The 141,661-nt window shown below is 45.4% G+C and overlaps 1 protein-coding gene across 2 annotated transcripts; it reads right to left on the reverse strand.

Annotated features, from left to right (window-relative positions):
• Positions 1 to 27,770: 27,770 nt before the first annotated feature.
• NYX (nyctalopin) lies at positions 27,771 to 93,932 on the reverse strand. 2 transcript variants are annotated; one of them, XM_068265604.1, is made up of 3 exons: positions 93,767 to 93,932; positions 92,782 to 92,851; positions 27,771 to 29,307 (listed from the first exon to the last, which is right to left on the reverse strand). In XM_068265604.1, exons 2-3 carry the CDS (start codon positions 92,801 to 92,803, stop codon positions 27,926 to 27,928), a joined length of 1,404 nt encoding a protein of 467 aa, XP_068121705.1. In that variant the 5' UTR covers positions 92,804 to 92,851; positions 93,767 to 93,932; the 3' UTR covers positions 27,771 to 27,925. The 2 variants fall into 2 exon arrangements, with proteins under 2 accessions (XP_068121705.1, XP_068121706.1); XM_068265605.1 differs by lacking the exon at positions 93,767 to 93,932 and adding an exon at positions 93,654 to 93,748.
• Between the last annotated feature and the right edge of the window lie 47,729 nt (positions 93,933 to 141,661).

Below are 141,661 nucleotides of genomic sequence, written 5' to 3' on the forward strand. Positions count from 1 at the left end.
AAGGTACACACACTAGCACAAGGAAACAGGCTATCCCTAGTATAGTGGAGGGGAGGACTGACTCCAATAGGAGATTGTGGCGCACAGAGCCGGTGCAGATCCGACAGCCACAAACAATGCTTTCGCTATAACGTCTCAGCGCAAAGTAGCGCTGAGCGCACAAACCAGAACTGAGGAGATCAGGACAGGTAGACAGAATGAACGCTTGCTTAACTAGCCACTACTTAGTGACAGCAAGCGTCCACAATAAAACAGACTGGAATGAGGCAGCCAATGCGTTGCGGCGATGGCGTGCCTCACAAAGACAGGACAGGATAGTCAGGAAATAGCAGGATCAAGATAGATGAACGTAACACAGACAAATATACAATAAGTATGTTTTCCTAGCGTATTACAATTACAGCTATCAATGAAACTATTTGTAACGTCTGACTAACATATGTATATATCGGCAATGAACCGATATATGACAAGCAGGAATGCTGACTAGGACTGGAGTAATACAGGGAACAGGACTCAGAAGGATTCGCTATCTCTTCGCAGAGATGAACGCAATCCACAAACAGTAACAGAACAGGATTCAGAAGGATTCGTTATCTCTTCGCAGAGATGAACGCAATCCACAAACAGTAACAGAACAGGATTCAGAAGGATTCGTTATCTCTTCGCAGAGATGAACGCAATCCACAAACGGTAACAGGACAGGATTCAGGATTCGTTATCTCCTCGCAGAGATGAACGCAATCCACAAACGGTAACCAGGAGCAGGGTAACTACCTCAGCACGGGTGGTCACGGTACGCGCAACCTACCAAAACGTGCTGGAAAGCTGACTAACTGCACACAGGATATAAACAGTTCATGTACGTATACATCAGCGACACTGATGTATCAACGTAACACAAATACAAGGAAAATAATAAACGTGCTGGTATGCATATATATTGGCAATGAACCAATATATGATGCAAAGACCAGCAAAGTATCTTTAGAACAAGAAACACGATCGAGGGCTGAAGCGACAGCAAGACAGGCTTAAACTGAAGCTATGAAAACCCAAGGAAACCCTGCAGGAAGCAGATCTTTATACTGAGGTCATCCAATGGGAGCAGACATGCAGATTCCCACACAGGTGAATGATAATCAGTCACAAGCTGACAGCAGGGAAAGACAGACAAAGCTATGCAGCTTGCATGGAAAGACATCAGAACTGCCTGAGCTGCAGCACTACTACTTCCAGCAACACCTGCTGCAGCAGCGATCATTACAGTACCCCCGCCCTTAAAAGCGGATTCCAGACGCTTTTCAAAACTGAAATTCCCAACAAAACAGTCTGACTGATAATTCATGATGACCGGGACAGCCCGGCAAGACCGAATTCCAGAATCAGTCCCCACAAGACTGGACCCATCAGAACCAGAACCTACAGAACCATGCCCATCAGTACTACAAGCCCCAGTGTGACACCCATCAGAACCATGATTTCCAGAAGAAAGCCCTCCGAAACTCCCTGAGCGATACCCACCGCCTTCCAGGAACCGTTCAGAAACGCCAAAGCCTTTGCAATGCCCACCGGGACTGTCTTTACCAACACAAAACCCACTGTTGAACCAGTCCAAGGCACCAGGACAAGTTTTCTCAGAGACCTCCCAGAACACCTTGAAGCTCCAAAGAGATCCCCATAGGTCAGAACGCCCCTTAGGCTCACATGGAGAACTATCAAGAACCCCTATGGAACCTAGGGCAATTCCCGAGTCAGGGCCACAAGGACAAACATCAAAATCAGGGCTTTCAGGGACCAGAACCATCTCTGGGCATGCAGGCAGACTGGCAACATCAGAACATGTTCCCACTAAGGAAGCATCAGAGCACGCTAACACCTTAGACACACTTGGGCATTCTGGCACACAAAGAACATCTGGGCACACTGGCACAAGAGAAACCTCTGGGCATGTCAAGGAACTGTGAGCCTCAGGGTCAGCCAAGACAGGACCAAAACCAAGACTGGCCAAAAAAAAATCATCATGACTAGACTTCGCAACTACTGGACTTTTACACGAGAATGCAGGATCAGACTTAGATGTCGCTGATTCCAGCAAAGTCAGTAACAAATCAGATTCAGGGGCACTAACAAGACAGGACAAATCTTCTGATGTATGCACTGAACCAGATAGGGACTCCACAACTACCTCTGGACTGGACAGAGACTCATCTAATACACTGGATTGGAGCTCATGAGGCGCTGCAGAACAAGTCAGTATTGCAGCAGCCCCCACTGGACTAGGCAAAACTGAGGAATTCCCTGGACAGGAAGGGGACTCTGGAACCTCTGCCACAGCGGCCAGAGAACCAGAATCTTTCAGGATACAGGGCTGGGTTTCAGGAACACTCATCAGACCGGACTGAAATTCTGAGATTTCTATTATTTTGACCAGAGAATCAGAATTATCCATGTTACAGGGCAAGACTTCTGAAACATTCAGAGGACAGGGCTGGAGTTCCTCGGCTGTTACAACACTGGAGAGGGACTCAACAACATTGGTTAAATCAGACTGTATACAGGGCAAGGTATCTAACACACTTGCTGACGAGGACAGTATTTCAATGGCTTCTGCTTTGCTGGGCAGAAATTCATCAAGTTTTATTAGAGCAGACTGTAATTCCAAAACAGCTGCTAGACAAGTGAATATTACTGCAACACCAACTGAGGTAAGCAGTGCCTCAGACTCCTCTGCTAGAGGGTTTGAAGTATCCAAAGTACTGGGTGAAGCATAAGACTCTGCGACCACAGCTTCACTGGACAGGATCACTGAACAGTCCATATTGCAGGGCAAAACCATGGAAGCACCTGCTGGACAGCATAATGATTCTGTGACCTGAGTTTCATTTGAGAGATCTACTGCACAATTCATGGTACAGGGCAAATTTACTGGAACATTTTCTGAACAAGGTAATAATTCTGCGATTTCAGGTTCACATAGCAGATGCTCTGAGCTATTCACGAAACTAGAGCGAGGTGTAGAAACAGGAAGATCAAGACACAATGTTTGCGCATCTGAATCACCATTAATTTGTAAAATTGGAAAATTCAGATGCTGGGGTTCTGAGATTTCTAGACAGGATTGCTGGGACTCGGAAACTGATGTAGTGCATCTATTGGCATCTGCTGGATCAGACAGGAGTTGAACTTTATTAACACAGGTAATTTCTGCATAAGTGTTTGCAGAGGCAGGCAAGATTTTTCTGGTGTCTGTTTCACTGAACAAAGAGTCATGAGTACTGGCTAGGCTGAACTCGGAAGTCAGCAGGACCTCTGGATTCTCTGCTGAGAAATTTGCGCAGGGCAAGGTTAAGAATGTATCAGTGGCTTCTGTTTTACTGGTAAGTAACACTGAGTTATCCATGGTACAGGGTGGAATTGCAGGAACTTCAATTTCACACAAAAAGAGCTCAGAATCACCTGCTGAATCAGCCAAAGGTGCTGAAGCAGGCGGGTCAGAACGCCAAATTTGCGAATTCGGAGTCACATAAAAATCATCCAAAATCAGTTCCCACACATCAATCAATGGAGCCACAAAGTCATATCCACACACACCAGTTTTTATTAGGTTATAGGCAGACTTAATGCATGCATTCAATACTAATTCACTTTTTGCACTGTAAAATTGACAAAATGAACTTGAATCATTCTTCCATTCATTGACCAGAGCTTCCATCTCTCCTTTCTCAAATGGAGGATTCCAAGCATACTTAACAGGCAGATCATGGTTTGCAGATATGATTGTAGCAGGGACATATATTGGGTTAATTAGCAGGTGATTGGCAGATTCCTTATTCCTAAGAATCTCCAATACCTGTAGCAAGTGCTGAACTGTAGTGTATGCAAACTTTCCTTGCTTCACAAATAAGTTGATTTGTTCAATACTCTGTAATATCTCCTCATAATCATACTCAGATAATTCTTTTAAACAAAAATCTTTATTTTCCCTAGCCAGGGAGGAAAGTTCATTAGTAGTTTCATAAGTCCATTTAACTCCCCTGAAAGACAATTGCATTTCATTATCTGTTAATGGCAGAATCTCATTATAGGTCTCAGTCGCTAAGGATAACTACTCTGCAGATCGGACACGTTTCTTAGAACGTTTGCGTTTTGCCTTAGACCCTGCTGTTTTTGGTGATTTATTCAAGGCTGCAGGAAAATTATCAGTAACACTTTCTGCTTGCTGAACATTTTTGCAAGCAATTGAAGGAGTAGCTGATTGGCCTGCTGCCAGGAGTTCATTAAGAGGAAAAGGCAATGGATCTATGCGCAACCAGTTATGGATCACAAACGCTAGAAATTCCAGCGGTCTCTCTTTCAAATCGGAATGATTGAGAACATCAAATGCCCACTGGAATAATTCCCCTTTAAACAAAATATAACTTATTTGGAGTGCCCAGGTTGAAACAGGAGTCGCTTGGAGATCAGGATTGGCCAGGAACCTGGCACATTCAGAGAAAAACTCATTTTCTGTTTCAGAGCTAAGTTCTTCAAATTTCTTAAAGGAACAGGAACCATAATTAACAGTGTCATACTTTCTGGGAATCCCCCCCCACAAAGGGAATTGGTAAAGGGGTTTTCATAATGTGAGGCTTGGTGGTGTATTCTCCACAGTCAGCATGCAACGCATGAGCTGACGTGGAGGAGGTACACACACTAGCACAAGGAAACAGGCTATCCCTAGTATAGTGGAGGGGAGGACTGACTCCAATAGGAGATTGTGGCGCACAGAGCCGGTGCAGATCCGACAGCCACAAACAATGCTTTCGCTATAACGTCTCAGCGCAAAGTAGCGCTGAGCGCACAAACCTGAACTGAGGAGATCAGGACAGGTAGACAGAATGAACGCTTGCTTAACTAGCCACTACTTAGTGACAGCAAGCGTCCACAATAAAACAGACTGGAATGAGGCAGCCAATGCGTTGCGGCGATGGCGTGCCTCACAAAGACAGGACAGGATAGTCAGGAAATAGCAGGATCAAGATAGATGAACGTAACACAGACAAATATACAATAAGTATGTTTTCCTAGCGTATTACAATTACAGCTATCAATGAAACTATTTGTAACGTCTGACTAACATATGTATATATCGGCAATGAACCGATATATGACAAGCAGGAACGCTGACTAGGACTGGAGTAATACAGGGAACAGGACTCAGAAGGATTCGCTATCTCTTCGCAGAGATGAACGCAATCCACAAACAGTAACAGAACAGGATTCAGAAGGATTCGTTATCTCTTCGCAGAGATGAACGCAATCCACAAACAGTAACAGAACAGGATTCAGAAGGATTCGTTATCTCTTCGCAGAGATGAACGCAATCCACAAACGGTAACAGGACAGGATTCAGGATTCGTTATCTCCTCGCAGAGATGAACGCAATCCACAAACGGTAACCAGGAGCAGGGTAACTACCTCAGCACGGGTGGTCACGGTACGCGCAACCTACCAAAACGTGCTGGAAAGCTGACTAACTGCACACAGGATATAAACAGTTCGTGTACGTATACATCAGCGACACTGATGTATCAACGTAACACAAATACAAGGAAAATAATAAACGTGCTGGTATGCATATATATTGGCAATGAACCAATATATGATGCAAAGACCAGCAAAGTATCTTTAGAACAAGAAACACGATCGAGGGCTGAAGCGACAGCAAGACAGGCTTAAACTGAAGCTATGAAAACCCAAGGAAACCCTGCAGGAAGCAGATCTTTATACTGAGGTCATCCAATGGGAGCAGACATGCAGATTCCCACACAGGTGAATGATAATCAGTCACAAGCTGACAGCAGGGAAAGACAGACAAAGCTATGCAGCTTGCATGAAAAGACATCAGAACTGCCTGAGCTGCAGCACTACTACTTCCAGCAACACCTGCTGCAGCAGCGATCATTACAGCCAGGTTGTACAATGTACAATAAAGTGAATACAATAAACATACAAACTTCAGACTTAACTGCGGCCCTACTGAATATTGAATTCTTAAGTTATAAGGGAGGAATATTTACTGCTGGCAAGCTGACACATGAACCCTCGGAAATGACAACTGATCCCAGGACTGTTAGAGTTAAGTCATTCCATTTGTGGAGCGAGAGGTTTAGTAGAGCATCAGTTCATAATACAAGTATGAATTTAACATTTAAGCAGATTACTGCCTTCATAAATAGCCTGGAAAGCAAAAGTCATTGAATGTAATACACAGGTCATCCAAGCACTTATGGAACATCTGGCGTTTTGCTCCAATCATCTGAGTGGGAGAATGGGTCACAGTTACACAAGGACCTTGCAAGTGATTAAATAATGTGATATATTTAGAGTGATATAATGTACCGGTACATTTATGACATTGTCTGACATGTTTGATCGCATGTGATTCTTTTACCTGACAACCTTAAAAACATTGTGAATTAATGTATTTTGCTTTTTATTATCACAGAAGACATTTTAGAAACAAGCAGTTAAGGTAATGAAGTGAAATTAACAGAAGGATTAGTAATTTACATCATGTTTCAGTTTTTGCTACCTAACAAGCAAAGCATGACGAGTTCACTAATTTAAATGAAAGTAGAAAATTATATTTGTGTTTATTGGACTCTGTTGTACGCTGCACAACAATCACTGTGATAGGCCATCATTTCCGTAATTATGGGCACAGATAAATGTATTCAGTTTCCAAGGTTATATTGGCTTCAACAGCAATGATATGTCGGACTATAGTCGTACAATTAAAAAAAGATTGCTACGGCCCCACCTCCTAAGATATATAACAATATACAACAAGAAATTTGTTTGGGGGCTTGTGGAGCCAATTATGCACTGTCATGGGTAGCGGTATTACTCTTTTATTCTCGTTTCTTCTTTTTCCATGGAATACAGATAATTAGTGATGAGCTCGGGATCAAATTTGGATAAAATCCAAACGAGTTGCATTCGGATTTCACCCTCCTAATTAGTGCAGCTGAGCATGTGTGCGCGGGGGGGTTGTTTAAACTTACCCAGCAGCTGTCTTCTTTAACCCGTCTCACGGCACGTCCCAAACTACGTCACTTGACTACTACGCTTCCTCCTTCAACCTGAAAGGAGGAAGTGTTTTGTAGTCACGTGACCATGGCTTTGGAGGTGTTAAAGAAGAAGGCTGCTGGGTAAGTTTAACCCCCCTGCACACACCATTCAGCTGCACTAATTAGGTGGATGAAAACCGAATGAAACTCATTCAGATTTAATCCGGAGCTCATCCCTACAGATAATGGATAAGGTGCACAAACCAGGTTTCCAATATACCAATGCAGCCGGACACGTGTTTGATGGCAAGACGCCGCTTCCTCAGATGCACATGATCAGATGTGCACAAGATTGTATACTGTGATAGCAAACGATAAAAACCCAAATGGATGCGTACTCCAAAGCTAGGAAGGATGCCCACAGAAATGATCTGTCCATTGTTTTGTGTTTATTTGCTTGTGAAGTAGGCTGTTTATGATACACATATATTGTGTTATTCATCTGAGAAAAGTAGGCATATTACAGGGTTATTGATAGAAGTAAGTCAATAAGATGTTCGCCCGACTTGCATAGAAATGTAATGCAAATTTAATACAGCTCGGAACTGGTCCCATTAAATGCACTTCTGATGTGAATTAGCCCGAATAGCCTTATACTGACCATTTCCATTTACGTACACCTTTATTTTAATTAACTTCCAGTCTTATCTTTATCACCATCATATTATAGCAGTAGAGTATTAGCGTGTTAGCCATCAGTAAGAGTTGTTGCACACCTAGAGCGCTTCTGAGCGCTTTTTAAAATGCTAGCTCTTTTCTATGGGATGGATCACACCAGAGCAATGTGATTTTTCCCAAAATGAGTCAGCCTAAGCCTCTAAAACAGAGCGATTTTTCAAGCGTTTTTGTAACAAAACCTGTACACTTGCAGCTCTACTGTACAAAAACAAAAATTGTATTACAAATCTGCACAAATCTTCAAATATAGTGTAATACAATAGACAGTCTGTAAGGCTTCACCAAGGTGGTATACAGGCCTCCTATATTCTTGCAGTCACCATCAACCAAAGGAATAAAAGGGGCTTATGAGCTCCAAACAACCCACATCATAAGATTGGAATATATCGCTTTCAATGGTAGAAGGCACAGGCCACAGTCCACCGGGAATCCATACAACCTCAAGTCCCTCAATCCAAGTGGGTATAGTATCCAAAAGGTTAATATAAAAAAACAACAAACAAATGGCAACTCTAAGTGTAAACCGTTTATTTAAAAACCATATATATAAACCATAAAAAGATAAAAGAATAAGAACTTACATATGGGGCCCAAGACTTTGGAAACCCTGAAATGAATTTGCACATATGTGCTGGTCAACAGCTAAAAAGACAATAAAAGGTGCTGCCTGTCTCCTTCCCAACCAGTTTCGCAATCTTGTGTCATCAGGGGATGAGCAGCATGTTGTGCATCTAAACATGCGTGATTACAGTTGCAGTTGTAAAGTATGCTGGAGGGTCCTTTCACACTAGGAACAATGCAGTGCGATTTGGAGCAATTGCACTACACTGGAACCGACAAGTTGCACCATGTGTTCTAGCCACAGTGCAACTCAAGAAGTAGAAAATGACATGGCAATTCCGGGGCACTTTCAGGATTACTGCAGAAGTTGCACAGTAACGCACTGCACCTTGTGCATTATCCAGATCACTTCAGTCGCAACACAGGCAGCGTGTCATGTCCCATTGACTGTAATGGCCACTGTACGGCGATGCAAGATAACTGTAAAATGACCCTTACTGTATCCCATTGTACACATAACACGTGATGTGACCTTCAACACCCTTGCTATCCTATTTTTGCAAATGCGCAATGCAACATGCAATGTGATAACTGTAAAAGGAGCTTTACTTTGTTCCGAGAGTCCGAAGCGAATATAACCAGAGGTGGGTTTCTGCAATCAATATAGGACACAGAGGCACATTCTGCATACTATCACCAGCCTCTGTGTCCTTATATTGTGCCCCCAGCCACCTCCGTGCTCTGCTGTCCCCTTATAAAAACCACCATGCTAGCGACACACAGATTGTCGCTAGCTGGCTGTTTACATTGATGCTGCCACTCACCACCGCTCCCCCGCCTCCTGTATATAGTGGCTCCCCGCCTGCGCCCCTTCCCTCCCTGCCTCCGTAAGCCGATTGGAGTGAAGCTTATGGAGGAGGGGAGGACACAGAGGCTGGTGATAGTATGCAGAATGTGCCTCTGTGTCCTACATAGATTGCAGAAACCCACCTCGGGTTCTCTTTAAGGAGTATGAGGAGAGGTGAAATGCCGCTTTCCCTCGGCAAAACGCAAGGAGGTAGGAGGCAGAGCTTTGTACTGTAGCTCTGCCTCTACTGGAGTCAATCTCAGCTTATCGCCGCCTCTCCCCGCCCCTCTCAGTCTTCCTTCACTGAGAGGGGTATGGAGAGGCCGAGATCCGCGGGCAGATTGACTTCAGTAGAGGCAGAGCTACAGTCGTGGATGTTTGCCCTGGGATTTGGGGGGTATAAAGCTCTCGTTTTGCCGCTGGAATGCGGCGTTTCACCTCTGCTCATACTCCTTAAGCTAAATAGCAGGTAGGAATCAAGAATCAGAAATAGTTTATTTCGCCAAGCATGACTGGGTTATGCCCGGAATTGGGTTTGGCACAGTACATTTGGCTCAGGAGAGACATCAATCGATAGCATAGAGAAACAGGAGCAGAAATTTACAATTACACATGTCAGTAGCAGACAGTTACATTTGCATTTCAATTTCATTTACATTGTACATTACATTTGCATTTCCAGTTTACATACTAGAGCCGCAGTTGGCTCTGTCCGTGACAGTTCTATATGTCGTGGGGGTGCCCTGATGGGAGTATGTGGAGGGAGTTCAGGAGGCTGACAGCTGAGAGGAAGAAGGAATTTCTGTGCCTAGCCGTCTTTGTGTAGATGGCCCGAAGCCTCCATCCCAATGGCATCGGACTGAAGTAGCAGTGGCCCGGGTGAGAGGGGTCGTTAGCGATCTTCAGGGCCCTCGATCTCAGTCTTTTGTTGTGTAGGAGGGCAAGTGAGGGGAGAGGTCTCCCAATGACCCTCTCCGCCACCCTAAAGACCCTCTGAAGTAAGTGCCTGTCGCTGGCGGTTGCGCCAGCGTACCAGGCCAGAATGGATGAGCAGAGGATTGACTCAATGGTAGCGGAGTAGAAATTGGTCAGAATCTCTTGGGCCATGCCAAACTTCTTCAGCTTGCGGAGGAAGTACAGTCTCTGCTGGGCTTTCCTCTGTATCGCCGTGATATTGGGCCTCCAGGTGAGGTCACTGGAGATTGTGGTGCCCAGGAGGCGAGCGCAGGGTACTCTTGCCACCTCCGTCCCGTCGATGTGATTTGGGGGTGGGGTGGAAGTAGACCTTCTGAAGTCAACAATTAGCTCGACAGTTTTTGCGGTGTTAAGCACCAGCCTGTTCTCCTTGCACCAGAGGGAGATTCTCTCCACCTGCTGACAGTACTCCTGGATATTGTCCTTGGTGATGTGTCCAATGATAGTAGTATCGTCTGCGAACTTGATGACCTTAACTGAGTCTGCCCTGGATCTGCATTTGTTTGTGTAAAGGGAGAACAGCAGCGGAGACAGGACACAGCCTTGAGGTGCACCTGTGTTCGTGGTCATACTTCGTGAACTGATGTCCCCCAGCCTGACGACTTGGGTCCTGTTGGTGAGAAAGTCTGTGATCCAAAGTCGTAGGCTTGGGTGCACTCCCAGCGCAGCTAGTTCTTCCTGCAGAATGTGTGGACAGATGGTGTTAAACGCCGAGCTGAAGTCCAAGAGTAGTATTCTGGCGTACGTGTCTGGTCTATCCAGGTGGTCATAGATAGATTCAAGGCAGATGTTTACTGCGTCATCAGTGGACCTGTTTGCCCTATACGCAAACTGATAGGGATCCAGAAGGGGCAAGGTGGAGAGTTTGAGGTTGGATAGAACTGCTTGCTCCAGGGTTTTCATTATGACGGACGTAATGGCCACTGGTCTAAAGTTGTTAAGCTCGGAAATTCATTGTTTCTTAGGGACAGGGATGATGGTCGACCTCTTGAAGCAGACTTGGTGAAAATGGTGGAGAGGATGGGAGCGAGTTGTCTGGCGCAAGTTTTCAGGCAGGCTGGAGTCACGCCGTCAGGGCCAGGGGCTTTCCTGATGTTTAGTGTTGACAGGAGTTGAAGGACATCAGCCTCTCCCACCGCTAGATAGGGGGTGGGCTCGTGGAGTTCCACCGGTGCGTGGAGGCGGAGTGAGAGGTTCCAGGTGCTCCTCCAAATCTTCCTGTCTCTCAAACCTGCAGTAGAACTTTCTGTGTTCTTCGGCTAGTTCTGGGCTGGGTGATGCGTGTTGAGGCGGAGGCTTGTAGTTGGTGGCAGTCCTAAGCCCCCTCCACACGGCCCGTGAGTCGTTTGAGCGCAGGTTTTGTTCCATCCTCTCAGCATAGTCCCCTTTGGCGGCCCTCAGTTCCCGATTAAGGTCGTTCCTCGCCCTCCTGTAGTCTTCCAGGTTGCCGGACTTGTGTGCGACTTCCTTCTGCCTCCGGAGTTGCCGTAGCTTGTTGGTGAACCACGGCTTGTTGTTCGGGTAGACCTTGAAGGATTTACTTGGTATGCAGGAGTCCTCACAGAAACCGATGTATGAGGCGACTTTGTCGGCCCACACATCCAGGTTTGGCGCTTCCAGGGACTCCCAGTCAGTGCAGTCGAAACAGGACTGGAGTTTAAGCTTGGCCTCATCTGTCCATACTTTGATGGTCTTGAGGGTCGGTTTTGACGATTCTAGGCGTCTCCTGTAGGTGGGGATAAGATGGACGAGGCAGTGATCGGAGGAGCCCAGAGCCGCCTCTGGGACAGCCTTGTAGGCATCCTTCAGTGCTGTGTAGCAGTGGTCGAGGGTGTTCATGCCCCTAGTGGGGCAAGCCACATGCTGGTGGTAGTGTGGCAATTCCCGGCGAAGATTGGCGTTGTTGAAGTCCCCCATGATGACGAATAGTGAGTCTGGCTGGGATGTCTCCCACCGCGAGATGGTCGCAGTTAGCTCCAGCAGGGCAGATTTGGCATCAGCGTCAGGAGGAATGTACACTCCGACAAGGACATAGGAGGAGAACTCGCGTGGTGAGTATGACGGCCTACAGTTGATAAGTATGAGTTCAAGGTCAGGGGAGCACTTCCTGGTGAGAGCTGATGAGGAGGGGCACCATGATGAGGTGATATAAAAGCAGATACCCCCACCTCTTTTTTTCCCGGAGAGTCCAGGGTCTCGATCTGCTCGAGTGAGGCTGTAGCCTGGGAGATGGAGAGCGTTCTCAGGTATGTCCCCATGTAACCAGGTTTCCGTGAAACAGAGGACTGGAGTTGTCTTGCTGAGGTCTCTCCTGTCAGAGGGAGGCGCAGTTCATCCAGCTTGTTAGGAAGGGAACGCACATTTGCCAGGAGGACTGAGGGGATGGCTGATCGTAGACCTTTCCTCTTAAATGGGAACTTCAGCCTAAACAAACATACTGTCATTAAGTTACATTAGTTATGTTAATTAGAATAGATAGGTAATATAATTTTTTACCCACCCTGTTTTAAAAGAACAGGCAAATGTTTGTGATTCATGGGGGCTGCCATCTTTGTCATGGGGGCAGCCATCTTTTTGGTTGAAAGGAGGTGACAGGGAGCATGAGACACAGTTCCAACTGTCCTGTTTCCTGATAACCCCTCCCAGCTGCACACCCTAGGCTTCAAATGTCAAATTCAAAATGTAAAAAAAAAAATTGCACCAAAACAGCAGAACGAGAACAAAAACATCAGAAATCCCATCATGCTTTGCACAGCATCAGGGGAAAAATGCCCGGGCAGTTTTCTTCTGTGCAGCTAAAAATGAGGCTTGTATAAGAGAAACAAAGTTCTGATGCTGTGAAACTGTTAAAGAAACTTAAAGCCTTTTCAGTGCTGCTGAGTCGATCTTTAGTCTGGAGGTTCACTTTAAGCCTCACACAGGCTCCTGCCCGACAGCCTCTACGCCACTGGCCTGCCCAGAGGTCCAGGGCTGGATCCAGGATCTGTCGTATGTGATTCCAGACTAGTTTTGACAGGAGCCTGGCTACAGGGGTAGAGGGGCCACGTGGTTCCCACTGCAGGAGCTGCTCCCTGGTGTATGTAGTGCGCGTGGCAGTGAGTGGAGTGAGTGAGCCGTGGAGTTTGGTGTGGGGGCGAGAGTTGGTGGATCGCCAGGGAGGGGTGGTAGAGCATGGCATCGCAGTGGAGGCCTTCTGTATACCTCTCCTGAGCGTGCACAGGTCGGACAGCGTCCAAGATCGAAAAAGTTCAGCATGGACACAGCAGAAGTTCAGCGGTAACAGCACAGCTCAGGGATATGCGGGCAGCAGATACCCCAAATAGCAGCTAGCCAGACATGGCCCGACGTGGCCCAGCAGTTAAGCAGTTCAGGGGTATGCAAGTAGCAGGTGCTACGGGTTAGAAGTTCAGGGGTATGCAGCAGCAGGTACTACAAGGTAGTAGATCAGGGGAATGCAAGCAGCAGGTACCAGGTAAGCAAGCTAGGTTATCACACACAAAGTTCAGCAGTCAGCACTGAGTTCAGCCCAAAGTTCACATCCAGCGTACAACACAGAGCAGGGGAATGCAGCAGCAAGCAGGCTGGGCATAGGGGGGAGCAGGCTGAGAGCAGGCTGGAGGAAGGGTGGTAGAGAGAGTTAGGCCCTTACCCTTTCTGTTTGGAGTCTGTGAGGGGTGCAGTTGTTGCCAGTCTGTGGAACCTGGGGTTCTTTGGTCCGGGTGCGGTGGACTGGCTGGAGGAGCTCCCAGGTGGTGGTGATCTGCAGCCAGCAGTGGTCCAGCGGTAGCAGTAGCAGGCTCCTCCACGTGGGTGGTCTTGGGGGGCCTGAGGTGGCGGCAGAGAGCTGCTCGGCGGTGATGGTGGAGGGCTGCTCCAGCTGCAGTAGGTGCATCGAGCCCGGCGGAGGCGGCGGTGAGATCAGCCTGTAGTGTTCTATGCTGCTCCACGTGGTCCCCACGTGGGTGGCCGCGTGGGCCAGAGATCAGCGGCAGCAGCGGCGGGAGGCTTCAGACACAGTGGAGGACCGGGACTTCAGGATGTGGAGAGCGCCGCCCCCCTGCTCATCAGCAGCATGTGGTGCCTGGCTGCTGTTCTGCTGTGCTGTCCTGTCCGGGCACCAGCGGACTGATGGCAGGCTGCGGTCCAGTCCGTGAGGGACCGGGACTCCAGAGAGCGGCGTCTCTCCGTTGTCGGCGGCTGCTACGTGGGTCTGGTGCTTCTGGACCTGCTGCATCTGCAGTATCCAGGCTCCGATGGGGCTCCGGGCTCTGGTGTTTAGGCAGCCTTGCAAGGGGAGGCAGCCCTGGCGGTCGGCTACAGTGTGCGGGCACCTCTCCGTTGCTTCAGGCCACGTGGGGGTGACAAGCAGGCCAGCGCAGTCTTATAGGGTGGCTCACAGTGAGAGGTGGATGGATTCCCTCTGTGCATGCGTCGGCTGGTTTCTGCGGCGAGATCCGATGTGGCAGCAGGGATGACATGCGAGAGTGCCGGCAGTCCCTGGTGGAGCTGACTCTCGTGGTGGTGAGAGATCGATATGCGGCTTCAGCGCATGCAGTGTTCCGGGAGCAGGAGGCTGTGGGCTCCAGGAGGATGGGGAGTTCCACAGTGTCTGTCGGAGCCAGATTTTGGAGCAATCCAGGTGTGTGGACTCCGTGTATCTGTCTCTCCACGTGGGTGGCCGGGCGGCGAGCAGCGGAATCCGGAGAGCTGTGCGGGCTCCGCTGTGAGCTAGAAGTATGTGCCTGTACCGTACCGTGTGCATCACAGGCACGGAAGACCTGTGGTGCACTGTGAGGCAATATAAAGTAAAAAATGTCAAAACAGACAAAAATAGCGAAAAAAAGTAAAAGGAAAAAAAGAGGAGCTATGTGCCGTGGCAACTGACCCAGAAGAATTTATATTCGCTTCAGACTGTCTTTAATGGCCCATGTGCAATTCACTTGTTCTCATGCATTTTCTACTAGGAGATCATTTTTTCATCTAATCTTTAAAATAACTTTTCAGCATTTTGCACTTGAAAAAAGTACCACAAAGTAGGTGAAAAAGTAATATCAAAACTATTTTCTTGCTTTCTGCTGTTTTAACCACTTGAGGACCTAGGGCTTTCTACCCCTTAAGGACCGGCCACTTTTTTTCCATTCAGACCACTGCAGCTTTCACGGTTTATTGCTCGCTCATACAACCTACCACCTAAATGAATTTTGGCTCCTTTTCTTGTCACTAATAAAGCTTTCTTTTGGTGCTATTTGATTGCTCCTGCGATTTTTACTTTTTATTATATTCATCAAAAAAGACATGAATTTTGGCAAAAAAATGATTTTTTTAACTTTCTGTGCTGACATTTTTCAAATAAAGTAAAATTTCTGTATACATGCAGCGCGAAAAATGTGGACAAACATGTTTTTGATTAAAAAAAAACCATTCAGTGTATATTTATTGGTTTGGGTAAAAGTTATAGCGTTTACAAACTATGGTGCAAAAAGTGAATTTTCCCATTTTCAAGCATCTATGACTTTTCTGACCACCTGACATGTTTCATGAGGGGCTAGAATTCCAGGATAGTATAAATACCCCCCAAATGACCCCATTTTGGAAAGAAGACATCCCAAAGTATTTACTGAGAGGCATAGTGAGTTCATAGAAGATATTAATTTTTGTCACAAGTAAGCGGAAAATGACACTTTGTGACAAAAAAAAAGTTTCCATTTCTTCTAACTTGCGACAAAAAAAAATGAAATCTGCCACGGACTCACCATGCCCCTCTCTGAATACCTTGAAGTGTCTACTTTCCAAAATGGGGTCATTTGTGGGGTGTGTTTAATGTCCTCGCATTTTGGGGGGTGCTAATTTGTAAGCACCCCTGTAAAGCCTAAAGGTGCTCATTGGACTTTGGGCCCCTTAGCGCAGTTAGGCTGCAAAAAATGCCACACATGTGGTATTGCCGTACTCAGGAGAAGTAGTATAATGTGTTTTGGGGTGTATTTTTACACATACCCATGCTGGGTGGGAGAAATATCTCTGTAAATGACAATTTTTTAATTTTTTTACACACAATTGTCCATTTACAGAGATCTTTCTCCCACTCAGCATGGGTATGTGTACAAATACACCCCAAAACACATTATACTACTTCTCCGGAGTACGGCGATACCACATGTGTGGCACTTTTTTGCACCCTAACTGCGCTAAGGGGCCCAAAGTCCAATGAGTACCTTTAGGATTTCACAGGTCATTTTGAGAAATTTCGTTTCAAGACTACTCCTCACGGTTTAGGGCCCCTAAAATGCCAGGACAGTATAGGAATCCCACAAATGACCCCATTTTAGAAAGAAGACACCCCAAGGTATTCCCTTAGTAGTACGGTGAGTTCATAGAAGATTTTATTTTTTGTCACAAGTTAGCGGAAAATGACACTTTGTGAAAAAAACAATAAAAATCAATTTCCGCTAACTTGTGACAAAAAATAAAATCTTCTATGAACTCACCGTACTACTAACAGAATACCTTGGGGTGTCTTCTTTCTAAAATGGAGTCATTTGTGGGGTTCCTATACTGTCCTGGCATTTTAGGGGCCCTAAACCGTGAGGAGTAGTCTTGAAACAAAATTTCTCAAAACGACCTGTGAAATCCTAAAGGTACTCATTGGACTTTGGGCCCCTTAGCGCAGTTAGGGTGCAAAAAAGTGCCACACATGTGGTATCGCCGTACTCGGGAGAAGTAGTACAATGCGTTTTGGGTTGTATTTTTACACATACCCATGCTGGGTGGGAGAAATAACTCTGTAAATGGACAATTGTGTGTAAAAAAATCAAAAGATTGTCATTTACAGAGGTATTTCTCCCACCCAGCATGGGTATGTGTAAAAATACACCCCAAAACACATTGTACTACTTCTCCCGAGTACGGCAATACCACATGTGTGGCACTTTTTTGCACCCTAACTGCGCTAAGGGGCCCAAAGTCCAATGAGTACCTTTAGGATTTCACAGGTCATTTTTGTTTCAAGACTACTCCTCACGGTTTAGGGCCCCTAAAATGCCAGGGCAGTATAGGAACCCCACTAATGACCCCATTTTAGAAAGAAGACACCCCAAGGTATTCCGCTAGGAGTATGGTGAGTTCATAGAAGTTTTTATTTTTTTGCCACAAGTTAGCGGAAATTGATTTTAATTGTTTTTTTTCACAAAGTGTCATTTTCCGCTAACTTGTGACAAAAAATAAAATCTTCTATGAACTCACCATACTCCTAACGGAATACCTTTGGGTTTCTTCTTTCTAGAATGGGGTCATTTGTGGGGTTCCTATACAGCCCTGGCATTTTAGGGGCCCTAAACCGTGAGGAGTAGTCTTGAAACCAAATGTCGCAAAATGACCTGTGAAATCCTAAAGGTACTCATTGGACTTTGGGCCCCTTAGCGTACTTAGGGTGTAAAAAAGTGCCACACATGTGGTACCGCCGTACTCAGGAGAAGTAGTATAATGTGTTTTGGGGTGTATTTTTACACATACCCATGCTAAGTGGGAGAAATATCTCTGTAAATGACAATTGTTTGATTTTTTTTACACACAATTGTCCATTTACATATAAATTTCTCCCACCCAGCATGGGTATGTGTAAAAATACACCCTAAAACACATTATACTACTTTTCCTGAGTACGGCGGTACCACATGTGTGACACTTTTTTGCAGCCTAGGTGCGCTAAGGGGCCCAACGTCCTATTCACAGGTCATTTTGAGGCATTTGTTTTCTAGACTACTCCTCGCGGTTTAGGGCCCCTAAAATGCCAGGGCAGTATAGGAACCCCACAAGTGACCCCATTTTAGAAAGAAGACACCCCAAGGTATTCCGTTAGGAGTATGGCGAGTTCATAGAAGATTTTATTTTTTGTCACAAGTTAGTAAAAAATGACACTTTGTGAAAAAAAAACAATAAAAATCAATTTCCGCTAACTTTTGACAAAAAATAAAATCTTCTATGAACTCGTCATACACCTAACAGAATACCTTGGGGTGTCTTTTTTTCTAAAATGGGGTCACTTGTGGGGTTCCTATACCGCCCTGGCATTTTACAGGCCCAGAACCGTGAGTAGTCTGGAAACCAAATGTCTCAAAATGACTGTTCAGGGGTATAAGCATCTGCAAATTTTGAAGACAGGTGGTCTATGAGGGGGCGAATTTTGTGGAACCGGTCATAAGCAGGGTGGCCTTTTAGATGACAGATTGTATTGGGCCTGATCTGATGGATAGGAGTGCTAGGGGGGTGACAGGAGGTGATTGATGGGTGTCTCAGGGGGCGGTTAGAGGGGAAAATAGATGCAATCAATGCACTGGGGAGGTGATCGGAAGGGGGTCTGAGGGGGATCTGAGGGTTTGGCCGAGTGATCAGGAGCCCACACGGGGCAAATTAGGGCCTGATCTGATGGGTAGGTGTGCTAGGGGGTGACAGGAGGTGATTGATGGGTGTCTCAAGGTGTGATTAGAGGGGGGAATAGATGCAAGCAATGCACTGGCGAGGTGATCAGGGCTGGGGTCTGAGGGCATTCTGAGGGTGTGGGCGGGTGATTGAGTGCCCTAGGGGCAGATAGGGGTCTAATCTGATAGGTAGCAGTGACAGGGGGTGATTGATGGGTAATTAGTGGGTGTTTAGGGTAGAGAACAGATGTAAACACTGCACTTGGGAGGTGATCGGACGTCGGATCTGCGGGCGATCTATTGGTGTGGGTGGGTGATCAGATTGCCCGCAAGGGGCAGGTTAGGGGCTGATTGATGGGTGGCAGTGACAGCGGGTGATTGATGGGTGGCAGTGACAGGGGGTGATTGATGGGTGGCAGTGACAGGGGGTGATTGATGGGTGATTGATAGGTGATTGACAGGTGATTGACAGGTAATCAGTGGGTTATTACAGGGGAGAACAGATGTAAATATTGCACTGGCGAATTGATAAGGGGGGGTCTGAGGGCAATCTGAGTGTGTAGGCGGGTGATTGGGTGCCCGCAAGGGGCAGATTAGGGTCTGATCTGATGGGTAACAGTGACAGGTGGTGATAGGGGGTGATTGATGGGTGATTGATGGGTAATTAGTGGGTGTTTAGAGGAGAGAATAGATGTAAACACTGCGCTTGGGTGGTGATCTGATGTCGGATCTGCGGGCGATCTATTGGTGTGGGTGGGTGATCAGTTTGCCCGCAAGGGGCAGGTTAGGGGCTGATTGATGGGTGGCAGTGACAGGGGGTGATTGATGGGTGGCAGTGACAGGGGGTGATTGATGGGTGATTGACAGGTGATTGACAGGTGATCAGTGGGTTATTACAGGGAAGGACAGATGTAATTAATGCACTGGCGAATTGATAAGGGGGGGGGTCTGAGGGCAATCTGAGCGTGTGGGCGGGTAATTGGGTGCCCGCAAGGGGCAGATTAGGGTCTGATCTGATAGGTAACAGTGACAGGTGGTGATAGGGGGTGATTGATGGGTGATTGATGGGTAATTAGTGGGTGTTTAGAGAAGATAACAGATGTAAACAATACATTTGGGAGGTAATCTGACGGCGGGTTTGCGGGCGATCTAATGGTGTGGGTGGGTGATCAGATTGCCCGCAAGGGGCAGGTTAGGGGCTGATTGATGGGTGGCAGTGACAGGGGGTGACAGGGGGTGATTGATGGGTGATAGGTGATTGGCAGGTGATTGACAGGTGATCAGTGGGTTATTACAGGGAAGAACAGATGTAATTAATGCACTGGTGAATTGATAAGGGGGGGTCAGAGGGCAATCTGAGCGTGTGGGCGGGTGATTGGGTGCCCGCAAGGGGCAGATTAGGGTCTGATCTGATAGGTAAAAGTGACAGGTGGTGATAGGGGGTGATTGATGGGTGATTGATGGGTAATTAGTGGGTGTTTAGAGGAGAGAATAGATGTAAACAATGGATTTGGGAGGTGATCTGATGTCGGATCTGCGGGCGATCTATTGGTGTGGGGGGGTGATCAGATTGCTGGGTCTGATTGATGGGTGGCAGTGACAGGGGGTGATTGATGGGTGATTGACAGGTGATTGACAGGTGATCAGGGGGGATAGATGCATACAGTACATGGGGGGGGGGGTCTGGGGAGAATCTGAGGGGTTGGGGGGTGATTAGGAGGGAGCAGGGGGCAGGGGGGGGGATAAAAAAAATAGCGTTGACAGATAGTGACAGGGAGTGATTGATGGGTGATTAGGGGGGTGATTGGGTGCAAACAGGTGTCTGGGGGGTGGGCAGTGGGGGGTCTGATGGGTGCTGTGGGCGATCTGGGGCAGGGGGGGGGGAAATCAGTGTGCTTGGTGCAGACTAGGGTGGCTGCAGCCTGCCCTGGTGGTCCCTCGGACACTGGGACCACCAGGGCAGGAGGCAGCCTGTATAATACACTTTGTAAACATTCCAAAGTGTATTATACACTTTGTATGCGGCGATCGTCGGGTTAACATCCCGCCGGCGCTTCCGTATGGCCGGTGGAATGTTGCGGCGGGTGAGCGGCGCCAGGCGGAGGCGGAGGATCGCGTCACGGATGACGCGATTGCTCCGCCCATGCCCCTTACAAGGACCGCCGCCATTTGTCTATACGGCGGTCCTTGCGGGGTGCACTTCCCGGCCGCCAATTGTATATACGGCGGTCGGGAAGTGGTTAAATTGCATTTTATTGACAAGTTGTAAAAAATCTGAAAATATCACCTAGGAAAAAAACGAATGCCATCTGGAGTCGGGAAGGAATTTTTTCCCTTTTGGGGCTAATTGGACCGTGCCTTGTAAAGGTTTTTCACCTTCCCCTGGATCAACAGGGGTATGTGAGGGGGCGTGCTGGTGTTGTACATTGTTCTCTGGTTGAACTCAATTGACGTATGTCTTTTTCAACCCAAGTAACTATGTAACTATGTAATTGCATCTGGGCCAATAAGTAAAAATGTCGAGGACCTGACAAGGCTTAACTGTCACATCCTTCAGAACTAAGATGAGCAAATCTGCAACAGATTTGATCAAGACTGAACTTGCAAGGAATGGTTTGTTTGTGAGTTTTACATTTACAAACCTTGTGAACTTTTTTTTTTTTAAGATGGGAGTCAATGGTAACTGAATTTGTTATCAAATAGTGTGATTAAAAAAAGGCAGTTGATGGCACTATATGCAGACTGGAGTTGAAAGTACAGTGGTGTGAAAAACTATTTGCCCCCTTCCTGATTTCTTATTCTTTTGCATGTTTGTCACACTTAAATGTTTCTGCTCATTAAAAAACGTTAACTATTAGTAAAAGATAACATAATTGAACACAAAATGCAGTTTTAAATGATGGTTTTTATTATTTAGTGAGAAAAATAACTCAAAACCTACATGGCCCTGTGTGAAAAAGAAATTGCCCCCTGAACCTAATAACTGGGCCACCCTTAGCAGCAATAACTGCAATCAAGCGTTTGCGATAACTTGCAACGAGTCTTTTACAGCGCTCTGGAGGAATTTTGGCCCACTCATCTTTGCAGAATTGTTGTAATTCAGCTTTATTTGAGGGTTTTCTTGCATGAACCGCCTTTTTAAGGTCATGCCACAACATCTCAATAGGATTCAGGTCAGGACTTTGACTAGGCCACTCCAAAGTCTTCATTTTGTTTTTCTTCAGCCATTCAGAGGTGGATTTGCTGGTGTGTTTTGGGTCACTGTCCTGCTGCAGCACCCAAGATCGCTTCAGCTTGAGTTGACGAACAGATGGCCGGACATTCTCCTTCAGGATTTTTTGGTAGACAGTAGAATTCATGGTTCCATCTATCACAGCAAGCCTTCCAGGTCCTGAAGCAGCAAAACAACCCCAGATCATCACACTACCACCACCATATTTTACTGTTGGTATGATGTTCTTTTGCTGAAATGCTGTGTTACTTCTACGCCAGATGTAACGGGACACGCACCTTCCAAAAAGTTCAACTTTTGTCTCGTCGGTCCGAAAGGTATTTTCACGAAAGTCTTGCCAATCATTGAGATGTATTTTTAGCAAAATTGAGACGAGCCTTAATGTTCTTTTTGCTTAAAAGTGGTTTGCACCTTGGATATCTGCCATGCAGACCGTTTTTGCCCAGTCTCTTTCTTATGGTGGAGTCATGAACAATGACCTAAATTGAGGCAAGTGAGGCCTGCAGTTCTTTAGATGTTGTCCTGGGGTCTTTTGTGGCCTCTCGGATGAGTTTTCTCTGCGCTCTTGGTGTAATTTTGGTCGGCCAGCCACTCCTGTTCCTCACTGTTCCATGTTTTTGCCATTTGTGGATAATGGCTCTCACTGTGGTTTGCTGGAGTCCCAAAGCTTTAGAAATGGCTTTATAACCTTTACCAGACTGATAAATCTCAATTACAGTACAATGTTCTCATTTGTTCCTGAATTTCTTTGGATCTTGGCATGATGTCTAGCTTTTGAGGTGCTTTTGGTCTACTTCTCTGTGTCAGATAGCTCCTATTTAAGTGATTTCTTGATTGAAACAGGTGTGGCAGTAATCAGGCCTGGGGGTGACTACAGAAATTGAACTCAGGTGTGATAAACCACAGTTAAGTAATTTTTTAACAAGGGGGGCAATCACTTTTTCACACAGGGCCATGTAGATTTGGAGTTTTTTTTTCTCACTAAATAATAAAAACCATCATTTAAAACTGCATTTTGTGTTCAATTATGTTATCTTTGACTAATAGTTAACGGTTTTTGATGAGCAGAAACATTTAAGTGTGACAAACATGCAAAAGAATAAGAAATCAGGAAGGGGGCAAATAGTTTTTCACACCACTGTAGGTCCTTCTCACACTTTGGCCCATATGCAATTAACTTTTTTTTCCTACGTTATTTCCTATGAGATTATTTTCATCTTCTCTTTAAAATAACTTTTTAGCATTTTAAAAAGGAAAATTTACCCAAAAGTGTGTGAAAAAGTACTATCAAAATAATTTGGGGTATTTTCTTGGTTGGTGGTGGTTTAAATGGCATTTTTTGACAAGGTGGAAACCATCACCAAGGAGAAAACTCAGGAGAAAAAGTGAATTGCATACGGGCTTTTAAGCAGTCCGTTAACGGTTCCCAAAGGTCACCCTGCATGTTACAGCTGAGGTGCGACCACACGGTAAGGCATACTTTCCAATTAAAGTATACCTCACTTCCAGGTAAAACACGGACAATGCATTCCAGCTCTTGCGCCATCACAATGGAATGTGGTGGTTTTGTGCAATGCAACGGAATGTACCACAGTAAGTGTGAAAGGGTCCTTAAAGAGGAGCTGTTAGGTATAGGGTCTCAGAGAAAATAAACACATATATCAGTAGCTAAAGATTGGCTGTACTTACATTACATATGCATTTCACTGTCCACGTTTGGATTTCACAGAATTTGTATATAGTATATGCAGAGATAGATGCTCCTGACAGCTCATGGCAGGCTCCATGTTTGTGAAGCCAAATGTGTCGTCATGTCCTGCCTGCTTCTGATCACAGATAAGCTCGTTCTTGAACAACACGGTGTGCAGTGAATATTAATGAGCCATGTGGCTAGGAACAATAGCTGACTCCTGCAGTGTAGTCTGCCCGGAGATTTATCAGTGCTACGCTCTGGACTGATTACACAAGCTGCTGTACCGTCTCATTAGCAGCCGAGGGGAGGGCCCCAGAATGCTTTGCAGTTTAGCTGCGGCTTGCGTCTTTATGGGTCTATAACAGACTTTAAGATAAGCACACATCAAAGGTAACTGAAATGTTTATCTTCACTAATGGCTTTTGAGCTTCCTTCTAAACTGTTTAACACAGGAGAATAGAGGTTTAAATTAGCTTCTGCAGCCTGACAGTTACTCTTTAAGAAGCCCAGCTTAACTAAGCTTAACTTAAAACTTAAAATGAATAATGAACATGAAAAACCGTGTTCTGTGTTAATTGTGGATAGGCAAGGGTACATGGCAAAAATTAGTTCATTAGCATTGTTGGTTTCTCTGCTTTTCTTTTCTATGTTACTAATGTTCTATTCCAAAAGGTGAAGGAGCACCACACAAGGTATAGTGCTGTGCCACGACCCAGCCCCTGTGTCTCTGGGGCTCACTAAATTCCAAAGCACAAAGGGGCCAGCTGTTACCTCCTTGTGATGGAACAAAAGAACTATAATTATACATATTTGGTGGTACCGACCCCTTTGTGCTTTGGAGTAATGTTCTATTTTACTTTTTTGATTCGATATACTCAGTCGAAGATCTGGCATGATCACTTGCAAACATTACCAGTGCTCACTTGGATAGCATAGCCCAGCAAAAAAGTTGTCTCGCTGGTTTCTCTCTAAAATAGACTATGCAATTTTTATGCAGCAACTTGTGTTAAAATCCATTTAAAGTATGTAGAGGTCGTGGAGGGGAATATTTTTACTTCAGGGGTATGAATATCCATGTAAGCTTCTGGTTCTTGTTAAACAAAGTTAGTGTCACATGTTTATTGCACAAAACACCAATTGTTCTGTTGGTTTGGATTTGTATTAGGGAAATTATTCCCCTCAACCCTACAAATACATATGTGCATGGCTGTGATATGAACTAGGATGCTGTGTAAGTGGTGGTATTTCTCTAAAATGAGAAAAGGTTTGTTAACCAGTTTATATCCTAACTACAGTATATTCACGTCATAGCAAGTGGCTCCTGAAAGCCACCTGACGTGAATATAAGTCACTTTGATTTAATGAGCACAGCGGGCGTGCTAGCACGCTCCTGGGCTCATTAACCCCCCTCCCCCTAACTACTCTATACTAGCATCCCTGCCATGGGGTTCGATCTCCCCACCACCTGCCCGATCCCCTGTAATTACCCCCCTCCCTCTCCCCCTCCATGCTGCTATTGGGCTGGGCAGGGCAGGGCAGGATTAAAATGTAACAGTCTTTACCTGACCTTGTTCCAGCGCCGATCGCGATCCTCTCCCTGTAGTCCCGCTGTCAGCCTCACTATGCTGAATGAATCGGGTCCCGGCTTGATGACGTCATCAAGCCGGGACCCGATCCGGGCAGCATAGTAAGGCTGACAGCGGGACTACAGGGAGAGGATCGCGATCGGCGCTGGAACAAGGTCAGGTGAGAGCTTGTGACGTCTAATGCTTCCCTGCGCCTATCTCTGCGGGAGGGGGGGGAGACACCTGGCATGTGGGTGGTATTTTAAAGGGCAACACACCTGGCTATCCCCATGGTGGGGGCACACAGTTCCATGGGGAACATAGCAATCCATGGGGGAGGGATACAGGGGCATACACCAGGCAATGGGGGGGGGAGGGGATTAAAAACCACACCTGGCCAACTATGAGGGGGGGGGGAGGGGATAAATGGCTACATCAGGCTTATAGGTGGGGGGGGGTATAAAGAGGCACATTTGGCTACCTGGGGCTCAGGAGGGGTACATCTAGCCAACTATGGGGGGGGGGGATATACAGGAACACATCTGGCTAACTAGGGGTGGTGGGGGGATACAAATGAGCCACATAATTGCAGGTAAAGCCAGGGATACAAAATGGAAAAAAGCACCTTTATTTTCAAATCATATATTGTCGCCATACATTGTACTAGGATTATAATTTATATGTTGTAATAACCAGGACAAACAGGCATATCAAATGTATGTGTTAAATCTACAGTAGCTCTTATTATTTTAAAACTATAATAGCTTAAAACTGAGAAATAATAACTTTTTTACATTTTCTCCCGTTATTCCCTATAAAATGCTTATAAAGTAAAATAATTCTTAGCAAAAAGTATCACCCAAAGAAAGCCTAATTGGTGGCAAAAAAAAACAAGGTATAGATCATTTATGTGTGATAAGTATTGATAAAGTTATTGGCTAATGAACGTGAGGAGTGTGAAATGCAGAAAATTGCTCTGGTTTTTAAAGAGTAACTGTCAGGCTGCAGAAGCTAATTTAAACCTCTATTCTCCTGTGTTAAACAGTTTAGAAGGAAGCTCAAAAGCCATTAGTGAAGATAAACATTTCAGTTACCTTTGATGTGTGCTTATCTTAAAGTCTGTTATAGACCCATAAAGACGCAAGCCGCAGCTAAACTGCAAAGCATTCTGGGGCCCTCCCCTCGGCTGCTAATGAGACGGTACAGGAGCTTCTAATCAGTCCAGCGCGAAACACTGATAAATCTCGGGGCAGAGTTTCACTGCAGGAGTCAGCTATTGTTCCTAGCCACATGGCTCATTAATATTCACTGCACACCGTGTTGTTCAAGAACGAGCTTATCTGTGATCAGAAGCAGGCAGGACATGACGACACATTTGGCTTCACAAACATGGAGCCTGCCATGAGCTGTCAGGAGCATCTATCTCTGCATATACTATATACAAATTCTGTGAAATCCAAACGTGGACAGTGAAATGCATATGTAATGTAAGTACAGCCAATCTTTAGCTACTGATATATGTGTTTATTTTCTCTGAGACCCTATACCTAACAGCTCCTCTTTAAGGAGGAATAACCCAGGGACGCGAAGTGGTTAAAGGACACCTGAACTGGGAGGGATGTCATATTTATTTTCTAACCATCTCAATTGCCCGACAGACCTGCTGATCTTTTGGCTGCATGAATATCTAGAACACACCCCTGAAGCAAGCATGTGGCTTGCAATTGAAGTCTCACTAGATTAAGTCAGATTTCAGTCACACAAATCTGATCTGCATGCTTGTCCAGGGTCTATGGCTAAAAGTATTAGAGGCAAAGGATAAGCAGGACAGCCAGGCAGGGCCGGGCCGAGGCATAGGCTGGAGAGGCTCCAGCCTCAGGGCGCAGTGTAGGAGGGGGCGCACAATTCATTCAGCTGTCATTCCTAATTGTGTTTGAAGCAGAAAGAAATAAGAAAAGGGGATACATGGCAGTGACTGCAAGCCAGATAACTAGATATTAAGGTGTTGGGGAGGTTGTGGGCCCTGTGGCACCTCTTAGTCTAATAGCAATCATTGTGTGACGGCTGGGGTGGCAGGGATAGAGGGGCGCACTTTGGTGTCTCAGCCTTGGGTGCTGGAGGACCTTGTCCCGGGTCTGCAGCCAGGCAACCAGTATTGTTGAAAAGGAAATAAATATAGCAGCCTCCACATCCCTCCCGGTTTAGGAGGGCTTTAAGGGGCATGGGGTGGTTAGTTAAAGGAAACCTGAGACGAATGTTATATGTGAAACATTTATACTTACCTGGGACTTCCTCCAGCCCCTTCAGGTTGTGGGCTCCCTCGCCGTCTCTTGGTTGCTCCTGTCGTCTGTTAGCCATCCTGGTACTTCTGCTAGTCATGCTTGTTCAAGTGCAAAATGCTCCCAGCCACGGGAGTGCACCGAGAACACGCGGGCGCCACCAGGCCACACATGCATGATGAGTGAGACTGGCAGAAGTACTGGGATGACTAGCAAACAGGAGTGACCCAGAGAGACGGTGAGGGAGCCCATGCCCTGAAGGGTGCTGGAGGAAGCCCCACATAAGTATAAATATTCATGAATTCTTCTCAGGTTAAACTATTTCCAGTAAATTCCAGACCAGGCATCAAAAGCAATAATGGTTTGTTTTCCTGAGAAGTAAATAAAAATGATTCGAGAAGTGATATAAAATAAAATTATAGTAAATCTATATCTATAATTGGAAAATATCTGTATTTGGAAAATAAGATGGACAACCAGGGCTTTATGCTGATGTCCCACTGCCATTTTAATTGGATCATTAAAACACCCAGCACAGAAAGGATGTTTTATTTCAGAATTAAAACCTAAAGCATAACCAATGCATAGTTTATGGATAGTGCCATGAATGTAGCAAGATGCACTGAAAAGGAAAAAGAAACCATATTTGCTGTTCCATTTCCATAGAATGTGCTGTTATCAAAGCTTTCAGTTATATTTCCCAAATCTTCGTTATTTCTTTCAGACAGGAGAAGCTTGGAGATAAGACTGCTCAGTTTTGATTCCATGGTAGATGGAAGTCTCTCAGTAGGAAGAGGAATATAATAGGTAAAGTTCTGATCTGTTGGGTCAAGACAAATTCCATCTGGAGACTTCTGAAAAAACACATTACTTAAGTCAATACCTGCTAGAGATGTTGGGGATGAGCAGGGAATATCGCGAACTAGTTTATAACTCTCCATCCATTCTCTTAACCATTCAATTCTACAGTCACATTCCCATGGATTTTTAAATAGATATAATCTGCCAATGAAATAAACTGGTCTGAACACGTCAAAGGGCAAAGTAGTTAAATTATTGCTATTTAGATGTAAGGTGACTAAGCTGGTTAGATTTTCAAAAGCCCCTTCTTCAATATAGCTTATTTTATTTCGGTCTAGATATAGAACTTCCAGCTCAATTAAATCTTGGAACCAAGAACCTGAGATATTCCGTATAAAGTTTCCACCCAAATTCAACATTTTAAGCTTCTTCAGTCCTTTGAAGGAGTTTTCTGGCAATTCATTCAACAAGTTGTCATTAAGAAATAAATATTCCATCTTCTGGCAGTCTTGGAAAGACTTATCATGAATTACATTAATTTTATTGTCTTGAAGATTGAGATATTTTAGCTTGGGGATGTCTTGTAGAGAATTATAGGCAACGGCTTCAATTCTGTTACTCTCTAGGTAAACATGAGTCAAATTCCTCATATCTCGAATAGCCCCTGGAATCCTGCGAAAATTATTCTGAAATAACATGAGTTCTTCTAGCAAAGGAATGTCCACAAATATTCGATCTGGAATATTGAATAAATTGCAATCTGCCAAGTCCAGTTTCACTAGTTTTTTTAAAGCTGAGAATGTTCTCGTGTGTAAATAGCGTATGTACTCATTATGAGCCATTTTTAGCTCAATCAAGTTGGGGAGTCCTTTGAAAGCCCCTGGTGTGATAAAAGATATGTTGTTGTGGCTCAATGAAAGACATTTTAATGAAGGTAAAGTCCCAAATGCCCATTCAGAAAGAAATTTGATGTTGTTTTTATCTAAGTTAATAAAGAAAGCTTCACAAGGAAATTCATTAGGGATGTCTTGCAGTCCTATTCTGTCACATAATACAGAGCAGTTTCGTTCCTGTGTGCAAACACAGCCTGATGGACAAGAACGGAAGCAAGCCCATATGGCATAAACCGGCTGGATAAACAGGAAAGCTAGAAGAAAGAAAAGCATACAATATTTAGAACTGGTTAGGCAACTAAAAATAAGCTGGTTTCATATTTGCAGACAACTAATATTAAAGTACATAATATTTCCATAGACAAATTTAGAGTAAACAAGTATGCAAAATATGAAAAAAAAGAAAGAAAAATATTTCATTTTAACTGTTTTTACTGCAGCTGATTAGGGATGGGGTCAGTAAGATAAAAATAATTTTACACTGATATAAATAGTATCCTTATGTTATCCATTAAAAAAAGGACCAGTGCAACCGCCATGGTATTTGGTGGTCCCATTTTTAAGCTGTAGAAATATGCATACAATTTCCATCAACGCAAAATTATTTGCATCTCACTGATGATCCCTAAAGATGACTCATTAGGCCCTTTCACCCTAAATCAGTTGCTGTCAGTTATAACTGAACGGACAACTAATGTGCAGCCCAGGTGAATGAAATGTCCATGTTTCCCTATGGCTCAGTTCACATTATATGGGTTTTAACTAAAACATTTTTTCCAATGCACTGCTATGGAACAACTGATCAGTTAAAACATATCAGATTTCCAGGGTACTGTGTGAAAGAGGCTATACAACAATAAGAATTTACAGTATTACACACAAAATAAACTCTTAAATAACTCTTAAATGCTTATTTTGCCTCGAGATCAAACCTCGTTGCAGCAGTTTCAAATTCCAACAATAATCACTGTCACCAATAATTACTATAGGATGCAGTGATTGGTGTAATGGTTAAGGGCTCTGACATTGGAGACCTGGGTTCAAATCTCGGCGCTCCCTATTAAGTAAGCCAGCACCCGTTATGTAGGAGTTCTTGGGCAAGATTCCCTAATACTTCTACTACCTACTGGGTGCACTGTAGTGGCTACCTTGCAAAAAGGGCTGGTCACAATCTACCTACACAGGAAGCAGGAGTAATTTGCCATCCTATGATTATGACTTGCCAGTGTAACGATTGGTGTCAGCAAGAACTGGATTCTGATTATTAGGTGATCTGCAGTATCACCTATAATGCAGATATATACCTGATTATATGATGATCTGCAGAATCACCAATAATACAGGTATACCAACAGTTAATGCGATAGCAAAGTATAGTGCTTGGTGCAACAGTAGTACTGACAGGTTTAGCTATGCCACACCAGAGGAGCTGGTGGGCACTAACAGTACAAAACCCCTCACCAGAGACTAGGGCCCTCTGGTGAGAGTACAGTGGTCAGACTAGCTGAGTTGGCAACAGGCTGGCAGATACGGTACAAAGTCAGAAGGCAAAGGCAGGAAGGTTATAACAGGCAGAGTTGGCAACAAGATCAGATGGGCAGACGTACAGAATCACTGAGAGTAAGAATAGTCAGAGCTAGCAAGAGTCATACATAGATAATACAATATTCAGTTATAATTATGGCTATCAAACAATCCTATCACTGTGTGAAATCCCTGGTTTCCTCCCGGATCAACGCACACTGGATCTAACTAAGGTCTGAACGCTAACACGAAGTATTCGCAACAGCAGACAAGTTGTGAGTGATTCAGGGAAGCTTAAAAAGCAGAGGAGACCCCTCCGGCACACCCCCTCTCATCAACCAATGAGAAGCGGCGAGAGTCTCCTCTGATGTCAGCCGACCGGCCAGTCAGCTGACGCGCCTCCTCCCCGCATAAAGGTCTCGTCTATGCACACACGACAATACAACCCTATGTGCTGCTGACAAACCCGTCCTCGGCATGCTAGACGCCCGAGGAGCGGATAGATCGTTAGGCAGAGAAGTGGAGACGGCTGCGGTGGTGTCGCTGTTCACCGCAGCCGACTCGTGTTTGTTACAGCCAGGAAGAGATGTACAAATAGATCACCTGATAAATTAACTATGTGCTTATGATAGTAATTTGTCCTGTGAGAGAAATTATCTTATGAGAATTGATAATGTTTTCAGCCAGTAGGACCATATCCAACTAATGGAAGCCACATGGTTTCCTGAAGGTAGACAGCTTTGTGAAGTCAGGAATCTATCGACAAAAAGCATCATACGTATGTGTCTGTCTGTGATTTACTATTAATCAGATATCCTCCTTTCCTGTTTTGTTGATTCAGTATCTTTTGAAATTAATAGCTACTCCTTGCAACCTCGTTCCCCCCAGTTATCTCAGAAAGTAACCAGATATACTCAGAAAAACTGATGCAGGTAATGACATTTTGAGAATTGGCAAAAATTAAGATGGAAATTCCTATGACACAGAGACACCAGCTCTGGACAGCTATGTCGGATGGCAATGTACTTTAGTGAAATGTGAAATATAGTAGAGTTGAAATTAAGTGAGCTAAAGTTTACTTTCGATTTGCTTTGTGTATATATACAGTATACTCACCTAAAGTATTATTAGGAACACCTGTTTAATTTTTCATTAATGTACTTATCTAATCAACCAGTCACATGGCAGTTGCTTCAATGCATTTAGGGGTGTGGTCCTGGTCAAGACAATCTCCTGAACTCCAAACTGAATGTCAGAATGGGACAGAAAGGTGATTTAAGCAATTTTGAGCATGGCATGTTGTTGGTGGGGCCGGTCTGAGTATTTCACAATCTGCTCAGTTACTTGGATTTTCACGCACAACCATTTCTGGGGTTTACAAAGAATGGTGGGAAAATGGAAAAAACATCCAATATGCAGCAGTCCTGTGGGCGAAAATGCCTTGTTGATGCTAGAGGTCAGAGGAGAATGGGTCAACTATTCAAGCTGATAGAAAAGCAATGTTGACTGAAATAACCACTCGTTACAACCGAGGTATGCAGCAAAGCATTTGTGAAGCCACAACACGCACAACCTTGAGGTAGATGGGCTACAACAGCAGAAGACCCCACCGGGTACCACTCATCTCCACTACAAATAGGAAAAAGGGGCTACAATTTGCACGAGCTCACCAAAATTGGACAGTTGAAGACTGGAAAAAATGTTGCCTGGTCTGATGAGTCTCGATAGAGTCAGAATTTGGTGTAAACAGAATGAGAACATGGATCCATCATGCCTTGTTACCACTGTGCAGGCTGGTGGTGGTGGTGTAATGATGTGGGGGAGGATTTTTTGGCACACTTTAGGCCCCTTAGTGCCAATTGGGCAACGTTTAAATGCCACAGGCTACCTGAGCATTGTTTCTGACCATGTCCATCCCTTCATGACCCCCATGTACCCATCCTCTGATAGCTACTTCCAGCAGGATAATGCACCATGTCACAAAGCTCGAATCATTTCAAATTGGTTTCTTGAACATGACAATGAGTTCACTGTACTAAAATGGCCCCCACAGTCACCAAATCTCAACCCAATAGAGCATGTTTGGGATGTGATGGAACGGGAGTTTCATGCCATGGATGTGCATCCCGCAAATCTCCATCAACTGCAAGATGCTATCCTATCAATATGGGCCAACATTTCTAAAGAATGCTTTCAGCACCTTGTTGAATCAATGCCACATAGAATTAAGGCAGTTCTGAAGGAGAAAGGGGGTCAAACACTGTATTGGTATGGTGTTCCTAATAATCATTTAGGAGACTGTATTTTTTTTTTCAGTTTCCTATGTAATGGCCCTTGGTTACATTTACCATATCATATGCCTGATGCACGAAGGGCATCTATTTGTACTTCTCTTACAGGCAGCACATGGCAATTTTATCGGTTGTAATGCTAGGGAAGCACCACCCATTTAAAGCACGACTCCAGAAAAAAAATTAAGCAGTTAAAATCTGACAGAACCTACAGGTTTTGGACTAGTCTGTGTCCTCAAGTAGGATTCTCAGGGTTTTCTTTGTTTTCAGAAGCATTTCCTAAATGGCAGTTTTACTTCCAAAATAGTAATAACTGATCCCCTGCACACCATGTTGTTAGTTAGACTTGGCAACTGCTGTTGCTTTTAAAACCAAAGAAAACCTACAGAATCCCCCATGAGGTGATGAACTAGTGCAAAACCTGTTGGTTCTGTCAGATTCTGCTTACTTTTTTCGCTGGAGAGGTCCTTTAATAGTGCTACACACATTAACGGAATAACACATGTGTTGCTAAGGTAAATTACCAGCCTTTTTATGCATTAGGCCCCATGTGTAGTAAACTACATTGCTGGGAGAGCAGCAGTATGATCCTAATGTTAAAGATCTTTGTGGCATGTGTAACACTTGAAGACTGGTTAACACTATTGCTCCATACATAGCTGACATACATACTTTGAAGGTTGCTAATAGGCAATGCAGGAGAAGAAGAATCTAGTACATACCATGATGGGGATAACGGCTATAACAGTGATCTGCAAACTTGGCTCTCCAGCTTTTAAGGAACTACAAGTCCCACAATCCATTGCGGGAGTCTTACAAGACAGTCATGATTCATAAAGGTCTCTATCTCCTTGAACTAGAACTGGGGGGTGGAGACAGTGCAGCATGGTGCCGGCAGTGATCAAGGTGTGGGAATTATTCCCTTTGATCTAAAGGGACTGACTCTGTGTCTGATTATATACGATAACAGCACATCCAGCAGCAGCCATATTGCTCCATGTTGGACATAGTCCAACAAAAGGAGCTGGGGGGAATGGTCCACTGTAGTATTATTTTTTTAATAATATGCTTAGCAAAAAAACTAGTGGAAGGGGGAGAAAATCATAGCGGTAACAGAAATATTTCCCTACATTAGAAATGTTTAATTTTGGATTTGGCTTACATACAGTAGAAAGCTTTGATTCTCATGGTTTTTATTATTGTTTGTGTAGATCTTCAAAAATGTCCCTCCCTTTCTCTCATGTCATACATTTAAAAGCACTGCATGGTGCTTTGGGCGCGAGATATTGACGATTAGTAGAATATTGGTAATGATCACAATAATCTACTATTGCCCTACCTTATCCTATCCTCATACTATCCTACCCTCTACTTATGCCTAACACTAGCACCGCACTATCCAGTGTCGCTAACAGGACTCAGCGCTACTACCCATAGTTCGGCTACATCGCAGCCAATGTCTGGTACTCCTCTGGTTCTTCAAGAGACTTGTGTTTCAAAAAGCAGCTCTGGTCATGACAGAATGTGAGTATGGCCAAATATTGTATGTGCACTAGAGATGGCTCGAACGGTTCGCAAGCAAACTTATTCATGCGAACATCACTGGTTCACGTTCACGACCAAACGCAAACTTTATGCGAGTTCGACCCACCCCCTATACTACATTATTGGGCTAAACTTTGGCCATCTACATCACAGTCAGCAGACACATGGTAGCCAACCAGGCTACACTCCCTCCTGGAGCCCCCCCCCCCCCCCCGTATAAAAGAATCAGAATCAGAATCATTTATTTCGCCAAGCATGAGCAATCATGCCCGGAATTATTTTTGGCACATACATATAGCTCAGGAAGAAGACAGAGAAGAGTGCATAGCAGCAGAGAGAGATTGCATTACATTTGCATACAATTTGCCGATAGATGTGAGAGAGAGGGGAGTGAGATGTGAGACGTGAGTCCGTTCCTGTCTGTTCCTGCCCTCCCCATCCTAGCCCTGCCCCTTCCTGGATGTAGCTTTCCTCTCGACGGGAGATGGAGCTGGAGCTCGTGACTGACTGACCTGCTGGCCTGCTGGCCTGCTGGCTTGCTTGTTGCTGCCCTCCTGCCGCTGCTCTGCTATTGCTCTGCCGTTGCTTCGCCACTGTTCTCCGCTCCGCTCTCCGCCTGGTGGTCTGACGTGCGGTCTGGGCACGGCCATTTTGAGGTCTGGGGTCTGGAGTCCTCGGGTGTCCTATGTCCTTCGCTGCTCTGCTGCTCTCGGCCGCTCTGCCGCTCTGCCGCTCTCTGCGGCTCTGCCGCTCTATTGTCTATTGTCCACTCTATTGCCCGGATGTCCGGATGTTGCCGCTCTGGAGGATGTAGCTGCTCTTGAAGCCGCTCTGGAAGAACCTGGAGTCTCCCGTCTCCCGTGGTCTTCGGGAGTCTGTAGGAGTCTGAGGTTTGGAGTCTCCTGCTGTCCGTCCTCCCCGTGCTGACTTTGTCTTTGGCGCTCAGCGTACTAGCATATCTGCGTCCCCAGCGTCCCCAGCGTTTCCGCATCTTAGCCCCTTCAGCTCCCTAAAACATTACGGAAACGTTGCGGAAACGTTGCATAAATGCTGTATTAACGCTGCATAAAACGCTACACGACTGATCCTGCTGGTGCTGGTGCCAGTGGTCTTTTTTTTGTTTGTTTTTTTTGTTTGTTTTTTTTTGTTTTGTGTTTTCTTTGCTCTCTCTACTGGATATAAGTCTCGTTATAGATCTCCTGCGGCTCAACTGCGGCTCAACTGCGGACCAACTGGATTAACTGGAATAACTGGACTGATACACGCCTGGGATGTGGATAAGTATATGCCTGCATGCCAATACGCTAAACGTGCCAATGTGGCCATCGATAAATATATAAATATGTGGCTATCTATAAATATATAAGTGGTATCTTATTGCTACCTATTGCTGTCGTGTTTGTTGCTGCTGTTGTTTGCTGTGGTTGCCGTCGTTGTTGCTGACCCCCCTGCTAACCCCCTTGCTCCTGGTAGATCTGGTAGTCCTGATTATCCTGAATTTATCATGAAATAAGAAAAACATTTTATAAACGTCTATAAATATGTGATCTGTGGGACTGGGGTACTGCGGGACTGTTCTTTTTGAGGGCTCCCTGGATACCTACCTGCCTTTCAGTTTGCCTGCCCTGCTGGTTTTATTGCTGATGACTAATGACTGATTACTGTGATTACTGTGATTCTCAAGAATTTCGTCCCCATATCGCATCTGCCTCTGCATTTTAGTGTATCGCTACCGGGAAGGCAGGTATTTCTCCTATGCCGGTAAATGGCATCCGGAACGAGAAATAGAAATAAAAACTTCTATACAGAGAAAATACAATCAGCACCAAGTCCCCGGCATATCACTAATCAACAAAAACTGATTTTTGATGGAAAAGAAATAGTCCCTAATAAGTCTCCTTTTCAAACACCAAGTAGAAGGCCCTCACTGGCGGTAATTCAACAAGGCAGCTTTACACCATCTGACATAGCGACTCACTTTAAAAAAATTGCAGAAGCAACTAGTCGGGCTCAAAGTGAAAAAATGGCAGCGCAGCAAGGTTTGGGGGCGATTGGGGCTCAGGATGGGCGACAGGGGAGTGATGGTATCACAGAAGAAATGCTAGATAAAAAATTAAGAGCTATCCTGGACGAATATACAAATAGGATGCAGAAGGAAATGGTGGCTACAGTCCAGCACTCGATACAGGAATCGATCACTAAAGAATTAACACCAATAAGGGAGGCAATAGAGGAGGTAACAGGAAGAATAACATAATTAGAAGGAAACAGTATCAAAGGATAAAAAACTTATTTGGGAGCTCAAACATAAAATTGATGATCAGGAAAACAGGAGCAGAAGAGATAATATAAAGATTAGAGGCCTACCTTCCGCAATTCAGCAAAGGGACCTTCCGCAGATCGCACAGGATATATTTAAGGAAATCGTGAGAGAAATCCCACCAGAGAAATTAGAAATTGATTGGATTCACAAAGTAGGGAAAGATAAGTTAGTAAATGGAATCACGACCACAGACATCTTGTGTAAGCTTCATTACCATAAGACTAAGGAGGAAATCCTGACAAAAGCAAGACTGCAAAATACAATACTTTATAAGGAAGCTAAAATAGAATTGTTTCAAGATTTATCTAAGAGAACAATTGAAAGAAGAAGGCTATTAAAACCTATACTTGCAAATATTAAAAAAGCTGAGGGTGTATATAGATGGGGCTTTCCTCTTTCCTTAAGAGCCTCAATTGGATCAAAGTCTTCGGTGCTTAGAGACGGTGAACCAGTACAACCTTTTTTGGCATCTCTGGGCCTCCCAATTACAGAGATCCCAGAATGGGAGGAGTAACTTGAAATAAATAATAATCATGTAGATCGGGAGGGATGTGGGGGGGGGGAGGGGGCGGGATAAACAGGTCCACCTTGGTCAATTACTGGATAGATCATGGTCGGAAGTTGGAAATACCCAGAGACAAAGTACATGACTCTCTGGGTATCCAAACTGGGCTTAATTGGTATGAATGGTATGCTGGATGGGTGTATGTTAACAGGCTTTGCTTCATGGAGAGGGGAGGGGGGGAGTGAGGAGGGTAGAGGGAGGAGGGGGAAAGCAAAGGAAAAGAGATGAGTTCACTAAAACTGATTACTATAAATGTCAAGGGAGCAAATTCAGGTCAAAAAAGGGGCAGAATAATAGATGAATTAGTCAGAAGAAAAGTCGATATTGCTCTCTTGCAAGAAACCCACTTTAAAGCTAATAAAAAGCCTCTTTTTTTTATAAACGGTATAAGTTATGGATTACTAATGATAATATTAATAAAAAAACTTGTGGCGTTGCCATTCTCATTAGATCCAATCTTGATTTTATTGTCGATAATATATATAGAGATAGCGATGCGAGGGGCCTGATTGTACTGGGGAGGGTAAACGGGATTATTCTAACTATCGCAAATGTTTATGCACCTAACATGAACCAGGTGGGCTACCTTTGTAGATTTTTAAAGAAAGTAAATAAAATGGCTAAAGGAGTGATTTTAATGGGGGGTGATCTAAATCTAGCCCTTGAACCTGAGGTTGACTCTTCTAAGGGTAGTAATAAATTGCCGGTCAAAAATCTCCATAGATTAAAAGATATGTTACACTCTAATAAACTCATAGATATTTGGAGAATTAAAAATCCCTCCAGTAGAGATTATACCTTCTTTTCGCCTCCCCATAAAAGCTATTCTAGAATCGACTATTGGTTTATTCCTCATGTACTTATATCTGATGTAGTTAATATCAGTATAGGAAGTTTTACATATTCTGACCATGCGCCCGTAGAATTAATTATAAACATATCAAATAAAAATATTCCTAGATCTAGGTGGAGAATGGACCCTAAACTATTGGAAGAGGAAGAAAATAGAGAAAAAATTAGATCTAGTATCTTGGAATTCTTAAAATATAATGATACTGGGGAACACGCACCGGAAATAATATGGGATGCTTTAAAATGTGTAATTAGGGGAATCTTTATTGGTATTAATGCTAAGAGGGTAAAGAATCAAAAAGAAAAAATTAAAAATTTGTTAAATGAACTAGCAAACTTGGAAAAAATACATAAAAAATCGGGATCAGATCCAAAGTTAGCCCAGCAGATGATGGCAACTAGAAATGAACTAAATCAAATTTTAGACTATGTGTGTAAAAAAGAATACTATGGTGCCCATGACTCGTTTCTTAGAGGGAAAAATAGCCCCAGTAAAGTGCTGGCAGAGTTATTGAAGAAAAAAGAGTCAGAGGAAAGATTCATTGGGAAAATTATTGATCGAGAAGGAAATCTGGTGCACGAGCAGGAGAGAATTAGTAATGCCTTTGTGGACTATTATAAGGAAATTTATAATATAAAACCTCTTGAAGCAGAGGCCTCTAGTCCTTTTTTGGACTCGGTTGAGCTTCCCACAATCAAACATGAGTTGAAACAACTATTGGATGGAAAAATTGGAGAGGTCGAGTTTGTGGCAGCGGTTGATAGGGCCAAGAGGGGAAAAAGTCCGGGCATAGACGGTTTTGGACCAGAATTTTATGGCGTTTTTGTGAAGGAATTGGCTCCTCTCTTTTGTAGAATGGTTAACGAGAATGTAAGTGGTGCTGCATTTTCTGATATTACTAATAGGGCTCTTATTTGCCTTCTTCCAAAAGAGGGTAAGAATTTGCAGCACCCGGGGAGTTTTAGACCTATCTCTTTGATAAATACGGACGTAAAACTATATTCAGGTATTCTTGCAGCAAGGCTGGAAGGGGCAGTGGAGGAATTGCTGGGAAACCAACAGATCGGATTTAGGAAGGAGAGGCATTTTCATGAAAATATATATTCCGCTATCAATGTGATTCATGATAGTAAGAAAGGAAGAAAGGAGTCAATTCTGGTAGCCGTTGATGCTGAGAAAGCCTTCGACCGGATTTCTCATGCTTTTATATTCAATTGTTTAAGGAAGTTTGGCTTTGGACCAGCTTTTATTGAAAGAATTAGATTGCTGTATAATAATTTGAGTGCTCAATTAATAGTCAACTCCTCTATTTCGGTTCCATTTAAATTATCTAACGGAGTGCGCCAGGGCTGCCCCTTGTCGCCCGGACTTTTTAATCTGTGCCTTGAACCGCTGATTCGAGCTATCTAAGACGATCAAACTATTAGTGGTATGATAGTGGGTGATGTTGAAATGAAAACATTGGCATATGCGGATGATCTCCTGCTGGTGCTTAGAGATCCAGTAATATCTTTAAAGAGATGTGAGGATTTATTTAATAGCTATGGAAGTTGCTCAAACTTTAAGATAAACAGAGAAAAGTGCCTGATTCTTGACCTGGGATGCACCCGTAACACTAGAATAAGAATACAAGATTATAACTGCTACTCCTGGAAGAAGGTAATAAGATACTTGGGGGTTGATCTGAGTGGTGAAATTAACAACTTATTCGACTTAAATCATAAAAAACTAATAATGGAAAGTAAAAAGAAGCTCAAGGGATGGGATAGACCTTACTTTAACCCTTTGGGGCGCATTGCAATACTTATAATGTTTATTCTGCCAAAAATTTTATTTTGTATGCAGTGTGTACCGATTGCCCTTCCCAGCACATGGTTTAAGGAATGGAATAGACTATTCCAAGACTTTATTTGGGCAAGGACCCCACGTAGAATAAATTATAGGACAATTTGTAGAAGTAAGTTGGGAGGCGGGTTGGCGGCACCTGACATATCGGTTTACTATAAAAGTATACATTTGGTAAGGATAACGGATTGGAAGGGAGAGCATTCTACATCCTCAGGGGAAAAAACTTGGGTAAACATAGAGAAAGAGGAACTAAATTTTGAGACATTATTCTCTTGGCAATGGGTAAGTGTGCGGGGGTTATGGAAGGCATCAACCCATCCCCTGATAAAACCAACCTTAGGTGTCTTAGTGGGGCTCATGAAAAGATGGCAATTAAAAGACGGCCTGTCTCCCCTAAAATCTTTGAGAAATATCCCAGACCTCCCGCCCGCATTTTCGGCCTCTTGGTTCACCGGGAGTGGCCTGAGCTTGGATACCCGCTTGATCCATGTTTTGGGTAACAGGGAAGCGGGGATAAAGGGGATCCTGGAAATAGTAGAAGGTAGCATACCCTGGGGCCTTATTCAATTACGGAATTATATAAATAAAAGTGGGCCTTTTAAGAGGGACCTAAATGTTTTTAAAAAAAATTTGTTTTTGAATAAAAGACCCCCCAAAATACTATCCCTGTTGTATGATTACCTACAATCTAATGATCAATGTGAACTTCCCTCATATTGTAAAAAATGGGAGCATATTATGAAAATGTCCTTGACTGAACAATGGCCTAGAATATGGGCTGCAGTGTGGAATATCCCTGATCCAGACATCCAATGGATGCAATATAGAATAATAACAAGATGGTATTTGACTCCCAAACGAGCGGGAAGGTTCGGTCCACTGTCGGAGGTCCCATGCTGGAGGTGCGGGCGGTTAGGGGGATCGGAGCTGCATATGTGGCGGCTTTGTCCAGCAATTTGTACCTTGTGGGAACACTTTATTAAATTTGGTAAAATGGTGGCAGATAGCTGTTTTAACATCTCCATAACCAGTGTAATATTTAGCATAACAGACTCGAAAGAAAATGGGGAAAGTGATTTCCTAAAGGAGATTGGCTCTATCTATTTGAAAAAAATAATTGCAAAACATTGGAAGGGCGGGGGGAACCCCCATATTAGTGACTGGTTTAGAGAAATGGAATCTGTATATGAGAGAGCCACCAATGCTCCCACATTGGCCTTATCTACTGTTGAGGGATCTTTTAGAGGAACATGGGGTAGTATGCGGGATGCTCTCTCTTTGGAAAATATCTAAAAAAAAATAGCAAGGTGGGGTGTAAAGTATATTTGGCGATGGTGATAGTCCTTGGCATGGCCTGTTATGGTATGGTATGCTTGCTTTGTTAAGGTAGGTCTGTTCTAGTGTGTCTTCTGTATGGAAGGAGGTGGGGGATATAAAAATTGAATAGATTTATTAAAGGTATTATATAGATAGAAGAGTAAATTAAGCTGAAAAATCTGTCTTTTTTTCAGGCAATGATGCAAGTGATACCTGAATCTAAGGAAATAGCCTGGTGGCAAGACTGAGCCTGAAAAAAAAAAAAAAATCAGAATCAGAATCATTTATTTCGCCAAGCATGAGCAATCATGCCCGGAATTATTTTTGGCACATACATATAGCTCAGGAAGAAGACAGAGAAGAGTGCATAGCAGCAGAGATAGATTGCATTACATTTGCATACAATTTGCGTCAGAAAAATTACATACATCACAGTTCATTTGTGGCCTTAAGCTGACCAGCGGTTAGCCTTGTTGGCCTTGTGAGGTTGTTGCTTCAGTTGACCGAACGGGAGTGGCGCAGCCTGCCCCCCCCCGCTTGTTTGGTCTTGCACAGATGGAAGTATGTGGAGTGAGTTCAAGTGGCTGACAGCCGATGGGAAGAAGGAGTTCCTATGTCTCGCAGTCTTTGTGGGGATGGCCCGAAGTCTTCGGCCCAGAGGGAGCAAACTGAAGTAACGGTGGCCTGGGTGCGAGGGGTCATTGGCAATCCTCAATGCCCTGGATTTAAGTCTCTTGTTGTGCAGTAGTGCAAGTGAGTGGAGGGGGCACCCGATGATCCTCTCCGCCGACCTGATGACCCTCTGTAGTTTGAGCTTGTCGCTGGCAGTGGCGCCAGCATACCAGACCAGGATGGAAGAGCAGAGGATTGACTCGATGGTGGCGGAGTAGAAGCTGGTCAGAATCTCTTGGGTCATGCCAACCTTCCTCAGCTGCCGTAGGAAATAAAGTCTTTGCTGTGCTTTCCGTTGGATGACAGTGATATTGGACTTCCAGCTGAGATCGTCGGAGATAGTAGTGCCCAGAAGGCGGGCGCAGGGCACTCTGGCCACCTCGGTTCCGTCAATATAGATCGGAGGTGGGGTGGACGCGGACCTCCTGAAGTCAATGATTAGCTCGACGGTCTTTGCTGTGTTCAGCACCAGCCTGTTCTCCTTGCACCAGTTGCAAATTCTCTCCACCTGCTGACAGTACTCCTGGACATTATCCTTAGTGACAAGGCCAACAACGGTGGTGTCATCTGCAAACTTGATGACCTTGACTGAGTCTGCCTCCGATCTGCAATTGTTCGTGTAGAGAGAGAACAGTAGCGGAGACAGCACACAGCCTTGAGGAGCACCTGTGTTTGTTGTCACCACTTGGGAGCGGATGTTGCTCAGCCTGATGACTTGGGACCTGTTGGTGAGAAAGTCCGTGATCCACAGGCATAGACTAGAGTGAACACCAAGTGCAGCTAGGTCTTCTTGTAGTATGCGCGGACAGATGGTATTGAAAGCCGAGCTAAAGTCTAGAAGAAGTATTCTGACATAAGTGTTTGGCCTGTCGAGGTGGTCATTGATGAGCTCCATGCAGATATTGATTGCATCATCGGTAGACCTGTTTGCTCTGTAGGCGAACTGGAAGGGGTCTAGTAGGGGCGAGGTGGAGAGCTTGAGGTAGGCTAGGACCACCCGCTCCAGGGTTTTCATAATGACAGACGTCAGGGCCACAGGCCTGAAATTGTTGAGGTCCGCGACCCCCTGCTTTTTTGGAACAGGTACGATGGTTGACAACTTGAAGCAGGTGGGAACCTTGCTTTCCTGCAGTGGCTTGGTGAAGATGTCGCAGAGGGTAGGAGCAAGTTGTTGGGCGCAGGTTTTCAGGCAGGCTGGAGATACGCTGTCGGGGCCGGAGGCTTTCCTGGCATTTAGCGTTGAAAGGAGTCGCAGGACGTCGGCCTCGCTCACTGCCAACTGGTTCGGGATGTTGCTCACAGGGCCTAGAGCGGGGGTGGTCGGTACCAGACGCCTCTCCCGTGCCTGGTTCTCAAACCTGCAGTAGAAACTGCTAAGTTCTTCTGCGAGTTTTAGGCTGGGTGCTGCATGTTTAGGTTGGGGCTAGTAATTAGTGACAGCCTTCAGCCCCTTCCATACAGCCCTAGTGTCCATAGATCGCAGGTGTTGTTCCATTTTTGCAGCGTACTCCCTTTTGGCTGCCCTCAGCTCCCGGTTGAGGTCGTTTCTCGCTCTCCTGTAGTCCTCCTGGTTGCCGGACTTGTGTGCAGCTTCCTTGCTTCTCTGCAGTCGGCGAAGCTTGTTAGTGAACCATGGCTTGTTGTTCGGGTACACCTTGAACGATTTTGTTAGTACGCAGGAGTCCTCACAGAAGCTGATGTATGAAGCGACGTTATCTGCCCATTCATCCAGGTCTGGCGTTTCTAGGGACTTCCAGTCCGTGCAATCAAAGCAGGCTTGCAGTTTCAGCTTGGCCTCATCAGACCACACTTTGACAGACTTGAGTGTCGGTTTAGCTGATTCCAGTCGCCTCTTGTAGGTGGGAATGAGATGGACGAGGCAATGGTCCGAGGAGCCGAGAGCCGCCCATGGGACCGCCTTGTAAGCATCCTTCAGTGCTGTGTAACAGTGGTCGAGAGTGTTCTGGCCTCTGGTAGGGCAGGCTACATGTTGGTTAAAGCGTGGCATCTCCTGTCGGAGGTTGGCCCTGTTGAAGTCCCCAGCGATGATAAACAGTGAGTCCGGGAGGGATGTCTCCCACTGCGAGATGGTCTCATTAAGGGCTAGCAGAGCAGATTTGACATCGGCATCCGGAGGGATGTATACTCCGGCAAGGACATACGAGGAGAATTCGCGCTGCGAGTATGGCGGCCTACAGTTAATTATTAGGAGTTCCAGGTCTGGGGAGCATTTCTTGTCAGGAACTGACGGGGGGGGGGGCACCATGAGGAGCTGATGTAGAAGCAGATGCCTCCCCCTCTTTTCTTCCCGGAGAGGACATGGTCTCGGTCTGCTCTGATGAGGTTGTAGTCCGGGAGAAGGAGGGCGCTCTCAGGGATGTCCTCATGTAACCATGTTTCTGTGAAGCAGAGGGCTGGAGTGTTTCTGCTGAGGTCCTTCCTGTCGCAGAGTAGGTGCAGTTCATCCAGTTTGTTGGGGAGGGATTGGACATTGCCTAGGAGGACTGAGGGGATGGCTGAACGAATTCCCTTCTTTCTCAGCCTCACGCGGGCCCCTGCACGGCATCCTCTCCGCCGCCGGCCTGCTTGTGGTCTCAGAGCGGGATCTAGGACTTGCCGGATGTGGTCCCAGACCTGGTTGGATAGGAGCATGGCTTCAGGGGGCGAGGGGCCACGTGGCACCCAGTCTAGGAGCTGCTCTCTGGTGAAGGTCGTGCGTGTGGTGGCGGGCGACGTGGGCGGGCCACGACCACAGGCGTGAGGAGTGGACGGATGCCAGCGTGGAGTGATGAAGCATGGCATACTGGAGCTACGGGCTTGTTCCCCTGAGTGTACGTAGCACCCTCCCGCAGGTCGGTCAGATAGGAGGCAAGAGGCAGATTAGTGGTGCACATGTCGCGAGCAGAGTTCAGCCCCAGGCAGACAGCCCTAAACACCAGGCAAGCAGCCCAAAAAGCCCAGGCAAGCAGCCCAAAAAAACAAACAAACAGTCCGAGTGTACAGCCAGGCAGAGCAGGTAGTGTGAGACAGTTATGCACAGCCAGGTAGGGCAGAAAGTATTGCAGGCATACATACAGGCTAGGTGCAGCACCTGGAGGTACAGTGGGCTGGGAGGGACAGTGGGCTGGGGGGACAGTTTAGCAGGGCCGGGCCAGAGGAGTTATAGAGAATCTGCCAGCAGTGGGGGCATCAGACAGACAGTTCGATGGGGCCTTACCCTTGCTGATTGGCTGAAGAGTGCAGCAACGGGCTGCCTGCAGCAGGCGATGGCTGGGATGGCCCTTTTCTGCAGCGGTGGGTCTCTGGTAGTGGTCCCCTTAGTGTTCGGCGGGAGGCCAGGGGGTCAGTGGCTGGCTCTCTGCCGGTGCTGGCATGGCAGGTGCTGGGATGGCTCCTCCAGTAGTCGGCTCCTCCAGACTCTTGCGGGCGGCAAGACCGGCTCTCTTCTCGTGGCCAGGGGTCCGCGGCTGGCTCACAGCAGCTGATGAGTCGGCTCCACCGAGGGAGGTCGAGTGAATAGCCGTCCGGTGGCCGGCTCTCTGGCTGCTGAGTTGGCTCTTCTGCGGGCGGCCGGCTCTCTCCAGTCTGGTGAGTCGGCTCCCCACGGCAGCTGCATCAGCCATCATCTCACTCTGTGTGCTCAGATATTAGGGAGAGAAGGGAGAGACATTGGAGACGAGATAGGGAAAGCTTAGTTAGGCTGTTGTTAGGCTTGTTAGCTTGCTCCTTGCTGATACTTGTTGCTAAAAAGAAAGTACCCCAAAACAGCTCTTTTGAGAGCTAATGTTCTTGTGATCTGTTTTTTTTGTTTGTTTTTTTGTGGACCACTGACACTTGCATATACAGCCCTGTCAGTCGCAGCTGGCCCTTACTAATTGCTATACTGTGCTAGGCCCAGGACACATTCAATGCCTACCTTTTCACTGCACCTGTGTGTGACAGCTGCACATTTGTAATACCAGTCCGTGCATACCTGTTCATGTTCACTGCACCTGCGTGACAGCATGCAGTGTTATATACCAGTCACTGCGTAACTGTTCACTGCACCTGTGTGGCAGCACTGTTTTATATACCAGTCACTGCATACCTGTGCTCAATGTACTTGTGTGACTGCACATTGTATTAGTCAAGTCAGTGCATACCTTTCACTTCATTCCCCCTCCCCCCCATTATGGACAAAAGAGCCAGAGGCAGGCCACCCGGCAGGTCTGTTCGAGGTCGTGCTGTCATGATTTTGTGCGGCCCTGGACCAAAGTACAGTGTTCAGAAGGCACGTGCCATCAACCCCCAAGATTGTCAGGACGTAGTTGACTATTTAACACAGAACACCTCATCTTCCTCAGCTTCTGCACGGAGCTGTGACATATCTTCCTCCTCCTGCTCTGATTCTGGTACCCCACTTAACACTCAGTCGGTAAAAATGATGACTGGGCACTGATTGAGGGTGGGAGTATGTTAAGGGAGTTCAGGAGGCTAACAGCCGTAGGGAAGGAGTTCTCCTTGCACCAGTGGCATAATCTCTCCACCTGCTGCTGGTAATCCTGGATGTTGTCCTTGGTGACGAGGCCGACAATGGTGATGTCAAGGCAAATTTTATGACTTTAACAGAGTCTACCGTGGATCTACAGTTATTTGTGTAGAAGGAGAACAGCAGCGGGGACAGGACGCAGCCCTGGGGTGCCCCTGTGTTGGTTATCATTTCTCACGAGTAGATTTCCCCCAGCCTGACAGCTTGGGATCTGTTAGAGAGGAAGTCTGTGATCCATAGGCATAGGGTGGAGTTAACCCCAAGTGTGGTCAGAACATTCTGGAGGATGCGTGGGCAACTGGGCATATATTATTAAATGCTGAGCTGAAGTCAAGTAGCAGTACTCTGGCATACGCATCTGGTCTGTCAAGATGGTTGTAGATGAATTCCAGGAAAATGTTTAGAGCATCGTCAGTGGACCTATTTGCCCTGTAGGCAAACTGGAGTGGGTCTAGTAGGGGCAAGGTGGATAGCTTGAGGATGGATAAGACCACTCTCTCTAGGGACTTCATGATGACAGATGTCAGGGCCACAGGCCTCAAGTTGTTGAGGTCGGAGATGACTTATTTCTTAGGAACAGGAATGATGGTGGACCTCTTGAAGCATGTCAGGACTCTGCCCTCTGTCAGAGACTTGCTGAAGATGGGTGAGAGGATGGGGACAAGTAGAACCGAACAGGTTTTGAGGCAGGCTGGGGACACGCCGTCGGGACCCAACGCTTTTCTGGCATTTAGCATGGACAGGAGGCATCGAACATCTGCCTCACTCACTACCAGAGAGGGTGCTGTTCTCAGGGGCTGGGGGGAAAGTGGGAGGTGGAAGGTGCCCCTCCAGGCTCAGCCTGACTCTCAAACCTGTGGTAGAATTTGCTTAGTTCTTCAGCCAACTCGGAGCTGGGTGTTTGATGTTGAAGGGGACTCTTGTAGTTTGTGGCCACCTTAAGCCCTTGCCATACGGCTCGTGAGTTGTTCAAGTGCACGTTCTGTTTCATCTTCTCAGCAAACCCCTTCTTTGCAGCTCTCAGCTCTCTTCCTGAATTACTCCTAGTTTCCCACCTTGTGTGCCGCTTCCTTGCACTCCTGCAATAGCCGTAGCTTGTTGGAGAACCACGGCTTGTTGTTCGGATAGACCTTGAAGGATTTGGTTGGGATGCAGGAGGCCTCGCAGAAGCTGATGTATGAAGTGACGTTATCCGTCCACTCGTCCAGGTCTGGGGCCGCCAGGGTCTTCCAGTCTGTACAGTCAAAGCAGGCTTGAAGGTGGATCTTGGCTTCACTTGACCATCCCTTGGAGGACTTCACGACCAGTTTTGCCGATTCCAGGAGCCTCCTATAGGTGGGGATGAGATGAACAAGGCAATTGTCAGAGGAGCCAAGCGCCACCCCAGAGATAGCCTTGTAGGCATCCCTGAGTGGCGTGTAGCAATGACCGAGGGTGTTCAGGCCTCTGGTAGGGCAGGCAACATGCTGATGGTAGCGTGGCAGCTCCTGTCGAAGTTTTTCCCTGTTGAAGTCTCCCATGACGATGAACAGTGAGTCTGGGGGGGACATTTCCCACTGCGAGATGGTGTCGCTGAGGGTACTCAGGGTAGATGTCAGCGTCAGGGGGGATATACACTGCGACAAGGACATAGGAGGAGAACTCCCGTGGTGAGTATGTCGGCCTGCAATTCACGAGTTGAAGTTCTAGGTCTTGGGAGCACCTCCTGTCGAGTACTGGTGGGATGGGGCACCATGAGTAGCTGACGTAGAAGCAGATGCCACTGCCTGCCAGAGAGGGTGGGGTCACGGTCCCCCCATATGAGGCTGAATCCTGGAAGGTGTAGGGCGTTCTCCAGGATGTTCTCATGTAGCCAAGTCTCCGTGAAGCGGGGTACTGGGGTGTTCATCCCGAGCTCCCACCTGCCGCAGAGGAGATGTAGTTTGTCCAGCTTGTTAGGGAGAAAGCGGACATTTGCCAAGAGTACCGAGGGGATGGCTGACCTCAGTCCCCTCCTCTTGAGTCTCACGCGAGCCCCAGCTCGACAGCCCCTTCGCAGCCAGCCTGCACTGGGCCAAGGGGCAGAGTCCAGGACTTGCTGGATGTAGTTCTGGACCAGATTTGGCAGGAGTTTGGCTTCAGGGGGTGATGGACCACATTGTTCCCACTGCAGAGGTTGCTCCCTGGAGTACGTGGTGGGAGTGGGGTGCCCGCGGGGAGTGGAAGAGCCTGGCATTGCGTAGGGTCGCCAGCCACAGAGACAGTTCAGATCAATACAGTACAGGTCAAGACAGATCACTGGATGCAGCAATCAGTGTTACAAAGTGTACACGTCCAATTCCAAAAGCAGTCTGTCCCGTGAGCGGTGCAGGATGGCCATCACCCGGGCATTGCAAATACAGTCCATCACAAGAGCAGTGCAGTACAGTCATTCACATGAGCAGTTCAGTGCGATACAGTACAGTACAGCCACCACATGAGCTGTGCCGAACAGTTCACTACATGAGCAGTGCAGTACAATCCACCCCTTGAGCAGTGCAATGCAACCAGCCACGTGAGCAGAGCAGAACAGTCTATCTCAGTGCATAGTGGCTGCAGAGGGCATGGACAACTGCAAAGTATGGGGCCCAGCAGCAACAGGTATACTTTCAGGTATGATGCAGGCAGGGTCAGGGAAGCAGAGTAGCAGGCAGGCAGAAGGGTAGCAGGCAGGCAGCAGGCAGGCAGATGGGTAGCAGTCAGGCAGAAGCCCACGCATAGAGACAGTGTAAGGGTGCATAGGTGGCCAGTACTTAGCCCTAAAGGCCCGGCAGTGGTGTTCTCACCTGATGATGATGTTGTGGGAGTTCTGTGACCGCGGTGTCTTGGGGCAATGGCTTTCAGCGGTAGCGAGGTTCAGGGTGCTCAGCTGTTGGTGAGAAGGCTGGAGCCGGTATTTCTGGCTGGGGCAGCAGCTGGCAGCTGCGAGCTGGTTGCAGGGAGCTGGCGGTGGGAGTAATCCGGTGGATTTCTGCGCTGTGGTGGCTGCTCCGGGCCAGCAGAGGTCCTGGGAGCAAGGGCAGCTATGATGCTGGGGGGGGGGCAGCTCTCGGCGAGATGGCCGTGGGGGCACTGCGGTAATGGAGGAGCACATGGCTGCGGCTACACTAGTCACACGTGAGCCACGGCCAAGCTAACTGGAGCGAGTGTTGGCCGGCAGCCAGGGGAAACAGTCTAGGAGGCCATGGCCAATCAAGGGCTGCTGGCACCGGCGGTGGACTTGCGGGGGGAAGCCACCTCAGCAGCAGTTCGATGGCCGCAGGGGTGGCCTAGCAGGGCCCGAGTCGGCAGCAAGAGTAAATCCCGGACCGCTCTGGGGATGTCTTCTGGAGAGCGCTGGCGGCGTGGAGTGGGTGGTTGTTGGCTGTTGCAGGAGGTTCGGCAGTGGTTTCCTGCAGCTTGGCTGTTGATAAGAGCCTGACGCCTGGAGAGCTGCAGCGGGTGGCCGTGGAAATTCTGGCTGAGCTGGAGGTAGGTGACAGTTGCAAAAACAGCTGCTGGAAGGAGGCTAGCAACTAACTAACTACTAACTGCTACTACTAGCTAATATTTACAAAAACAACAAAACAACAAAGAACAAAAGCTGGCTAAAGGTAGCGAAATGTAGAAATGTAGCAAAATGTACCAAAGAGTTGGGAGCTCCTGTGTGCCGTGTTTCCTTGCCCATATAGCCATCCTATCCAGATCCTTCTGCAATATGTCACTGTTTACTTAGTTACATAGTTATTTGGGTTGAAAAAAGACATACGTCCATCGAAATCAACCAGAAAACAAACAGAAAGTACAACACCAGCCTGCTCCCTCACATATACAACATGGGAGTCAAAACTGGATCAAACTTCCTAAAAAGTACTAAAAAGAGTGTCGCAAATCTCGACCACTTGTTTATTTGTGTGCCTGCACAGACTACATAATGATTATTAAAAAATGCAATAAAAATAATAACAACCTGATATTGTGACTGTATGCCCAGGCGGGTGTCTTAGCCTATCCCCCCCACAGTACACTCAAAAGTGTGGCAGTAAGTGTGCAGGCAGCTGTATGTCTGGCTGAACACCCTGTGGGGTGTGTCTAGCCCTAGAACACTGGGTTGCAGTATACAGGTGTTTATGGTAAATTACCACGGTTGTGTAGAGCATAAAGGTGTCCAGACCTGCAGCAATGGAGGCAGGCAGGTAGCAACTTAGGCTGGCTGATATGCTTGATTCTGCCAGCCTGTTGTTTCAATAGCGGACAATCAACTTGCTCACACAAAGGAGTTACAATGCAGCTGAGGAGTTATATACAGGGTTTAAGGAGTGCTATACATATTACATACAGTGCTAACAGTGCTCTTACTGCCACACTTTTGAGTGTACAGTGGGGGGGGGGGATAGGCAAAGACACCCGCCTGGGCATACAGTCACAATATCAGGTTGTTATTATTTTTATTGCATTTTTTAATAATCATTATGTAGTCTGTGCAGACACACAAATAAACAAGTGGTCAAGATTTGCAACACTCTTTTTAGTACTTTTTAGGAAGTTTGAGCCAGTTTTGACTCCCGTGTTGTATGTGTATATATATATATATATATATATATATATATATATATATATATATGTGTATATATATATATATATATATATATATATATATATATATATATATATATATGTATACTGTATATATATATATATATATATATGTGTATACTGTATATATATATATATATATATATGTGTATACTGTATATATATATATATATATAGAGAGAGAGAGAGAGATTTTTTTTTTCCTGTATGAATTATAGCCATTGTTCTTTGCTCCCTCACATATCCCTGTTGATTCAGAGGAAGGCGAAAAACCCTTACAAGGCATGGTCCAATTAGCCCCAAAAGGGAAAAAATTCCTTCCCGACTTCAGGTGGCAATCAGATAAAATCCCTGGATCAACATCACTGGACATTACCTAGTAATTATAGCCATGGATGTTCAATGCAAGGAAAGCATCTAAGTCCCCTTTAAATGCAGATATAGAATTTGCCATACCTACTTCCTGTGGCAATGCATTTCACATCTTAGTCACTCTTACTGTTAAGAGCCCTTTCGTAAATAAATTGCTAAAACCTTTTTCCTCCATGCGTAGATCATGTCCTCTAGTCCTTTGTGATGGCCTAAGGACAAAAAGCTCATCCGCCAAGCTTTATATTGCCCTCTGATGTATTTATACATGTTAAATAGAACCCCTCTAAGGCGTCTTTTCTCTAGACTAAATAAACCCAGTTTATCTAACCTTTCTTGGTAAGCGAGACCTTCCATCCCTCGTATCAATTTTGTTGCTCATCTCTGCACCTGCTCTAAAACTGCGAAATCTTCCTGTAATGTGGTGCCCAGAACTGAATTCCATATTACAGATGTGGTCTTACTAGAAAGTTAAACAGTGGCAATATTATGGTAGCATCTCGAGTTTTTGTTTCCTTTTAATGCATCCCAAAATTTTATTAGCTTTAGCTGCAGTGGCTTGGCATTGAATACGATTATTTAACTTGTTGTCGATGAGTACTCCTAAGTCCTTCTCCAAGAGTAATACAGATACTAATAAAAAACCAAATAGTATTGTTCCACCCCAAAATTCAAGTATACAAAGTCCAAGACAGTCACGGGGCTTTATATGAAGACATAGTCTCTTCAATTCTTCTCAGTAAAAGTTTCTTCAATATATAGGACAGACATGCGGATAAATTGGGATTTCCAAATCGCATACAGGTTGCCTGACACGTGTTTCACAGCCAAAGGCCGCTTCCTCAGAGGCACACAGTATATATATACACATCAAAAGTGGACCCTCAACAAACATGAATCCAAGATCTGTCAATAGACTAAGATGTTCAAACAACGACGATATCATGGACGCCAGCGTGCATCCATGAATAGTGAAAAAAAATTGTTTCACTATTCATGGATGCACGCTGGCATCCATGATATCATCGTTGTTTGAACATCTTAGTCTATTGACAGATCTTGGATTCATGTTTGTTGAGGGTCCACTTTTGATGTGTATATATATACTTATATATATATACTGTGTGCCTCTGAGGAAGCGGCCTTTGGCTGTGAAACACGTGTCAGGCAACCTGTATGCGATTTGGAAATCCGAATTTATCCGCATGTCTGTCCTATATATTGAAGAAACTTTTACTGAGAAGAATTAAAAAGACTATGTGTTCATATAAAGCCCTGTGACTGTCTTGGACCTTCTCCAAGAGTACCAACCACAGTGGGACGTCGCTGCTAACAGTCACCCATTTTGAATATGATTCATTGACCACAATATTTGCTTTCTGTCCATTAGCCAGTTCCTTATCCATTCTTAGCTTTTGGGCCAGACTGTTGTAGGGAACAGTTTAGTACAATTACATCAATCACATCTACAGCATTCCCAATATCCACATTAGCATTTCCAATTCACTGTTAATGCATCAATGTTAAAGAACCCTTACAATACAATTGCATCGCATCTGCAGTGTAATGATATTGTCTGACACCACACACCGTGCTGCACTCCAGTGTAAAACTTCATACTGAATCCTGAATGCAGCACATTGCAGCAGTTTTCAATATTAGCGTCTTCTGGTAACACACATCACAAAGCATGGTATCTAGTTGGCATGAACTTGTAATGCGGGGTAACATGTTGTCCAGTAGCACACAGCTCAGTTCACATTATTATGATGGAACCAAATGCACTGTGGAGCTAATGTGAATGGGCCCATCGCAGGACCATTGCAGCATGCTGCTGTGTGACTCTCACTTGCATTATAGCGCACCGTGCATTCTTATCCAGAGTTTTTGCTCAGAGACTGCTAAAAGCCAAAATGGCAGCACTACAGCTAGGCAGCTGCAATTTCTTTAATGTCATGAACAGGGCCAGATTTGTACTCTTTAATGCCCAAGGCCACCGTCACCAGCCGCCCCCCTTCAGTATAGGTAGCCAGATGACCCTTCCCCACCTTCCCTCCAGTATAGGTAGCCAGATGACCCCTCCCCCTCAAGTATAGTTAGCTAGATGACTCCCTTAATCCCTCCCTTTCCCACTCCCCCCCTTTCTGTATAGGAAGCCAGCTTGCCTCTACATCGCAGTCGCCATCAGTTTCACCTCTCCGCTCATCTCCAGCACAGAAGCTTCCTCTCCTCTTCTCCTCCATAAACCGCTGCTGTACACCTGTCCCTCCAACCAGCATCTCTCACTTGTGACTTGCCGGCATGTTACCAGCGAGTCAGATGGGAAGAAGAAGCTTCTATGTTGGAGAAGAGCGTAGATGTGAGTGAATGGCAGCTGCGTTTCCACATCTTCCCCTTGTAACTCTGCAATGCAAGTCCATAGGCGTCAGGCACAATGTCAACATGCAGAGAGAGCAGAGCGGCAGAGTACCACGGTCAGGCACTCACCTGATCTCCTTGCAATGCATTTCAACATTTGCAAGCTAGCAAATGCAGCACCAGTTTAGCCTGCTGCTTTGGTGCCCTTGCTCCTCTGGTGCCCTAGGCCATGGCCTTGGTGGCCTTGGCCTAAATCCGGCCCTGGTCATGAAGATCACAAGCCCAGTGTTCATATTCCAAAATAAGTTAGAGCAAACCAGTCAATACAAAAATGAAAAAAAGATACAATCTACATTATAATTGTAGTTATTAACATGCTACACTGATTCCAGTATGATATTTACTGATGAAAACCATGATAATGTTGTATACAGAAAATGACAGCTGCCTTGCTGAAGAATGTACATGAAAGCCTCCTGGCAGGGATTCTTATAGTTGTCCTAATGATCCATTATGCTATAATCTCTGTCCTATATAAACCTAGTCAATCCATTTGATTATGTAAACAATCCAGTCACAGAATTAGATGGCCGAGCATAATTAATACCTGTATTAAAGGCAATGATGATTGAATAATCATCAGAAATGTCAGAATTGGCTGGCTGCAAATATCCAATTACCATCACCTGGAACAATTGCTGATTATTACTGATTTATGAAGCGCCAACATATTCCGTGGTGCTGATTATTAGAACAATCATGACAGCACTGACAGAAACTATACAACTGTACAGACATGTTCAGCTACAGCCAAGCCTTGTGAGGGGCCCATTCACACTTGTAAAACGCAAAGCGCTAGCACGTTTGCTAGCGTTTTGCTCTGGCGATTTTTGGCGATTAACACAAAAAAAATCGTCATTCATACTTGGCGATTTTTTCACGTTCGCGTTTAGCACTTCTATTGCACTAAGCGCGATCGCCGGAAAATCGCCTGAAAATGGTGCAGGCTACACGTTTGTGTTTGGTGATTAACGCAAATCCCCCTAGTGAGAACGGCCCATAGGGTATTATTGCACTAGCGCTTTAAAAAGCGTTAGTGCTTGAGCGTTTTGCCAAAATCGCCGGCGTAATGCTCTAGTGTGAATGGGCCCTAAGGGTTTTTGCCTTCCTCTGGATTAACTGGGATATGTAAGGGTGCAGGCATATTTTCTGGTTGAACTCAATGGATGGATGTCTTTTTTTTTTCTACTAATCTATGTAACGGAATGTATGCAGTGCAGTACCTCATAAGGTGTGCGTTAACAGTTACACTGAAGCCTACTTTGTATGTACTGAACTCTTCATTATACTGCAAGCATAATGTGCAATGTGACCTTTTCCCTCCATTGCATCGTGATTCTGCTTCACAACTCCTCAGTGTAAAAGTAGCCATAGGCTGGGGTCACACTTGTCCATGCAGAAAAGCATCAGTTTTCTGCCATGATCTTTTCTGTGAGTTTTCCTGTCTGCATTCTTTTTGGGTGCATTTTATGTGAGAATTTTCATGTGTTCCCGTTATGCAGTTTTGTAATGAATAATCATATTAGCCAAGCCAAAAAAAAAAAAAAAGTAAAAAAAAAATTATTTTCAAATAATTGTACCCTATTAAAAAAAAAAGTCCAAAACACCTACGGATCACATGAGTTTTTGATGTCCTATAGGGAAGCATTGTATGAGAATCACACACAATTGTCATAATGCATGCAAAAAGAATGAACTTGCTTAGCTTTTTTTTTTTTTTTCCCGCACTGAAGAACTCACATCATTGAGTTTTTTGTGCAGCCCATAGAGTAACACTATGTGAATTTCTGGGTGCGTTTCTAATAAGTGTGACCCCTGCCTAAACCCTGCAGCCAGTGGAAACTGAACACCTGAAGTGACTCATTAAAGAAAAAGGATCAGCACCACACCCAGACAAGTAGAATTGTTTAAGTGAGTCGTCAATGGTACATATTTCTCTTAGTTCAAGCTTTTCTTTTTAATCTTGGTAGGAGAAGAAGGAATGCGTGCACCATCCGTCTGTAGACAACTGTGGTTTATTGTAACTGCATCCAAACTTGCATACATGGATTGTTGTAATCCAGGACTGTCCACAGTCCATTATTTAAGAAGGGCAAAAAATCAGATCCGGGAAATTATAGACCTGTAAGCATTAGTTGTGTGCAAACTATTTGAGGGGTTACGAAGAGATACTATACAAGACTTCTTAGTAGAACATCTTATTTCTCAGCATCAGCATGGGTTTACTAAAGACAGGTCCTGTTTGACTAACATGCTCAGCTTTTATGAGGTAGTAAACGCTAATGTGAATATTGGAAATGCTGTAGATGTTATATACTTGGACTCTGCAAAGGCCTCCGACACTGTTCCCCACAAAAGTCTGGTGCAAAAGTTGAGGATGCAAGGACTGGGGAAGAGTCTGTGTGCATGGATAGGGAACTGGCTAATGGACAGAAAACAAAGAGTTGTGGTCAATGGATCTTATTCAAAATGGGTCACTGTTAGCAGTGGGGTCCCACAGTGGTCAGTACTGGGTCCAGTGCTCTTCAATTTATTTATCAATGATCCAGTAGATGCAGTAGAAAGCAATGTTGCTTTTTTTACAGATGTAATTGTAAAATTGTGCAGAATCATCAACTCTCATGAAGATAGTAACATATAGCAACAGGATCTGCATAGGATGGCTATATGGGCACATAATTGGCAGATGAAATTCAATGTTGAAAAATGTAAAGTCATGCATTTTGGCTGTACCAATGGTCTAGGACCATAGAATATAAACGGGATACGGGATACAGATGAGGACATCAAACTTGGAGAACGACTTAGGAATACTCATTGACAACAGGTATAACCTTGTGCACATATCTAAGAATATGCTGAAACCCCACACTTATAGAGTATAAGATAATTCAAATACTCATTTATTCCAATGGCATATTTTACAGTGCCAATAGGGAAAATGTAAGCGCTGTGGTTATGCCGGGGCAAAAATAAATTCAAATTCCGCATGTCACTTCTGAACAGCGCTCCCTCTACAACAAATGTATAGTGCTTGTGAAGTGAAAAACATAAATCACATGTGTAAAATAAACACCATTGAAAACATATATTGCCTGGGCAGGCTAAGGAAAGTTTGTAGCAAGTGTCATTCAGTAATATCTTATATACTCATAAGGAATGGAGTAGCAGTAATAAGATTAAGGACTCAATAGTCGTATATATCATTCCTTCACCGTGATAGCTTTAGGGAGGTGGTAGTCCCAACAATATCTGGGTATGTATCCCCAATTTCATTAAAATGAGGGGGGGGGAAGCCATATTCAAATGTGATGATGATGATGATGATGATGAAATTGATCATGATTTTAATTACAAACCCAGGTAGGAATGAGGCTGTATGCATTAATATGGGAAAAATGACTCATATAAAACCATATAAAAAGAAGCGTCCCAAGAAAACCGGATGCACCTAAAAAGTTGTGGGTATTAATTATAATCACCAACTCCACCATCAAAAATGACAGTGTTATGGGAAGTGCACACAGACCTCGTTTATTGGGACTCCACCTCTGTTTGCTACCCGGTAGATGGAAGACGACACATCTTATATAATCAGAAAAAAGACTGCAACATTATTTCAGAAGAAGCAAAATGTCATCACTACTTCAAGGATCTAGCATACAGGATGTTATAATTTAAGTAGGCCTCAGTTATTAGGACTGAGTTAGTCAAAAAGGTTTGAGGGGCAGACCTGCCCTTTAAGGGATTTTCTCTTAGAGAGAAAATCTGCAGTTCTGTCAGCAGAACTAGAACATACCAAGAAGCTGTTCTATGGACAAGGCCGCAGGTCTCACTGACCTCAGCTTGTACGCCACTGGAACAATAAACATCAGCCATATTTACTAAATATCCACATTCCAGTAAGTAAAGGAAAGGTGACATTAAATATTAATCGAGTGGGTGGGTATTATGACACCACGATGAGGCTCATCCAATAGTCGGGTCTAGGGGATGGCGAATATGATGTCACGTTTAACTCTTTCCTAGTCAGTATTAAAAACCTAGGTGGGCGCTCAGAGCTCACTCTGCTTCTGACTTTCCCACTAGATCTAAAGGCTGACTGGAACCTCTATTTTTCATTGTATATATAATCTGATATAATGTATGCTGTACATACTGTAGGTAGTCTAGTGTAACGTAGTTAGGAAGAAAGTACCTGATTGACTTCAGCAGGAAGTCTAATCAAGAAGCTTGTAACGCAACATGGAAATCTGCTTTGCCAGGATATGATGAACTATATTTGTATATATGTCTCCTGAATAAACTTCGTGAATATTGAAGAAGCCTGAGAAAAGTCTATCTCTAGCTTGCTGTGTGATCGTGTTTGCAAACTCTTGAGGAGGAGTTTGCTGGTGCCGGAAAAAGGTGAATTAGAACAGTTTATAACAGTGGTGCTGAAACCCCCCTTCACTGCCTTGCAAAACAGGCAGACAGGGGCCAGGGGCCGAAGTTTTCAAGATATTCCACAGCGACACAAGCGGAGTTGACGCGGACGAGAAAGCTTATCAAGAGGATAAGTGGTGTGTGGGAGGCCGCTAGAGAGGCCAACACACGGACTGCAATCCGAGTGATGATCAGCGGCGAGTCATGGACCTGTTTTATTTGGGTTGTGATGTACACGCAATCTAGGCGAACAAAGGATTACGTGGTGAGGTATCCCAGGCAGAGGTTTTGAGCAAGTTACCTTCGGGACCGGAGAATCCGCTGAGAGAACGCTCAGTAAACGCTCACCGAGGTCCATCGACTCGTGGAAAAAAACTTGCCGTCAGCTGATCGGATTGGAAGTCGGTACAAGTCTGTAGAGCCAGGCAAGTATAGCGTTTCAGTTGTTTATTTGATTTTGTAGCAGTGTTTGGGGTCTGTTATATGTTAACAGTGTTTTTTTTCTACAGCTGTGTGTTATCTTTCTGTGTTATGCTAAAGTGTGGGCAGCGTATATAGTTTCGTTTTCTCTCTGTGCAGTTCTGGGCTGGGAGGGAGGCCAGCGGTGGTTGTTTTTCTCTCGTGCTCTGTCACGCAGATGGTGGATGGTGAGGAGAGCAGGTGGAGGGTGAAATGAAGAGAAAAAGTTGGTATAACGAGAGCCCAGAATAGTGGGAAAACTGGTTCCAGGTCAGTGCTATTAGTTAGTTAGTGCTATGATATGTTTCTGTAATCTCAGCATAATTCCGTGTCATGGGTTTTATTGGTTTTTTCTTGCGGATCGCAGAGCGTAGGTTTAGTGAGAAGGGGGGCCAATACAGTGCATCCTCCCACCCCCCTCTCTACAGATTGGGGGGAAGAACGGTTAAGGTTTGTGTCCGTGGATATCTGCTAACAGCTGGAAGATTTGTTCCGGTTCTGTCACTCCGCATTCCAGGCAAAGGTTTATGATAGGAGTAAAGTTTCGGTGTAGTTGTGGAGAATTCCTTCTGTTCAGGATGTTTTTTTTGCAGCCGTCATAAGATCGGAGTTCTGTGGGAAGCGTTTGAGTGCACGGGGTTGGGTGCATGGTTTTTTTTTTCCTCCATCTACATGTCCAAGATGATTGGCGGTTTTTTTCTGGGAAGGAGATAGGAAATTTCACACACTGCTGTGTCTGTTCTTGCAGGTATCCGAGAAATATATATGCTGAAATGTTTAGTGTGCATACTATGCCTTGTATGTTCTAACTGTTTTTTTCTGAAGGTGCATAGGATTAAGTGGTTGCTATGGGGGACTGACATAGCAGCCATCTTGGCTGGCATGCCATGATTCAACATGGCGTCGGGTTTCTGAGGAAGCCACTCCCATCTGCATGATGTATCAGGAGGGGAGGGGGCGGGAAGCACCCACTGATAGGCACGCCCCGATGGCAGGGGGGAGGATGTGCTGGGGGGATACCACGTCCCACGTCACAGCTGTGCACAAGGCGCCGTGCACGGAAGCAGCTGGTGGGAGGGGGGGGGGTCCAGAGTGGGGACAGAAGAGAGATTCTACTGAGTTTCTCAGCTTCCAGGTGATTTCCTCAGAAGAAGTCTGGGCACAGGGAGTGTCCGCATACAAGAGCCAAGCAAGTTGCAGGGTCACGGATAGGAAGTGTTTCCCAGCTAGGTGCACGGAGACACGGCGCAGCGCAGATCAGGAAAGTGTCTGTACTGTGTTGCTTATGGGATTATTCCTTTAAGTGTGGCACCTTAAAGTGCGGTGCGGCATGTGTTTCCAATAGAGATAGGGGGGACAGTGCAGAGTTGGAGAGGGGGAAGGGAAAAGAGAGAAAGATAGGAGTTGACCAATCCAGGTGTACTCGCTGCGACTGCAGAGTGTTTTTTTTTTGGGGGGGGGGGGTAGTTTGTGTCAGGGACAGGACCAGAGATTGACAAAGAAGTCATTGCTGGGCTGTTAGCGTGTTTTTCCTCGCCCACCCATTGGTCAAAAATATATATATATTTTTTTTTCTTTCTCTTCTTTTCTCCAGCTCTGATTCAGTTTAGCACAGAACAGAACTGGTAGCAGTTCATGGGGCAATTATACAGATGATAGAATTGCCATTTACAGAGTGACAGTGTATCAGTACAGTGTCTGCCATGCGACTACCTACCAAGTGGGCATTCAGGGATCTGCATACAGGCATTTGACGCTGGAATGCTTAGCCCTGCACCCTGTGTAGTTTAAGTGCAGAGTGCTCCTTCCTACAGGGAGGCGGCCGTTTTTTTTGGTGGGATGAGGGTAGTGGCGCGGCAAACATTGGTCAGAGGGTACAACACACAGAACTTCTAGCAGAGCTGGTATCGCAATGAAGTTCTAGGTAAGTAAATGCGAAAATGAGTAAGAGCATTGCAGGCTCACCTGCAAAGCAGCAACAGGTGTGTGGCATCCATACTCTGTGCATACGACGGCCGCGTATGTACAGAAGGGGGGGTGTGGTGAGAGCTTGCAATGAGGTGAGAGCTTCCAAAGGTGAAGTCCGCGGGAGCATATTTTAAACAGGTAAGTACTGAGGATAGTACTTAGGTAGGGGAGAGAGGTTGTAACTCCAATCTACCAAAAAGAGTAAACAGAGTTCATGAGAACCATAAAGCAACGAGATCAATTACGGCATATATTGATCAAGTTGAAGTGTAATGAGAATGCAAGGCCCAAGCATGTTAATGTTTGTTGACCAAGGTACTAATCCTTTCACACCTCCCTCCGCTTGGCACAGATGGACCAAGCAGGGATGGAGGAAAAGAGCACTTGTGCCAGGAGAAAACAAATTTCATGGCACAATGTGGGTGAAAGGTCTGAAGGGTCAGGTGTGCGGGCAGTGGGAATTGAATGGCAGTGTAAATCTGCTATTGAATGCCACACTCCAAGAATCGATGCACCGATCCAAGGTTTGGTTAAAAGGTACATTGCAGTACAATGGGTACATGCAAAAGGTGGAGTGTGTGATTCAGGGGTACCTTGTCTTGGTTATGCAGAGTGAGATGGTTCCAGATTGGAGAGGAACGAGCAGGAGGCGTCAATTCTCCTATCGGAGAGACGCGAGGGACAACATCACACTCTGGAACTACCAACAGAGAGTGCCTCTGAAACAACTATACACACGTAAAGGCGGGAAAGCCGAGGGGTGGTGGTTCTCGAAACAAGAAGTAAAAATCGAGATCGAGCCACATTTCCAGGTGACAACGAGGGTGGGGAGAGCGGTCCCGGGGGAGGGAAAGCCAACACAGGGAACCCCATTCACATTACACGGGTCACAACAGGGGACGATATTACACAGTCCATATGCAGCCGCTTATCCTCAGGCTAGTTGGGTAAGTGAAGAGGTACTCTTAATTGAAAGATTGCAGAGAGTACAGTCTTCCCAACCTCTGGTACATAGTGTGCCTCAGGACATAAGGGGGGAAGAGGTCCAATCAGGACAGTTGGGGACATATTTTGTCAGGGAGATGCTTAAAGATCCTGTCCAACTGAGATTGGACAAGGGGAGGTATATCGATTTTTCTGGAGAAGGATCTTTTGCATGGAAGCTTCAAGATGTTTGGGTGAACAAATGGAAACGGTGCAACATTCCTTTAGGCACCGCCACTTCCTTAGTTCCCACTTCAACACATTTCTTACACCATGACCTGAGAGGTCAAACTTTTTTGGTGCTAGACGGGTAGGTGAAACGAGTAGAGTTGTCCTCATGCTGGCAATTCTCACAGAGGTACCTGTGTTTGCCGGGGCAAGTCAAATTTAGTGAAGAAGCCTGCAGGCTCAATAACGCAGAAGGCGAGGCTACCATTCAAAAGATCCACCCTGAAGCCAAACCGATAGTTCCGGTGGCTGAAGGAAAGGTTTGTTTTAGCATCATGTCTAAGGACACATTCAAGGTACATTTTCATAATTGTTCCAATAAGGGGGATCTGTCAAGGGGAACATATTGGGGGAGCGGAGATCCCATATGGATCCAGTCATCCAGGTTTGATGACGTTATTTCTCAAATTGTTAAGAGAACTCTTAAGGTCAAAGTTTCATGGGTAGTTTCCGTCCTAAAAGAGAATACGACATGGGACAAAGGGGAACAGGGTTTGATCCAAGACGACCACATTTTGTTACAAAGGTTAAACAAACAGTACACTAAGTTAGAGGTAAGATTTCACCATGATCCAGGTGATTTTAACGAGGTAGAACACAAAAATAAGCAGGTGAGTTCCAGTCTGACCTGGTGGAAAAGGTTTCCGGTGATGTTCCAGGGACACTCGGACTGGGCCTCTGCAGTTCAAAGGTTCTTCCCACACCCACTGGTCGTCTGGATGGGGATGACAACTTTAGGCATCATTATCCAGGTGAGGTTGTGTGTTAAAATTACGTAAAACAGATCAACCTGGTCAAGAGATTGGTGCCTCATAAACAATCTCATGATCCAATATTTTCAAATTAAGGGATATACAGGGTTACGGGTATAGGTTTAGTAGTACCGGTGATGGAGTTGATTGTATAAAGGCGCTCTTTTAGAAGGCACCTGGCACTGCTCCATTGAGTAACAAACAAAAGAGTTTCACTTTTCTGTGGTCATGCAAGTTTGTGAGTTTGATACGCAAGTGACGCAAATGCTGAACATGTGGTATAGAGGGATTTAGAAGTAGGTCCTCCCCAGAGAGCCTGGTTACAGGAAGACCAAGAGGTCTTGCTCTCTCTCTGGGATCTGCGGGTCAAGCCTTTTTAGGGGGGATTGTTATAATTTAAGTAGGCCTCAGTTATTTGGACTGAGTTAGTCAAAAAGGCTTGAGGGGCAGACCTGCCCTTTAAGGGATTTTCTCTTAGAGAGAAAATCTGCAGTTCTGTCAGCAGAACTAGAACATACCAAGAAGCTGTTCTATGGACAAGGCCGCAGGTCTCACTGACCTCAGCTTGTACGCCACTGGAACAATAAACATCAGCCATATTTACTAAATATCCACATTCCAGTAAGTAAAGGAAAGGTGACATTAAATATTAATCGAGTGGGTGGGTATTATGACACCACGATGAGGCTCATCCAATAGTCGGGTCTAGGGGATGGCGAATATGATGTCACGTTTAACTCTTTCCTAGTCGGTATTAAAAACCTAGGTGGGCGCTCAGAGCTCACTCTGCTTCTGACTTTCCCACTAGATCTAAAGGCTGACTGGAACCTCTATTTTTCATTCTATATATAATCTGATATAATGTATGCTGTAGATACTGTAGGTAGTCTAGTGTAACGTAGTTAGGAAGAAGGTACCTGATTGACTTCAGCAGGAAGTCTAATCAAGAAGCTTGTAACGCAACATGGAAATCTGCTTTGCCAGGATATGATGAACTATATCTGTATATATGTCTCCTGAATAAACTTCGTGAATATTGAAGAAGCCTGAGAAAAGTCTATCTCCAGCTTGCTGTGTGATCATGTTTGCAAACTCTTGAGGAGGAGTTTGCTGGTGCCGGAAAAAGGTGAATTAGAACAGTTTATAACACAGGACCACTCTATTTTCTCATTCAATCCTAAAGGACCCATGGCTTCAGTACGTAAAATCATACGGGTTTCCTTCCTCAATAGAAATGTATCTCTGTCCCCACCCGTCTTAACACCTCAACCTTTTCCAAACCAACAAATCTGAGCCCATGTCCTTTGCCAGCATGGGCTTCTCTCATATGACAAAAAAATCTGGTAAAACCTTTCCCCGTTTTTGTAGAGCTGATTTGTTCACGGACCCTGTTGAGTCCATGAACATAAAGGAGTGGGTGAGATACACATTTTTTCTCTCACCTTTTCACCGTTCTTTATTGCAATTAGACTAGGGAGTGCCGCACATTTGTTTTATGTCTTCTTTAAAGAACGTTTTCTTTTTAATCTTGTACAGGAACAGAAGGGAGTAGTATGGACATTGACTGCAGGGAATTTCTTCTGCAGGACTATTTACTGTTTACTGCAAATTATCTATACAAAGCATATGGCAGAAGCACATTCTGGTTTTAATTTTCACAGTAGTAAAACATTTTGCATTGTTAGTGATGGCGTCATCATGATAGTTTTCAAGGACAGCAGCTTAAGACAGAACTTCATGTAGAGACGTTTCCATTTTACAGAACCCATCCCAAGATTATCTAACAATGCAAATGAAGTGCTAACATGTAACAACTGTCCCAGTGATAATAAAAATGTTACACAACTACTCTGAGGCATTTTCCAGAAAAAAAAATCTGACTTCCATTCTAGTAGTCACTTCTTCAGATTTAATTGCTGTCTATTTTACCATGTGGGTGATTTTTTGTTACTTGCTCTACCTGGAACCTTAACTGGCATATGTATTTGTACCACTGTCAGTGAGTTGAATGCCGGGAGAGCCGGATGACGGCAAAACTTCCTGGCAGCGTTAAATACTATTGCCCCTCCAAATGTCGTAAAAACTCAGAGGGAGATGTAATTCGGAATCCGGCAACTGCCGGAGCCCCGAATTCCCCTTAGGTGACCTACGCAGAATTACATTGCTGCTATGGGTTGCCTGATTTCGGCGCTCAGTGGTGAGCTCTGTGCGCTGAAACCATCTGTTTCACTGACCTCCATAGTGGCAAAACAATTCAAAAATTCATAAGCAGGCCTCATCTGTTTCCCATCTGAGCCCGATCATCCACAAAGCAAACCTAGGCAGTTGCTTAGGGCATGGAGAGAGTCTAGGGGCCTTATGGTTGCTAGCCCCCATCCCAATCTTACAAAAAAAAGCCAGGTGATCATCAGTGGTGGACAAAAAATGCAATCTTGCCTAGGGCCGCATTTCATCTTAATCCTTTTTTGTTTCCCATGTTAACAAAAGGCTCTAATTTGTTGCTTTGTCTGTGCCTATTGGAGGGATTTTCACATTTCCTGTTAGGGCAGGAAGAGATGGAAATTCTCACCGATGTACTATTTTCAACACCATACAAAACAACAATAGCATTATGTTAGAGTTGGGCTTTAACCATTCCAGTCCCCATAATGAATCCTACTCATCATGGCAGTGTAAAGCCTAGTTCCCTCTCCCACCAAGAGTTCTCAAAACCCCCCATTTATCATCCCCCACGGGTAAACTTTGTGAGCCACATGGCACCCTCCACCTAGCAGATTACCCGGTTCTTACTTGCATCAGCCTAGGATTACACTGTCTCAATGATAAACATTTCCCCTCAGCCACACCTCCCCCCACAGAGAGCAATAAAAGGGGGGCTAAGTAGAAGGCTTGAAAAGCCCTTTCACACAAAGCCACCCCCACCACATCCCACAAATGTCTGCAATACAGCTCATAATGTTGAGTGCCTTCTGTATTGTCCAGCTACACCCTGGGACTGGGAGGTGGTGGCTGGTAACTGATCTTATCCCATCAATTCAGCAAAGAGGAGAAACTTAGTCATACGACGCCCACTTCCAGAAAACACAGAGGGCAGTTGGACTGCTATGGCGATGGAGCTACTCCATAGCCCATCAACCTCCAAATAACTCTCACATCTACAAGAATCAGTGTTTGCAAGAAGCACAAGGACCACAGTCCTTGATTAATTATAGAGAGAGAAAATTCAAAAGAGAATATAAATGTGTATAAAACTAAAATTTTTGTCCAGCATAATAGGTTAAAACAGTTCCATTCAATAAAGAGGAAGGGCCTTCCTTATAGGTTGGAGTAATAAGTTTATATAAACACAAAGTGTATCAGAATGTCTAACATACGAAGATTACACTACTTGAGTGTATACAAATTGGAAGTAGGATCTAGTTAAAACAAAGGATTGTGTAAGTAATGAATTCAGTTGTTTAACTGTGTAACCAACTTGTGATGCCATGATAATCTGTCAAAGATGAAATCAAGAATTTAGTTCCTTGGAAGACATTCAGATATGTTGTCTGAGGCCAACTTCCTCAGAGGATACTATGAACTTTCAAGTAGTGCAGAACCTTCCAAAGCATCTCTACAGAAATTAAGTCTTCTCTGAAATGTTCACACAGGGAATTGAAGGTGGGAACATTCAGATACAAGACTCAATAGCAAGCTATGAAGTAAGAATGGGTTTAAAATGCATATGCTGGAAGCCAGGAGACAAGCAATGTAAAGCAGATGGTAGTGGCTGGTGCCACACTGGCTGTACATAAGAAGTGTATCAGGAAATGTTAATTTGAATTGAAACAAGCTGTCAGGTTTCCCTGTCTAATGCCCCCCTCCCCCTCCTATAACAAGCATGACCACCTTGACCTCCCCTCATTCTTTATACATCCTGTTTAGCCGCCATCCTCTCCCCATATCAAGTGTGTTCACCATCCTTCTACTCCCATAACAACGTAAGAACTGCGGCTAACATATTCCCTACCATAGCAAGTGTGGCTAGAATATCCCCCTCCCTTCCCCCCCCCCCCCCCCCAACATTACAATTGGGTACAATATTTACCCTCGAGTCCTCCCCATAACAACAGCGCCAAGCATGTTTGCACAATAAGTGTTACCAAAACCTCATTGTACCCCATAATAAGTGTGACCAGAATTTTCCTCCCCCCCACCACCACCACACACAAAAAAAAAATACACCAACGAACAAATGTGGCAAACATTTTTGGTAGCCAGCACTTTCCTCCATAACAAGTGTGGCCAACTTATCTGTCCCCCCACCAATAATTAGTGTAGCTGACATCATCCAGACCGACCAAATGCAAAGTATGTGCAGTGTGCAGAAAGGCTAACTACCTGCTGCTCCAGTTCCAGGTCTCCCCTTTCACTGCAGCTACATGCTGACACTCAGCCATGTACACATCCATGACACACAACTATGTACTGGAGCCATACTGAGTTGTGTGTTAGTTTTCAGCTGCAAATGATAAGGAAAAGGAGATCTAGCACTGGAGTACCAGGCAGTGGCGTCGCTAGCCCTATTTTAGGGGGGCCCGTGCCCCCAACATGTCCTTAGGGTGCCCCTAATCTTTTTCCATGGGTGCACAACCGCTGTCCCACCTGCTGTCCCCCCTGGCCGTCCCCGCTGCCAGACAGCCCAGCTTTAGACCTCCGACATCCGGCGACCACTAGTGTGGGCGCTAGGACCTAGCAGACACCACACTGATATGCGGAAGTGACATCACTTCCGCATATACAGCGTGGTGGGTCCGTGCGCCCACTCTACCTGGTTGCCGGCTAATACTGAGGTCTGACGCTGCTGGGGGTCCCTGTCACTACCTAACCTGGGGGGCGCCTGTCACTCACTACCTAACCTGGGGGTCCCTGTCACTGCCTAACCTGGGGGGTGCCTATCACTCACTACATAACCTGGGGTCCCTGTCACTCACTACCTAACCTGGGGGGGGGCGCCTATCACTCACTACATAACCTGGGGTCCCTGTCACTCACTACCTAACCTGGGGGGCGCAAGTCACTTACTACCTAACCTGGGGGTCCCTGTCACTCACTGCCTAACCTGGGTTTCTCTGTCACTCACTACCTAACCTGGGGGTCCCTATCACACACACCTAACCTGGGGGGCGCCTGTCACTCACTACCTAACCTGGGGGTCCTTGTCACTCACTACCTAACCTGGGGGTCCCTGTCACTCACTACCTAACCTGGGGGTCCCTGTCACTCACTACCTAACCTGGGAATCGTGGTCACTCACTACCGAACTGTGATGATCCGCTCAGCTGGCTGCACAGGCAGACAGCTATTTGTCCATTCCTCTAGTCTGTGGGCTGCAGGTCTCTGGAACAGAGACCTGTCTTTCCATTGCAAGTTTCTGGTCTGTTCTCTTGCTGGGGAATTTGCATACATTCGTTATGCAAATCCCCTACCTGCCTTCATTGATGGGCACTATAAGAGCTTTATGTTTCCCAGAAGGCTTTGCTGGTCATTTCCTTTCCATGGTCTGTTCCTGATGGACACTGCTGGAGTGTCAGCCATTGCTATCTAGTATAGTTAATTCCTGGGGGTTGCTTTAGGCTCCCCTTCTAGCCCAGTCAGGTTGTATTATCTGTATTGCCTGTTCTGTCTTGTCTTGCCTGTTGCCATTGTCCTGCCCCAAAGGTGGTCGACAGGAAATGGTTCTGATCTCTGTTCTTGGAGTATAGCTGGTGCAGCGGTTGCTACCAGCTATCTCTTCTGTTCTGTCTCCTGGGATCGCGCTAGCTACTTTTCGCTAGCGCTGGGGATCCTTCTGTTCTGTCTTCTGGGACCGCGCTAGCTACTTTTCGCTAGCGATGGGGATCCTTCTGTTCTGCTACTCTGTACCTGGATCGCGCTAGCCACTTTTCGCTAGTGCTGTGGATCCTATCTCTCGCTTGTCCCTGTTTTCGTGTGTCTGTCTTGTCTGCTACGCTTGCTGGAGGCTCGGTGAGGTAACCGTTAAGCAAGCGCTCGCGTCCTCTGTTTCATGTCTGTCTGTCGATGGTTAGTTAGGCGTGCTTGTCTCTATTGTGCTTATCACGTGGAGACCGCGCATAACCGCGTGCACTCTTGCGAATGAGTGCGGTGTTCGCGGTTAGCTAGCGTTTGTTATTTTCCGTATCTCCTTATTGTATTATTTGCTGTGCCTTTGCTACCCTCGTATTCTATTCTGATCTGCCTTGTGTCACGTCTGGCGATCGCACCTCTCGCGATCGCGTTCCTATTTCATATCTGCTGTTGTGTGTGTGCGCGGTCGCGGGGTGGCGACTGGATTGGCGCACACACATACAACCTGTCCCTTTGCTCAATCTCATTCGCAATCGCCTCACTTGTGATTGCGTTCTGCGCTTCGTACAATTCCTGTCTGGCACTTGTGGAGGTACAGAGGATTGGTTCCTCTGCACTCCCCAGCGCCATCTGCCGACAGGAATTTCCCTCTACAGGTGCGTAGCACCTTTTTTGCTGGGTGCCTGCAAATATACGCTTGTGGAGGATTTCCGCCGTGTCAGCGCACGCGTTGTGCGCTGATCACAGAGAAAGTTCCACAATCGTTACAGAATGACCAGCCTAACCCAAAACCCCAGTGTAGACGGAATTTCCGATTTGTACGATTTTGTCGAATATGGCTCTTGTACCTTTAAGAGATTTAAAAAACTTGAACCTGAATCAGCAGACAAATTTTTGTCTGAGTGTACGAAACTGTTAGCGAACCCTGAATTCCAATGCACCCCAGTGTCTACCTGGGCCCCCCAAATGGTCTACATTCTGTTGGGGGGCGAAATGTCAATGTGGGGTTATGATGTGTTAGATCATACCACCCTGAGTCAAAGACCCCTGGAATTCTTGGCCTTTTTAATTCACAATTGGCTGAGATTACCTCAATTACCATACCCCCTTAATGAGTTGTTGTCAGCAGCTCAATCAGCTGTTCCATCTACTCTTTCATCCATAAAGCAGCCATCCAAAGCCTCTAAGTCTAAACGTAAAAGATCTAGGAAGGCTTCCCAGCGGAAAGATCCGTTGCCCATGGCAACCACAGGTAGAGAGGTTATTTCTGTCATGTCTGAAATGGGCAAAACCATGCAGTATGATAATGATGTTTATAATGCATCTGCTGATCAGTTTCCAGTTTTTTTGCCCCAATCCAAAGCTTATGTGGATCCTGCTATAGGTAGGATCGCACACTATATTAAAGCAGTTAAAAAATCTGTACTCGTTCCTGATCCCCACCCATATGGAGATTATTTAGATACTGGGTTGTTCGAACCGCCATTTGCCTCATGGGAAATCGGGGCCTTGGTGGAGGAATTTGATTTGGATTGGAAAGCCTTTTGCGATTTTTACATCGCAAAAAGCGCGGATGTCCTGAACGATTGTCTTGACTCTGTGTGCCTTTTGATTGATTCTGATGAATGTGACGAGTGTGTTGTGGATCTGGTGATGTATGTGTGGCAGATCATTTTGGATGAATTACACACACACCAATTAATTGATCCCAATAAAGAGGTAAAAGATTCCCGTTCCGTTCCTGCTCCAGTTCCATCTGTAGACTGTGCGCACTATGATTGTTCATCCTTTGTTAAGTGTGCATGGGAGCCCCCGTTTGAGAAATGGGAGATCGAGCTCCTGGTCTATGAATTGGAATGTGATTGGAGATCGTTTTGCAATCATTACCGTTCTAAAAACGAAGCAGTTTTGTATGCGTGCATTGAGTCTGCGTGCACTTTAATCAAGACTGGTGAATGTATCTCTGACTTTGTGACTCCGCTGTTTGACGTGTGGAGAATGATTTTGGATGAACTACATGCGCTTCAATCTGCTAAAAACACATTGTCAGCGGACGATTGTTCCAATCCTCTGGATTTAAAGAAAGTGAGTTTTGAATGCATTCCCTTTCCCAAAGCAACTGAGTGTTTGAAGTCTGAGTGCAAGTCGTTCAGAGCAGTTGCTTGTGTGGAAGTTGAACCAGTGCGGTCTGATGTCGCCACCGCACGTATGGCTGCAAAAGGTCTGTGTGGTCCTGTGTCTAAGGAAGACAGATTTTTTCCCTCAGGTTCTCTAAGATCGTCCGTTTGTGAGCCTGCCATGGGGAAAATTCCTAAGTTATGCAACTTTAAGAAAATTATTGATGCGTCTAATAAAGTTTCTCCTGTTGTTGTCGCCACTTCTTTTGCAAATGAATCTATGTCTTATTCTGTTCGCACCTGTGCAGGCCTGTTGTCTGATGACAGTTGCTCCAGTGTTTCTGTCCTAGATGCCTTGCAGTCTGCTCCGCAGATCGCGGAGGTTTGCGATATGGAAGCGTCAGTTTCGCAACCTAAAGCGATCTTGGATCCGCAAATTTTGCATTCTGACTCCTCGGATTCGACATTGTTAGCCGAATCTAAGAGTGAGACAGCGCTTCGGTTTTGCGAATCTGATGCTGAAGCTTCTTTGCCTTGTCCAGAGAAGCTTTCTCTGAACCTGCCCTGTACCATGATGATGGTAGGCATGATGTCCACTTGCATTGACATTTGCGAGTCTGATTCTGAAGAAAGTATTGACTCTCCACCCAGTACTCTGGATGAGTCAATTTTGCCTTGCACAATATCTCCTGCCCTGCCCCTAGAGGCTCGTCTAGGTATTGCTGCTATTTTTACCTGTCTTTCTGCAGTTTTGGAGTTGCAAGCTAGTTTGACTGCTACGCAGAGTTCTGGGTGCAGCGAGATTAAAGTTAGGGAGTCAGTGTGTGGTCCAGTGAATATTCCTGTACGTTCAACTCTTGATGAGGAAATTCAGTCTCAGTTTATGGTGAAACCTTCCCTGGGACATCTGCCCTGTTCTCAAAGTAAAGTTCCAGTTTTGCCCTGTAACATGGATAGTACAGAATCCTTCTTAGACAACTTGAAAAATGATGTTCCTGAGGTCTTGTTTGATGATCTGAAGGTCTCCGAGTTCCTCCCAAAGGGTGCAGAACTTGTAGGAGATGTCTCCTGCCCCCCAGGTCCTTCTGAGGTGTTGCCCACTTCAGTAGGCATTGTTGCCTTGCTGACTACTTTTGCAGCTCTTGTGGAGCTTCATTCATGTGTAGTCAATGATGATATTACAGTTACAGAAAATTCTGAATTTGAGTCCGAGTCTTCTTTTGAAAGACCAGTACCTGTGACCTTTACTCGTGATGATTTTCTGCCCAGTACTGGTTTTGGTCTTGTCGTGTCGGACTCTGAGGTTGGCAGTTCCCCGACATGTCCTGAGGTTTCTCCTGTACTAGTGTACCCCAATGTGCTCTGTGACCCAGAAAGCCCAAGTGTGCCTCGGTTACCAGCGTACTCAGATGCTTCCTCAGTGGAGACATGTTCTGATATAGCCTGCCTGCTTGCATGCCCGGAAGTGGTCCCTGAAAGTCCTGATCTTGATGGGTGTCCTACTAATTTTGAGTCTGGAATGATCATAGGTTCCATAGGGGTTCTTGGTGGTTCTCCATGTGAGCCTGGTGAGCGTTCTGGCTTCTTGGGATCTCTGCGGAGCTTCAAGGCGTTCTGGGAGATTCCGGGAAAGGTTTTGCTTGGTGCCCTGAATACGATCAGCAATGGCTTTGGTGTTGTAAGGGACACTTCGAACAGGTATTGCGGCAGGTTTGGTATTCTTGGACGCTCCTTGGAAGGTGGTGGGTATTGTCTGGAGGGTGTCAATGGCTTCTTCTCTGGTGTCCACAGTCCTGATGGGTGTTACGCTGAGACTTGTAGTGCTGATGGGCATGTTTCGGTGGCTTCTGCTTCCAATGAGGTCGGTTTCGGATGGACTGACTCTGGAATTGGGCCTTGTCGGGCTGCCCCGACCTTCATGAGTCTTCAGTTAGAGTTTTGTGATGATACCAGTTTTGAGGGATGTCTGGAATCCATCCCTAGAGGGGGGGGTACTGTGATGATCCGCTCAGCTGGCTGCACAGGCAGACAGCTGTTTGTCCATTCCTCTAGTCTGTGGGCTGCAGGTCTCTGGAACAGAGACCTGTCTTTCCATTGCAAGTTTCTGGTCTGTTCTCTTGCTGGGGAATTTGCATACATTCGTTATGCAAATCCCCTACCTGCCTTCATTGATGGGCACTATAAGAGCTTTATGTTTCCCAGAAGGCTTTGCTGGTCATTTCCTTTCCATGGTCTGTTCCTGATGGACACTGCTGGAGTGTCAGCCATTGCTATCTAGTATAGTTAATTCCTGGGGGTTGCTTTAGGCTCCCCTTCTAGCCCAGTCAGGTTGTATTATCTGTATTGCCTGTTCTGTCTTGTCTTGCCTGTTGCCATTGTCCTGCCCCAAAGGTGGTCGACAGGAAATGGTTCTGATCTCTGTTCTTGGAGTATAGCTGGTGCAGCGGTTGCTACCAGCTATCTCTTCTGTTCTGTCTCCTGGGATCGCGCTAGCTACTTTTCGCTAGCGCTGGGGATCCTTCTGTTCTGTCTTCTGGGATCGCGCTAGCTACTTTTCGCTAGCGCTGGGGATCCTTCTGTTCTGCTATTCTGTACCTGGATCGCGCTAGCCACTTTTCGCTAGTGCTGTGGATCCTATCTCTCGCTTGTCCCTGTTTTCGTGTGTCTGTCTTGTCTGCTACACTTGCTGGAGGCTCGGTGAGGTAACCGTTAAGCAAGCGCTCGCGTCCTCTGTTTCATGTCTGTCTGTCGATGGTTAGTTAGGCGTGCTTGTCTCTATTGTGCTTATCACGTGGAGACCGCGCATAACCGCGTGCACTCTTGCGAATGAGTGCGGTGTTCGCGGTTAGCTAGCGTTTGTTATTTTCCGTATCTCCTTATTGTATTATTTGCTGTGCCTTTGCTACCCTCGTATTCTATTCTGATTTGCCTTGTGTCACGTCTGGCGATCGCACCTCTCGCGATCGCGTTCCTATTTCATATCTGCTGTGTGTGTGCGCGGTCGCGGGGTGGCGACTGGATTGGCGCACACACATACAACCTGTCCCTTTGCTCAATCTCATTCGCAATCGCCTCACTTGTGATTGCGTTCTGCGCTTCGTACAATTCCTGTCTGGCACTTGTGGAGGTACAGAGGATTGGTTCCTCTGCACTCCCCAGCGCCATCTGCCGACAGGAATTTCCCTCTACAGGTGCGTAGCACCTTTTTGCTGGGTGCCTGCAAATATACGCTTGTGGAGGATTTCCGCCGTGTCAGCGCACGCGTTGTGCGCTGATCACAGAGAAAGTTCCACAATCGTTACACGAACCTGGGGGTCCCTGTCACTCACTTCCTAACCTGGGGGGCGCCTGTCACTCACTACCTAACCTGGGGGGGCGCCTGTCACTCACTACCTAACCTGGGGGGCGCCAGCCACTCACTACCTAACCTGGGGGTCCCTGTCACTCACTGCCTAACCTGGGTTTCTCTGTCACTCACTACCTAACCTGGGGGTCCCTATCACTCACACCTAACCTGGGGGACGCCTGTCACTCACTACGTAACCTGGGGGTCCTTGTCACTCACTACCTAACCTGGGGGTCCCTGTCACTCACTACCTAACCTGGGGGTCCCTGTCACTCACTACCTAACCTGGGGGTCCTTGTCACTCACTACCTAACCTGGGGGTCCCTGTCACTCACTACCTGACCTGGGGGTCTCTGTCACTCACTACCTAACCTGGGGGTCCCTATCACTCACACCTAACCTGGGGGACGCCTGTCACTCACTACGTAACCTGGGGGTCCTTGTCACTCACTACCTAACCTGGGGGTCCCTGTCACTCACTACCTAACCTGGGGGTCCCTGTCACTCACTACCTAACCTGGGGGTCCTTGTCACTCACTACCTAACCTGGGGGTCCCTGTCACTCACTACCTGACCTGGGGGTCCCTGTCACTCACTTCCTAACCTGGGGGGCGCCTGTCACTCACTACCTAACCTGGGGGTCCCTGTCACTCACTATCTAACTTGGGGGTGCCTGTCACTCACTACCTAACCTGGGGGGTGCCTGTCACTCACTACCTAACCTGGAGAGCGCCTGTCACTCACTACCTAACCTGGGGGTCCCTGTCACTCACTACCTAACCTGGGGGTCCCTGTCACTCACTACCTAACCTGGGGGTCCCTGTCACTCAATACCGAACCTGGGGGTCCCTGTCACTCACTACCGAACCTGGGGGTCCCTGTCACTCACTACCTAACCTGGGGGTCCCTGTCACTCCCTAACCTGGGTGGCGCCTGTCACTATCTAAACTGGGGGGCTCCTGTCACTACATACACTGGGGGGGCACCTGTCACTACATACACTGGGGGGCTCCTGTCACTAAATGAGCTGGGGGGCTCCTGTCACTACCTGAACTGGGGGGCTCCTGTCACTACCTAAACTGGGGGACTCCTGTCACTACCTAAACTATCCAGGCCAGCCAGCCCAGCATCACCACCAGCCAGCCAGCCCAGCATCACCACCAGCCAACCAGCCCAGAATCACTGTCAAAAAGGCCACAGCATCACCACCTGTCAGGCCAGCATTTACTTCAACCAGCCAAGTACAGCCCAGCATTACCGCCAGCCAGGTCACAGCATCACCGCCAGCCAACCCAGCCACAGCATCGGCCACAGCATTACCACCAGCCAACCCGGCTACAGCATCACTGCCAGGCCTTTCAGCCCACACATCATCCCCAATCCAGCCAAAAACAGTATTGCCAGGCACAACAGCCAGTAGAGGAGAATTCAGAAGCCAGGTGAGAGGTGTCTACCATATTAAGGGGGCATTCTGCCTATTTATGTGAAATGCTGTCTATTTATGTGCCTCATGACTGCTGAATTTGTCTTGTTGGGGGCCTCATGATTGCTGAATTTGTCTTGTTGGGGGCCTCATGATTGCTGAATTTGTCTTGATAGGGGCCTCACGATTGCTGAATTTGTCTTGTTGGGGGTCACATGATTGCTAACTGCGAGACTATGGGAAAAGCTGAATCATCATCATATGAGACAATAGTATTAAAACCAACTTTTTTAGCTTTTTAAAACAGAAAATAAAACTTGGAGGTTCTAAAAAAATGAATACATTTTTCAGGAGTAGGATGGATGAAATTGTTTATCGTTACAGTTTATTTTCAACTTGGATTTTCCATAGTGTTCATGTATGCGTTAAAACGTTTGTACAGTATTTAGTTTAAATTGCTGTTGCCACTTTGCGATAGATAAGTGACTTTTGGGTTGCAGTTTGGGCACTCGGCCTCCAAAAGGTTTGCCACCACTGTCCTAATCTAATGTCCCACCATTGCTAAGTTCATGTAAATTTGTCTCCACCCGTGACCACACCCACATTCTGGTCCATGGCCACACCCATTTTCCGGCGCTGCACGCCACGTGCAACGCACAACGTAACCCTCATATTTTTCGGCACGCTAGCTGCAGTGTGCTGATCTCTGCTGCCTACAATATGTGCAGTATAAGCTGTTCTCTAGTGCCTGAACTGTGTGCCAACCTACCTCCAGTGTGTACAGTATAAGGTGTTATTCTGTGCCTTTACTGATTGTAAACCAGCTGTATTGTATGCTGATCCCTGCTACTTTCAGTATGTACAGTATTAGCTGTAAAGCCTGGTACATACATACAATTTTGATAAGCCAATTTTAGCCCTGTTCATCAAATTCATTCTGTTGGCCCACTTACTGCATGGGGGTAGTAAAATTGGTCTGTGATTGTATGTGCGTATACATCTTTGATCTATGCCTATAATGATTGTAAATTATCTAAATAAAGTACAGGGGGCTCCATCCAATATTTCGATGGGCAGGCCCATTATCTGTAGCTTACACCGCTGCTAAGTTCATGTACATTTGCCTCACCCCATGGCCACACCCACTCACTGCATAGCCACGCCCATTTTCTGTGCACGCCGCTTATACCCCCACCTAGTGCCCACAGGTGCCCCCGATCTCCAAGGACCCTAGGAATGCCCCTGGTACCAGGTATACCATACAGCCTTTCTGCTCTGCTGTGCATCTGTTGCATAGGGGGATGAACATCTACTCAGGGGCGTAGCAATAGCGGGTGCAGAGGTAGCCACTGCATCGGGGACCTTGGGCCAGAGGGGCCCCATAGGGCCCTCCCTCAACTACAGTATTAGCTCTCTATTGGCCCTGTGCTGGTAATAATCACTTTTATACAGTGGGTTGCAAAAGTATTCGGCCCCCTTGAAGTTTTACACATTTTGTCACATTACTGCCACAAACATGAATCAATTTTATTGGAATTCCACAAGACCAACACAAAGTGGTGTACACATGAGAAGTGGAACGAAAATCATACATGATTCCAAACATTTTTTACAAATGAATAACTGCAAAGTGGTGTGTGCATAACTATTCGGCCCCCTTTGATCTGAGTGCAGTCAGTTGCCTACAGACATTGCCTGATGAGTGCTAATGACTAAATAGAGTGCACCTGTGTGTAATCTAATGCCAGTACAAATACACCTGCTCTGTGACAGCCTCAGAGGTTGTCTAAGAGAATATTGGGAGCAACAACACCATGAAGTCCAAAGAACACACCAGACATGTCAGGGATAAAGTTATTGAGAAATTTAAAGCAGGCTTAGGCTACAAAAAGATTTCCAAAGCCTTGAACATCCCACGGAGCACTGTTCAAGCGATCTTTCAGAAATGGAAGGAGTATGGCACAACTGTAAACCTACCAAGACAAGGCCATCCACCTAAACTCACAGGCCGAACAAGGAGAGCACTGATCAGAAATGCCGTCAAGAGGCCCATGGTGACTCTGGACGAGCTGCAGAGATCTACAGCTCAGGTGGGAGACTCAGTCCATAGGACAACTATTGGTCATGCACTGTACAAAGTTGGCCTTTATGGAAGAGTGGCAAGAAGAAAGGCATTGTTAACAGAAAGCATAAGAAGTCCCGTTTGCAGTTTGCCACAAGCCATGTGGGGGGCACAGCAACCATGTGGAAGAAGGTGCTCTGGTCAGATGAGACCAAAATGGAACTTTTTGGCCAAAATGCAAAACGCTATGTGTGGCGGAAAACTAACACTGCACATCACTCTGAACACATCATCCCCACTGTCAAATATGGTGGTGGCAGCATCATGCTCGGGGGGTGTATCTCTTCAGCAGGGAAAGGGAAGCTGGACAGGGTTGATGGGAAGATGGATGGAGCCAAATACAGGACAAACTTGGAAGAAAACCTCTTGGAGACTGCAAAAGACTTGAGACTGGGGCGGAGGTTTACCTTCCAGCAGGACAATGACCCTAAACATAAAGCCAGGGCAACAATGGAATGGTTTAAAACAAAACATATCTATGTGTTAGAATGGCCCACTCAAAGTCCAGATCTAAATCTAATCGAGAATCTGTGGCAAGATCTGAAAACTGCTGTTCACAAACTCTGTCCATCTAATCTGACTGAGCTGGAGCTGCTTTGCAAAGAAGAATGGGCAATGATTTCAGTCTCTAGATGTGCAAAGCTGGTAGAGACATACCCTAAAAGACTGGCAGCTGTAATTGCACCAAAAGGTGGTTCTACAAAGTATTAACTCAGGGGGCGGAATAATTACGCACACCCCACTTTGCAGTTATTTATTTGTAAAAAATGTTTGGAATGATGTATGATTTTCGATCCACTTCTCACATGTACACCACTTTGTATTGGTCTTTCACGTGGAATTCCAATAAAATTGATGCATGTTTGTGGTAGTAATGTGACAAAATGTGGAAATCTTCAAGGGGGCCGAATACTTTTGCAACCCACTGTAGATACTTTGAATAGTAGTGATCACTAACAAACTGTTCCCCATCCCCTTCTAGCTCCTCTGACACTGTGGTTGTCCTTGGCAGGTTTCGGTGCGCCGTAATTGTTATGTATAGAGCGCTTGTGAGCCTCATTGTAAAACTTGCATCGGGGCCAACAACTCTTTAGCTACGCCACTGCATCCACTATTGTTTGGAGTGCTGGAGGTAATGGCAAATTCTACATCTGTCCTTCAATGCTTTTCTTGCATTGAAGGACATTTATGGCTATAATTACTAGGTAATTCCCAGTGGTGTTGATTAAGGGATTTTATCTGATTGCCATCTGGAATCAGGAAGGATTTTTTTCCCCTTTTACAGCTACTAGGCCAAGCCATCTAAAGGTTTTTCACCTTCCTCTGGATCAACTGGGATATGTGAGGGTGCAGGATATTTTGGGGTTGAACTAGGTGAACATATTTTTTCAACCAACCTAACTATGTAATGTCCCTTCTACAGCTAACCAAAAGAATGAGATACTGTATATGGGGCTCAACAAGCTACAGATTCTGAATATACAGTATATGTACATGTCATAGGAGGCCGGTGTTGATATAAAGAGTAACAATTATTACATTGCTAGCTGATGACCCGGCTTTGCCAGGGTATGTATTTGGCTGGTGTTGGCTCCACCCACTTTTTCTAACCCTAACACACAAACACTCAATGACCAAGTTTGTGAGCTTTGGGGTCTCTGGCATCAATAATTTATATATTTCCACAGAAATTAAACAAATAAGATTGCCTGTTTGTGGCTCCACCCCTCTCCAGCATTTAAACCCCAGTCACCCAATGACTTGAGTCATCTGCTGTTAACAGTGTAAAAATGGCAGCAATTTTAATATTCCCTTTAAAAATCAACAGGTGAATTTTGATTGGCTATTATAGTCTCCGCCCACTTCCCTGAATATTTGTAATGATCTGCTCTGCTGTCTGCACAGGCAGACAGCTTTTTGACCATTTTGTAGGTCTGAGTGCTGCAGGTCCCTGGAAAGGAGACCTGTCTTCACTCTGCAACTTGCTGAGCTGCTGCTCTGGTGAGGAATTTGCATCCACTTGGCATGCAAATTGCATAGCTGCTTCCTTTGATGGCTTGCAGTATAAATACCATTTCCTCCCAGAATCCCTTGCTGGTCATAAAGGTTTGATCCTGCTAGACTTACCTTGAGTCTCAGCCCTCTGCATATTGTTTGTTAAGATTATCTTAGAGTAATCCTTGGGAGTGCACTAGCACTCCTTCTAGCGTAGTTAGGTTGTTGATTTTCTGTATTGCCTTGTTCTGTCTTATCTGTTGAGATTGTCTTGTTGCCAGCGGCGGTCGACAGGAAATCATTCTGTCTGTTGGGATCGCATTTGCCCTAGCGGTAGAGGCGGTGGTTCCTTCTGTATTCTGCCTTAGGGGTGCAAGCCAGAGCAGCGGTTGCTACTGGTGGCCCCATCTGTCTGTCTGTCTGGATCGCATTCGCCCTAGCGGTAGTGGCGGTGGTTCCTTCTGTACTCTGCCTTAGGGGAGCAAGCCAGAGCAGCGGTTGCTACTTGTTGCTCCATCTGTCTGTCTGTCTGGATCGCATTCGCCCCAGCGGTAGTGGCGGTGGTACCTTCTGTACTCTGTCTGGGAGTGTAGGCCAGAGCTGCGGTTGCTACTGGTTACTACTTCTGTCTTTCTTGTCTGGATCGAACGCTTGCTGTAGTCTCGGTGAGGTAACCGTTTAGCAAGTGTTTGCGTTCTCTTTTGTTTTCGTGTTTCTTTGGTTAGTCAGGGTTGGTACGCTTTGTCGCTATTGCGCTTCTCGTGTGGCGACCATGCCGTGCACGCGCTTTGTCACTATTGCGCTTAACGTGTGGGGACCGCGTGTAGTTAGTCCTGTCTGTTCCTTTGCTCTGTCTTAGTTGTGTGTTCACCGTCGCCGGGTGGTGACTAGATTGGTGGACACACATACATTCTGTCGCTGTGCTCACTCTCTCTTTCTCTAAGGGCTATCTTGCCCTGCATTGCTGCAACACATACAATTCCCATCTAGCATCTGTGGCAGTGCAGAGGGGTTGTTCCTCTGCACTCCACAGCTCCATCTGCCGGTGGCAATTTCCCTCTACAGGTGCATTGCACCAAAGCTGGGTTCTGTTGTTTCATACGCTTGTGGAGGATTTCTGCAGTGTCAGCGCACATCTTGTGCGCTGACCTCGGAAACAATTCCCCAATCGTTACAATATTAATCTCAGTCACCCAGTGACCATCTGGGCAAAGTTTGAGACCCCTGCTATTAACAGTGTAAGAATGGCTGCAGTTTATATTTCCCAGTGAAATTTGTTTTTGGCTCCACCTACTTTTTGTAACCTGGACACAAAGTCACTCAATGACTAGGTTTGTGAGTTTTAGGGTCCTTAGCTTTAATCATTTGTATTTTCCCAGTGAAATGAAGCAAATCTGATTGGCTGTTTGTGGCTCTGCCCCCTTTTCTGAATTTGAACCCCAGTGACCAACTGTACCAGGTTTGAGATTTGTGCCATTAACAGTGCAAGAATAGCAGCAATTTAAATATTCACCTTGAAAATCAACAGGTGAATTTTATTGGCTTTTTTCAGCTCCACCCACTTTTCTGAATATTAATCCCAGTTACCCAGTAACCAACTGTGCAAAGTTGGAGAACCCTGCCATTAAAGGATACCCGAACTGACATGTGACATGATGAGATAGACATGTGTATGTACAGTGCCTAGCACACAAATAACTATGCTGTGTTCCTTTTTTTCTTTCTCTGCCTGAAAGAGTTAAATATCAGGTATGTAAGTGGCTGACTCAGTCCTGACTCAGGACAGGAAGTGACTAAAGTGTGACCCTCACTGATAAGAAATTCCCCTTTTTACCTCTTTCCTGCCCTCAGAAGCCATTTTCTGCTAGGAAAGTGTTTTATAGTTGGAATTTCTTATCAGTAAGGGTCACACTGTAGTCACTTCCTGTCCTGAGTCAGGACTGAGTCAGCCACTTACATACTTGATATTTAACTCTTTCAGGCAGAGAAAGAAAAATTACTCTAAGATAATCTCTTTCAGGCAGAGAAAGAAAAATTACTCTAAGATAATCTTTAGCAAACAAGCAAGGCTGATACTCTAGGAGAGTTTAGCAGGAACAAACCTTCATGACCAGCAAGGGATTCTGGGAGAACATGGTATTTATACTGCAAGCCTTCAAAGGAGGCAGCTAGGCAATTTGCATTACAAGTGTATGCAAATTCCTCAGGAGAGCAACTCTGAAACTTGCAAAGCGAAGACAGGTCTCTTTTCCAGAGACCTGCAGCATTCAGACCTAAAGAATGGACAAACAGCTGTCTGGCCGTGCAGACAGCTGAGCAGATCGTTACACCTCTTTAGTGAATTTGAACCCCAGTCACTTAATGACCAACTGTAGCAGGTTTGAGGCCTCTGCCATTAACAGTGTAAGAATGGCAGCAACTTAAATATTCCCCTTGAAAATCAATAGGTGAATTTTGATGTTGTAGACTCCACCCACTTTGCGAAATAATAATCCTAGTCACCCAGTGACCAACTGTGTCAGGTTTGGGAATGCTGCCATTAAGAGTGTAAGAATGGTTGCAGTTTATATTTTCCCATGTGAAAAATGTAGTTGTTGGCGCTGCCCAGTTTTTCTAACCTTGACATACAGTCGCTCAATTACCATGTTTATGAGCTTTGAGGTCTTTGGTATAAATAATTTGTATATTCTCATTAACATTAAACAAATCTGATTGTCTGTGACTCCAGACCTTTCTAAATCTGAACCCCCAGTCACCCAGTAACTAACTGTAACAGGTTTGAGGCATCTGCTGTTAACAGTGTAAGAATGGCAGCAATTTAAATATCCCCTTGAAAATCAACAGGTGAATTTTGATTGGCTGTTGTAGGCTACACCCATTTTCCTAATTATTAATCCCAGTCACCCAGTGACCAACTGGGCAAAGTTTGAGAACCCTGCCATTAACCATGTAAGAATGACTGCAGTTTATATTTTCCAATGTAAAAAATGTAGTTGTTGGCTCCACCCACTTTTTGTAACCTTGACACACAGTCACTCAATGACCAAGTTTGTCAGCTGTCAGGTTCCTGGCATCAGAAATGTGTGAATGGAAGCAGTTTATGCACCAAGGAAATCTGATTGGCTGTTTGTGGCCCCGCCTCTTTAGTGAATTTGGACCCCAGTCACCCAATCAGGGCCGGAGCTACCATAGGAAAAAATAGGCAGTTGCCCCAGGGCCCCAGAGCCTGTAGGGGCCCCCAAGTTGTCCCTCCCCCATCTGAACTGTTGCTCCCCAGGGACACTGCAGAGTCTGTTAAGTTGGGGGATGATTGGGGGAGGGTCAGCAGCCAGCTCAGGGGCCCAGGAGGGAAATTTGGCTGCAACAAAGGGCCTCTGATGACGATTTTTGGTCAGGGTGGTGTCTGTTGGGGGGCCCCCAGGCTAATCTTGCCCTAGGGCCCCATTGTTACTTGAACCGGCCCTGCACCCAATGACCGACTGTAGCAAGTTTGAAGCCTCTGCCATTAACAGTGTAAGAATGGCAGCAGTTTAAATATTTCCCTTGAAAATCGATAGGTGAATTTTGATTGGCTGTTGTAGGCTCCACCCACTTTCCTAAATCTTAACCACTTAACGACTGCTTGGTGGTGGCTGGTCGTAAGTAGGTTTCTATGGTTTTTCCTGTCAGTTCACGGAGGGTGTCTCCGTGAACAGCCTGCGAGCCTCCGATAGCGGCTTGCAGGCTAAATGTAAACACCCGGGGAAGAAATCCCCGGTGTTTACATCGTATGACGTATGCAGCAGCACCGTAAAGGAGATCTGCGATCCCCGGCCTCTGATTGGCCGGGGATCACCGGCATCTGATAGGCTGGAGCCTATCTAAGGCGGTACAGGACGGATCGTACCGCCTATATGGAGAAGGGGAGGGAGGGAAAGAGAGGAAGGCGCAATATCACTGCGGAAGGGGGCTTTGAGGAGCCCCCCCCCCCCCGCAAGGCACAACAGAGCGGCAGCAATCAGACCCCCCCCCCCCCAAGAGAACATCCCCCTAGTGGGAAAAAAAGGGGGAAGTCTGATCGCCCTGCCTGCAACGGGATCTGTGCTGTGGGCTGAAGAGCCCACCCAGCACAGATCACAGAAAATTAGCCCGGTCCTTAAAGAGACACTGAAGCGAGAATAATTCTCGCTTCAGAGCTCATAGTTAGCAGGGGCATGTGTGCCCCTGCTAAAACGCCGCTATCCCGCGGCTAAATGGGGGTCCCTTCACCCCCAAACACCCCCCCCCCCGCAAAATCAACGACCAAATTGGTCGTAGATTTTGCTGCTCGTAGAGGCAGGGCTAACGGCTGCAGCCCTGCCTCTAGTCGCGTCTATCAGCGGCGCATCGCCGCCTCTCCCCCGCCCCTCTCAGTGAAGGAAGACTGAGAGGGGCGGGGGAAAGGCGGAGATACGCGCTGACAGATGTGCGTGGGGCAGGGCTGCGGCGGTTAACCCTGCCTCAATCCGGAAGAGATCCCCGGCTGCACGGAGGGGATTTCGGGGGATAAGGGACCCCCGTTTAGCCGCGCGATAGCGGCGTTTTAGCTATGAGCTCTGAAGCGAGATTTATTCTCGCTTCAGAGTCTCTTTAAGTGGTTTTTAATCTCAGTCACCCAGTGACCAAGTGTGCCAAGTTTGACAACTCTGCGATTAACAGTGTAAGAATGGCTGCCGTTTATATTTTCCCGTGAAATTTGATTGGCTGTTTAATGCTCCACCCACTTTTCCTGGATTTGTAACCTCAGTCACTAAGTGACCAACTGTGCCAATTGTGGGGACTCTGGCTTGATTTGCGTGAGAATGGCAGCCTTTTACATTTTTTACATTGACATGAATGGGTGAAATCTGATTTGCTGTTTGTAGCTCTGCCCAGGTGTGCAGGGGGGACGTGACACCCCCAGAATGTATCATCCCAGGTAGTAAGGGATCTGTATACCAAATTTTGTTCAAATCAGTCAAGGCGTTTTCAAGTGATCGCGGCACATACACACATACACACATACACACATACATACATACATCCGATTTTATATATATAGATAAAGTTAGAACAATTATAACCATAGAAGTGCATCCTCTAACAATGTCTACCTCGGGGCAAAACAATACCATGTATTGAACTCAAATTACAAAAATATCTTCAATTGATGCATCAGTTAGAAAAGAGTGATATCCTTGGCGCTAGTCTAGAACATTATATTATACATATTATATATCCGCCACAATTAGCATAGTTATTACATGTGTATGTCTATATGAATAGCCTTTCAACACTGATCTTTTTAATTACTAGCTTAATTATTGCTCAAAAATCCTGTGTGTGTGTGTGTGTGTGTGTGTGTGTGTGTGCGCGCGCGTGCGCTCGTGCGTGCTCGTGCGTGCTCACACACAGTAAAATAGCTAAGAAGGGCTGCAGTGTTATGGCTGATATAATATTCATATATTAGAGTCCACATTAGTCTCTCACCTTCCGTATTCAATTCACTGGTCTCTGTGTGGAATTCTACTTGTTTTAATTGTAGGTGCCTTTTGTTCTAAATATATACTGCAGCATGCATGCAGACACCAGAACAACATCCATTACCATGTACCTCAATGGATTTAATGGTTATTCATGTGCCATCTCCTCCCCTGGTGAATTTTTCTCCTTTTGTCTGAACATAGATCTCGGTAAATAGGGGGCTGCTTTTTATTGTCGATTAATGATTTTGGATCAATAAAATCTGATTTATAAAAAAAGAAAACAAAGGGGACTTCTTTTCAGTAAGGCCTCATACACTTGCTAGATGGTTCCGGGTCAACTGCTGGGTATCTAGAGTGAAAACAGCAGTCTTCGGCCCTCCTCAATGCATAGGTGGTCAATCTGATTAGTAAATAAATTTGTCACAGCACTGGCCAAGGTCGTCCTACTCTCCCTCACCCTGCCCTGCCCACTCCATCTCTTACCAGCCACCTCAGGTGAGAACAATCTAGTATGTATAAGAGGCTATAGTTGCACAGCAAAAAAAAAAAGTCAGGTTGGGTAAACAGTTATAGCACCTGACCAACAGAACCTACTCTACAAAATTAGATTTTTTTTCCCCCCATGTTTCCTTGTCTGTATTTCATATGATTAACCACTTAAGGACTGCAGTCATAAAACCCCTTAAGGACCAGACATTTTTTTCCATTCAGACCACTGCAGCTTTAACGGTTTATTGCTCGGTCATACAACCTACCACCTAAATGAATTTTACCTCCTTTTCTTTTCCCTATTATAGCTTTCTTTTGGTGCTATTTGATTGCTGCTGCGATTTTTAGTTTTTATTATAGTCATCAAAAAAGACATGAATTTTGTCAAAAAAATGATTTTTTTAACTTTCTGTGATAAAATTTGTCAAATAAAGTAAAATTTCTGTATACATTTTTGTCCAAATTTATTGTGCTTGTCTTTGATAAAAAAAAAAACCCCATTCAGTGTATATTTATTGGTTTGGGTAAAAGTTAAAGCGTTTACAAACTATGGTGCAAAAATGTTCCCATTTTGAAGCATCTCTGACTTTTCTGAGCACCTGTCAGGTTTCATGAGGTGCTAGAATTCCAGGATAGTATAAATACCTCCCAAATGACCCCATTTTGGAAAGAAGACATCCCAAAGTATTCACTAAGAGGCATGGTGAGTTCATAGAAGATTTTATTTTTTGTCACAAGTTAGCGGAAAATGACACTTTGTGACAAAAAAATAAATAAATAAAGTTTCCATTCTGCTTACTTGTGACAGAAAAAAATGAAATCTGCCACGGACTCACCATGCCCCTCTCTGAATACTTTGGGGTGTCTACTTTCCAAAATGGGGTCATTTGTGGGGTGTGTCTACTGTCCTGGCATTTTGGGGGGTGCTAAATTGTAAGCACCCCTGTAAAGCCTAAAGGTGCTCATAGGACTTTGGGCTCCTTAGCGCACCTAGGCTGCAAAAAAAGTGTCACACATCTGGTATCGCCGTACTCAGGAGAAATAGTATAATGTGTTTTGGGGTGTATTTTTACACATACCCATGCTGGGTGGGAGAAATATCTCTGTAAATGAGATTTTTTTTTTATTTTTTTTTACACACAATTGTCCATTTACAGAGATATTTCTCCCACCCAGCATAGGTATGTGTAAAAATACACCCCAAAACACATTATACTACTTCTCCCGAGTACAGCGATACCACTTTTTTCCACCCTAACTGCGCTAAGGGGCCCAAAGTCCAATGAGTACCTTTTGGATTTCACAGGTCATTTTGAGACATTTGGTTTCAAGACTACTCCTCACGGTTTAGGGCCCCTAAAATGCCGGGGCAGCATAGGAACACCACAAATGGCCCCATTATAGAAATAAGACACCCCAAGGTATTCTGTTAGGAGTATGGTGAGTTCATAAAAGATTTTATTTTTTTGTCACAAGTTAGCGGAAAATTACACTTTGTGAAAAAAAAACAATAAAAATCAATTTCCGCAAACTTGTGACAAAAAATAAAATCTTCTATGAACTCACCATACTCCTAACGGAATACCTTGGGGTGTCTTCTTTCTATAATGGGATCATTTGTGGTGTTCCTATACTGCCCTGGCATTTTAGGGGCCCTAAACCATGAGGAGTAGTCTTGAAACCAAAGGTCTCAAAATGACCTGTGAAATCCTAAAGGTACTCATTGGACTTTGGGCCCCTTAGCACAGTTAGGGTGCAAAAAAGTGCCACATACGTGGTATCGCCGTACTCAGGAGAAGTAGTATAATGTGTTTTGCAGTGTATTTTTACATATACCCATGCTGGGTGGGAGAAATATCTCTGTAACTGACAATTTTTTGATTTTTTTTATACACAATTGTCCATTTACAGAGCTATTTCTCCCACCCAGCATGGGTATGTGTAAAAATACACTGCAAAACACATTATACTACTTCTCCTGAGTACGGCGATACCACGTGTGGCACTTTTTTGCACCCTAACTGCGCTAAGGGGCCTAAAGTCCAATGAGTACCTTTATGATTTCACAGGTCATTTTGAAAAATTTGGTTTCAAGACTACTCCTCACGGTTTAGGGCCCCTAAAATGCCAGGACAGTATAGGAACCCCACAAATTACCCCATTTTAGAAAGAAGACACCCCAAGGTATTCAGTTAGGAGTATGGTGAGTTCATAGAAGATTTTATTTTTTGTCACAAGTTAGCAGAAAATGACACTTTGTGAAAACAAAATCAATTTCCGCTAACTTGTGCCAAAAAAATAAAATCTTCTATGAACTCACCATACTCCTAACAGAATACATTGGGGTGTCTTCTTTCTAAAATGGGGTCATTTGTGGGGTTCCTATACTGCCCTGGCATTTTAGGGGCCCTAAACCGTGAGGAGTAGTCTTGAAACCGTATGCCTCAAAATTACCTGTGAAATCCTAAAGGTACCCATTGGACGTTGGGCCCCTTAGCGCACCTAGGCTACAAAAAAGTGTCACACATGTGGTATTGTCGTACTCAGGAGAAATAGTATAATGTGTTTTGGGGTGTATTTTTACACATACCCATGCTGGATGGGAGAAATATCTCTGTAAATGGACAATTGTGTGTAAAAAAATAAAAAAAATGTCATTTACAGAGATATTTCTCCCACCCAGTATGGGTATGTGAAAAAATACACCCCAAAACACATTATACTACTTCTCCTGAGTACGGCAATACCACATGTGCGACACTTTTTTTGCAGCCTAGGTGCGCTAAGGGGCCCAACGTCCTATTCACAGGTCATTTTCAGGCATTTGGTTTCTAGACTACTCTTCACGGTTTAGGGCCCCTAAAATGCCAGGGCAGTATAGGAACCCCACAAGTGACCCCATTTTAGAAAGAAAACATCCCAAGGTATTCCATTAGGTGTATGGTGAGTTCATAGAAGATTTTTTTTTTCACAAGTTTGTGAAAAAAACAATAAAAATCAATTTATGCTAACTTTTGACAAAAAATAAAATGTTCTATGAACTCACCATACACCTAGCGGAATACCTTGGGGTGTCTTCTTTCTAAAATGGGGTCACTTGTGAGGTTCCTATACTGCCTTGGCATTTTAGGGGCCCAAAACCGGGAGGAGTAGTCTGGAAACCAAATGCCTCAAAATGACTGTTCAGGGGTATAAGCATCTGCAAATTTTGATGACAGGTGGTCTATGAGGGGCCGAATTTTGTGTAACCGGTCATAAGCAGGGTGGCCTCTTAGATGACAGGTTATATTGGCACTGAAGTGCAGGAAGCACAGGATGTTCTCAAATCGTGACCTGGACATGACAGCAGAGAACATGGGCATGTGATGTATTGGGTGCGTAGACCAATAAGACCGCAATACATTATTTTTGACTAGACCCATGTTAAGGAGAAGGCCCCAAAAAATGTTACATTCGGAAACTTGGGGTGGTTTCCACGGTAAAGGCTGGGCATGGTAGCTTCTTGAACTGGCGGTTGTGTATTGTGTGGCATAACGGTTGGTCTCAGCCACAATTAAGTCGTAAAGACCAGCAGTGATTAACCCATTCAGGTTCCGTCGTTTTCACGTGAGAAATGTTCACCTCCCATTCATTAGCCTATAACTTTATCACTACTTATCATAATGCACTGATCTATATCTTGTTTTTTCCGCCACCAATTAGGCTTTCTTTGGGGGGTACATTTTGCTAAGAGCCACTTTACTGTAAATGCATTTTAACAGGAAGAATAATAAAAAAATGGAAAAATTCATTATTTCTCAGTTTTCAGCCATTATAGTTTTAAAATAATACATGCCTCCATAAGTAAAACTCACGTATTGTATATGCCCATATGTCCCGGTTATTACACCGTTAAAATTATGTCCCTATCACAATGTATGGCGACAATATTTTATTTGGAAATAAAGGTGCATTTTTTCCATTTTGCATCTATCACTATTTACAAGTTTAAAATAAAAAAAAATATAGAAATATTTCATCTTTACATTGATATTTAAAAAGTTTAGACCCTTAGGTAAATATTTACATGTTTTTTGTTTTTTTTTATTGTAATGGTTTTTTTTTTATACTAAAAATTTTATTAGGGTACTTTTGGGAGGGTGGGAGGTAAACAATAGATTTATAATGTAAATGTGTGTTAATTCTGTGTTGTTTTTTTTTCCAGGTGTAGTATTACTTTTTGGCCACAAGATGGCGGCCATGAGTTTGTTTACATGACGTCACTCTAAGCGTAGCACGCGCTTAGAGTGACGCATCAGGAAGAAGACGGCCAGAAAAAGCTCAGCTTCCGAGAGAAGCTGTCGCTTTTTCAGCGGGGGAGAGGAATCAATGATCGGGCTCCGTAGCCCGATACATTGATTCCTTGGCTACCGAATCCGCGGCTGGGAGTGCGCATGCACGCGCATGATGGGGCGCGCGGTAGCGCGCATGGTTCCTGGACGTAGAAACTACGTCCAGGAACCAAAATAGGTTAAAAAAAAAAATTTCTGTCACTGTGGTGGGGCGGGTAATGGTTTGGCCGGGTGATCAGAAGCCTGCAGGGGGCAGATTAGGGCCTGATCTGATGGATAGGAGTGCTAGGGGGTGACAGGTGGTGACAGGAGGTGATTGATGGGTGTCTCAGGGGGTGATTAGAGGGGAGAATAGATGCATTTAATGCACTGGGGAGGTGATCGAAAGGGGGTCTGAGGGGGATCTGAGGGTTTGGCCGAGTGATCAGGAGTCCACACGGGGAAAATTAGGGCCTGATCTGATGGGTAGGTGTGTTAGGGGGTGACAGGAGGTGATTGATGGGTGTCTCAGGATGTGATTAGAGAGGGGATAGATGCAAGCAATGCACTGGGGAGGTGATCAGGGGGTCTGATGGCGATCTGAGGGTGTGAGCGGGTAATTGGGTGCCCGCAAGGGGCAGATTAGGGTCTGATCTGATGGGTAGCAGTGACAGGTGGTAACGGGGGTGATCAGTGGGTGATTAGAGGGGAGAACAGATGTAAATAATGCACTGGGGAGGTGATCGGGGGGGGGGGGGCGGGGTCTGATGGTGATCTGAGTGTTTTGGTGCCCGCAAGGGGCAGATTAGGGTCTGATCTGATGGGTATCAGTGACAGGTGGTGACAGGGGGTGATGGGGTGATTGATAGGTGATCAGGGTGTGATTAGAGGGGAGAATAGATGCACGCAATGCACTGGCGAGGTGATCAGGGGGGGTCTGAGGGCGATGTGAGGGTGTGGGCGGGTAATTGGGTGCCTGCAAGGGGCAGATTAGGGTCTGATCTGATGAGTAGCAGTGACAGGTGGTGACAGGGGGTGATTGATGGGTGATCAGTGGGTGATTAGAGGGGAGAACAGATGTAAATAATGCACTGGGGAGGTGATCAGGGGGGGTGGGTCTGAGGGTGATCTGTGGGTGTTTGGGTGCCCACAAGGGGTAGATTAGGGTCTGATCTGATGGGTAGCAGTGACAGGGGGTGACGGGGTGATTGATAGGTGATCAGGGTGTGATTAGAGGGGAGAATAGATGCAAGCAATGCACTGGCGAGGTGATCAGGGGGGTCTGAGGGCAATCTGAGGGTGTGGGTGGGTAATTGGGTGCCCGCAAGGGGCAGATTAGGGTCTGATCTGATGGGTAGCAGTGCCAGGTTGTGACAGGGGGTGATTGATGGGTGATTTATGGGTGATCAGTGGGTGATTAGAGGGGAGAACAGATGTAAACATGGCACTTGGGAGGGTGGTCTGAGGGCGGGTCTGTGGACGATCTGAGGGTGTGGGTGGGTGATCAGGTGCCCGCAAGGGGCAGGTTAGGGTCTGATCTGATGGGTGGCAGTGACAGGGGGTGATTGATGGGTGATTGACAGGTGATTAGTGGGTGATTACAGGGGAGAATAGATGTATACAGTACACAGGGGGGGGGGGGGGGTTGGGGGATGAGGTCTGGGGAGGACCTGAGGGTGTGTGTGTGTGTGGGGGGGGTGATCAGGAGCCAGTTTAGGACCTAATCTAAAATATAGCATTGACAGATAGTGACAGGGAGTGATTGATGGATGATTAGGGGGTGATTGGGTGCAAACAGTGGTCTGAGGGGGTGATCAGGGGGGGTCTGGGGGTGCTGTGGGTAATCAAGGGGCATGGGGGGGCAGGATCAGTGTGTGTGTGTGTGCTTTTACTACAATGGCTGCCTCCTCCCCTAGTGGTCGCTTGATCACTGGGACCACCAGTGGAGGAGGCAGCCAGTATAATACACTTTGTTAGCTTAACAAAGTGTATTATACACTTTGTATGCGGCATATCGGGGGTTAACAACCCACCAGCGCTGCTAATTGGCCGGCAGGTTGACGTCGCGGGTGGGTGGAGCCTAATGCCGGTGGATGCACGTGCATCCCTGCTCGCAATCCCTGGCTAATCAGTCCCCCAGGAGCCGCCTATTGGTAGTGGGCGGTCAGCAAGTGGTTGAAATAACTTTTCAGCACTCACTGCAACTGAAAAGGTACCAAAAAGTCCTTGAAAAAATACTGACAAAATGTATTTTGAGTATTTTCTTGCTTACTGTGATAAGATAAAGCATTTTATTGACAATTTGTGAAAAAATCACATGGGAGAAAAGTTAGGAGAAAAAGTGCATAGAAATTGCATATGGGCCACAATTCACCCACAGTATTTCCTACCAATCAAAATAGCCATGCTCATGTTCAGATCCTTTGCTTTTTTAATTGTACAATATCCTCTGTATTCGATGGCTGTTTGTTTCTTCAAAATATCTAGTCAGGTCCTATAAAGTTGGTTAATTATAAAAATAAATGATAAATAAAATCATGAAATGACAAAATATACATCCCACCCACACACACAAATGGTAATCATATCATCTGTACCAGAGAATCACATCTCTGCTAATCTAAAAGGCATAGTCTACTGTTGAGTTAACTAATATAGTGGTCTAATCAAACAGTGATATACAATGTAAAGTATGGAATCAAAGAGCCAAGGCATTTTTCTTTTGTTATCGATATATGCATTTGGGATATGTTCCTCGGGCATTTAATACATCATGTTTTGCATTTGCAAGATATTTCAGTTACAGTGCTTTTTTGTCAACCTTCCATGTCCAAAAGGATATTATGATTTTCCACTGTTGAAAAATACTGCCACGATAAGGAATAATTTAAGAAATTATGCATTTTCACCAAATAAATAGTTCTAAATATTTACCATGCACAATGTTGGCAAACATCACTTATTCCATCAGACCTGGGCATTTCAGAATAAAGTCAGCAGTCACCTGCAACAAAGTGAAGAGGAAACTTGGATAAAAAATCATTTAGGTTGTAATCTCACAAGGGCAGGGCTCTCTCCCCCTTTTGTGTCTTAAAAATTACTATACATTTGATTTATCATGTTACTTTTATCACTGTCATTACTAATTCTGTATTTTGTATTCTGTATTTTGTATCATTTTTGTATTTTGTCACTAATTATTATCTTGTATATTGGTGTACACCATTGTCTGTATTATTATGTACCCCATGTTATTTTCTCACTTTGTACAGCGCCACAGAATATGTTGGCGTTTTATAAATCATTAATAATAATAATAATGAAAAAGGAGCATGTGCAAGGAGAAATCCAGGACATTTTACTGTAAATGCATACACAATACATAACAGCAGTCCTTAATTTGCTCATTTACAGCTCATTTTCAGTGGCCTTTGCCATAGTCTAATATAAACAAAACAAGGACTGAATAGGTTCTTTAGCATTGGTCATCCTTCCCATAATGTAACCACAAATACTGCCAGTTATCTATAGATTACTGCTTGTATATGTGTGTACTTGTATCACTTCCAACAGAAAAAGAACCCTGTTTACTTGGGTTACATAATTACCTCCATATTTATAACCTTGTGCTGCTTTTCCATTTTATTGCTAAGTCTGCTACTAATATACACATTTGTGTATATTATGTACAATAATTTTCAGTTACATTGTAGCAAATACATAGAAACATAAGGAAACTATTGTCACAAGGCACAAAAATGCAAATACAATGCATACTACAGAAATGTTCAGAAATGATTGGTTACCTTATGATGTTTCAGCACACCATATGTCCATCGTATATGATGTGCACTGATACTCCTTCACCACCAGCTAAGTGACCAAATCATAAAGAAATAATAATTCATTAAAATACTACCTAGATTTAAGGACACATTTCTCCCCAGTTCCTTGTCTTAAAGTTGTAGTCTCGTCTGACATGCTGTCACCTCTTTGGCTGTGTCTTTCTAAATGTAATCATTTAATGGAACTGAAATCCCCAGCATCAAATGAGCATTATGCAAGAGAAGTAACGATGTGCCTGCTTGGTACAAACAAAACACAGATTGCTGAAACATTAATCTGCTCTTTGCTCTGCCTGCTGTAATGCCACAGCCTCATGTTTGACTTTGATCCAGGCTAGTGATATTGCCACAAATCCATAGAAATATTAACTGAGCAGAACAGATTCTGTAATAACACTGCTCTTTTGTTACAATATGCTTTGACTTGGTTTGATGAAAACATTGAAACAATCATACATAAACTAGTGCATTCAAGCCTGGATTTACAACACAGGAGCCTATAGGCACAGATGTCCTGGCACCTTAGACGTCACCCTCCATGAGCCTACTAACCCCGCCGAATCACACCGAAAGTGTGCTGGTTGTCCCAGCTTTCCCCTACTTCCCTTGCCCATCATAGGTAGCTACAGGTGCCCCTTAGTATTAGGCAGCCAGAGGTACCCTCAGTATTAAGTTGCATGGGGAAGGAGGAAGGAAGGCACTCAAGGAGCAGAGTGAGCTGTCTTTCTATCATCAGGCGCCTGTAGGCACGTGCCTAAAGTGCCTTATGGTAAATCTGGCCTTGAGTGCATTAGTACCATGTTTAAAATACAATTATTATTTTTTTCTGTGAAAGCAAGCACCAGCACCTGGAAATGAAAAGACACCTGAAGTGAGAGGGATAGGGCTATAGAGCCTGCCATATTTATTTACTTTTAAACAATACTAATTACCTGGAAGCCCTACAAATACTTTTGTTCACTAGTGCCTGAATCACATAAACAGCATGTAGCTAATCCAGTCAGACTTCAGTCAGAAACATCTGATCGGGAATCTTGCTCAGGGTCTATGGCTAAAGGTAGCCATACATCTAGTGATTCTGATTCTGTCTACAAAGCAATCAATTTTATTGGGCGATCAACTGTAGTTGATTGAAAGTTGATCGACTACTAGCCCACAACCACAAGTCATATCCTATGAGATACAGTTGAACCAGGGATTTTATCTACTTCCTGGAGTGGGGAAGGATTTTTTAAAGGTAAAATTATTTAAAATAAGCACATATCTGCAAATAAATATTACATAGGTACTTACCTCACCGTCGGTTCCTCTCAGAAGCTCATCATTTTCTTCTAACAATTATCCCTTACAGTTCTGACAAGATTTTGTCAGAACTGAAATATATCAGTAGCTATCTGTTATACACTAGCTGAAAGGACAGCTGACATGCAAGGTAATATCCATGTTTTCCTATGGCTCAAGTGGGCAATGTTACAGTTTAACAGTTTGCTGACCTGGAAGCTGTTACAGGGTCATTGCCATTTTTAAATGGAGGACGGAGAATTCCAACAATGTCAATGGACAAACAGGACGCGAAAGAGAAGAGTTTGAGGAGAAGACTACACGGGACTATGACCTGTGTATGTTTATTTTGACTTTTAATTTTCAGTTCAGATTTGCTTTAAAGAACAAGTGACACCCATGCTAACCTAGAAATAAAAAACACATATATAGGTAGATAAATACTACTTCTACTTACATAATTGATGCATTGTGCAATCCACGTAATGATTCCTGTGCATTTTATAAAGGAAAAGCAGAAAATCCTATTCTAGGCAGTGGCCATCTTGCCAAGCTAATGCTGACATCATATCCTCGCTGACTCTTGTTTTTACCCCTCCCTTCTCTTGCTCATTGTGTATTCAGAGGGGGAGTCAGAGAGGAGTAGGAGGAGACGAGTTGCTGAAAGAAGCAGGGGGAGCTCGTTGTCAGAAACAGCTGGTGGCAGTGTCCGGCGCCATGTATCGCCACCTATGGACAGCCAGACAACATGCCCTTCAACGTCAGCTGCTGAGGCCACCATAGTGCCATCACCCCAGGGGGGCTCAGCGGTTTGGAAATTTTTTAGTGTGTCTGCCTCAGATTGGCCCAAAGCCATTAGTTCTCTCTGCCTCCAAAAATTGAGCCGTGGAAAGGCCAACACTCACGTAGGGACAAATGCCTTACGAAGGCACCTGGAGAAAAGGCACAAACTGCAATGGGAAGAGCACCTGAGGAAAAGCAGCACACAAAAGAAAAGCAACCCTCCTTCTCCTCTTCCTCCTTCAGGTGCAGCGTCTTCAGCCGCTTTCTCCCTTACGCCTTCACAGCCACCCTCCTCCACTCCGCCTCTGACCTTGAGCGGTTCCTGCTCCTCTGCCCCAGGTGTCCGTGAAGGAAATTTTTGAGCGGAAGAAGCCAATTTCTGCCAGTCACCCCCTTGCCTGGCGTCTGACAGCTGGCGTGGCGGAACTATTAGCTCGCCAGCTGTTACCATAGAAGCTGGTGGACTCTGAGGCCTTCCGTAAATTTGTGTCCATTGGGACACCGCAGTGGAAGATACCAGGCCGCAATTATTTCTCTAAAAAGGCGATACCCAAACTGCACCGTGAAGTGGAGAGGCAAGTGGTGTCATCTCTGGCACACAGCGTTGGGTCAAGGGTCCACCTGACCACGGATGCCTGGTCTGCCAAGCACGGTCAGGGCCGCTACATTACTTACACAGCCCATTGGGTCAACCTGGTGACCGATGGCAAGCAGGGAGTACGTGACTGTGCAGCGGACCAACTTGTGACACCTCCACGGCTTGCAGGCAGGCCTACTGCCACCTCCTATCCGCCTGCTACATCCTCTTCGCTGTCGTCATCCTCCTCCTCCTTGGCTGGTGCCGCGATCTCCTCTCCAGCTACACAGCCCCATCTCCCCAGGGCCTATGCTGCATGCCAGGTACAACGGTGTCACGCCATCTTAGACATGTCTTGCCTCAAAGCGGAGAGAGTCACACTGGAGCAGCTCTCCTGGCTGCTCTTAACAAACAGGTGAATCAGTGGCTGACCCCGCACCAGCTAGAGAATGGCAACGTGGTTTGTGACAAAGGCAGCAATCTCCTTTCCGCTTTGAATTTGGGAAAGCTGACACATGTACCCTGCATGACACATGTGCTGAATCTAGTCATTCAAAGATTTGTGTCAAAGTACCAAGGCTTAAAGGACGTCCTGAAGCAGGCCAGGAAGTTGTGTGGGCATTTCAGGCGGTCTTACACGGCCATGGCACGCTTTGCGGACATTCAGTGGAGAAACAAGTTGCCAGTGAGACGCTTGAAATGTGATAGCCCGACTCGCTGGAATTCGACCCTGCTCATGTTCTCTCGCCTGCTAGAACAGAAGAAAGCCGTCACCCAGTACCTCTACAATTTCAGTAGAAGTACACAATCTGGAGAGATGGGGATGTTGTGGCCCAACAACTGAACACTGATGCGAAATGCATGCAGGCTCATGCGGCCGTTTGAGGAGGTGACCTCAGTGAAGGCACTATCAGCGACTTTATCCCCTACGCTTACTTCCTGGAGCGTGCCGTGCGTAGAGTGGTGGATCAAGCTGCGGAGAAGCGTGAAGAGGAACAGTTACGGCAGGAACAGTCGTGGGAGCAATTTACATCAGAACCAGATGTATCCTCAACACCTGCGGCAGCACAGAGGGAGGAGCAGGATGAAGAGTCGTGCGGGGAAGAGGAGTCAGACTCGAATGATGAGGAATGTGTTTCTGTGAAGGAGGAGGAGGCAGCGGCAGAAGAACAACTGCAGCAGGTGTCGCAGGGGGCTTGTGCTGCTCAACGTCCCTGTGGTATTGTTCGTGGCTGGGGGGAGGAGGAGGAGGACTTACATGACGTCACCGAGGAAGAGCAAGAGGAGATGGATAGTACGTCTGGATCCAACTTTGTGCAGATGGCGTCTTTCATGCTGTCCAGCCTGTTGAGGGACCCCTGCATAAAAAAAACTTAAGGGGAATGAGTTGTACTGGGTGGCCACGCTACTAGACCCTCGGTATAGGCACAAAGTAGCGGACATGTTACCAAGTCACCTGAAGGCAGAAAGGATGCAGCACATGCAGAACAAGCTGGCAACTATGCTTTCCAATGCGTATAAGGGTGATGTCACAGCACAACGCCATAAAGGTGCCACTGCCAGTAATTCTTCTCCCATGTCCACGCAGGCAAGGACAGGACGCTCCAGCAATCTCATGGTGATGTCGGACATGCGGACATTCTTTAGTCCAACGCCTTAGTGCTTCCGGATCCACCCTCCACCAATGCCTGGACCGGCAGGTAGCCGACTATCTGGCCTTAAGTGTGGATCATGTAGACACTGTGAGCAGCAACGAACCCTTGGACTACTGGGTGCGCAGGCTTGACCTGTGGCCAGAGCTGTCCCAATTTGCCATCCAACTTCTGTCTTGCCCTGCCTCAAGCATCCTGTCAGATAGGACCTTCAGCGCAGCTGGAGGCATTGTCACTGAGAAGAGAAGTCGCCTTAGTCACAAAAGTGACTCACCTTTATCAAAATGAATGAGGCATGGATCACGGAGGGCTACTGCCCGCCCGAAGACTAAGTCAGTCCCCACACACAGTATCTCTGCCTGCAGGCCGCTTGCCTTCTCCGCCACCACCAACAGACTCCAGGACTCCAGGCGGATTCCTGAATTTTTAAGGCCGCTATACTAATTTTTCTGGTGCGTGTACATGCCTGCCTAATTTTTCTGGCTTTACATGTGCCCATTCCCCTTTGTGATCATTATTTTGCCACGGTGAAGGGGCTTGCGTATCACAATGAAGCAATGACCGCCGGCTATATAAGTGTGTCGGGGTGGGCAAACCAAAGATAATAAGGTCGTTGCTTCATTGTGGACAGACCAAATTTGATCAGCTGGACAGTCACTATAGTTCTATCATTGCGCTACCACAGCCTGGCGACCATATGGGCTTGAACACCGCCACGGCCTGCACTCTCGACATGGTGCGCACCAGTCCAGCACGGCCGTCACTACGCAAACAGCTGTTTGCGGTGCGTTACACAGTGAGTTTGGTGTGTCAGTGTGCAGCAGTACACTAATTACACTTCCTGATTGATGTATACACATGCAAGATGTTTGAAATCACTTTAGTCCTGCAATTTAGCATTCAATGTGATTACTGCCCTTAAAACACTGCTTTGCGTCAAATCCAGATTTTTCCCCGGGACTTTTGGCATCTATCCCACTCATCCATGCCCCCCTCCAGGTGCTAGACCCCTTGAAACATCTTTTCCATCACTTTTGTGGCCAGCATAAATGTTTCTAGTTTTCAAAGTTCGCATCCCCATTGAAGTCTATTGCGGAAGTTCGCGAACCTAAAAACGGAGGTTCGGACCATCTCTACTCATAAGCTGATGCCTATGAGAGGTGATTGTAGAGGGGAGGGGGGGAGGGAATTAAAAAACAAACAATAAAATTGATTTTAAAAATTGACATTGCAGCAACAATCAGATACCACCAACAGAAAGCTGTTGGTGGGAAGAAAAGGAGGTAAGATTAATTTGGCTGCTAAGTTGTATGGCCAAGCAATAAACTGTTAAAGCTGCAGAGTGCTTAACTGTAAAAAAATGGCCTGGGGTATAAACCTGTGGTTCTCAAGAGGTTAAAGGACACTTGTAATCTCACTAATATTATAAATGCGAAAGTTTGGATGTTTGTTACTCAATCACGCAACAATAGATGAACGGATTTGAATGAAATTTGGCACACAGTACATTACCTGGAATAACATATAGGATACTTTTTATCCCCATAACCAAAAAGTGGGTGGAGACAAATACAAATTTCACTGGGAAAATGTAAACTGCAGCCATTCTTACACTGTTTATGGTAGGGTTCTCAAACTTTGCACAGTTGGTCACTGGGTGATTGGGATTAATATTCAGAAAAGTGGGTGGAGCCTTCAAAAGCCAATCAAAATACACTTATTGATTTTCAAAGGGAATATTTAATTGCTGCCATTCTTGCACTGTTAATGGCACAAGCCTCAAACCTGGTACAGTTGGTCATTGGGTGACTGGAGTTCAAATACAGAAAAGGGGGTGGAGCCACATCCAATCAGATTTGTTTCATTTTCAATGCAAATTTTTGATGCCAAAGACCGCAAAGCTCACAAACTACTTAACTGAGTAATTGCGTAATTGTATGTTAGGGTTAGAAAAAGTGGGCAGAGCCAACACCAGCCAAATACATACCTGGGTAACGCCGGATCATCAGCTAATTTTAAATAAATAAAAAAAATGATACTTACCTCGAGTGGTGGAAGCCTCTGGATCCTAATGAGGTTTCCACTGGCCACCTGCTCCAGCGCTGTCTCCACCCAAATTAATAAAAACTATAATAATAAGTGAAGCCACACTAGACGCATTCCGCTTGGCGGAAGTAGCTGATCCCAATCAGGTCCGCTCTACTGCACAGGTGGCAGACCCAGTCGGGCTTGGCTATTTCTGCCAGAGAAACAGTTTTTCTTAATCAGCGCTTCATCCTCAATAGTTATAGTGATCATTCAATACAAATCTTTGCATATGAACAAATGAACATTTATTAAAATAGCATAGAAACATACTTTCCCTGGTGCTGTGTACACAACATCTGTAAGGCGCTGCAGCGTAGTCACACCCAGCTTACAAATTTCATGCACACAAAAACATGCATACAGAAAAAGGGGACAAGGTTGTGTCCAAAAATAAAAAAATAATAAAAATGAGTCTATAAAAATAAAAAAGTAAATGGCAAAATAAGACCCAAAAATAATTGAAGGTTCCAAAGTTTGCTTAGTCTAGATGCTATAGTTCGGTGCAATATAATTGCAATCTTCTTGGGTGCAAACAGATTGGTACAACTGGAGCCTGATGCACTGTGGCTTGTTTACGATGATAATAAGTAGCTTATGTGTGTGAGTACTCATGTAAATAATGGCATAGTTCATGCAGTAAATATGGCTTGAAAACCTCAGGTAGTCGGGCAGTCTGTGCTGCTGATCACTCACGTAACCTTAGACGACTTGAGCGGAGGCTGCTAGATCCCCGATAGGCACTCACTGGTAAGGGCAAGGTGAAAAGACTCCTTTTTAGTGGTGCAAGTTGGATCGACCGGCTGGACTATGGGAGAGCTGCGCGCTCACTCTCACCGCTGCACGGCTTGGATGCCAGGGAACTTCCTTGTAGTGACGTTACTTGCAGTATCGCTTAAATGTTTCAGAAGTAGCAGTAGGGTATTGTATTGTGTTAGCCATCAGTAAAAGCAAGATGTTCTAAATCAGGATGATACCATTTATTGGCTAACTAAAAAAGAATAAGAATAAGCAAGCTTTCAGCCTTGCAGCCTTCGTGATATCATTGTAACGGTTGGGTGTCGCAACTCAGATGTCTGATTATTTGGTGATCTGCAGAATCACCAATAATGCAGATGCTATACTTGATTATGTGTGATCTGCAGAATCACCAATAATACCGGTATAGCAACACAAAGAGCTGAGTGTGTAGTGTTTGGTGCAACCGTAACTTTAATAGTTTTATGAGAACTCACCGGAGGGGCTGGTGAGGTACTATCGGTACACTGACGGTGTAATAGGGTACAAGCTCCAGCAAGCTGGAGATACAATACTGAAGAGGCATAATCTCCCGAGGTGCGGGTGATTCAGAGTGTACTGCAGCCGAGTGATCACCCGAGGAGCGGGTGACTCAGACTGTACTGTAGCCTAGGAGCAGGAGATACAAACAGTACTGCACTAATGATCGCTTGAGAAGCAGGTGATTCAGACTGTACTGCAGCCTAGGAGTAGAAAACGCACACAGTACTGCACTAAAGAATAACTTCACCAGAGGAGCTGGTGAAGCTAGCACCTCACCAGTGGCGAGGGCCCACTGGTGAGTAGGATGGTCTGACAGGCAAGGTTCGGCAACAGAGAGGTAAGTATCGGTACAGAATAGTGAGGCAGGAGAGTAATCGGTAATCAGGCAGAGGTTCAGCAACTTTAAGGCAGAAAGGCAGAAGTACAGAATCAGAAAGCGAGATCGCAGTCAGAGTTTAGCCAAGAGTCATACACAGGAAATCAGTACAATATAAACAATATTCTAGTCTAGGTGTGAAGTCCGTGGTTTCAAAACCTGGGATCTAGTCTAAGGTCTGAGCGCTGACACACGAGGTATTCACAACAACAGACAATCTCTGAATGAAGCCCGAAGGCTTAAGAAGCAGAGGAGACCCCACTGGCACGCCCCTCAGAATCAGCCAATCCTGGGCGCCGTAGGACTCCTTTGACGTCAGCCGACCAGCAGGTCGGCTGACGGGCTTCCTCCCAGCATAAAGGTCCCGTCTGTGAGCGCACCCGCGCGAGACGGCGACCTCTTAAGTAAATGAACGTGCCGTCCTCGGCGTCCTAGACGCCGGGAGGACGGATGGCGGCATGGAGGCAGCTGCGGCGGCGGTGCTGTTCGCCGCAGCTGCCTCGTCTGTTACAGTACCCCTCCCTCTAGGCGTGAACTCCGGACACGCACCACCCGGCCTATCTGGATGCAACCTATGAAACTCCACCCTGAGTTCCTCTGCATGCATGCGAGAGAGAGGTACCCAGGATCTCTCCTCTGGACCATACCCTCGCCAGTGGACCAGATACTGCAAAGAGTTACGCACTCGCCGGGAATCCAAGATCTTTTCTATCTTGTACTCAGGCTCTCCATCAACCACCACGGAGGGGGGGGGGAGTGGAATACACACACACGGCAGGTTTCAAAAGTGACACGTGAAACGTCCTACCATCCCTGAAACTAGGTGGGAGTGACACCATGTAGGTAACTTTATTCTCCTTCTTGAGAACAGGATAGGGCCCTATAAATTTGGGACCCAATTTGACAGAGGGCTGTTTCAAGGACAGATGCCGAGTGGAAACCCACACCAAATCTCCCGGTGCAAAATTCCACTGGACAGAACGTCTCTTATCAGCTTGCTTTTTCTGAATGGAAAAAGCTTTTCTCAAATTTTCTTTCACCCTTTTCCAGGTATTTCTCATGGACCCAGACCAATGTTCCAGAGCTGGAAATGGTGATGTCACCACTGGCAGTGGTGAAAATTTGGGTGATCTCCCCGTAACAATCTGGAACAGAGAGAACCCTGACGATGCAGACCTCAAGTTATTGTGGGCGAACTCAGCATAGGGTAAAAACTTAACCCAATCAGTCTGGGTATCAGCCACGTAACACCTGAGGCTCAAGGCTCAAGGGCCTGATTTACCCTCTCGGTCTGACCATTGGTCTGTGGGTGGTAGCTGGAGGAAAACGACAACTTTATCCCCATTTGATGACAGAAGGCTTTCCAAAAGCGAGACATGAACTGGACTCCCCTATCTGACACCACATCCTGGGGAATCCCATGCAGTCTAAAGATATGGAGTACGAACAGCTCCGCCAATTCCTGTGCAGAGGGAAGTCCGTTCAAGGGGATGAAGTGTGCCATCTTACTGAACCTGTCGACCACCACCCAGGTTTTACCCTCAGAGAGAGGCAGTTCGCCCACGAAATCCATGGACACATGGGTCCAAAGTTGCTCGGGCACTGGAAGAGCCTGTAAGGTGCCTGCAGGAGCTCGCCTAGAAGTCTTGCTTCTGGCACAAACGGCACAGCTTCCAACAAACTCTTTACAATCAGAACTGATTGAGGGCCACCACACACTCCGACTCAATAATTCCTGGGTACGAGCCACCCCAGGGTGACCAGCACTTTTGTGGGCATGAAATGTCTGCAAGACCTTGAATCTGAACTGGGGGGGGGGGGACAAAAAGAACCCCCTATGGTTTGCCCTCAGGAATTTCTTGTTTAAAAAGGGGCCAACTCTGATGCCCAATCCAACTCAAACTCTTCCCCGGAGGGTTCCAAATCCTGCTCAACGGTCTCCACTACTTGTGTTTCAGTAGCTGCGAGGGGAACCGTCTCAAGACAATGGACATGGCAGTAAGGTGACCAGCTTATTAACTGTCTGGTACTCCAATCAATGTTTGGGGAGTGCTTCTTTAACCACGGCATCCCCAGGATGACCGTGGATGTGGACATCTCTAATACCAAAAACTGCATTTGCTCCTTGTGCAGGGCCCCATCTGGCATGACAACACAGGAGTCGGAGTGATGGTGAGTGGCAATAGAGAATTGTCCACAGCTGTAATCTTAATCTGATCCCCCACAGGAATCAAAGGAAACCCAAATCGATCTGCGAATTGTCTAGACATGACATTTACAGTGGAACCTGAATCTATAAAAGCCTGGGTAGTGTGAACCTGGCCCTCCCAGGTGATAGTACACGGAAGCAACACACTTTTATTATATAGAGGTAACTCTGGATCGCCTAGGGTAGTACCTCCAGCTACTCCTAGGCGATAGAGTTTTCCGCCTTCTTAGGACAAACAGAAACCATATGCCCTTTATCGGCGCAGTACAAACATAGTGTGAAGAATCGCGGAAAAGCCGCCGCTAGTGTTCAGGGTGAGGCGGCTGTTTCCGCGTCCAACATGGCAGCACAACGCGAAGAAACCGCCGCATGCCGCATAGGCAGAGCGGTGGAGTCCGCGTTGGACGCAGCGGTTTGTACGCATAGCGATACCTCTGACATGGTGGTTGGACGCGGAGAGTCCACTGCTTGCTTGGAAAGCGGTGCGGCGGCTCCCGCGCCCGAGTCAGCTGATACTTTGCAAAACATGTCTGGTGTGGCTGGGACTGCCAGTCCACACAGGTACAGAAGGACGCACGCGCGCGCTGAGAGGCAGAGCTTATATGACAGCCAGAGAAGAGTCAGCTGACCAAGCTGGTCAGCTGACATTTTCACCATCCTTCATTGGTCCAGCACTTAGGGGCGGCGCTGGATAGCGCTATAGTATATATACTGGGTGCTGGTCATTCTCTGGTTGTCTGTCGTTGCGATCACTACGTGGTAGCACTCAGACCTTGTCTGTATCTGTGTTCTAGCATAGTTTCCAAAGGTGTTGATGATCAAGGAACTCACACCTTAGCGTCAGGAATTTGAACTGTATTATTTGTTATGACCTTCTGCCTGCCTGACTATCCCTCTGAACTCTGATTCTGTACCTTGCTATTTCTGATATCCTGTTGCCAAACTCTGCTCGTTCCTGGACTCTGTATCTGCCTCCTGATTCTGTACCTCGTTATTCTGTTACTCCGTTGCCAAACCCTGCCTGTCCAGGGGATTCCGTATCAGTCTCCTGTATCTGTACCTTATCTGTCTGTGTGTTAACGACCTGGCTTGCCTGACCTCGAGAACTGGCCTTACTGTTAGAGGCAGTTCCCAGATCTGTTAGTGACACCCTCTCACTGGTGTCACTCACGCTCTGCCCTTCCTACTTTCAGCCTAGCTCCTCCCCGGGGAGAGTCTAGGCCATCGGAAGGAACATATCTCTGTGCAGTACTCAAAGTATACTGTTGCATCTAACACTCACTTGTTCACAGGTGTCCAGAGGTTAGTAGATATATCTGATTATCGGTGATACTGCAGATCACCAATAATCAGGTATATTCTGTATTCTCGGTGATACTGCAGTTCACCAGTAATCAGACCCTCTCTGTGTTACACCGATCGTTACACATAGTTTCTCTGCTCGCCTTCTGTTTTTCTCCACTTCTGAGAGCTTGGCCTGTCCAATTTGCATTGGCTCATCAGCGGGTGGAGAGGAAGGCGTAGGAGCTGAGAAAGTACAATAAGAGAAGCTTCTTGAGGGCTTAGCCTGAGTTTGCTTTTGATAGCGAAGTCGCCTATCAATCTTGATGGCCAAAGATATGGCCTCATCCAAAGTCTTGAGTTCTGGATGACCCAACATGAGATCAGACACAGCGTCAGACAATCCTGACAAAAAACAGTCTAAGAGTGCGTATTGCCCCCACCTGGCTGACACTGCCCATCTCTTGAACTCCGCAGCATAAACCTCAACTGGACTGTGACCCTGCCTGAGGGTCTTTAACTTCCTTTCAGAAGTTACTGCTAAATCGGGATCGTCGTAAATTACGGCCATGGCCTTAAAGAACTCCTCCACTGAGGTCAAGGCCTGATGCCCCATAGGGAGACTATACGCCCGGGACTGGGAATCTCCAGATAATACAGTCTTAATGAAAGTGACCCTCTGACCTTCTGTACCGGAAGAAACGGGTCGTAACTCAAAATATGATAAGCATCTATGCTTAAAATTACGAAAATCTGAGCGATGCCCTGAAAATTTCTCAGGTGGGGGCACCCTCGGCTCGATCACAGAAGGGGGTGACACTCATGCATTAGGGTCTAGTAAACGGTTAACTGAGTCAGTCAGTTGCTCAATCTGAGTCTGTTGTGCGTTAAAACCGTTTTAATGAGTTCATTAACCGTGGTGGTTAACACATCGACCCGGTGGCAGAGTGCCTCCATATTTTACTGGTCTGTTGTTCTGTAACGGTTGGGTGTCGCAACTCAGATGTCTGATTATTTGGTGATCTGCAGAGTCACCAATAATGCAGACGCTATACTTGATTATGTGTGATCTGCAGAATCACCAATAATACCAGTATAGCAACACAAAGAGCTGAGTGTGTAGTGTTTGGTGCAACCGTAACTTTAATGGTTTTATGAGACCTCACCAGAGGGGCTGGTGAGGTACTATTGGTACACTGACCATGTAATAGGGTACAAGCTCCAGCAAGCTGGAGATACAATACTGAAGAGACCGAATCTCCAGAGGAGCGGGTGATTCAGAGTGTACTGCAGCCGAGTGATCACCCGAGGAGCGGGTGACTCAGACTGTACTGTAGCCTAGGAGCAGGAGATACAAACAGTACTGCACTAATGATCGCCTGAGAAGCAGGTGATTCAGACTGTACTGCAGCCTAGGAGTAGAAAACGCACACAGTACTGCACTAAAGAATAACTTCACCAGAGGAGCTGGTGAAGCTAGCACCTCACCAGTGGCGAGGGCCCACTGGTGAGTAGGATGGTCTGACAGGCAAGGTTCGGCAACAGAGAGGTAAGTATCGGTACAGAATCGTGAGGTAGGAGAGTAATCGGTAATCAGGCAGAGGTTCAGCAACAGAGAGGTAAGTATCGGTACAGAATCGTGAGGCAGGAGAGCAATCGGTAATCAGGCAGAGATTCAGCAACAGAGAGGTAAGTATCGGTACAGAATCGTGAGGCAGGAGAGGAGTCGGTAATCAGGCAGAGGTTCAGCAACTTTAAGGCAGAAAGGCAGAAGTACAGAATCAGAAAGCGAGATCGGAGTCAGAGTTTAGCGAAGAGTCATACACAGGAAATCAGTACAATATAAACAATATCCTAGTCTAGGTGTGAAGTCCGTGGTTTCAACACCTGGGATCTAGTCTGAGCGCTAACACACGAGGTATTCACAACAACAGACAACCTCTGAATGAAGCCCGGAGGCTTAAGAAGCAGAGGAGACCCCACTGGAACGCCCCTCAGAATCAGCCAATCCTGGGCGCCGTGGGACTCCTCTGACGTCAGCCGACCAGCAGGTCAGCTGACGGGCTTCCTCCCAGCATAAAGGTCCCGTCTGTGCCCGCGCGAGACGGCGACCTCTTGAGTAAATGAACGTTCCGTCCTCGGCGTCCTAGACGCCGGGAGGACGGATGGCGGCATGGAGGCAGCTGCGGCGGCGGTGCTGTTCGCCGCAGCTGCCTCGTCTGTTACAATCATATATCAATGCTCTGATTAAATGTTATGGATGACCTTGTCGGTAGCAGAGCATATAAAGATTTAGTGCTGCATAAATTTAACCAGTAATAAAGTTATAAATTAATTTATGATATGCATCTGATTTTTTTCTTTTATTTTAATACTAAAAGCAATTCTTTATTTTTTACAAGCATATTTTAAGTAAACCTGGAGGGAAAAAAGTGCCTATGGGGGAACTTACCTTGGGAGAGGGAAGCCTCTGGATCCTAAAGAGGCTTTCCCCTGGTGACGTATGCACAGTCACCCACTAATTCCTGCTCCCTTTGCTGCAGTGTACCATAAAGCCTCAGAGCCTGAGGGAACCCTGAAGACAGTCAGAACTGCAAGCAAAGTAACCTTTTGGATTGGTTGGTGTGTCCACACACAGTCCAATTTCGATTGTATATACAATCGATACAATCTGGGCTCTCATATAGAGGCCAGGTCGCTGCCACCAATCCGCAATACAGCGTGCGAATGCGCGAAGTCTCTAACTCTAGCTAAATCTTGTAGAAAAAAGGGTTAATTTGACAATCTTTCTAGAGATAGCAAAACTAAAAGGTACTTATCCGTTAGCCGGGCGCATCCGGCAGGTGGCGCTAATTACTATTCCCACTCCAGGCCGACATGGATAGTAGGGAAAGATGTAACTCTGGTGGAGTTTTGTCGCCACCTAGAGGATGCGCCCGGCTAACAGATAAGTACCAACTAAAAATAATTCATATCAAAACAGTTATGGTAACGTCTCTACGGAGATATGAATCCGTTTACGGAGATTTTTCAGAACAGCACTTAGACTAACGATTTTTAACCGTTTAGTTAAAGAAATAATGCAAAGCAAAAATATAGCAATAGAAACAAATCGATAAAGAAATTAATAAGTATTCAATGGGAAGATAGCTATTGATAGTCTGAGCAATTTGTCAAGTTACTGTGTCCTTGGCGATAATAAGTCCAACAGAAGATATGAAGTCCAGTTATGGAAAGTTCTGTGGAGTAGATAGAAGTCCATTGATAAAATGTAATGCCAATCCTTTTGATGGTATGGATGGATGGCTGGACAAAAGACTCTCTCCTGTGTCCAGCAGTGTTGTTTTAACTCTTCCTTTGCCAGAGGGTGTGGATGGTAACTAGAGATGTTCTCCCACCCTTAGCAATCTGAAGTCTGGCCCCTATTGTCTGAGGGACCGAATTGGCATGTTCTCCAATTATGCCATAACTCAGCGGATCTTGGACAGATCATATAAAAACCAGCATTTTACATTCCATCATCATGTTCTGAACCAATCGATATCAAACTTGCTTGAGCTAACATCTTACATGCCAAGGGGTTTTATATCTCATGTATAGAAGGTGCCAGATCAATGCTTTGTGGACCAGACACCTCCCGTTCAGGTTTAAAGCATATCTGATAATTTTGACATGTTTGGCATCTATGGAACAGGATGTAAGACCGACGAAGGCTGCAAGGCCGAAAGCTTGCTTATTCTTATTCATTTTTAGTTAGCCAATAAATGGTATCATCCTGATTTAAAACTTCTTGATGTTTCAGGGGGTCCGCCTCCCTTCATCAGAGCTCTTTTTATTTAATTTGCCATTTACCTTTTTATTTTTATATTCTCATTTTTATTATTTTTTTTTATTTTTGGACACAACCTTGTCCCCTTTTTTTGTATGCATGTTTTTGTGTGCATGAGATTTGTAAGCTGGGTGTGACGCCGCTGCAGCGCCTTACAGATGTTGTGTACACAGCACCAGGGAAAGTATGTTTTTATGCTATTTTAATAAATGTTCATTTGTTCATATGCAAAGATTTGTATTGAATTATCACTATAACTATTGAGGTTGAAGCCCAGATTAAGAAAAACTGTTTATCATTTACTTTCTTGACAAGGAAGGGGTCACCCTTGTCTCTTCAATCTGCAGCTAATATAAGTGTCAATTGGGTGCAAAGATTGTGAATCATTCACTATTTCTGCCAGAGCCCAAGCAGAAAGCTGTTAGTACACCTGTGTGCATCGGCGCCAAGCACAGAGTAGCAAACTTTTGGGAGTCCCAGCACAGGATCACCAGGGGAAAGCCTCTTTAGGATCCAGAGGCTTCCCTCTCCCAAGGTAAGTTCCCCCATAGGCACTTTTTTCCCTTCAGGTTTACTTAAAATATGCTTGTAAAAAATAAAGATTTGCTTTTAGTATTAAAATGAAAGAAAAAAATCAGATGCATATCAGAAATTAATTTATAACTTTATTACTGGTTAAATTTATGCAGCACTAAATCTTTATATGCTCTGCTACTGACAAGGTCAACCATAACATTTAATCAGAGCATTGATATATGATATCACCAAGCTATTAGAGTGAAAATATAGGGATTTTTTTTACAAATATGCAAATATTAAAATCAGAAGTTATGAATGAAGGAGATTCTCTTAGGGCTCCACCTGCTGGTATAATTGACAAATTGTGGCCTTGGAAAAGATTTCAAATATGCAAAGAGAAAAATAAAGCATCTGTGTGTTCCAGCCACCTGCAATTTGGCGCAGGGAGAAGCTGAAAGATGGTTCTACCTGTGCTGGGTAATCTTGGGGAATAGGCTAAATATATTCCCCTACTGATTACCTGAATGTGTTCTTTTGAATGTGTAATATGGGGTCCAGATATTACTGGCTCTCGATAGCTGTAATTTTATCGTGATTCAGGCTACTGTTCTATAGGTGCCCAAATCAGGTGCTATGTAGTGCCGAGCAGGTGCTGAAATGACCCTACTCTAAAATAAAGCCTAGCTATCAGTTACCAAGAGCAGTGGCGTAGCTAAGGAGCTGTGGGCCCCGATGCAAGTTTTACAATGGGGCCCCCCATGCACTCTATACATAGCAATTGAAACGGCGCACTAAAAGCTGCCAATGGCAACTACAGTGTCAGAGGTGCAAGAAGGGGATAGGGAATAGTTTGTTAATGATAACCACTATTCAAAGTATCTATAGAAGTGATTATTATGAGCACAGGACCAATAGAGAGCTAATACTGCAGTTGAGGGAGGGCCATTCGGGGCCCCTCTGGCCCAAGGGCCCCGATGCGGTCGCTACCGCTGCACCCCCTATTGCTACGCCCCTGACCAAGAGGCTTCTCTTCTGTAATAGCTTAGCCTTTTCAACAGTACAAAAGGCAAACCCACTCATTTCCTCACAAAATGCTACTAGGTGCAAATAAAAACAAAACAAAAAACAAACAAACTACATTTACAATATTTGTGGCTAAAAACTTAAAGAGAACCCGAGGTGGGTTTGAAGAATATTATCTGCATACATAGGCTGGATCTTCCTATACAGCCCAGCCTCTGTTGCTATCCCAAACCCCCCTAAGGTCCCCATGCACTCTGCAATCCCTCATAAATCACAGTCACGCTGCTGACAAACAGCTTGTCAGAGCTGGCTGTGTTTATCTCTATAGTGTCAGTCTGCTGCTCTCCCCGCCTCCTGCAGAACTCCAGTCCCCGCCTGCATCCCTTCCCTCCCTGCTGATTGGAGGGAAGGGACGGGGCAGGGACCGGGGCTATGCAGGAGGCGGGGGAGCAGCTGAGACTGACACTACAGATGTAAACACAGCCTCACAGCACGGCTGTGATTTATGAGGGATTGCAAAGTGCAGGGGGACCTTAGTGGGGTTTGGGATAGCAACAGAGGCTGGGCTGTATAGGCAGATCCAGCCTCTGTATGCAGATAACATTCTTTAAACACACCTCGGGTTCTCTTTAATGGTAGATATGATATGGTAGATATGTGCACTTATGTTTTTACTAGTCTTATGAATTTCTGGAAGAAATCAGAGTCACAAGCTTTATCAAACAAGATTGACAACATAAAGCATCTGATGTCATAGATCCTCTGCAATTAGTTAAAGGGGTTCTGTGTGTGTGTGTGTGTGTGGGGGGGGGGGGGTTAAACATAAAAACAGACACTTACCTGGGGCTTCTATCAGCCCCCTGTAGCAGTAATGTCCCACGATGTCCTCCTCCAATCCACCGTTCTCCGACTGCGGCGCCTGTTCGCTCCCACGCGCGTCATCGGAAGCTTACTGCGCAGGCGCAGTACAAAAAACCGTTGTACTGCAGCTGCGCAGTAAGCTTCTGATGACGCAATCGGGAGCGCGCATTATTCGTCTTGTTAGACGACAGGGGGGAACGGCAGATCGCAGTAGGACGGCGTGGGACATTACTGCTACAGGGGGCTGATAGAAGCCCCAGGTAAGTGTCTGTTTTTATTTTCACCCCCCCCAGAACCCCTTTAAGGACACAGTTGGCACTGTTTAGAACCATCGGGACTTACTTATTCTATTTCTGTGCCCAATAACAACATTCGCACTCTCTACACTCTCTTAGAATTTTAGGTCTCCAATTCTCAAGTCATAACTCTCCATAATATGTCAGAATAAAGGTCCTGTAGACATCCCGGTATAATAAAAGACTAGAACACAAAATTGTTGAAATAATTAAATTTATGAATCAACTTGAAAAATTGTGAAACTGTACAAATAAGGTACCAGACTATACAGTATGTACATATTTACCTAATACACCTCCCGCATGTGGTATATTTTGAAACAGGGAATGGCACAGAGAGCGACATCACAATCAGGACAGTAGAAGTGTGATTTTTTTCAGACTTTTTTCCCTTTGGTATCAGTCTTAGGCGGCAGGCAGAGAGTAGTCAAAATCCAGGCAAAAATCAGTAAGGGCTGGAACCCACTAGAGCGATTTTATGAGCGTTTAGGGAGCGATTCAAACCACTAGCGAGTTCCCTAAACGCTCAGCTAATGTTAATGGATGGGCCAAATTCCACTGGAGCGATTGCGATTACCAAATCGCAAAACGCAGGACTTGCAGCATTTTTTGCGTTAACGTTAGCAATTAGCATTTCTGCCTTGTAAAGTATATGAACGCTGGCATAATCGCTCATCGAAACCTGCACAGAGCGATTTTGCTAGCGTTTTGAAGTTATTAATTGAAATTAATTGAAAGGACCAATCAGTATTAAAACGCTAATCGCTACATAACCACTGCCAAATTGAATACACTTTTTAAAATCGCTCCTGAAAACGCTCATGAAATCGCTTGCAAACCACTCATACAAAACGCTAGCGATTGCGATTAGCGATAGCGTTTTGTAGTGGGTTCCAGGCCTGACAGTTAGGCAGATCAGCAGAAGCACTTAGCTCAGAAGCAGTTGGGAACTAAATGGCTATATTGTTAACATCCTGTGCTTTCAAATGAGCTTATCTGCCATCTCTGCCATGGCAGTCATGTGACACAGGGGAGAGATCAAATTACAACGTGATTAGAAACAAATGAGGAGGAATTATGGCCCATACTCACGGGCAGCAAATGTTGCCTGTCGCCAGCACACGTGAGCGTGTGGGCGACAGCTCCTCGCCAGGTCCCTCCGCGTACACACGCGGAAGAGGGACCAGCGGCATGACGGAAGCTGTCGCCGACGTTCCTCCTCCCTCCGACCGGAAGCTCTTCATACCTCAATGGAGGTTGCTGTCGCTAGTCCGCGTACTCACGCGGACTAGCGACAGCTGTGGCGGAGTTGCGGCGGCGTCTGTCGCCAGGCGATTGAACTTTTCAATCGCCTGGCGACATCAGCGACGGGCGACAGTTCGGGGTGCGCGCCCGTTGCGGGTGACAGTTCGGGGTGCGCGCGGCCCATACTCACGGTCGACCTGTCGCCGCAACACGCGCGCGCCGCGTGTTGAGGCGACAAAAGTCCCTCGTGAGTATGGGCCATTAGACAGGCTAAACTCTCTACATAATTACAGGGCGCATTTCTCTATATTTAACTTCTGTCCTGTGCAAGAGATCAGGTCCAGAGGGGGAATTAGACAGGCTAAACTCTCTACATACATACAGGCTGCATTTCTCTTTGTTTACCTTCTGTCCTGAGCAAGAGGTCGGGTCCAGAGGGGGGATTAGACAGGTTAAACTCTCTGCATACATACAGGCTGCATTTCTTCATTTTTTCTTCTGTCCTGTGCAAGAGTTCAGGTCCACTTTTACATTTTGGCACTGCCCCCAATGACGTCACGACGCTCGTGTACCGCCACTGACTGGCCGTCGAGATGCAGGATGAAGAGAGGAGATGGGGAACCCAATGGCCGGCAATGGAGTCCCGCTCAGGACTCCAGGCTTACCGCTCCCAGCATCTAATTCTTAGCCCGAGCTATGCTCGGGCTTACCGCCAGGGAGGTTAAGCCGCACCAGCTGCATTTGCACAGCACTAGGAGTTGCATCTACACTAACAGTTGAATCTGCTGTACATAGAACTTGTGCACACAGATATTTAGTATGCATTTGATCTGTAACCACAGGTTTTTGCAGAAATCCACAGTGACTGGGACCATCTAGTCCACTTTACCACAGTAATGGTCAGTAAAGGTGCCCATACACTCGTCAGATTGGCAGCAGATAGATAAGAAATGCATCTGATGGTCTATCTGATGCGTTTTTAGAACATTTTTTACCAGGATAGAATACCAACAGATTTCAGTTTGAAATCTATTGAAATTCGATCTGATGGCATTTTTTTGCCATCAGATTTCCGTTAAGGCCAATGCAAACTGATAAGCAATCTCTTCAGATCGACCTAAATTTTCCACCCTGCAAGTTCGATGGAAATCCATCGAAATCGATCGAAATCGGCCATCGATCGGTCGATTGGCCAACCGATTTGCAATCGATCGATCGATCGATCGATCGGGATCGATCGGTCGGCCAGAAAATCGGCTGAGTGTATGGGCTGCTTAAGGGTGCTCAGATACCCCCGATCACAGATTCAAGTGAATCCGATCACAGCTCTGCCCACTTCCGGATTGGCCGTGATCCTGATCACAGATGGAAACAGTCCGATTTGAATGTAATTTCAAGTCAGAATTACGTATTGAACCAGGAATGATGAGTCGGAATCATGAATGGTCTTTAAATTGCTCCCATATTCATGAAGCTGCAGAATTGCAATTACTACAGCAGATTGAAAAAGCTGCAAGTAAAAATGAGGTCATAGTTATGGGTGACTTCAACTTTCCAGACTATGGCCTCAATTCACTAAGCTTATCTCCTGTCTTTAATAACGTTTCTAGAGTTGTTACCATGGTGATAAGGCATGTAGTATTCAGGAAACATTTTACCTTAGGCAAACCTAAAGTTAACTCTTCTGTCTTTAAGTTAACTCTCCAATCCTTAAAATAACTCCAGAGTTAAAGACAGGCTGTTAATTAATTGCGTATGAAAATAACTACAGAGGAGGTAAATTAACTACAGAGGAGATAAATTAACTACAGAGGCGGTAATGTAAGGAATGAAGAGATAAGATAACTCTCTCTCGCTGTGTGGAGGTAAGTTTTCTCTTGCCTTATTATCACCAATGGCCTCAATTCACTAAGCTAGTCTTTAATAACGTTTCTAGAGTTATCACCATGGTGATAAGGCATGTAGTATTCAGGAAACATTTTACCTCAGGCAAACCTAAAGTTAACTCTTCTGTCTTTAAAATAACTCCAGAATTGTTAAGTTAAAGTCAGGCTGTTAATTAACTGCATGTGAAAATAACTTCAGAGGAGATAACAACTACAGAGGAGGTAACTTATCTACAGAGGAGATAACTTAAGGAATGGAGAGAAAAGATAACTCTCTCACTGTGTGGATGTAAGTTTTCTCTTGCCTTATTATCTCCAGCATGATCTTAGTGAATTGAGACCATTGGCCTTAATTCACTAAGATCATGCTTGAGATAATAAGGCAAGAGAAAACTTACCTCCACACATCGATCTTTAAGGTGTAGAGATAAGTTTTCACAGTGAGAGAGTTATCTTATCTCTTCAGTCCTTAAGTTACCTCCTCTGTAGTTATTTTCACATGCAGTTAATTAACAGCCTGTCTTTAACTTTAGAATTCTGGAGTTATTTTAAGGATTGAAGAGTTAACTTTAGAGATCTCACCTTAACTTAAAGACAGAAGAGTTAACTTTAGGTTTGCCTGAGTTAAAATGTGTCCTGAATACTACATGCCTTATCACCATGGTGATAACTCTAGAAACGTTATTTAAGACAAGAGATAAGCTTAGTGAATTGAAGCCATTGACTGGAGAATTGAGGCTACCCATTCTGGTAAAAGTGGCAGATTTCTGACACCATTTGAGTCAGGTAACTGTCCTGTAGTGTTAACAGAACCAATCAGGGGGAATGCATTACTGGATTTGATTATTTCAAATAGACCAGATAATGGCCTCAATTCCTAAGCTTATCTCCTGTCTTTAATAACGCTTCTAGAGTTGTTACCATGGTGATAAGGCATGTAGTATTCAGGAAACATTTTACCTCAGGCAAACCTAAAGTTAACTCTTCCGTCTTTAAGTTAACTCTCCAATCCTTAAAATAACTCCAGAGTTAAAGACAGGCTGTTAATTAACTGCGTGTGAAAATAACTACAGAGGAGGTAACTTAACTACGGAGGAGGTAAATTAACTACAGAGGAGGTAACTTCAGGAATGAAGAGATAAGATAACTCTCTAACTGTGTGGAGGTAAGTTTTCTCTTGCCTTATTATCTCCAGCATGATCTTAGTGAATTGAGGCCAGTGTATCAAATGTGCAGGTTCAAGAACATTTGGGAAATAGTGATCACAACATGATATCTGGTGACTGATAGGCCGCAGGACAGCGGGACAACTAAAACTATGAATTTTGGAAAAGCAAAGTTGAGGCTAAGTTCAAATTGGGACGTTGAAGTCGCATGTTAAAACAAATTTAACACAGAATAGCGCACTGCAATAAAAACTCAATGCGCCGTTCACAGTGCACACATTGCGTTGGTGTCTAACACTGCGCATTAAATGAAAGTACTGCATGCAGTGCGTTATACACGTTATTAGCTGCCTTAGACGGTTTGCACATGCTCAGTAATGACTTGAAAGCATACTTTTCAATGCCTGTTTGCTCTACTGTATCTGCTGTATGCAACGGTAAAGCTGCGTTGCAACTTTTTTGGTGCGTTGCGTTGTAAGTTTGTGTTGCATTTAACGTTGCATCAAAACGCAACGTCCCACTGTGAATCTAGCCTTAATCAACTCAGGCAGACACTAAGTTTGTTGAACTGGGATAATGTGCTACAAGAAAAGGACACTGAAGAGAAATGGCAAGCTTTTAAAATTATTCTCAATCAATATTGTAGTAAATATATCCCATATGGAAACAAAACGTCTAGGAATAAAAAAAAGGACTCTATGCATGAATGGAAAGGTTAGAGATAAATGAAGTGGAAAAAGAATGCCTATAAGGTCCTAAAACAGAAAGGGACCAAGGCTGCATTAAGCAATTATAAGGAGTGCAATAAAAGTTGTAAAAAAGAAATTAGGCTGGCAAAGATTGAAGCTGAAAATCAAATTGCTAGGGATATCAAATCTAACCCAAAGAAGTTTTACAAAAGAAGTACATCAACTCTAAAAAAAGAAAGGTTGACTGTATTGGACTCCTAAAGGATGAGGGTGGGAACTCAATGGTGGATGACCAAGGTAAGGCAGAGTTATTAACCCCTTCACCACTGAGAGTTTTTTTCCTCTTACTGACCAGAGCAATTTTCACCTTTCAGCGCTCCTCCCTTTCATTTGCCAATAACATTATCGCTACTTTTCACAATGAAATTATTTATATCTTGGTTTTTTTTTCAACCATCAGTTAGGCTTCCTTTGGTTGGTACATTTTGCTAGGAATTATTTTATTCTAAATGCATTTTAACGGGAATAATAAGAACAAAATATTTCTCAGTTTTCAGTCATTATAGTTTTAAAATAAAATGTGCTACTGTGGATAAAACCCACACATTTTATCTGCCCATTTGTCCTGGTTATTACAAAGTTTAAAATATGTCCCTAGTACAATGTATGGTGACAATATTTTATTTGGAAATAAAGGTGCATTTTTTCAGTTTTGCGCCCATCACTAATTACAACCACTTATAAATAACAGTAAGGTAACTACAGTATTTTTTTTTAAATGTCACTTTTTTTTTGTTTAATATACAAGTATTTTATTTTGGTAACTATGGGAGAGTGGGGAGGTAAGTGGTTAACTGCTTTCTTTGCTTCTGTCTTCACCAGGGCCGGTTTAAGCAACAATGGGGCCCCAGGGCAAAATAAACCTGGGGGGCCCCCCAACATATACCCCGGAACAAAAATCGGCATTAGGGGACCTTTTTTGTAGCTGGTATAGTCAGGGTGTGAAGTCCCAATCGGTCGGAGCTTCACATTCTGGCTATCCCAGCCTGCATGGGGGACAAGGGGTTAAAAAGTTTCAGGAGGGGGGACCCCCACATAATTTTTTTTTTTTTAAATTTCCACACTCTAAACATAAAACAAAAATTGGGAAAATAGGAAAAAATGCCAGGGATCTTCATACAGCCATATTGCGGCAGTATAGCGATCCCTGGCCAAAGCGCTGCGGCTGCGTATAGACCCCCTGGAAACCCCGTCAGGAAATTTATTGCGCTTTCGCTTGATGCATGTAAAATTACACTACTGTTAGGTTTGCTACTAAAAGTTACATTTACCGCATTTAAAAGTATACTTTTTTCCTTTGAAACTTTAAAATCGATTTTCTCAAAAACTTTAAGGTCTTTTTGAAAAATATTTTTTTCCTCTTATTCCTAATGATCTCCTTAACATATCCTGCAAATTTAGGGTTTCTAGCATTTAAGGTGGATTTGCTATTAACCATTAAAGTCGGCAGGTTTTTAAATGTGTATTTTTTTCCTTTGAAACTTTAAAATCGATTTTCTCAAAAACTATAAGGCCGATTTGAAAAAATGTTTTTTCCTCTTGTAGCCACTGGGGGCCCCTACAAGCTCTGGGGCCCGGGGGCAGCTGCCTCCTTTGCCTCTATGGTAGCGCCGGCCCTGGTCTTCACAGGGAAACATCACGGTGGCAAATTACAGATGCAGAAGAGTCTCAATCTTCCAATTGTAATATTAAATACTTAACGCAGGAAGAAGTGAAGGCAAGACTAAAAAAATAGACAAGGCACCTGGCCCGGATGGCATGCAGCTTCGGGTCCAAAGAGAATTAAGTTCAGTTATCGATAAACCCCTTTACCTTAATCTTTTGTGACTCTCTTTCAACTGACAGCGTTTCAGTAGATTGGCATACAGCCCACGTTTTCCCATTATTTAAGAAGAGAAAAAAATCTGATCCCGGAAATTATAGACCTGTAAGCTTAACGTCAGTTGTTTGCAAACTATTTGAGGGGTTACTAAGAGATACTATACATGACTTCATAGTAGAAAATAATCTTATTTCTCAGCATCAGCATGGATTTACTAAAGACCTGGTCCTGTTTGACTAACATGCTCAGCTTTTATGTGGTAGTGAACTCTAATGTGGATATTGGGAATGCTGTAGATGTGATATACTTGGACTTTGCAAAGGCCTTCAACACTGTTCCCCACAAAAGTCTGGTGCAAAAGTTGAGGATACATGACTGGGGAAGAGTCTGTGTGCATGGATAGGGAACTGGCTAATGGACAGAAAACAGAGTTGTGGTCAATGGATCTTATTCAAAATGGGTGACTGTTAGGGCCTGTTCACACCTAAAACTGCAAAACACCTAGCGACTACCACTAGCGTTTTGCGGGAGTGATTTTTCCACGATTAATGCAGAAAAATCACTGGACACTGTAGCGGTTTGGGAGCGATCACGATTAGCGGTTCTATACATGCTAATTGCGATCGCTCTGGAATCGCCTGCAAACCACTGCATGTAACACGTTTGCAGTTAACGCTTACCGCAAATGCGGCAGTGAGAACCCTGCCGTAGTGTTACATGTGCTAGCGTTTTTTGCTAGCAGTTTGCCTTGAGCGGGAATTGCGCGATTCCCGCTCAAGTGTGACTGGACCCTCAGCAGTGGGGTCCCACAGGGGTCAGTACTGGGTCCAGTGCTCTTCAATTTATTTATTAACCACTTGAGGACCACAGTGGTAAGCTCCCCTAAAGACCAGGCACATTTTTACTAAAATGGCCACTGCAGCTTTAAGGTCAAGCTGCAGGGCCGCACAACACACAAGTGATTCCCCCCCACCAACAGAGCTCTCTGTTGGTGGGGTCTGATCGCACCCCTAGTGTTTGTTTTTTTGTTTATAAATATTTGTTTCTTTTTTTTATTAAATTCACCTTTTTTTTTTTTAAATATTCTTTTTTCCCTCCCTCCCTGCAGGCAGCCAATCACGGCGATCGTCTCTCATAGGCTTCACCCTATGAGAGGCGATCGCTCTCTTGTCCCCCATGGGGACAGCCGTGTCACATGGCTGTCCCCAGTACAGTGCTGCTGCTGATCGCAGCACTGTACATGTAATTAGACGGCAATTTCATGTGCAGCGCCACGGCAGCCACATCTTCGTCCTCCACCGCTGCAACAACACTCCTGTCCTCATATGCCTGCTGAGTCTGCGTGGCACCCCCCGCCTTCTCCAATCGGGCACCACTGCAGTGGCACTCTGCAGTTCCTCCTCTGCAGCAAGGTCAGGGACTTCCAACTCCTCCTCAACCACCTGTAAGTCCTCCTCCTCCAATGCACAGCCTTCAGCAGCAGGATCCCGCCCTCGTGCTCATCCAGCAGCAGCAGGAGTGGGTAAACGCACTGCTCCCTCCAGTGCGCACTCCCCCCTGAAATTGAGGCTGGTGAGGGCAGCCAGTCTTCAGTGGCCTCCACTGCTCCTTCCACTGTTCCCACTTCAGCTTCCCCTGTAAGCAAACCTCAGAGCCGGCTTAGCGACAGCTTTCCGGGCTTGAACAAAACTTCTGCCTGCCGGCCACAGGCGCATCCGGATGCTGAACGGGTTGCTTACCCGGGTCATACGCTCCCAGCTGCTGCCATACTCCCTTGTGCAGGAGGGGAGTGACATGTGCATGCTCCTACAGTATGGGATCCAGCTGCCTTTACTTCTCCCACACAGCGATCCCAGCACTGCCCCACTTTGTGGTGGTAAACATGGACCGTTCGATCAATGGACTCTTGGAGCAGCCGGTTTGGGACAGACTGCTACCTGTCCTTCACCATGCACTGGGTGAGTTTGGTGGAAAGGGTGCGGCCGAAGCAGCAAGTGGCACAGCAGCAGCAGCTTGCTAATTGGTGGTGCCACCCCGCGGGCTCAGTCAGATTTTGCAGGAATTGCACACAGCAAAACTGGAATCCGGGGTGGACACATGAGAAAAATTGCCAGATTGGGGATGAGAACAACCCCCTACAGCTTGAAGGGGGTGGCTATCTCCCTCTGGTTGGGGGTTGCCTGGTGGTGGAGGTGGCTGAAACTGCATTCTGTGGCTCCTGTCTTACACGCCTACTGCTGGCCCTGCCCCTGGCCACCATGCTGTGCCTCTCTGCCAGAGCCTCCTCCTCGGAGGAGAGCTCTGGCACGTACGGAAGATCCTGCATATCATCATCAAATTCATCCTCCTCCACAAACAGCTCCTCTGACCCCCTAACCACCTCTTCAGCCCCAACATCCCCTGGCCTGAGGCCTCCACATCCAAAGCCTCCTGGCTGACAGGCCCCACTTTCTCCTCAATTTCCTGCACAAGGCCCTCAAGGTGGTTGCTGGACTTGAGAGGAGCGAGCTTATGTCCAGTGAGGGTTGGCTGGCCGCTGGGGTCAACGTCTGCTGCTGCCAGGAGTGCTGGTCACAGTGGAGGTCTGTGTGGAAGCAGTGGCCTGCTGCTCCGCCATCAGCTTCACGACAGTCTCTGCCTGCCTCGACTACCCTAGGCAAAGATGGGGCAAAACACTGCGCCTCCCCACAGCTGAATGCCCTCTGGCTGGCGGCCGACCAGCCAAAGAACCGGCGGCGATGGCGTCGCCTTTCCTGCGTCCTCTGCTGCACCTTGCATACATTGTACAATACAATATTATACAAATTAAAAAAAAAAGGTATGTAAAGGCAGAAAAGTGTTAGTTTTTTTTCATGAAATATGTGTGGTGACTGGTGATGGTGAAGGAAGAATGTAAACAGGTAACGAGTAAAAGACACAGATGCTGCCTGCTAGTACTGTACTACTGTACTGCTAGTCTAACTAACAATGAACTAACAGTACAGATGATAAATTAACAACGAATCCCTAAAGGGGCCCATACACCTAACGATTTTCCTGCCGATATACAGCAGATTTGATCACTGTGATCGAATCTGCTGTGAAATCATTGCGCAAATGTTGGCTGAACGATCGATTTCCGACCGAAATTGATCGTTCCCGTTGATTCCCATCGTTCTTGTCCGTGTGGAAGATTTTGCTCGATCGCCGGCGGGTCGGGAGTGTGCCGATGGCGGTGTTCGAATGCCGACAACCGTTGCAATACAGCGGCAATACATTACCTGGTCCGCCGCCACGTGTCCCCGCTGTCGCCGCTGCTCCTTCTCCGCTGGGCTCCGAGTCTGGCAGGCTTCACTTCTTCCTGTCCCGGCAGGAAGTTTAAACAGTAGAGCACCCTCTACTGTTTAAACTTCCCCGGACAGGAAGTTCAGTGAAGCTGGAGCCGAGCGCAGAGAAGAAGACAGCGGAGACCGGGGGACTCACGCCGGACGGATCAGGTAATATATGCGGGCGGCGGCAGCTCCACAGATAGAGATCGGTTTCATGCTGAAATCGTTTCACAATCTGTTTGCAGTAAAGGCAGCCATACAATCCCTCCCTGATCAGATTCGATCAGAGAGGGATTTATCTGTTGATCGATCTGATGGCAAATCGACCAGTGTATGGCCACCTTAACCTTCCTACAGGCTAGTAGGCTACTTAGCTTTAGCTTCAATCCTAAACTAGCACAGTATACAGTATACACTACACTGACTAACACAATCAAATGACTAGCTATCACTAAATCAATGCAATAAAGGTGTTGTACAGGTGTAAATTAGGCAAAATGCACTGTTTTTAACAATCATAGTACTTGCTCAGATGGACAGTAGCAATGGAGATGCTCTCAGTACCACAGAGTCACAAGCAAGGACGAAATCCCAACATTTCCGCCGCCTTATGTAGAGGAGAGGAGGGAATAGGCTCCCCTCCTCTGATTGGTTGCTAGGACCTTGACTGGGGGGCCCTCTGATTGGCCCAACAATGTAATTACAACGTCATTTCCCTGGTTACCGGATTCTGGGCTAGCCATGATCACGAGCCAGATTTCGATTGCAATCTCGTGTGCATTCCAAACCGGCATCTGTGATCGCGGCCGATCATGGATGGCTAGGGAGCAGTTTTAATCCATACCAGATACTAGTAGAGCAGGAGCTTTGCAGCGGGAGACCTATACACAAAGCACACCAATGAATGTACTGTCGCTAAGCGACATAGTTGGGGCCCACATATAACATCTAACGGGTAACAATAAAAGCGGTCTGCAGCACACAACATCGTAGAGGAAGAAGGGCAGATGAACTGGCAAGACTCAAAAGGAAGGGCCTGTGCTCAGAACAGATTCAGTTTGGCATTTGGCCAAAATATAATTTTTATTGTGTTAGTACTTCATCCTACTAATTGCTGAATCTGAAAGAGCCTAAACGTTTTGACTCCTATGGGAGAAAAGCGCTATAGAAATGTTATTGTTAAGAAAAAAGAAAAGTTCAGAGGCGATTCTTCCTGTGTGAAAAAAGTTTGGTATGCCGTGGGAGCTACTGACCAGCATCTACTCTGCTACCATTAAATCTATTCTCTGCTCCTCCGTCACATCTGGTACGTGGGCGCCTCTGCAAGGTTGGGTGTACCAAAAATTCTAGGGATGATTCCGGTTGTTCTTGGAAAATAAAACGGATTGCGATCCAATGCACTTATAGTATCTTACAAAAGTGAGTATACCGCTCATATTTTTATGAATATTTTATCTTTTCACAGGACAACACTGATGCTATTACACTTTCCTACAATGTAAAGTAGTCAGTATACCACTTGTGCAACAGTGTAAACTTGTCCCATCAAAATAACTCATTAGCCATTAATGTCTGAACCATTGGCAACAAAAGTGAGTTTACCCCTAAGTGAAGATTGTCAAAATTCTGCCCAAAGTGTCAATATTTTGTGTGCCCACCATTATTTTCCAGCAATGCCTTAACGCTTTTGGGCATGAAGTTCACAGGTTCCCGCTGGAATCCTCTTCCACTCTTCCAATGAGACCTTGCGCTCGGTCTTCCATTTGAGGATGCCCTACAGATACTCAGAGTTTAGGACTGGAAATATGCTTGTCAAGTCCAGCCCCTTTGGGCTCCTAGCACTGATTGGAACATCATCATTGCATTGTGATACACACTATGGGCTTGATTCACAAAGCGGTGCTAACCTACTTAGCACGTCTAAAGTCTTTAGACATGCTAACCAGGGTGCTAAGTAGGTTAGCACCGGATTTCTCAATTGAGAAAACCGGTGCTAACCTACTTAGCACCCTGGTTAGCGCGCCTTAAGACTTTAGACGTGCTAAGTAGGTTAGCACCGCTTTGTGAATCAAGCCCTATGAGGCTAGGACATTGCATTGCAGTAGTTTCCATCAGGATAATGTGCTGCATTTAGTGCTTTTACAGGGTAACATGCGCATTTAAAGTGGCAGTGAAGTATACTTTCAGTATAACATGCAATGTGACTTTTCAGCAGCATTGTGTTGAGATTCAGAGCCTTAGCCTTAAGTTTCTTTAGCAAGACAGTGGTTGTCATGTTTACTTTTACTTTTCTGTGGCCCAGTTTCTGAAGGTAGGGGATTATGCTCTGCTTCAGTATGTCACAATATTTTGGTATTCATGGTTTCCTCAATTGACTGTTGCTCCCCCCCCCCCTTCCGTGCCGACACTACACATGCAGCCCTAAACCATAACACTCCCACCACCATGCTTGCCACACTTGTCTTTGTATTCCTAACCTGGTTGCCGATACACTCTGCTCATCTTTAGTAAACTGTGGGTTTTCTTATGCATAGTCTTTATTATTATTTTATTATTATTTAGTATTTATATAGCGCCGACATATTACGCAGCGCTGTATAGTATATATATATTGTCTTGTCACTAACTGTCCCTCAAAGGAGCTCACAATCTAATCCCTACTATTATCATATGTCTATGTTTGTATTATGTAGTGTAAGTACTGTAGTCTAGGGCCAATTTAGGGATGAGCCAATTAACTTATCTGTATGTTTTTGGGATGTGGGAGGAAACCGGAGTACCCGGAGGAAACCCACACAGACACGGGGAGAACATACAAACTCCTTGCAGATGGTGCCCTGGCTGGGATTCAAACCGGGGACCCAGCGCTGCAAGGCGAGAGCGCTAACCACTACGCCACCGTGCTGTCTTTAGAAGAAGCTTCCTTCTGAAATGACAGTCATGCAGACCAATTTGATGCAGTGTGCTCCCACCCCTTTAGCAATACTGCCAGCACTCATATGTCTATTTGCGAAAGACAACCTTTGGATATGATGCTGAGCATGTGCACCCAACTTCTTTGGTAAACCATGGCAAGGATTGTTCTGAGTCGAACCTGTCTTGGTAAACCACTGTATGAGCTTGACCACTGTGCTGCAGCTCAGTTTCAGCCTAGGACATATTTATGCAGAGCAACTACAGTATTCTTTATTCTTTTTTTTTTTTTTTTTTCTTAAGATCCTCAAAGTTTTTTGATTTAAAGTGAACCCGGGATGAGAGTTGTATTGAGGCTGCCATATTTATTTCCTTTTAAGCAATGCCAGTTGCCTGGCTGTCTTGCTAATCCTCTGCGTCTAATATTCTCTGCCACAGAACCTGTACAAGCATGCAGTAGAGCAGATGTTTCTAACAATATTGTCAGAACTGACACGATTAGCGTCATGCTTGATTCTGCTGTGATTCAAATACTACTGCAGCCAAATAGATCAGCAGGGCTGCCAGGCATCTGGGCTCACTATAAAGTGTTGTGTTGAACTTCCCCTTCCTTTTTTGTAGTAATGGGTATGTTCACTTGATAACTCCAGGTTCTCTTTAAACCCTCTAAGGCCTGGAACCCACTGCAAAACGCTATCGCTAATCGCAAGTGCTAGCATTTTGTATGAGCAGTTTGTCAGCGGTTTCATGAGCGTTTTAGGAAGTGTATGAATTTGCCTGCGATTGTGTAGCGATTAGCGTTTTAAAGTCTGATTGGTCCTTTCAGTTAATTTTAATTTTGTTACAGTGTGTGGTAACGTTAAAACGCTAGCAAAATAGCTCCATGCAGGTTTTGATGAGCGATTACGCCAGCGTTTATATACTTTACATTGAAGCGCTAACTCTCCCAAAATGCTGCTTGTCCGCTCACAAGCCCGCCCGGCTCCCTGGCTCCGTCCCTGCCTTCCTATCTCTGTGCGGCTGGGTCCGTGCTGCGCACATGCGCAGTATCAAAAAGCATGGACCCAGCATCACAGGGACAGCATGACGCTGGGAGACAGGGGTTTGTCTTTATAAAGAATAAAGGCCATGCTGAGAATCCCCTATGGAGAGATGGACTAGCCCAAAACCTGTCGGTAATGTCAGATTTCTACTACCTGCTGTAAGTGACAGTAACATAGGAGAGAAGGGGCTTGATTCACAAAGCGGTGCTAACCTACTTAGCATGCCTAAAGTAGTTTAGGCGTGATAACCTTTGCACTAGTAGGTTAGCACCGTTTTCAGGAATAAAACTCGCGCACAAAGTTTTGCGTGCAAAGTTTTACGCGCGCAAAGTCCGGTGCGCGCAGAAAGTTGCATAGGGTTTAATGGGTGCATAAAACTTTACGCGCGTAAAACTTTATGCGCACTAAACTTTGCGCGCGGGAATTTCGCGCGAGTTTGTTTTTATCACACCTAAACTGAGTTTAGGCGTGATAAAGGGCTTTTTCACCAGCGTGCAGTTTGCACCGCTTTGTGAATCAAGCCCAAGTAATTTATGGCTCATTTTACTCTGGGAGAAATGTACTTCTTATTTGTATGTGTTTTCGATTTTAAGATTTTCGCAAAACTTCCTCTTTAACCGGTTCAAAATCCACCCTACACTTATCTACACCTTTCTGTACTTCATCTCTGGATCAGGGGTGCAGATAAGAGTCTTCTGCACCGCACATGCTCTCACCACTCCGTGTATATGTATTTAAGCTATATAGCTTAAATACATTTTGCGGGGGAAAGAAGACAGAGACTTTATTCCGCAGAAGAGGCATCCACCATTCTGCAGGACAGCAGCAACAGCGAAGGGGAAGAAATGGAAGAGTAAGATTCTGATTGGCTGCTTGATTCAGTCTTTTTTATCACAAAGTGACTAAAGATACATACACACGTCTGATTCTTCCGAACGACCGGTCAGACGTATGTACAATCATTCAGCTGATAATACTGGTTTGACGGATCTGCCAAGCGCCCCTTGGATCAACAGGGATATGTGAGGGAGCAGGCTGGTAAAGTCTTTTTTTCAACCCAAATAACTATGTAACTATGGCGAAAAAAATTAAAATGTAATATATGTGCAAACATAGACAAATAAGAAGTAAGGTTTTTCCAGAGTAAACTGAGCCATAAATTACTTTTCTCCTATGTTGCGGTCACTTACAGTAGGTAGTAGAAATCTGACAGAGGCGACAGGTTTTGGACTAGTCCATCTCTTCATAGGGGATTCTCAGCAAGGCTTTTATTCTTTATATATTCTCTAAAAAGGATTTAAACAATGATGCTAGCCAGCTTCCCTGCTTGCTACACAGTTTTTTTTGGCAGTTGAGAATCCCCTATGAAAAGATGGACTAGTCCAAAACCTGCTGCTTCTGTTAGGATTTCTACTACCTACTGTAAGCAACAGCAACATAGGAGGAAAATAATTTATGGCTCATTTTACTGTGGAAGACACATACTTCTTATTTGTATATGTTTGCACATATTTAACATTTTTCGCCATAGTGCCCCTTGAAGTGATTTTTTTTTAGTTTACTTTAAAGGGGATCTGAAGAGAAAATAAACTTATGATATAATGAATTGTATGTATACGAGTCTCATATTTCCAGTACAGGAAGAGTTAAGAAACTTCTACATTGTAAGCCTTTGGGCAGGGTCCCCCTCCTTAGGTCTCCTAACTGTTCATGCACCTCCATTATCATACACCCATCCTATGGATCTGAGTGAGCTTGACTTGCCTTATCTCCATGCTCCCATCCAGTGACTGAATAAGCATTACGTTGTACGCATTATCTTATTGCCTTATGTCACCCCTAAATATTGTCTGTGACCTTAACCACTTGAGGACCACAGTCTTTTCGCCCCTTAAGGACCAGAGCCTTTTTCTCCATTCAGACCACTGCAGCTTTCACGGTTTATTGCTCGCTCATACAACCTACCACCTAAATGAATTTTACCTCCTTTTCTTGTCACTAATACAGCTTTCTTTTGGTGCTATTTGATTGCTGCTGTGAGTTTTACTTTTTATTATATTCATCAAAAAAGACATGAATTTTGTCAAAAAAATGACTTTTTTAACTTTCTGTGCTGACATTTTTCAAACAAAGTAAAATTTCCTATACATTTGAGCGCGAAAGTTATTCTGCTACATGTCTTTGATTTAAAAAAAACCATTCAGTGTATATTTATTGGATTGGGTAAAAGTTATAGCGTTTACAAACTATGGTGCCAAAAGTGAATTTTCCCATTTTCAAGCATCTCTGACTTTTCTGCGCACCTGTCAGGTTTCATGAGGGGCTAAAATTCCAGGATAGTACAAATACCCCCCAAATGACCCCATTTTGGAAAGAAGACATCCCAAAGTATTCAGTGAGAGGCATGGTGAGTTCATAAAAGATTTTATTTTTTGTCACAAGTTAGCGGAAAATGACACTTTGTGACAAAAAAAAAGGTTTCCATTTCTTCTAACTTGCGACAAAAAAAAATGAAATCTGCCACGGACTCACTATGCTCCTCTCTGAATACCTTGAAGTGTCTACTTTCCAAAATGGGGTAATTTGTGGTGTGTGTTCACTGTCCTGGCATTTTGGGGGGTGCCTAATTGTAAGCACCCCTGTAAAGCCTAAAGATGCTCATTGGACTTTGGGCCCCTTAGCGCAGTTAGGCTGCAAAAAAGTGCCACACATGTGGTATTGCCGTACTCAGGAGAAGTAGTATAATGTGTTTTGGGGTGTATTTTTACACATACCCATGCTGGGTGGGAGAGATATCTCCATAAATGACAATTTTTTAATTTTTTTTACACACAATTGTCTATTTCTAGAGATATTTCTCCCACTCAGCATGGGTATGTGGAAAAATACACCCCAAAACACATTATACTACTTCTCCTGAGTACGGCGATACCACATGTGTGGCACTTTTTTGCACCCTAACTGCGCTAAGGGGCCCAAAGTCCAATGAGTACCTTTAGGATTTCACAGGTCATTTTGAGAAATTTGGTTTCAAGACTGCTCCTCACGGTTTAGGGCCCCTAAAATGCCAGGACAGTATAGGAACCCCACAAATTACCCCATTTTAGAAAGAAGACACCCCAAGGTATTCCGTTAGGAGTATGGTGAGTTCATAGAAGATTTTTTTTTTTTGTCACAAGTTAGCGGAAATTGATTTTAATTGTTTTTTTTTTCACAAAGTGTCATTTTCCGCTAACTTGTGACAAAAAATAAAATTTTCTATGAACTCACCGTACTCCTAACGGAATACCTTGGGGTGTCTTCTTTCTAAAATGGGGTCATTTGTGGGGTTCCTATACTGCCCTGGCATTTTAGGGGCTCTAAACCGTGAGGAGTAGTCTTGAAACCAAATGTCGCAAAATGACCTGTGAAATCCTAAAGGTACTCATTGGACTTTGGGCCCCTTAGCGCACTTAGGGTGCAAAAAAGTGCCACACATGTGGTATCGCCGTACTCAGGAGAAGTAGTATAATGTGTTTTGGGGTGTATTTTTACACATACAGATGCTGGGTGGGAGAAATATCTCTGTAAATGACAATTATTTGATTTTTTTTACACACAATTGTCCATTTACAGAGAGATTTCTCCCACCCAGCATGGGTATGTGTAAAAATACACCCCAAAACACATTATACTACTTCTTCTGAGTACGGCGATACCACATGTGTGACACTTTTTTGCAGCCTAGGTGCGCTAAGGGGCCCAACGTCCTATTCACAGGTCATTTTGAGGCATTTGTTTTCTAGACTACTCCTCACGGTTTAGGGCCCCTAAAATGCCAGGGCAGTATAGGAACCCCACAAGTGACCCCATTTTAGAAAGAAGACACCCCAAGGTATTCTGTTAGTGGTATGGTGAGTTCCTAGAAGATTTTTTTTTTGTCATTGACAGGTGATTGACAGGTGATCAGGGGGGATAGATGCATACAGTACACAGGGGGGGGGGGGGGGGGTCTGGGGAGAATCTGAGGGGTGGGGGGGGGGTGATCAGGAGGGAGTAGGGGGCAGATTAGGGACTAAAAAAAAAAATAGCGCTGACAGATAGTGACAGGGAGTGATTGATGGGTGATTAGGGGGGTGACTGGGTGCAAACAGTGGTCTGGGGGGTGGGCAGGGGGGGTCTGAGGGGTGCTGTGGGCGATCAGGGGGCAGGGGGGGGGGAAATCAGTGTGTTTGGGTGCAGACTAGGGTGGCTGCAGCCTGCCCTGGTGGTCCCTCGGACACTGGGACCACCAGGGCAGGAGGCAGCCAGTATAATAGGCTTTGTATACATTACAAAGCCTATTATACTCATTACATGCGGCGATCCGGGTGCTTGTAACCCGCCGGCGCTTCCGAACGGACGGCGGGTTACAGCGAACGGTGGGCGGAGCCAGTCCCCGGCGGCTGATCGCGTCACGAATGACGCGATCGCCGCATAGCCACTCCCGCAGCCGCCTCCTCCGATTGGCGTATTGCGGTCGTTTGGGCCCGGACTTTGCCGCCGCCCATCGGCTGGGGGCGGTCGGGAAGTGGTTAATGTACAGCGCTACGTAATATGTTGGTGTTTTATAAATACAATAAATAGTTAATCTATGCAAAAGAGCTTACCTCTCTAATTTAGTCAAAAGAGCAGTACTATTTTCTGAAGCACTTATACAACAAAGAAACAGTGAAAGACAACTTCAGATGATATTTTACTTGAAAGCGTCATTTGCTCTGCTGTTTCATAGTTTAAAATGCAGAGTGCAGTTAAACTGTAAACAGAATTATGTAATTTTATATATGAAACAAAGGCTTGTAAAACATGAGGTTTTTTTTGCTACTAATGTTCTATCACTTATCCATACTACACATACAATTCATCATATTATAAGCTTTGTTTTTTTTTTCTTTTTTTGCTTCACTGTCACTTTAATGCTGGGCATACACGGCTGGTTTTTGCCACTCAATTCCGCAGTCAAGTCTCTTATCTTTTTCCATTCACTGCAATACGGAATTGAGCGGAAGATCGGACATGTTGGAAATGATCTATCGAGCTATCCTAATGGCTCAAAAATGAGCCGTGTATGCCCAGCATAAAGGACAACTGAAGAGAGCTATACGGAGACTGCCCTGTTCATTTCATTTTAAAGTTAACCCGAGGTGGGATCTAAGAACGCGAATTAGCACACAGAGGCTGGGTCTGCATATACTGCCCAGCCTCTGTTGCTATACTGATCCCCCCACAGGCCCCCCTGCGCTCTGCCCCCCATAAATCATATGCCGAACTGTCGACACGTAGTCGGCTGTTTACCTTCTGTCACTCTCAGCGCTCCCCTGTCTCCTCCATAGCGCCAGTCCCCACCCACATCCCTTCCCTCCACGCTGATTGGAGGTAAGGGATGCGGGCGGGGACCGGAGCTATGGAGGAGGCGGGGAAGCGGAGAGAGTGACAGATGGAAGGTAAACAGCCGGCTGCGACACGCTGCGTGTCGACAGCTCGGCGTATGATTTATGGGGGGTAAGCAGAGCACAGGAGGGCCTGTGGGGGATCAGTATAGCAACAGAGGCTGGGCAGTATATGCAGACGCAGCCTCTGTGTGCTAATTTGCGTTCTTAGAACCCACCTCGGGTTCTCTTTAAGCAATACCAGTTGCCTGGAAGCCCTGCTGACCCTCTGCCTCTAATACTTTCAGCCATACACCCTGAACAGTCATGCAGCAGATCAGGTGTTTCTGACATTGGCAGATCTGAAAGATTAGCTGCATGCTTGTTGCGGGCGTTACTCAGACACATCTGCAGCCAAACAGACCAGCAGGACTTCCAGGAAACTGGCATTGTTTAACCACTTAAGGACTGCAGTCTTAAAACCCCTTAACCCATTCAGGTTCCGTGGTTTTCACGTGAGAAATGTTCACCTCCCATTCATTAGCCTATAACTTTATCACTACTTATCACAATGAACTGATCTATATCTTGTTTTTTCTGCCACCAATTAGGCTTTCTTTGGGGGGTACATTTTGCTAAGAGCCACTTTACTGTAAATGCATTTTAACAGGAAGAATAAGAAAAAAATGGAAAAATTCATTATTTCTCAGTTTTCAGCCATTATAGTTTTAAAATAATACATGCCTCCATAATTAAAACTCACGTATTGTATTTGCCCATATGTCCCGGTTATTACACCGTTAAAATTATGTCCCTATCACAATGTATGGCGACAATATTTTATTTGGAAATAAAGGTGCATTTTTTCCATTTTGCATCTATCACTATTAACAAGTTTAAAATAAAAAAAATATAGAAATATTTCATCTTTACATTGATATTTAAAAAGTTTAGACCCTTAGGTAAATATTTACATGTTTTTTTTTTTTTATTGTAATGTTTTTTTTTTTTTTATAGTAAACATTTTATTTGGGTAGTTTTGGGAGGGTGGGAGGTAAACAATAGATTTATAATGTAAATGTGTGTTCATTTTAATTTATTTTTATTTTCAGTTGTAGTATTACTTTTTGGCCACAAGATGGCGGCCATGAGTTTGTTTACATGACATCAGCGAGGGAACGGCCAGAAAAGGCGCAGCTTCCGAGAGAAGCTGTCACTTTTTCAGCGGGGGAGAGGAATCAGTGATCGGGCACCATAGCCCGATACATTGATTCCCTGGCTACCGAATCCGCGGCCGGGAGTGCGCGTGCACGCGCGCGATCGGCCGCGGTAGCGCGCATGGTTCCTGGACGTAGTTTCTACGTCCAGGAACCAAAATAGGTTAACCACTCTGGCGGTCTATTAAAACCACCAGGGGGCAGCGCAGCACCACTGTGCAGCGACATCCCCCCTCCCCTTCCGATCGTCTCTGGCGATCAGAGCAAACGGGAAATCCCGTTTAGAACGGGATTTCCTGTTTGGCTTCCCCCATCGCCATGGCAACGATCGGGATGACATCATGGCGCAAGGGGGAGTCCCGATCCACCAGGCTGTACAAGGGGTCTTGGGGGGGGGGGGGGGGGCGGCAAGCCGGGTAGGGGCGAATCGGCGCGGAGCAGCGGCGATCGTAAAGTACACACAGCTAGCAAAGTGCTAGCTGCGTGTAACAAAAAATTAATTGTACAAATCGGCCCACCAGGGCCTGAGAGAACCTCCGCGGCGGCTTAACCACACTTTTTTCCCATTCAGACCACTGCAGCTTCGACGGTTTATTGCTCGGTCATACAACCTACTATCTAAATGAAATTTACCTCCTTTTCTTGTCACTAATACAGCTTTCTTTTGGTGCTATTTGATTGCTGTGATTTTTAGTTTTTATTATATTCATCAAAAAAGACATGAATTTTGTAAAAAAAAATAAATTTTTTTTTTAACTTTCTGTGCTGACATTTTTCAAATAAAGTAAAATTTCTATATACATTTTTGTCTAAATGTATTGTGCTACATGTCTTTGATCAATAAATAGACACTTATTGTATTTTTTTTTTGTTTGGGTAAAAGTTATAGTGTTTACAAACTATGGTGCAAAAAGTGAATTTCCCCAGTTTCCCCAGCATCTCTGACTTTTCTGAGCACCTGTCATGTTTCATGAGGTGCTAGAATTCCAGGATAGTATAAATACCCCCCAAATGACCCCATTTTGGAAAGAAGACATCCCAAAGTATTCACAAAGAGGCATGATGAGTTCATAGAAGATTTTATTTTTGTCACAAGTTAGCGGAAAATGACACTGTGACAAAAAACTAAAAAAGTTTGCATTTTTGCTAACTTGTGACAACAAAAAATGAAATCTGCCACGGACGCACCATGGACCTACCATGGACCTCTCTGAATACTTTGGGGTGTCTTCTTTCCAAAATGGGGTCATTTGTGGGGTGTGTTTACTGTCCTGGCATTTTGGGGGTGCTAAATTGTAAGCACCCCTGTAAAGCCTAAAGGTGTTAATAGGACTTTGGGCCCCTTAGCGCACCTAGGTTGCAAAAAAGTGTCACACATGTGGTATCGCCGTACTCAGGAGAAATAGTATAATGTGTTTTGGGGTGTATTTTTACACATACCCATGCTGGGTGGGAGAAATATCTCTGTAAATGAGATTTTTTTGAATTTTTTTTTTTTACACACAATTGTCCAATTACAGAGATATTTCTCCCGCCTGTTAGAATGTAAGTATACTTGAATTCTAGCCCCAGGCACTGAAGTCTAAAGACTTGAGATACAGGGTCTCTTTAAGCAGAGTTTCTCGGAGAAGAAATGATGCGGCCAGTTACCAGTAACATGTGCCTCTAGAAGGCCACATAATGGTGATCAGGTCGAACTGTACCTGCAGTTAGACCACAGGAATGGTAAACAGAGCCGATATTTACAAAACATTGCATTCTTTGTAACTAGGGTATAGAACAAGGGAATATTAATTAATAAGGTGGGTCTTATGCCCATGCCCGCCAATTGTAGGCTTAGGGGTATGGCTCGGGTGATGTCAGAATCTAACTGTTTGATGTTCATATAAAATGGGGAGACAGGATGGAAGAGTGTACTTTTTAATCTACTTTCCAGCTATCCGGCTCTCTCCACACTACCTAGTTAGAATACTAGCTTCCTGTATGTATGCTGTAAATATATGTGATGTACATAGGACATAGGAAAGACTATTTATACTCTGAAGAAATCAAACTGTAACACAAGATGCTTAATAAACCCCTTTGAAAGGTGAAGAAGGATATCTCCGCTCTATCTCCTGTATGCTGTCTCTGTGAGTTGCAGCTCTGATGAGTTGCTGGTGCCGGAGCAAAAGTTGTGTGGTGCTGTTGCCAATAGCAACCAACATATAAATTCTTACACCACCCAGCATGGGTATGTGTAAAAATACACCCCAAAACACATACTACTTCTCCTGGGTACGGCGATACCACATGTGTGACACTTTTTTGCAGCCTAGGTGCGGTAAGGGGCACAAAGTCCTATGAGTACCTTTAGGATTTCACAGGTCATTTTGAGGCATTTGATTTCCAGACTACTCCTCACGGTTTAGGGCCCCTAAAATGCCAGGGCAGAATAGGAACCCCACAAGTGACCCCATTTTAGAAAGACGACACCCCAAGGTATTCCGTTAGGAGTATGGTGAGTTCATAGATTTTATTTTTTGTCACAAGTTAGCGGAAATTGACATTGTGAAAAACGGAATAACTTGGGGTGTCTTCTTTCTAAAATGGGGTCACTTGTGGGGTTCCTATACTGCCCTGGTATTTTAGGGGCCCAAAACTGGGAGGAGTAGTCTGGAAACCGAATGCCTCAAAATGACTGTTCAGGGGTATAAGCATCTGCAAATTTTGATGATGTTAGAATTTAAGTATTATATGATTGAATTTGTAGGCCTCAGTTACTTTAACTGAGGTTAGTTAAAATACATGATTTGCAGAGTATGCCTTTCAAGGATTTCTAGAAGCACTGAAGAACAGTGTGATACGGGAACACCCGAGGCTGTATCAGAGATATCCAGTGCAGAGGCCAGACCAGCTGGCGACGAACAACATAAACATGAGTCATTGTTATGAAAATATTCTCACAAGAACATTAAACAAATGGCCTCTTCAGAACAGGATGACAGTTCTTAGAACTAGGTGATAGTTCGGGCATGTGCAGTAAAGACCGTGCCTGTGATATCACGAGGTTTTATCAGCCAATAGCAGGCGATCAGATGATGTCACATTTAACTCTTTAGTGGTGGGTATTAAAGCAGCCGACGGGCTCCAGAGAGCCACTTCTGACTACTGCTGCTTCTTCTGATGTCTGGCTGATGACTTCCACCCTTTACTTTCATTTGTAATGTATTGTCATATTATCTAACTGTATGCTGTATATAGGCCTCAGTGCCACGTAGTATAGATGGAAGCTAAGAGAGGCCTGATCTAGCTATTAGAGATAGATAAAGTATGCAAGTAACGCAAAGGGGACTTACTACAGACCAATTGCTTCGCTGAGATCTAGCTGTTAGAGATAAGTCTCTGTATATCTGTTTACTGAATAAACTCCTTGAAACTGTGATGACGCCTAAGAAGTTCTATCTTCTATGCTGTTGCTGTGATGAGAGTCAAGTTATCACACTTCCTGTGATATGGTGCCGAACGAAGGTGTAGTGTTGTTGCCAATAGCAACCAACGTATAGATTCTTACAGATGACAGGTGGTCTATGAGGGGCCGAATTTTGTGGAACCGGTCATAAGCAGGGTGGCCTCCTAGATGACAGGTTGTATTGGCACTGAAGTGCAGGAAGCGCAGGATGTTCTCAAATCGTGACCTGGACATAGCAGCAGAGAACATGGGCATGTGATGTATTGGGTGTGTAGACCAATAAGACCGCAATACATTATTTTTGACTAGACCCATGTTAAGGAGAAGACCCAAAAAAATGTTACGTTCGGAAACTTGGAGTGGTTTCCACCGAAAAGGCTGGGCATGGTAGCTTCTCGGATTGGCGGTTGCGTATTGTGTGGCATAACTGTTGGTCTCAGCCACAATTAAGTCAGAGATCCACGGTGCAGAACAGATGAAAAAAGTCTAGGGCCAATCCTAGATTATCTGTCTCCACCTGGACTACAGACTGGGCGGTGAAAGGGGGCAGTACGGGTGCGGCGGAACCAGGGGATTGCCAATTGGGATTTGCCAGCACCTCTGGGAGACTATGGGTAGTACGGGCCCATTTTGCTGGTGGCTGTGACTTAGGTCTTAATGCACGTGCCACTGAAGTAGTGGTACTAGTAGTTTCTACTACCGTGTTGGTGCTCGCCACTTCACCAGGGTCTACGGTAGTACTGGTAGGTCCAGGAGATGCTACTCTGCTGGTGCATGCCTCGCCAAGAAAACTCGGATCAGCGCCAGCACCACTCTGCTGCCATTAAGTCTGATCCTGCGGTCCAGTTACATGGGGTGTGGTACACCTGGCTCTAGCCGGGACCTCAACCTCGTCATTGCTATCGGTCAGAGAGCCACTGCTGTTGACTGGTTCGTATTCTGACCTGGATGATTCGTCGGATGAGGCTTCCCAATCGCACTCCCCCCACTGGGCCAGAATCTCAAAGGCCTCTTCAGCGGAATACCCCTTTTTTTGCCATGGTGGACTGCTAAATTTAGGGGGTATTCCTCTGAGACTACCCAGGAAAAAGAGCACCTACCTAGCAAAAGGAAGTACTTGTGAAGTAGACAGTAGGTGGTGACAGAGTGTGATTAGAGGGGAGAATAGATGCAAGCAATGCACTCAGGGGGGGTCTGAGGGCAAGGGCTGGTAATTGGGTGACCACAAGGGGCAGATTAGGGTCTGATCTGATGGGTAGCAGTGACAGGTGGCGATCAGGGATGCTCATCCGGATTCCGGGTACCCGAGTAACCTGGGTATCCAAACATTTTTCCGCTATCCGGGTCGGATCAGAAAACCTGGGCCCAGATCCGGATTGCTATCTGCGGGTATCTGGCCGCATAACCCGGGTACCCGTGGATATCCGAATCCGGGTACTGAAAGTATTTATTATTATTTATTTATATTCATTTTTAGTTAGCCAATAAATGGTATCATCCTGGTTTAGCTTATTTTTATTCATTTTTAGTTAGCCAATAAATGGTATCATCCTGGTTTAAAACTTCTTGCTTGTACTGAAAGTACGGAGATGATGTCATTGAGCCAAACAGAGGGCTCCCAGCAGAAGCCCTAGCAACCAATCACAGAGGGGAACCCTGGCCAGCCCCACCTGACCTCATTGAGCCAATCAGAAGCCTCCCAGCCTAAGCCCTGGCACCCAATCACAGAAGGGAACCCTGGCCAGCCCCCCTATATAGTAAGGAGGGCTGGCATGATGAGACACATAGTCCTTGCTTGTGTGGCTGGCTGCTCACTGACAGACTTGCTCCAGTGCTGTTGGCTTAGCAAGTGCTGTATACAGTGATAAACCTAAAGCTTTGAGTGCTAAACACCTTCACTACACTATTGTTCTATTGTTGTAATTGTTTGATTTCATTCACTCAGTTAGGTCCTGTCTGTGTCTGTGTGTGCTGTGCAGGCCAGTATAGGTTAGGGAATAGGATTACTGTGTTATTGTATTGTAGTTAGTACTGCAGTTAGTTGTTAAAGAGTAGTACTGTGTTATTTTACTACAGATTACTGCAGTGCTGCTGTGCTGAGCATTGTCAGTGTGACAGTTAGACAGATAGTGTGCACTGTCTGTCCTCTACTCTGTGGTCTGTCACTCCGTGCTGATTTGATTTAAAGTCCAACCCCGATTTTATTAAAGTAAAAGTACCCCACATCATCTGGTGACATCATCACGTATAAGTTGTACTATGTCTGCTGGCACCGGCAGCCGGAGGTGGGGCAGCAAGGGCAAGAGGACAGGGAGCAACATTATGGCCACCCTCAGAAGGTCTGCCGTGTCAGTGTCGACCCCAGCGGGCAGCCTACCCTCAGTCAGCTAGCTTTTTTTCTCCAGGCGCCACGATTGAACTCAGGGCTGTTAGCCGCAAGGAGTTTGAGGAGGATGTTCTGGGTTTTGAGGAGGGGGGGTATCATGTTGAGGATGGGATGAAGGACCGTGACTACCATCCACAGGATGGGGATGTCAGCTCTGACTCTGAGGAGGATGCGTAGGTGTGTTTGGCACGGAGGATCAGCATTGCAGACAGTGGCCGTTGAATGCGGGACCCACATCCTTCTGCCGCTACCACCAGCCGCACCACTCAACCCCCAACCGCCACAGGGAGAAAAGCAACAGCATCCCATTCAGGCCGCAGAGGACTCTTCACCTCCCCAATCTGGCGGTTTTTCACTCTGCCCTCATTGGACAGCAAGTTTGCCATATGCAAACTACAGATGAGCAGAGGTTGTGACCCCTACAAGTATGGCACCTCCAGCTTCATCACCCATCTGGCCAAAAAACATGTTGAGCATGAGGAGTGCAAGAGGCTGAAGCAAGCTGGCGCTGGCTCCCACCGCCACGGTGCCACAGGCCACTGCTGCTGATACCACCACCTATATTCAAACCAAAACACAATTGCGGTGTCAATTTTTGGAGGTGTCTGGGCTGAAAACTGTCATGTTCCAGTTGTGCGGTTGGACTTTAGACACAATGTGGTCTGCACGACCGTCGACCACTGTCTGGAACCTATCCTGATGATAATAATTTACAGGGTTGTTTTTTTTTTTTTTTTCAATTTATGTTAACCAAATAATAAATTAGTGTTTCCCTTTAAAAAAACATGATGCTACATGCATCATTTACCCTAAAAACCATTTTTAAAGCTATTTAAAGGGCACTTCCGGTATTTCTATCCGGATACCCGAATAGGTCGGGTACCCGCAGGTAATTTGGTCGGATATCAGAGTTCTCGCAGATATCTGCAAGGTCGGATCCGGATACCCGAATCGGATCCGATTCGGGTATCCGGATCCGATGTAGGACCTAATCTAAAATGTAGCATTGACAGTCAGATAGTGACAGTGGGTGATTGATGGGTGATTAGGTGCAAACAGTGGTCTGAGGGGGTGATCAGTGGGGGGGCAGGATCAGTGTGTGTGTTTACATACACAGCTGCCTCCTCCCCTGGTGGTCCCTCGATCACAGGGACCACCAGGGGAGGAGGCAGCCTGCCTAATACACTTTGTATACATTACAAAGTGTATAATACACTTTATATGCAGCAGATCAGGAGTTAACAACCCGCCAGCGCTGCTAATTGGGCGGCAAGTTGACATTGCGGGTGGGCAGAGCCTAATGTCGGCAGATGCACGCGCATCTATGCGCGTGATCCCCGGCTAATTAGTCCCCCAGGTGCCGCAACCCATCGGCGTCACGCGGTCCTGGGGGTGCCACTTTGCCACCGCCGCCAATTGGTAGTGGGTGGTCGGCAAGCAGTTGAAGGGAACCAGAGACGAAATAAATAAGATTTTATACATACCTGGGGCTTCCTCCAGCCCCATATGCACGGATTGCTCCTACGTCACCATTCTCCACTGCCTGCAACTACGAGAACCGGCTCCCATCACCAGAGCCAGGCTACGCAGAAGTGTGACATCTACGTATCTCTCCAGCAGCTGCTGGAGAGATACGCAAAGAGCACACTTCTACGCTAGACTGGGTCTGACTGACAGAAGAGCGGGGAGGCGATTCTCGTAGTTGCAGGCAGGGCATTACCTAGTCATGGATGTCTTTCATCACAAGGAAAGCATCTAAGCCTCCTTTAAATGCTGATATAAAATTTATCATAACTACTTCCTGTGGCAATGCATTCCACATCTTAATCACTTACTGTAAAGAACCCTTTCCTAAATAAATGGCTAAAACTTTTTCCTCCATGTGCAGATCATGTCCTCTAGTGCTTTGTGAAGGCCTAGGGACAAAAAGCTCATCCGCCAAGCTTTTATATTGCCATCTGATGTAGTTATATGTTAGATCCCTTCTAAGGCATAATTTCTCTAGACTAAAACCCAGTTTATCTAACCCTTCTTGGTAAGCGAGACCTCCCATCTCTCGTATCAATTTTGTTGCTCGTCTCTGCACCTGCTCTAAAACTGCAATATCTTTCCTGTAATGTGGTGCCCAGAATTGAATGCCATATTCCAGATGTAGCCTTATTAGCAACTTTAGTTATTATACCCTTTTAATGCATCCCAAAATTTTATTAGCTTTAGCTGCAGCACCTTGGCATTGAATATAATTATTTTACTTCTCCGAGTTTGATGTACCCATCTGCATCCCATTTTGTATGGTGCTAGACCATTGGTATGACCAAAATGCATGACTTGAAATTGAATGTTGAAAAATGTAATCTGCCATTTATGTGCCCATATGGCCATCCTATCCAGATCCTGTTGCAATATGACACTATCTTCCTGAGAGTTGATGATTCTGCACAATTTTGTATCATCTGCAAAAAAAAAGCAACATTGCTTTCTCCTACATCTACTAGATCATTAATACATTGAAGAGATGTCCTGTTTTTTTGGTAATCCCTGTGTTTTTTCTTTTGGGGGGGGGGGGGGGGGGGGGGGAATTGAACTTTATCCCAATCAGTACCTGCTACCCCTTTTACATGAGAAATATATTCATTTTCACAAAGAGATCATCAGGGGGCTCTGTGACTGATACTGTGGTGAAACCCCTCCCACAAAAAAGTGAGGACCATCGTACTTCTGGCAGTTTCCTGTCGGTGAACCTTGTTGCATTGTGGGAAATAGCTGTTTACAACTGTTTTCAACTTCCAAAAAAGCATGCAGCAGCTACTTCACCTGCTAACAGTAAAATGTCATCATGTAATAAATGTCAGAATATAAATCAGGGATTTAAAAGATTTTACAATGGGCACACACTGACTAAATCATTTACAAATACTGTATATTCCTGCGTACAAGACTACTTTTTAACCCTTGAAAATCTTCTGAAAAGTTGGGGGTCATCTTATACGCCGGGTGTCACTGATACCGGGTGATACGCCCTATCCTGTTACCGCCCTCCCTGCTGAGGGAGCGCAATCTATTCTTCCATACCGCTCTGATAAACAGGTAGTCAAGGAGAGCTGACCAGTCTACTTAAGGGCTCTTTTCCACTATGAAATGCGATCGCGATTGCGATTCCGATCGCGATCCAATTTCCACCATGCGATTGCGATTGAGCTACTATACTCATTATAGTCCAGCTCAATCGCATACAAAACGCGGCAGGACGACGATTGCGCTTTGACCAAAATCGCATCGCAATCGGATCGCACTAATGGAAATTGCTGCTGCAGTTTCCATTAGTTTAATGTTCCTTGCGATT

The sequence above is a fragment of the Hyperolius riggenbachi genome, chromosome 2, assembly GCF_040937935.1.
Source record: "Hyperolius riggenbachi isolate aHypRig1 chromosome 2, aHypRig1.pri, whole genome shotgun sequence".
NCBI classification, from domain to species: domain Eukaryota; kingdom Metazoa; phylum Chordata; class Amphibia; order Anura; family Hyperoliidae; genus Hyperolius; species Hyperolius riggenbachi.

Bases quoted from the DNA above. Each gene is read 5' to 3' on its own strand.
- NYX (XM_068265604.1), bottom strand. From the start codon at position 92,803: ATGTTTGCCAACATTGTGCATG. The intron at 29,308-92,781 runs GTAAATATTTAG...TCTTTCTTCTAG, and splicing joins GTTTGCCAACATTGTGCATG to CTTTCCTGTTTATCCAGCCG.